The sequence below is a fragment of the Xenopus tropicalis genome, chromosome 1 (genome assembly GCF_000004195.4).
Source record: "Xenopus tropicalis strain Nigerian chromosome 1, UCB_Xtro_10.0, whole genome shotgun sequence".
Lineage (NCBI taxonomy): Eukaryota > Metazoa > Chordata > Amphibia > Anura > Pipidae > Xenopus > Xenopus tropicalis.
This window is the reverse complement of record NC_030677.2, coordinates 140215772-140334285: the sequence shown is the minus strand read 5'-3', so window position 1 is coordinate 140334285 and position 118514 is coordinate 140215772. Positions and strand designations below refer to the sequence as shown.

General features: G+C 39.6%; 4 protein-coding genes across 11 annotated transcripts; 2 read left to right on the top strand and 2 right to left on the bottom strand.

Annotated features, from left to right (window-relative positions):
* Positions 1 to 4199: 4199 nt before the first annotated feature.
* Positions 4200 to 28403, bottom strand: LOC101731310. 8 transcript variants are annotated; one of them, XR_004219740.1, is made up of 8 exons: positions 19956 to 20043; positions 15047 to 15147; positions 14743 to 14965; positions 14568 to 14637; positions 14331 to 14499; positions 10870 to 11063; positions 6570 to 6649; positions 4200 to 6469 (listed from the first exon to the last, which is right to left on the bottom strand). XR_004219740.1 is itself a non-coding variant. In XM_031891272.1 (7 exons), exons 4-7 carry the CDS (start codon positions 14390 to 14392, stop codon positions 6379 to 6381), a joined length of 387 nt encoding a protein of 128 aa, XP_031747132.1. In that variant the 5' UTR covers positions 14393 to 14499; positions 14568 to 14637; positions 14743 to 15147; positions 28316 to 28403; the 3' UTR covers positions 4200 to 6378. The 8 variants fall into 8 exon arrangements, 2 of the variants coding, with proteins under 2 accessions (XP_031747132.1, XP_031747130.1); XR_004219737.1 differs by having other exon boundaries at positions 14743 to 14930; XR_004219738.1 differs by adding an exon at positions 16769 to 16960 and having other exon boundaries at positions 14743 to 15147; positions 19956 to 20018.
* cdh24 (cadherin 24) lies at positions 28383 to 80282 on the top strand. The gene is made up of 12 exons (XM_031891261.1): positions 28383 to 28467; positions 33556 to 33933; positions 55955 to 56249; positions 57818 to 57937; positions 58679 to 58846; positions 59000 to 59187; positions 65812 to 66065; positions 67040 to 67176; positions 67396 to 67517; positions 76379 to 76487; positions 77383 to 77631; positions 79231 to 80282. The coding sequence occupies exons 2-12, from the start codon at positions 33706 to 33708 to the stop codon at positions 79746 to 79748; spliced, it is 2388 nt and encodes a 795-aa protein (XP_031747121.1). The 5' UTR covers positions 28383 to 28467; positions 33556 to 33705; the 3' UTR covers positions 79749 to 80282.
* A 3864-nt stretch (positions 80283 to 84146) lies between these two features.
* Positions 84147 to 85600, bottom strand: psmb11 (proteasome (prosome, macropain) subunit, beta type, 11). Its single transcript, XM_002941517.2, has one exon. The coding sequence runs from the start codon at positions 85598 to 85600 to the stop codon at positions 84767 to 84769; it is 834 nt and encodes a 277-aa protein (XP_002941563.2). The 3' UTR covers positions 84147 to 84766.
* Positions 85601 to 92815: 7215 nt separating this feature from the next.
* On the top strand, positions 92816 to 95114 carry psmb5 (proteasome subunit beta 5). The gene is made up of 3 exons (XM_002941514.3): positions 92816 to 93091; positions 93429 to 93735; positions 94673 to 95114. The coding sequence occupies exons 1-3, from the start codon at positions 92912 to 92914 to the stop codon at positions 94957 to 94959; spliced, it is 774 nt and encodes a 257-aa protein (XP_002941560.1). The 5' UTR covers positions 92816 to 92911; the 3' UTR covers positions 94960 to 95114.
* The last annotated feature ends 23400 nt before the right edge of the window (positions 95115 to 118514 follow it).

The window sequence follows — 118514 nt, the reverse complement described above, 5'->3', positions numbered from 1 at the left end:
CTGAGCTACTAGAAGCAGCTACTTGTCATGGCTACTAAAAAAGACAATGCTGATCATTTACTGATAATTGCCTCTACGTGTGTTTTAGCAAAGCCAATTCTCAGTACTGTCTATGGCAGGGTATTTTCTAGTGTTCAGTAGCCGTGACAAGTGGCTACTACTAGTAGCTCCATGTGTCTTCACTCTAATACATCACATATTAAATCAACATGCAGAATAAAGCTACATGCACACTGGGGATGCTTATGCATTTGCTTTGCAGTTCTGTGTGATCCCACTGCATTGTAGCACATGTTAAATCTGTCCTGTGGGTCTTTACCCATGGGAGCCACCATTAAAGCTTTCCCCTAGGGAAGACATCATGCAAAACTGCTAAGAGGGCAGCTGTAAAGTAAGTTTCCATTTTGTTTTATATTTAAAAGACAATTGCTTAAAATTGTTAATAGTAAATACAAAATAAGACTGGGTTAAATATGTAATAGCAAGTCAGAACCAGTTTTATGGATTTTTTTCCAAAAAGGCTGCTCTGCTTCATTTTGTCCCCACCAGCTGTACAATGTTCTGTCCTGTTGCAGAAATGAGTAAACCAGAGCCACCATCATTCACTGGCCACATCACACTAAATGAAGCATTTCTGAGCTGCCATTTATTCAGGGGCAGATAATCCATGGCATTGAGCATGGGTTTATTTCAGAGTAGCGTACAGAATATCAGCTGCACATTAACTGTCTACTTAATTGAAGCTGTATGGAGGTGCCGCGGGGCTGCTAACACTAACCACCAGCTCTGCTTCATGGCAGTGATTTTTTTTTTTCCAAGAAAAGGATAACATTGTCCCTTCAGCGTAGAGTTCAGATTTGACCGTATTAGTTCCACTAGCATGTAATTAACATATTAATGGAAATTACCAAGCAAACATTTTCCATAATATAGCTATGTGACTGTCAATACACATAGCATTCTAGTAGGATAACCAAATCCTGCCTTTAGCTTTTGTCAAATACAGAAATATTTATTTTATGACTGCTTTAACTAGAGCTACTTTTCCTCTTAAGAGAATCAAATCTACATGAGCTACTGTACCTCTTATGGGAATCAAGTCTACACTAGAGCTACTGTACCTCTTATGGGAATCAAGTCTACACTAGAGCTGCTGTACCTCTTATGGGAATCAAGTCTACACTAGAGCTACTGTACCCCTTAAGGGAATCAAATCTACACTAGAGCTACTGTACCTCTTATGGGAATCAAGTCTACACTAGAGCTACTGTACCTCTTATGGGAATCAAGTCTACACTAGAGCTGCTGTACCTCTTATGGGAATCAAATCTACACTAGAGCTATTGTACCCCTTAAGGCAGGGATCCCCAACCTTTTTAACCCATGAGCAACACTTACATGTAAAAAGAGTTGGGGAGCAACACAAGCATGAAAAATGTTCATGAAGGTGCCAAATAAGGGCTGTGATTGGCTATTTGGTAGCTCCTATGTGGACTGGAAGCCTAAATGAGGCTCAGTTCGGTAGTACAACTGGTTTTTATACAACCAAAACTTGCCTGCAAGCCAGAAATTCAAAATAAGCACCTGCTTTGAGGCGACTGGGAGCAACATGTTGCTCACGAACCACTGGTTGGGGATCACTGCCTTAAGGGAATCAAATCTACACTAGAGCTGCTGTACCTCTTATGGGAATCAAGTCTACACTAGAGCTATTGTACCTCTTATGGGAATCAAGTCTACACTAGAGCTACTGTACCTCTTATGGGAATCAAGTCTACACTAGAGCTATTGTACCTCTTATGGGAATCAAGTCTACACTAGAGCTATTGTACCTCTTATGGGAATCAAATCTACACTAGAGCTGCTGTACCTCTTATGGGAATCAAGTCTACACTAGAGCTATTGTACCTCTTATGGGAATCAAATCTACACTAGAGCTGCTGTACCTCTTATGGGAATCAAGTCTACACTAGAGCTATTGTACCTCTTATGGGAATCAAATCTACACTAGAGCTACTGTACCTCTTATGGGAATCAAGTCTACACTAGAGCTACTGTACCTGTTATGGGATTCAAGTCTACACTAGAGCTACTGTACCTCTTATGGGAATCAAGTCTACACTAGAGCTACTGTACCTGTTATGGGATTCAAGTCTACACTAGAGCTACTGTACCTGTTATGGGATTCAAGTCTACACTAGAGCTACTGTACCTCTTATGGGAATCAAGTCTACACTAGAGCTACTGTACCTCTTATGGGAATCAAGTCTACACTAGAGCTATTGTACCTCTTATGGGATTCAAGTCTACACTAGAGCTACTGTACCTCTTATGGGAATCAAGTCTACACTAGAGCTATTGTACCTGTTATGGGATTCAAGGCTACACTAGAGCTATTGTACCTCTTATGGGAATCAAGTCTACACTAGAGCTACTGTACCTGTTATGGGATTCAAGTCTACACTAGAGCTATTGTACCTCTTATGGGAATCAAGTCTACACTAGAGCTACTGTACCTCTTATGGGAATCAAGTCTACACTAGAGCTACTGTACCTCTTATGGGAATCAAGTCTACACTAGAGCTACTGTACCTGTTATGGGATTCAAGTCTACACTAGAGCTACTGTACCTGTTATGGGATTCAAGTCTACACTAGAGCTACTGTACCTGTTATGGGATTCAAGTCTACACTAGAGCTACTGTACCTGTTATGGGATTCAAGTCTACACTAGAGCTACTGTACCTCTTATGGGAATCAAGTCTACACTAGAGCTATTGTACCTCTTATGGGAATCAAGTCTACACTAGAGCTATTGTACCTCTTATGGGAATCAAGTCTACACTAGAGCTACTGTACCTGTTATGGGATTCAAGTCTACACTAGAGCTATTGTACCTCTTATGGGAATCAAGTCTACACTAGAGCTACTGTACCTGTTATGGGATTCAAGTCTACACTAGAGCTACTGTACCTGTTATGGGAATCAAGTCTACACTAGAGCTACTGTACCTCTTATGGGAATCAAATCTACTCTTTGCCTTGAGGAGGTTAAAAGAAGAGCTTGTATGTATTGAGGAATTCATGCAGTATTGTGTGATACTTCACTCTTAAAGGAGAATGCAAGTCAAAATTTAAAAAGCATACTGCCCAATAGTCCTCCTATTGTTTAGTAAAAACGCCTCACTTTTGGCTCACCTAATCAAATATTTACTCAGTCACACTTCACATTTTCTAGAACAGGCAGCCATCTCTAAAAAGGTATTCTCCCTTCCTTTCCCTCCTTGCTTCATACTGCACATGTGTTTCATTCCCTCCCCCCCCTCTCTGCCAGATCCGCTTCTGATTGGCTGGTGGGCATGTGTAGCTCAGAACAGGAGACAGGATCAAGTTACACACATGCTCAGAGAATAGGAAGGCTGCCGCTGGCACCTACAGGAAGGGGAGAGAGATTTCAGTGATGTCACTGTAGTCTTCACACTGCTGTAGGCTGCCAGCACCATATCTCAGAGAAGCAAGCAGGGATCTGGGAATTTAGATATGCAGTAAGTACTTAAAAAGAATGCCTTTAGACTTACTTTTAATTTATATTAACCTTTCATTGTCCTTTAAGATATAGCTGCAAGCAAGTGCCTCCTAACATGAATACCTTTCTTCCCTGTTTTGGTAATCTGCCCCCTTCCCCCCAACAAAAATGTTATGGTCCCCATGCTCCTTTAAATGATAAACAAACATAATAAATTCCATAATATATTATAATAATAATTCCATAGAATATGGAGTTCAAACATTTTACTTATTTAGTTACATTTTCCCGTAGTGAACAAAACTTTATCATATTATTCAGCTCAAACATTCTTTAGTACACTTGTTATCCGGCTGGATAAAGTACCTCTAACATATCACTCTATGTAACACACTCAGGTTCTGTTCTTAATGAAGTTGCAAAATGCAAGTAACATTTGGGGCTCATAAACACTGGGCAAATTTGCACCTGGGCAATAACCCATAGCAACCAATCAGTGATTAACCTTTTTGAATTCCCATAAATACTATCTGGTATGGCTCTTAAATCACTAATTTGACATATTGAAAGAATTATAGCATGAAAACCACAGATGTAGGAAAAGAATCATCTTAGAAGTTTGCAATTGCTTTTGTCTTGGAGCTTTTACAAAGAAAGACGTGTACAACAAGCTCCAACCTTTGCCTAATTTTTATTTTTAATTCTCCCCCAACAAGAAATAAAAACTTAAATGACTCAGAACATCAAACCATTGCCCTTAGAGAGTATCAGAAATAGGTTCTGTGTTGCCCTCCTTATCATTAGGAGGCGAGCAGATACTGCATATTTTTATCAAATACATAATTAATATTCCAGTCCACCAAGACACTGCACTGGATTTAAAAATCAGATTCTAAGTGATGATTAATGCGTTAGCTTTTACTGACCCGCACCAGTTATTATTTTGTGCAAATTCTAGAGTGTGGGAAACTTCTTTGTTCAGAAGGAAAAGTAAATGTACAAAGAGAATCACAAATCTGAATCCTACTCACCAAGGACACCAAGATGCACAGGGAAGTAAGCCTGTGCTCCGGTAGCTTTTAAATAACACAAACATCGTAAAACAACAGCACCAATCAAAAGTAGTATATGTTGTCTAAGTGTCTTTCCCACCAACCCTGGGTGAAAAAGTCTAACAAACTGGAGAACATCAAAAAATTGGCAAGACAGTAATAAAAATTCACATATTTAATATATCCATAATTTAAGCACGGTTAAAATGTCTGCTTTAAAATGCAATTTATAAAATACTTAGTAATGAGAAAGTCATTTTTATAACAGCATAACAATAGCTTTCCCCTGTGTCATTAAATAATTGCTAATAAATCCAGTTACCAGTTTCCTAGAGGGGACAGGTCATATATCCTTTTTAATATCACTGCTGTTCAAAGCTTTTAGTTAGCACAATACTATATATATTATGATGTTCACCATAAACAGCCCCACTATAGTATAAGGAGTGTAGCATTTGATGACTTGTGGTACTTTGCCACTGTGCAAACCGCTTTTTTCCTTATTGACTGGTACACTATACATACCTGCACCCTGCAGTTAGACTCACGACAGTATAGAGTATATATATATATATATATATATATATATATATATAGTATACTATCCCCACATGCAAGTAGATGAGTGCACATCTTAGAGGAATTACTGCTTCCACACCATTTGTGTGCATTGTTTAATCTGGGAGATATATATCTCATGATTTCAGCTCTGTTTTAGCACCCATGTAATCTTAAGGGCTGTAGCAGACGGGGAGACTACTTGCCCGCGACAAATCTCCCCGAAATACCATCCCACCGGCAAGTAGTGGTGGGATGGCATACGCAGCTACTTCTGCGATTTTCGCCGGTGGGATGGCATTTCGGGGAGATTAGTCAGGGAGATTTGTAACAAGTGACTAATCTCCCCGTGTGCCAGAGCCCTTAAATGGATGTACAGAGTCAATTCTATGAGCAGATCATTGAACTGGTCCCATTTCTATCCACCAATGTCCAGCGGATCATACAGTGGGGCCTGTACAGCCCCATCAGGAATGGACTATTTCCACCAGCCAAAGGAGTGTTTGCCCAACAGGATTTTCAAACCTTCCCAATACATGATATACTACATTCAGTATATTTAGCCTTTTTGTTCCCATACAAAAACATGGAACATGAAATATTCCAAATGGTTATAAGCAAGAGGGCCCACTGACACCTGGGCCCACTGGGAGTTTTCTTGTATCCCAGAGGGCCAGTTCAATACTGTGGAGCATTGTGGCCAGCTTTAGCATATTATTATTGCCTATTTTTATAGCACCAACATATTCCTCAGGTTTACACATCATTGTTATCATTTACTGTAAATAGCACCCCTTGCAAAGCAGAAAAAACAGAAAAAAAGCTTTCTACAAAGTCTATAAAGAACAATGCTCCCCGTATCTAACACAAGTTAGAAACTACGGCCAATGCTGGCTACAATAGCATATCTTTCATGGAAACTATATTAAAAACTAAACACATTTCACTGTCATTTATATGTTTTAGGTGTTTATAAAGAATGATAATGACAAGTCTGGTGCCCTTCTTCCTTGCGGCCATGTAGCTCAACACCCACCAAGCTTGACCCTGTTAAACAGTTACTTTGACTAAGCCTAGGTCGCTTTGACATGCAAACCTGTCAAAATTCAATAACTGAATAAAGTTGAATAACATTGTACATTTTCTCCTTACTTTATAATACTGACGTTTATCTGAATTATTAACTGTAAAGCTTCAACAGATATACACTGGTTGGAACTCCTTGCTTTTGTGCTTCTGTTATGTTACTGAATTCTCTTGCGCTTATGTTGTCCAGTCCTTTCATCTTGCTGGCTAAGGTACTCCATTGCCCACTGGATTAATCCTTCCGAGTAACTGCAGAAGAAAATCCCACACAACAAATGGTGCAATAAAGTTAATTTATGTAGCTAATCGCCAAGCTATTTTCTAATGTACTGTAGATATTTATACCCACCTGAGCCTATGTATAGCTTGTACCATCTCACTACGTGCTGGTGAATACTGGTATCTGAATCTTGAGCCATCCAAGTGTTTCTAAAATTACAATATACTGTAAGTGAACATTTAAAGGTACTAAAGGGTTATCAGTTTCAAATGGATCTAGCTGTCAGGGATGTTAAAATGGCTGGGGTAAGGGTATGTTTCTCTAACAAAAGTATAGAAATAATTATTGGTTATTATTAGCCATTAGCTGAATGAGCCATTTTTATTAATTGTCCCTGGCTTCATTATTGAACAATTCTCCCTCAGCAAAGAGACAATTGATATACTGTACAACAAACTGTTTAGTCAATATTGTAAAAGCTCAATGCCATAACCCTGCCAACATTCTCTCAATCTAAGTTTGAGGCATTAGAAGGAGGGGCTGGCACTGAAACAGATGAAATAAATAAAATCCAGTAGGAATGTGGGTAAGTAGGAGAGGGCATAACCGAACATATTTCATTTCAGGCAAAAACAGCAAGCAGTTTCAGAATCTAGTGAAAATTGCTATTTTCTTCGACGTATTTTGCCAACTACATGAACCATACAATGGCATTGTTAATTTAATATGGCTTTAATATTTCTCTGAATTTGTGACATACCATGTTTAATAATTGTTACTTACTGTGTTTTACTAGTTTAAGAGAAAGTGATGAGTTAGTTTCATTGTAACTCAGGCTAAGGCAGAATACAGTTTTATAGTAAGCACGCACATCTAGTCACACCCTGAAACAGGGTAATCCTTGTGTACTCAGAGCACTCCCTTCACGAGGCAGGGAATTCCAAGTGCAAGCCAATGAAGGTTTGTAGAAAATGGGTTTGCTAAGATGGAAGTGGAAGAACTTGACTGGCCTGCATAATGGCCTGACCTCAGCTCAACTAAATGCCTGTGGGATGAATCGGAACACTAACCAAGAGCCAGGCATTGCAATCGCTATGTCAGCAATTTTGTAGAATTGTGCAACTTAGCTGTCATGGACATGCAGATTTCAATGATTTCCTATGCAGCTGTATTTTTAGGCATTATTTTGTCTTTTTAGTGCAAATTCTTGTGAATTGTTATAATTTAGCCTTCCAGAAGGCTCAAGTTGACAGCAAGTGAAGAGTGGTGCTCTAAAAATATTGTTAAGCTTACCAGTTGGGGAGTTGATGGGAAATTGTAAACCACTGCATGTATCATAGTAAAAGATGCAGTTTTACTTTGGAAACAGCTTTAATTTGTTCTACAGCAGCGTTGTTGAGCCCATCCTGACAAATAGAAAGCACTGGCAGCAGCACTTCTGAACTTGCATTTACCAGAAACATCTGATTCCCAGCAAGGATGTGTTTTGAGTGCACAAGGATTACCTGGCACCAGGGTGTGCTTATTATATATTTGTTTTGCAAAATCTTGTGCCATGTAATTTTTATACTTTGCGGAGCAACAACTTAGGGGCAGATTTATCAAAACACGAGTTCGAATCCCGAATGGGAAAAATTCGGTTTGGAAAAGAAAATTTCTGAAGATTGCAAATATCACGAAAATGCTTACGAAAAAATCGTATTAGTCACGATAATATCGTATTGGTGATCCGAAAGGCACGAAATATTCGTACTGAACCATTGCAAACAGCGGCAGAGCCTTTCCGAATTTTTCACACGGGCGCTCGGAAAAATAGCGCGGCCATGCGAAAAAATCGGCGAGATACGCTCGCAGCGTTTTCATGAACGCTCCGAGCGTTCGGGTCTTTGTAAATCTCCCCCTAAGGGTATAGCTCTGCTCTGGCTAGTATTTCTAGCTTCATATCCCGTAACCAGAGACGTCAACTAAAGCTGGCCATACACGTGGCGATCTGACGATGTTCAACATCGTCAGATCCGCCACACACCATTCAGGGCTGAATCGGCAGGTAAGGAGGTAGAAACAATAGGATTTCTACCTCCTTCTGCTGATTCAGCGCTGAAGGGAGATTTTGGTCAGGCGCCTTCTATGGCGCCCGATCAAAATTTTCAAACTGGTCCGATCGGCGAGTCGGCCGATATCAGCAGCTTCCTGCGATATTGGTCGACTCGCCAACATACCATACACGCACCGAATATCGTACAAAACGAGGTTTCGTACGATATTATCGGTGCGTGTATGGCCACCTTAACTCTAATGGCTAATGTCATTAGCCTGGGTTTTTTAAAACCTGATTTCTTTTTTTAAAACCTGATAACCACAGTGAAAACAGTTCACTCCTATATGTATGCATGCAATCAAAGCAGTAATAGTTGCTGCATTGATTGACTGCAAACAAAATAACAATAAAATGGGTACCACCGTGTTGTTTGTTCTGGGCTGCTCCACCTCAAGTCTTAATTTTCTTAATGTCCTAACAATCAAGTTTGCTCCAGCCCTGGAACAAGTTCTTAATTTTGCCGAGTCAGTATTTTTTGTTAATTAATAAAACATATACAATTTTTCTCCACCTTATATTAATTTTTGTATCGCCCTATAAAGATTATGTTTCCAGACCTTCAGCTACTAGTCATTTCCAGTCATGTTTACATGTCTGGCTCAGGGCTTCAGTGGAAGGATATATGGCACCATTCACACATTACTGAATGTATTCTCAATGGTTTACATTCTAAGACATGAAGCCACTAAAAAGGGGCCATGGACTGCAGCATGCCTCGCACTATATCCCATCCTATCCATCTTCAAACTTTATAGATTCTTTCAATTCATATCCACATTTAGATCAACAATGTTGATAGTAACACTATAATGAATTTAGTCTTACAAACCTACCAATACTGGCAGATTCATATCTGTGCTGCCCTGGATAAAGTAAAACCTATATTTCAGATGGATTTAGCTGGCACCTTGTAATTGCTGCTGTGGAAGCACTGAAACCCACAAGTCACCAGTTACATTACCATAAGCACAAGGGTTACTTTCCATTTCCAAGCCCCATAATATTACCCAATATACTAAATCTCTGCTTTTACCAGTCATGGACTAAGGTTAGATGATATCTCGGTCCATACCAAGATCACAGAGAAGCCATAATAAATGCAGACACCAGGTGCTTAATCATATTCAGAACATTCCATGGATGAGTCAGTGAGAAACACTTATTTAGAGATCAAGAGTCTTTAGAATCCCTAAGTGATTCTTTAGATTTGAAAGACGTGCCCTAATCTGCATGTCTGCAACTGGCAAAGAAAGATATTCTGACTACCCTGTAAAAGCAAAAGTGAATCAGTAAACATATCCAGAGCTTAGAGAGTCTTACAGATAAAAAAGCTCTGTGCTTCTTTAGTACTAAAATCTATTGTGCAAGCCATCATGGGAAAATGGGAGCATCAGAGAGATGCATAGCTTTATCACAGAATCGTTAACACTCCCTTATGGCTAATACTACCTCTCAGAATGATCTGGCTGTTACATGGCAGTCTAAATTCATAAACATACTGGTGAGAGATGGCATATCCACCTATAAAACAGGTAGTCAATGAGTTCACAGGTGAGAACAACACGCTGTGTATGGGTCATATGTTACATAATGAGAGATCTGCAGCACTGTCAATATGTGGAGTGTTCGACTGAGGCACAACTTCTATTCAGTGCCAAGAGAATAAATTACATCATTCTTATATATACTTCTATCATTCCTTAGCATAATATGTTCCTAACCAATGAATGCTGACATTCAATCAGTGTGGTTAAAATAGAGGACGTTGTTCTCATCGCAAAATTTTAAAGCATTAGGTGGGGATGCAATGAGGCTGTAACCATAAAATTCATATAGACAACAGCAAAAGGTTCTCTGCACTCACCAATAAAAGGGCAACTATTTGGGGGTTTTAACCATGAAAGCAAGCAGGTTGAAGGTAAAACTCAGTCCATTTGTTAAATGTATATTGAAGCAGTAGAATTCTTAATGAATCAGATAAGTGTAGGACTGGCCAGATCGGGGATGACTTTGATGTAGCTGGGCAGCTTGAAGTATATTACAATATTACAGTTTAAGCAAAGGGCCCATAAACAGGGTTGGACTGAGATGCCAGGGGACCATAGGCCCACTCTCTAAACTATTATTCCTCCTTTGCTCATTTAATCTCTTTATTATCCTAGTCTCTTTGTTCCGCTTTGTTCTCATACAGGAATGGAGAATGACTATGAGTTTTCCTGGTATGCCAATGGACCAGTCCAACTCCAGCAAATAGTTAGAAGCACTTGGGCCCACCAGGAGTTTTCCTAGTATCTTGCTGGGCCAGTCTGACACTGCCCATAAATGTCTTACCATGGAGTTAGTGTGTCTCTCTCTGACAGAACTCTCACTCTCTTCCATTTCTTCACCTTTTTCTTTCGGTCTCTGAATATTACTGGTTTGTTCTTCCAAGGTATTGCAAGCAGGTGCTCCTTTTTCAGTGAATTCCTCTGGGATGAAGTCCTCTATGGAATATGTGTTCTGTCCACATTCCATAGTGCTTCCATCTAGGGGAGCAAATTTCAGAGTAAATACAGGAGGCTAATATCCATCACTTTTTATTTTTTCAGAAATGTTGTGATTACTCTTTCATTTTAAATAATGAGCATATATTTTTTAATTATATATTTGTTTTCATTTGTCAGGGGAAGTTACACATACATGAATTTTCTTTTGATGTAACCTGACAAGTAAATGACTTCATTGTAATGTATGAAATAGACTGCACCCAAACTGCTCTGGTTATGTCACCTGGCCTAGCCAATATCCAGCATATTAATGGGAACTGACAGCTCAGCCATCTATAGAAACATGTCACTACCACAATAGGAACACTTACTGCACTGGCAATGTTTCATAAGAACTTTTATGGTTGCAAAGCTCATGCTGAATCTTGTAGTAATATAAAAGCAATATGATAGTCACCCATCTGATACTGATGACTGAAACATCATTACTGATATGTGTATGGTGCCCCACCAAGCCCAACTTGGTTCCAGAAAAAAATCTGCTGATTCACCATGCCAGTCAGTCCATAGTGAATTGGTAGATGTGGAAATGAAGACCACCAGCAGCTCCTCTTCGCTTCCAGCCATTCTGAGCATTCATGACCACTCCACAAAAAATCAAAACAATAGAAAGACACCCATACTGTGTATTGTCAATCCCTGCATGGCCTTACATCTTGCTAATGTTGTTATTTTGTCTTAATAATCACCAAAGCCATCCTATTATTACAGCTATATTATTACAGCTATAATACCCTTACAAGAGGGAATGTAAGCTGACAACCCAAGTTTAACAGTAGCATAAATGGGACTCAAAATCAGGTTCTGGGTTTTCTCATTGTCCATACAGCTAGAAAAATGTAAATATACCTTATATGCCATATACCTTACTGTCTACTAAACATACGAGTAGCATTGTATGTCAAGCAGACAGTCACAGTAAGGCATATTGCATATATTGAATTTTGTGGTGTTATTTTATGGGAAAGGTTCATTGACAAACCCATCTGTGTGTCATTGCTATGAATGAGGACAGATCCTATTATGTGCACTAAATATTGCCCACTAGCATTTATGTGTATATACATATGAGCTGTAGTTGCAATTATAACAGATCTTGGCGAAATAGCACCATATGAATAGCACCAAAATAAGACTGTTTACCTAATGCAGTGGAAAACAGTTTGGCTGTCCTAACCTTTATGGTAGTTCCTGTATATATGAATACATATTCTATGGGGAAGAAAAATCACCAGCACTTGGACTAACCCACATTAACCAGCTGTTAGAAGCAACAAAATGCCGTCACTTGGTCTACTCTAACCTATATTCTAAAGGTGACTTGCTGCTAGAAGTAGGGGTCAGCCATTATTTGCACACAGAAAAGTGAAAAATGTCACCACTGAAATTCAGCCTTGGTAAATATATATTTTATGCAATTTTCTAAAATCAAGCTTGGATAAAATATGTAAGTTCACGTTTGACATCAAGGCTCAATTTTTATCATTTTAAAGGAGAAAGAAAGGTAAAAACTAAGTAAGCGTTATCAGAAAGGTCTATGTAAATACAGCCATAAGCACTCAGAGAAACGCTGTGCTGAGTCCTCTGTCAAAAGATTTGTTGTGTCTGTAATTCCTGTGCCAGAGACGCAGCTTTCTCCCCCCTCCCTCAAGAATGCTAAGAACTCACTCCCCCCCTTAGGAATGTGGATCTGAGCCAATCAGCAGGAAGCTGACTCATAGTCTTACTAACTGAGCATGTTCACTTGGTCTGGGTGTCTGTGCAGGAGTGAGGTATTATGGGAACTTTCTTTACACAGCTCAGCGTTTTTTCTTCCTGTTTGGCTTCTGATCTTCTGAACAGGTGAAATATGGGGAGTCTTAAGGGCACTACTGAAAGAACTGAAGGTATGCCTGCAGCTTGAGATTAACTCTTTATTAGCCTTTCTTTCTCCTTTAAGGGAAAAGGTAACCTATGTATACATGTGGTTTAAATTGCTTCTATTTTCCTTTGTATTCCTAATTAAATGCGAATGCATGACATATATGACTACTGCCAAATATATATATATATAAATGAAGAACAGAATGCCGCACACACTTAAAAAAGAACAAAAAATCTTTATTAATCCAACGTTCCGAACACTAAATGTGTTTGGTTTGTCCCTGAAGAAGTACACACTTAGGGGGAGATTTATTAAGACATGAACGCTCGGAGCATTCATTTGAATGTTCCGAGTGTATTTTCACCGATTTTTTCGCGCTTGCGCAACTTTTTCGGCCACCTGCGCAACTTTTTCAGATGCTTGCACGAAAAATTCGGAAAGGTTCTGTCGCTGTTTACAATCGTTCAGTACGAAAATTTTGTGACTTTCAGATCGCCAATACGATATTATCGTGACTAATACGATTTTTTCGTAAGCATTTCCGTGATATTTACAATCTTCAGAAATTATCATATCCAATCCTAATTTTTCCCATTCGGGATTCAAACTTGTGTTTTAATGAATCGGCCCCTTAGTGTTTGAAACGTTGGATTAATAAAGATTTTTTTGTTCTTTTTAAAGTCCCTTTGTGTAAGGCACTCTGTTCTTCATTTACATAAACTTCTGGCCAGCACCTGGGGCAGTTGATTGTTTGTAGGGAGTGCTCCTTTTGTTTCTTTTGTGTGTGTGTGTATATATATATATATTTAAATACCTGTATGCATATGTGAGCTTTTTTACGTAAACATTTGCAAAAAGCTTTGCACAGCTTTACACAGAAAATGCCAATGATGCAGATGTGGACCCGAAGGGCCCACATCTTCCTTACCTATGCCCCTATATAAGGGAAGAGTGTACATGGTTGACCCTCCAAATAGTACCAGCTGTGGATGTTTTAAGAGTCTAATAAATGAGGCCCCAGTATCAAGTTTTGAAAACTAAAGCTTCCATAGTGCAGAATCCATTGTACTAAGGTGTCTATTTTTTGGTGAGACTGTTCCTTACATTCTCCTACAGGTAATGGTACATAAACCTCTGTAATGCCTATTCTTTCTACTTTGTACTTTACTATATGCTCAAATTGGCACAGCTGCTACACTCAGGAAGTACCTTATTCAAGTTACTATGGGTTAATATAATACTTAATCTATTTAGTTAATTAGATAGGGTTGCAATGTAACAGTGTTCCACCAGTAAGCATAGGGTAGGGATTTAATCTGACCCCCTTCTACCCATTACAACTAATTAACCAGTGAATTTCACCCTATTTTATATACAAATACCATGCTAGATCTGCATGCAAATTGTGGCACATGCGGTTACAATTTTCACTAGTGTTGCTCATAGTGGGCGAGTTGCTGATCTCCAGCAGGGGCTGCTCTGAGGTGTAAGAAATCTCTGCTCCCTCTTCTGATCCCTCTGAGTCGGCTCTTGGATAAAACCAGCTGGAGCCTGCAGGAAAACACAAATGTTACAAGCACTGTATGCACCAACCTGAAATTCCCTCGCAGATTTCTTACCAGCCGCTGGCCTTTGATCATCTGCAGCTCCCCACTCAGTATTCTGAATTGCTCCTGAGCACCCACACACCTGAAATATCAGATATTCTTAAGGGATTCATTTAATCTGGTTTTGCTGTGTTGTGATAGAAAATGCTTTCAGACCAAGAACTCAGGTCATTTGTGAGAGGGTTACCTTTGCAGGACGCTGAGGTGTGGAACTCTCTCTGCCAAATATTTATTTTCTTCTGTCCGTTATTGCAGTAGCCAAATCACCGTCTTCGTCGTCTGAGAACAGAGATGGAGATGTATTGTCCACGTCGGGGCTTTGCAGTGGTATAATCCTTCCAGGAGAATCCTGGGCACATGGCAGGGGGCTTCCATCTGGCACAGCAGACATGTTTAAAGAAATACAGACACTGCGAGGGAAGGGTGGCATGGCATACACAGCTTCACATTGCACACACATATTAACTTCCCCAGAGTAGAGACTGTCTCACCGGCTAATGTGGAGCCCATCTCCTGCAATGTAATGCAGGTAACGTCTGTCCCTCCGCCTGCTCTGCGTGTCAGTGCTAGTGTAAGGCCAGCGTCTCATAACCTGTTCCATTGATTAAACAGAGAGGTCATTCTTTATAAATGCCTAATGATGGTTGTATACTTTTCATAGCATTACATATTTTCAAACAACAATTCACCTGCACTGTTTTCTCAGCAGCTTAGCCTAATAATAAAGGGCCTATATTCCTATAAATCCATGTTCTCTCTGTATTTGTATAATGAAAATAATACCAGATAATTGTATAATTATTACCCATTACTAGCTTATATTGCAGTTGCCTAAGCTTTAATTCTGGCCTACTGCAGGAAATAAATCTCCCCAAAATGCTTTCTTCATGAGGAAACTTTTGGGGTCCCCCCAGTTAATTCTGGGCTACTACAGGCAATAAATCTCCCCAACATGCTTTCATCACGAGGAAACTTTAGGGGTCCCCCCAGTTAATTCTGGGCTACTGCAGGCAATAAATCTCCCCAAAATGCTTTCATCACGAGGAAACTTTAGGGGTCCCCCCAGTTAATTCTGGGCTACTGCAGGCAATAAATCTCCCCAAAATGCTTTCCTCATGAGGAAACTTTGGAAACGACTTTGGAAAATGAAGTGCTGCATATGCTTTCCCACTGGCAATTTATTGCTGGTAGGAAAGCATTTTGGGGAGATTTGTCGCCTGTGGAAACCCAGATTAAACCCTGGGCAGCAAATCTCCTGTGTGCCATTAGCCTTAAAGGCAGATGCAATAAAACTGTGCTAGCATAGGTATTCCTGTGTACTAAGCAGAATTCTGCTGGAAAAGGGTATAGATTCCTTTAATTATTCTGCAAATCAATCCCGATAAGGGCTCTGCATCTTGCAGTGATGTAAACAATGGGTTTCAGATAGGATCCATGGCCACTCTGACACAATGCTCTGTTATAGAGACAGTTAAAAATCTCAGTCATAAAGCAGGTCAAGACTGCTGTTTGCGAGAAAAAGAAAGTTGAAACAGATGGCAGATATTATAAGATACTAAGTTAATCTGCAATTCCAGCACTAATATATTTTGATAATACCCCTTAAAGCAGCCCCCAATTATTATTTTTCTTTCTTTTCCTGAGTCCCATAAGACACATCACGTAATTACATCATAGGGTACCCTCTAAATCATTTTATCTGTTTTTTACTGCATACTTTTGTGCTTTTCATGCGCACAAAATTCCAAGTTTCCTTTCTCTATCTTTTGTCATAGTAGATAGGGTGGCCACCTCACCCCTTTTATAGTGGCCACATATTGATTACACATCCTGCATGCCTAGTTAGCAATTAATTTAGATGAATGTTGCATGGCTGCACATAAATCAGTTCAGCCTGCAGCATGCATCAAAAATAATTGCTAATTAGCCATGCAGAATATGGATTCAATATGTGGGGTGAGGTGGCAACCCTAATAGCGACTAATAACTTCCCAACTATGAAGGACAAAGAGCGTCTCCCATCTGGCTAAAATATACATTAAATAAAATTCTCTCAATCCCTGCAACATACGCCTATTAACATTTGCTATGTCCTCTATGTACTTCTTCTTATTAAGGACATTTAAGAATTCCTACTTACTACTGGGGCCTAGTTCCCTTTTGGAACCTAGCCTATTAGTTATGCTTCATATGAAGCTATGATATTTAATTACCTCTGCTGACACTGTATCAAGACAGATTTGGAAATGTCCCTCTTGTGTTCCCGACCTGGGCCTTTTGACAGGAATGCTTGAGAATCCATTGTGTAAGAAAGCAGAAATCAGATTCTGTAGCCTTTGAAATTCATACAGAGCATCAGAAGCTTTGAGCGCTAAATTTCCTTAAAGAACTGATTGCATCACCATCTGTCAAGCAATTGGCAGTTACTTTCTATTAAGCCAATATCTCAAGCTTCAACAGCTACAGCTCAGAACCTTTAATCCCATACAAAAAAAAATCTTTTTTACAACAAGGTCTCAGCGGGAGTTGCTCTGGAAAGAATCCATGCTTCTCTCTTGCATCAAATTAAAGATATTTCTTGTTAAAGTGTTTTACTTTATGAACCTTTCCCCATTGTCAGTGTATGGGGCATATTTATCAAAGAGTGAAATCAAAGCTTGCCAGAGTGAAATTCCTCTACTCTCTATTCATTTCTATGGGAATTTTAGGGGTGTATTTATCCATGGATGAAAGTGAGTTTACTATTTGATACATACACCTCCAAAAATTCTGTAGAAACAAAAAGAGAGTGGTGGATATTCACTCTGGTAGATTGTGAGAAGATCTGATTTCACTCTTTAATTAATATGCCCAATTGTCTATCTGTTGCTTGTGCTAACTGAAAAGGTACATGGTTATTGCACATTAAATGCGTTGGGCAGGACAAAAAAATTCACCATCTTTAGCCCATAATTTGTTTTATTAGATCTAGTGTCTGAGGTAAGCATTTATAATCACTGGGGAGGAATTGACCCTCCACAATGGTTAACCCTTTTGTTCTCCTTGAAATTATTGAGGGGAGTCCAATGCACTGTTTTGCATAGGGCACTGCAATTTCAGAATTTATACCTATATATATACATCAATACAAACCTGTGTCCTGCTCCTTATTAAAATTTCTAGCACGCAAATGGATATTCTCCTTCTAGGACATGGCTATAAATGATTAAAACATTTTGGCAGCTATCTTGTTGCTAGTGTTCAATATACTCTAGCAACCAGGCTGTGACTATGGAATATGAATAGGAGAGGGCCCGAATAGAACATGCAATACCAATTTTTGCCTCACAGAGCATTCGTTTTTTGGATGCCACAGTCACTAAAACCTGTAAAAAGGCAGAAGGTAAAAGGCAAATAATCCATATAAATAAATTAAAAAGAATGAAGGCCAATTGAAAAGTTGCTAAGAATAGGCCACTGTATAAAATACTAAAAAATAAACTGAAGGCGAACTACCCCTTTAATTGTTCTTTCCTAAGGAGATCTATAGATTAACTAAAGAAGGTTAGAAATGCTGCACGTTATGTTTTGGGCTTCTGTACCAGCCCAAGCCAACCACAGTCCTTTCAGGGAAGATCTGTGCCCCCAAAGATGCCCCAGTAGCTCCCCATCTTCTTTTCTGCTGATTCCCTGCACATGCTCTGTGCTGCTGTCACTGAGCTTAGGGACAGACACACAATATACTGTATATATAGAATATAAATGTCACTATATAAGGCAGATTAGTGAATAATCAGCCCTGTAGCATCACCCTAATGACAGGCAAACCTCATTTGATCATTTGCTATGACCCCTAAGCTTAGCTTCTCAACAGCTGCTCAGAGCCCACTGAGCATGTTAGTGTCATAGACACTTTTAACAGATTCAAGTATGGCCACCGTCTGTGACAATAGAGATGCTGAACCTTTAGGGCTCTGGCACACGAGGAGATTTGTCACCGGCGATGTTTAAAAGAGTGATTTGGCGACAAGACGAGCGACAAGACGCCAATGCTAAATCAATGGAAATCGCCAGCGTCAAAACATACGAGACTACTTCAAATCGCCTGCTGTTTCAAATCGCACACAGACCCTTTTCTGAGCGACTTGAGTAAACATGAGGGGGGTTAACTGTTGAGTGTACCATGGGTAGCAGATCACCTGGAGCTCAACTCGCATGAAATCTCTTCGTGGGTATTGTCGTGGCGACTTGTCGCCAAAGCGCCAGGGGGAAAAACGTAGGCGACAAATCTCCTCGTGTGCCAGAGCCCTTAGGATGGTATAAAAAATATGGCATTTCTAGCCATGTTCATTTTTAGGGTTTAGTTCTCCTTTAATGCAGCTCGCCAGGAGTAACACCATTTAAACAGTAATGCATAGGTAATACATTACGCAACTGTGTGTGAGTTATTGTAATCTGTGTTGGTGCAAGTTGTGCGGCACTTGTAATTACACAGGAATTCTGGGGAAAATAATGCACTGTAAGAAAAAATGGAGACTTGCGTCCAAATTAAGCACATTGCTGATTGCACTGTAAATGGGCAGTACTCATCAGACTTATTAAGAGCTAGTATTTTTTTTTGACACACTAGTCCACTAGCCTGTGACTAATAAAATGTTTTTAGTGATCAGTAAACACATAATGCTATACTATCCAGTCCTACAGAAGTGTCAATTTAATAAAGGAAGTTAGAAGAACACTTCTCCCCCACAGGTAGTAACCTTGTAACTGTATCTGGAGAGCCATAGCAATAACCATTTGGTTCAACACTAAGGGGCAGATTTATCAAAATGTAAGTTTAGAGCAGGGGGCTCAAACTCAATTTACCTGGGGGCCGCAGGAGGCAAAGTCAGGATGAGGCTGGGCCGCATAAGGGATTTCACAAAAAATTGGCTTTCAAGGGATAATGCAAGGCACGGCGGGCGGGAGCTGTTGATTGCGGAAATGACGTTATGCCATCATAACAGTTATTATGGGAAGACGTTCTGTGTGCACAATTAGCTCCTTAGCAGCTAATTGAATTGAATAATAAAAATCGCGATCCATTCATTGCTTTTGAGAAGACGTTGGTGCCACAAAATATTGTACCGAGGGCCGCAAATGGCCCGCGGGCCGCGAGTTTGAGACCCCTGGTTTAGAGCTTAATACATAAAAAGTTACACACTTTCTATTCATTAATATGGAATTTTTAAAAGTGTATTTATCAAATGATGAACTCTCACTTTCATCAATTAATGAAAACCCTCCTAAAAAAACCATAGGAATGAATCAATTAGTTTTTTTGTATTTATCTCTAATTCACATTTTGATAAAACTGCCCCTAAAATATAAAAAAACACATTAGTGCCACAAGTACAGGTTCATGCTATAATGATGCCTTACCATCACACGGAGATGGATCTTTTTCAGGTTTGCAAAGTCTGCCTCAATTTCCTTCCTTATTCCTTCTTGGCACACAAGTCCAGGCATGTTTCCCAGTAAGTGCAAGAAATAACTGTTTTGCATTTCTGCCTCCCTTAGGGCACACCTACATTCTGGATTCCTATTCTGTACTATTATATTTGCAACATAAATTATATATCTTAATCCAGAGACTTTTAAATGCTACTTATACGCTATAGTAACCTGCAAATTAACCAATAGGTCCCAGAATTTTTCTGACCCAGTTATTTAAAAGCAGGAATTAATACTGCGTCAGGACTGGAAGCGCTGTGTGCAAAGTGCAATATTTAACACATTATTCTCTGTGTAGTTTACCCATAATGCTGCGTTTTTCCTTAATTCCAGCATCATTGCTGCCACAATTGCATCTGATGCATCAAAACAAACATTAAAATAACCTGTTGTGGGAAGCCTGGAATTACCTTTACTTTTACACGTAGTGTATTCTCAGCAAGCCAAAAAACACTTGCCAAGAATACGCCCCTACGTCTACTTGTGCCTGCACCGGGAAGCATTGAACATGCTCGGGTGCAGGCGCAATTATCCCATATCCACCAAAAATGCAGTCTCACATTTTTTGGCAGATATCAGCTACATGTGCCTATACCCGAGTGTATTCAATGCTTACTAGCACAGGCACAAGTAAGAGGATTTTACAGTAGTGGGACGTATTCTCAGCAAGTATTACACGGCTTGCCGAGAATACACCACATCTGACTAGCCTTAGGGTAGCAGTAGCTCTAGGGTTCCCCATGTCTACAGATACATTTACTTACAATTCAGCAGCAGAAGAGGGGCTAGACGCAATAGCACTTACAACTATACAAAAATGCAAAGAGCATGTTTGAAACATTGTAGCAGAAGTCAGTTCTTCTCCAGGCCTGCTGTTTTCCAAACAATAAGCCCAATTCCCCATAGCCTTAAGGCTGTTTTAGTAATTTTAACCCCCAAAAAGGTTTCTAGATAAAACATTTGGGGGTAATCAAATAATAAAAGGTGCAATGCTTGCCTAGGTCTAGTAACCCATAGCAACCAATCAGCAGGTGGCACCAGTAAGGTCGGTTGTTAGAAAGCAGACTTCAGATTGGTTGCTATAGAGTTTTATTACGATACACAAGTTGTTTTCCTAATATCAATGCTACTCTCTGTGTTTTTGGCTATCATAAATATATTCAAACTCAAAGTTACTTGACTTGCAACTGAGCATTACTCTGTGTAAAACTGCTGCCCAAATGTAAGCCAGAGTGGAAAATGCAAAGTTCTAGGAAATATTATGGCCCCAGGCTAAACAATGGCTCCATACATATTTTAAGTGCAAACCTTAGAGGGTATGTTTCAGTGGGGCAGGGACTGATTTGAACAATTTCTGTAACAAGCTGCATAAATGTGTAATAAATATACGCTGCATTACAAAATTGTTACAAAAAGCAACAGAACCACAACCCCAACTCCTCCCCTCAAATACAAATAAATAGGAGCTCTGTCGTTTTGAGGCTTAGGTAACCCACAGTCAAACAATAAAGTCTAAGGTTTTGCACAGTTTAGTTAGCAGCAAGGCCACAAATAGTTAGATTTTGTATTATCCAATCATTTGGCATTTAGGGTTTCAATGTAGCTAACAAATAGTAACATAGAAAACTAAGAGGTTGAAAGAATAATTCTTCACAGATACAATAACTTATAAGATGCATGTTTTTTTAGGCGTTTATTAGACAACTTAAATTTTACAACATCAATACACACAGTGCTTGGTATACATTCACAGATTACATTACATTATTAGGTGTTTAGCAACAGTAATGTAAGTATTTAGGGTGAGAATATAGACATGTTATAGAATCAGATTTAACCTAATTTGGTAAAACTTGGACTGCTGGCTGACTAGGCCCTTGATGTATATAATAAAGCATTTTATGTAGCCCAGTCCAGCCATTTATCCCATATGTTTTTATTCCATATTTTATTTTATTTTATTTTTTATTTTATATGTTTTGGTGCTTCCCCTTTTTTGATATATATGTACATATACGCTTAGTTTCTGAAATCCAATGGGATTAATAAGTTTCTTTGCTATAAATAATGTCTAATTAACAATTACTGTGTATAGGACTTTTGTATTCCTATACCAAATAATGATATCCGCAGGTTTCTAGAGAGTTGTGTTTCCAAAACAATATCTATAGTGTCAAAGACTTCCAATATGAAGCTATTTCAGTACATTCCCATAGCAAATGAATAAAGGTGGCTTGTTGCACATGGCATCTGGGGCACTCAGAAGTGGATGCCGAAAATAGTTTGTGCATTTTAGACGGATAATAGTAAGCTCTATGCAAAAAGTATCATTGAATCATGCGATCACTGCAACATAGTGACACTAGTAAAGAGGATTCCAACATCTGGTCCCATTCCTCATCATCAAGTTGACCTTTATCACTAACAAGAGGCTTGTTATGCAATTTAGCATGTAATTCAGAGTATAAATTAGAGATAAAACTTCTAGTTGAGCTTTGCCTTAGGTGATCCGTTAGTCAGTACTGGGCAAGCAGAATAGGATTTAGATTTTTTTGTGAGTTCAGGAATCTCTTAATTTGCATATATTTCAAACATTGATGTGCAGGTTTATAAGATGCATGTTTAGTTAAGAATCCCTACAGCAACATATCTCAAGGATTATCACACTGAGTCACTTTCCCTCAATAAAAAAGGATCTGAAAATTTGACTATAAAAAACTATAAAAAAGCAAAACTGAAGCAACCTACTTATGCCATATACTCCTTTCAGAACATACCTAACTGAAGCTACTATATACTTGACATTCATATTCATAAAGTCCCAGCCCAGTTCAATACTAATTGTTTCCTACAGGCCTGAAAGGTTCAAGTTCACTAGCTTGTTAATATCGAGAAATTCCGCAGTTAACAAAATGAAATCCTTGTGTCCCACATACCTTCCAGCCCTTAGTTTTATTCTTACCTTCCACTTCCTCAATCTCCCCATCTTATTCAAATATTGCCCTGATAATTCTCCCCTTAGCATATGCCCTTAAAGGAACAGTAACACCAAAACATTTATATATTTCAAAGAAATTAAACTATAATGTACTGCTGCCCTGCACTGGTAAAAGTTTTACTAGAGTTTATATAAACCCTGGTGTGTAGCCATGGGGGCAGCCATTCAAAAGAAGAAAAGGCACAGGTTATTTAGCAGCTAACGGATAAACCCTGTAGAATACAATGGTGTTTTATCTGTTATCTGCTATGTAACCTGTGCCTTTTCTCCTTTTTTCCAGCTTGAATGGCTGCCCCCAGCAGCTAATTTATATAAACTATAAGTTTATATTTCAATTACTTTAAAACACCTTCATTTTTTGGTGTTACTGTTCCTTTAATGTATTGGTTCCACCACCTTGCCAAATACTCTGTTCCATATAGTCTTTCATAATTTATCATATTTCAGGAGTATATTCTACCCCATAGAACTCATGCTCCTTCTTGAATATTCTACACAATGTATATTCCACTTCTCATTGTTTATCTTCTCCTTACATCTATATTTAATAGAATAGTAGAGAAATTTACCAGGAACATCTTTAGCCTACTTTTTACAATTATACGCCTAGACTAAATATGTGCCCCTGCTTTAGATCCCTTTTATTTTAGTAAGCAAATCCAGGCCTTAGTGAAGTTACTCATCTAATTTTTTCCCTCCATTCCCTCCTGCTATTTTCTTTCCACAATTTACTATATAAGTAGTTGAATGTTCTGCCAAAATTTTTTTACATAACCTTCAGTCTTGAAAGAAACTATGTGGTTGACCTATATGGCTGCCTGTGCATTGTGTGTAGCACCCAAAACACTTTGATCAAAACAGATAAACATAACAATCACAGAAGCCAATATAGCACATGTGTGTCACCATCCACTCCAGTATTGCTAATACATTAGATCAGTACAATACAGTACAATACAACCACCCACACACTGCCAAATTCAACTTATAGTCATCCTGTGAAACAGGTTGGATACACATCTCAGCCTATGTGGAGCCATCTTAAATAACTGTTTACTGGCCTTAGGCTGTGACACATGCTGGCTTATTCTAGCCTTTTGGCAAGAAAAAGAAATAGAGAAAAACAAAGAATTTGGGTGCAGCTGTAGGTGATTTTAGACCTGCTTATCCAATTATTTGCTAACACTTGATAAACAGGTATTACACAACCCAAACCCAAAAAAATGCAAACCTCAAAAAAAGCCTTGCACTATCTGTGTCTGAATGCAAATTACACAATCCTTGTACCTGGTCAACCCTTGTACCCTGACTGGCAAACCATGTTTTTACACTTTTCACCCTGCCTTGCAGCAAGAGCCAGTGGCCACATGTCTTTGTGCTGCTACAATGGGCAACAAATTTCACAAAAATGCCTTTCCCTTCACTTATCTTCAGACTGCCGCAAGTAATACACATTACTCGGGAAACATGGGAAAATATAAAGGAAGGCTATTTCCCACTATTAAGTTGGATTGCTACAAGTAATGTGCATGAGAAAAGTGAAAGGAAACCCCCAATAACCCCGATAGTGTTGTGTAAATCAAATTAAAATATTATAACAATTTGTGTAGCTTTAGAGAAAAACTTTACTTGACACTCCTGACGGAATCAATTTCTTTATATTGCTGCAACTATTTCTGTTTCCTTTCTGGCAAACCCTAGAATCCCTATCTTGATTTAAGGCAGGGATTTTAGATATATGCTGAGGATCAGAGCCACTGTCCTACAGGACAAATTATATAAAAACTACAATGCCATGGTCAACAGCCTGTGGAGCCTACAGGCAGGCTTGGGACCATCAAAAATGAAAGGTTCACATCTGGTCCCTGAGCCACCAGCTGAACAGTTTTTGCCCCAACAAAATTCTTGCATAATTAATATTATTATCAAAAGAACACTGTAACCAGTGTATACCCCTTCATAGCATATATACACTTTTACACAGGACTCCTTGATTGCGACTTTGAAACATAGAATACAGTTAAAGTAAAAGTTTGTATAACATCTCCTAGTCACACACAGGTTGGGAGACTTTTCTGTACTACTAATAGCACATACTAGAAGAGAGGGTATAATGATTATTATCTATAAGATTACTTTGGCATCTGTTATACACAATACAAAACGTAGTAAACAGAATGACTGATTACCTTGTATTACACCTGCGTTGATTGTTTTCTCTTTCTTGAATTCAAAGTAGTTCAAGCGTTACTTAGGTTCATAGGTATGTTAAGTAATGCCTTTCATAATCTGTCATAAGAGGGCTCACACCTTATTTGCTGTTATAATTAAGCCCATAACTCTATTTTTCTGTGGTTATTTAAGGTCACAAGCCTGTTTGCTATCTTTATCTATAACATAGTTTCAGGCAATTAATTAATTGTGACACAGCTCTTTTAATGTGAGCCTTTCATAATCACGCCATGTCAAGAAACTATAGCTGATTCCTTCTCTTCCATGCTTAGCTCTTCCCAGTTTTAGCCATGTCACTTGTTTTTTGCAATAGCAAATTGTTTTAGAATATTAGCCTCTCCATCATACCAAAAGTTAACTTAAAGGTGAGCAACCCCTGAGAGCTGCTGAACAGCCACCTTGCAGTAAGGACCCTGAACTTAATTCTGGTATGCAGGAGCACTTTGCACTAGTGAGAGGTATACTGAAGAAGAAGGGAAAGTGGGAAACATTATATATATATATTGGCATTTTGCATAGCTATTAGTTATTATATGGATGATGTACTCAGGTTCAACAGGCAAATTTGTAAACTAACTCATTTTCTCTTCTTAAGCAAAGTAAACTCTACCAATAGACTATATATTCAGAATCAAATCCCACTTACATGATGAATATATGTGGTGCAGAAGCTAAAAGTGAGTGAAGCGCTGACAGAGTTGCCATGGATCTTGAGAGAAACCACTGAGTAGTGAATTACAGCTATTTTCAGTGCAGTGTGCCATAAGCTCTATTCATTTAAAAGTAGGCAGCATGAGCATATTTTGGTCATAATGACCCAAAAGTCTGTTTTATTTCACAACTTTATTTTTTTTTATTTGATTTTAACAATACAATAAAGAAAGACAAGAAATGAACAAACCAAGGAGTCTCAAGAGCCTCGTGGTGTTTTAATATTTGTGATTAAGTAGGAATCAGATGAAATCATTCATTTAATTGTGTACCTATATGTTCTTTCTAACAGTTACTATTAACAATAAAGAAATGTATTGAGTTTAATGAGATGAGGAAATCTGTTTCTGTGATTTTGAGTTTCTGTACATTTTATACAAGATGAAGAGTTTTCTCTGTGCTTGAGTCCACATGGGAGAGTATCCATGTGATTACATGCTAATGATAATGCTGCCTATGCCATTGAAAAAAATGTTGGCACAGATTTTCTAAAGCTACTTTCTTTTATACTAACATATCTGTGTATTCCTGTAAGCTTTCTTTGCAGCTAGGATTTCCCCAACACAAGGGTTCCCAGTGTTGAACTTGTGTCAGTTAATTGAAGCAGTGGTAGCAGGAGTGGAGAAATACCTCACATGGGGCCCTTTTTACTCAAAATCAAGTATGCAGTTTTACTTGTTGTTGGACTCCCAACATCCCCCAACAACCATTAGCTGTCAGTGGTTGCTGGAATAGTTGTAAACTGGGCAGCCTTGATACCATCTTGCCTTACAATACCATTCCAGTCTATCCCACAGCTGCAGTTCATCCCCTAAAAGAGAAACTCCTGTAGGTATAAATTGGGTTTGTTTACGTTCCCTCATAACTGCACTGTAGGGCATGCAAAGACAAATGCCAAGGGCAGGCTTTCTAACCCCCTCCCTGCACTAGTATAAATTTGTGTGTGCATTTAGTGCTTGTATCGTATGGTAAATATTTATATGTGTGCACTCAATAGATATGAGTAAGTAAACACAGTGGATGAGCAAGTGTATGCGTGACCATATTTACACACTGACATTAGGGGTAAGGTGGCTGTGCATTTTCTAAGGTCAGAATGTCCCTTCTGTAGCACCCTATTCTGCATTTATTTTGGTGTGTTCTCCTGGTTATTGCTTGCCTATATATCTTACCATCATAATTTGGATGACCTAATCATGGACCTTCCATTTCTGTTAACACCTTCATTTCATTTTTAGTTGTTTAAAATTGATGTGGACTATTTCCTGCATGATTGGTTCTTTTTATAGATTGTAATATATTCACTTCACAGTGGATAATACTCAATGTATGAGCACATTTATCATAAAGCATTCCAATCTGTTCCTTACTCTAACCCTGCAAGATATATTTCTCTTTCCTTTACCCCACTGCTATTCCTTGTCCTTCTCACAATTTTGCGTTTTAGTCTTTTCACACTCTCTTACCCTTCCTCTACCCCCGCCTTTTATTGCCTTTTTGGTCCCATCTGTGCATCCTTACAAAGGCTGATACTGGAACCCCCAGGGCACAGAATTATATAGTTAGCCCAGATAAACCATGTCAGGCAACCTATACCTCCTGAGGCTTAACATCCTTCTATCTGTCTATCTATCTATCTATCTATCTATTATCTATCTTTATATTAAAGAGTCTATCAGTCTATCAGTCTATCATCTATCTATCTATCTATCTATCTATCTATCTATCATCTATTATTTACCTATTCTATTTATTTACCTATCTATCTTTAGAATAAAGAATCTAGATACATATCTATCTAGCCAGACTCCTTATTCAGTTTTGCTGTGTCCTCTGTATCTATACGTGTCCTGCTGCTGTCTGACCATTCCAGGCACTCTGTTTATCTCACTCCCTGTCTCACTGGTTTCTCACTGTCACTTTGTCTCTGTCTCTATCTGTTCTTTGTGTCCTCTTGTATTAGTGGAAAAGGAGAAAGAGGAAGAAAGAGGAGGAGAGATAGAAAAAAAGGGAAAGGGGGAGGACAGGGCTAGTGCAGAGGATTTGGGGGGGTGCATGTCAACTCGTATTCTCAGCATCATTCTGCTCTAAAACCGGAGCAGCATCTGCAGAAACCTGTATCGTCTCCCCTCCTCTTCCAGTGTCTCTCTCACACTCTGTGCCATTAGTGTCTCACCCCATCTTTCCCTCACTTTAGTCCTCTTTTCTTGTCTCACCATTTATTTTGCAATCAAGGCATCACTCTATTTCCATCTCTATTGCAGTCTGTTCATCTTTATCACATGGTCTCTGCACCAGGCACTCAGAGATTTCAAACTGTCTCTGCAGCGGTCTTGTTATTCCTTACCTTTGGAGAACTCTCTGCAGGGATTTCTTTTGCATCTGATGTTTCCAAACATCTCCCTTCTGTATATACATCCTGAGTTGGCTCTGCAAAGGTCTCACTCACATCTGGAGCCGTCCCTGCAGCAGTCTGTCTCAGGCATCTGGAGTTACACGGTGCGTTGAAAAAACTTCTGTTTGTCTGCGAATGGCCAAATTGTGCACATATCAGAAAGTGCTTCTGGTTGGAGAAAGTCCTTATGGACAGAAGAGGGAGTCAGTTGTATGTGGGCTTTGTTAGGTATTTGCAATACTGTAAAAGATTGTACGTGTCTATATGTGTGCCTTAAGAAGTCTAATGAGTGCATGTGTGTATCTGGATAGCAAAAAAAGAGTGCTGTTGTGCTGTCAATGTGGGTGACAATAGGCAGACTGATCCAGAAGAGCACACACAATCGGATGCAGCGGTGTATGGGAATTTAATTCTGCACAGTCTGTTCATATGCATAGCGGCAGGTCTAGCCTTATAAGCACTCTAATTACATTTCTCCTCTGTTTGATATTCCACACAGCCTCTTACGCTTTGCTGTTTGTAGCGAGCAGCTATATGGGGCCACAGGAGAAGACTAAAGAGGGGGGCTAGCAGGAGTTACAGTAAGCGATTGAAGCAATAGTATGAGTTACAGGTATATGAAGGTTGTAGTGGGCAATAGCAGGAGTTATAGGGACAACTGGGGAAACAGAAGGCATTATGGGGTAGGAGGTGCTACGCGGAGCAATAAGATGGGTAATAGTGTAGAATAGCTCTGCTGATCAGTGGGAGGGGTTGAATGATGACTGCCTGTATGGAGTAATTATTGTTGCTATTAGCATTTACTAGAGTGCCAACAATTCCTGCAGAACTGAGGTGTAACTAATTTAAAGCCAAAAGGGCAAAGCCTCACAAACCTATTTTTTTTTCTAATTACTTGCAACTAACCTGTTTTTAAGTTAATTTGATTTGTGATTTCCATGTCCTATAATTTCCTAGGTTCAGCGTAAAAAATGCAATAACAAAATCAGGAATAGTTGACAAAAACATATTTCCATTTGGACATAAATATGCTTTCCCCATGGCTGCTGCAGATGGCCAGCACCTTCGCCTTAAAGCAAGCGTAGATCGATAAATTAAGGCTGCACTTTGTTGCAGTGACAAGGCACCCATGTGGCTTGTCGCTACAAATAAAACATTTCAGTAAAGGAGAGTCAGGCGGAATCAAGAAAATTCATTGGCAGAATTTGGTGCAGTCTCAGCTGTGGCAGAAAGCAGGTATATGAATAAATCGGAACTTCAATGGGGAGGGGGGCTCATAGAGAACTTCTATGCTGCAAAATTGAATTGTTGAATTTGTGGTCTTCCAACCATTAAGGTTTCCACTGATTGGCTTAGGAGGCTGGGAGCTGTAGTTCATGACATCTCGAAGGTTACACATTTGTTGAACATTGGTATTTAGAAACTGGTTTATATAGAGGTTGTAGAGACAAATTAACTGTTCACCTTTTGATACATATTCACTTTACATGAAAATATTGCATAAAGCAGACATTGAAATATTGAGATTACATGTATGTGTGTGTATATACCTGCATTATTATTTAGCAGCATTAACAATAATAAGATATAAAGACCAGTCTCAATGATTTTTAATAGTACTTAGGGCTCAGAAACAAATTCTGGTGCAGTTTTAGTTCAATAATTATGAAACTAAGAGATTTGGGGATGATGTGATAATACTGCAACAGGTCTAAACAGACTTTCCCATTTTGCAGCAATGAGCTGTGTTGCATCAATGTTGCAACTACCTGTAGCATCCAGGCTACTGCAATGTTTTTTGAGCTAAAACCCAATTTTATTGCAATTTATGTTCAGTGCCTTTTATTTCCGGAATCAGTTGGAGCTAGAATGAAAAATAATATAGTGGTTGTAACTGGATTAAACCGGATTGCACTATTTTAGTGCAGTTACAGAAACTGTAACTTAAGGTTAAACCTTAACTTTGTAACCTTTAGGGCTCTGGCACACGGGGAGATTAGTCGCTCCACACAAATCTCACTGTTCACGGGCGACTAATCTCCCTGAATTGCCATCCCACTGGCAAAATGTAAATCGTGGGTGGGATGGCATACGCGGCAGCGCAATTTCAGTGAAATCACGGAAGTTGCCTTGAGAGGAAACTCTGCTCCGCCAGAGCCCTTAGGCTATGTCAGCAGCTTATCTGCATATGTATGCCCCACCCCCATAAGCCAGATGTCAATTGGGCAGGTTTGGAACCCCGTTGGATGAGGATCGCAGGGACATGTTGATATGGTCCTCATCTGTTGGGTTTCCCTAATCCCCAGTGGATGATCAGATCATCCCAGTTTGGCCAGGCATGTGGGTGGCTAAATCATGCTAGATCCATTGTGGTGTGCCATACATGCCCATATCTCCAAACAAGGAGATATGGGCATGTATGGCCACCTAAAGCCAATAGGAGCATACACCCAAAGCCGTTTTAATAAATGGTCAGTTGCCCAGTGTCCGCCAGGACTGGGGGCCAACCCCCAACCATTCATCTGCTATAACTTTTGATTATAGCATCCCCTAAAAATGGCAAAAAATGACCCATCATTTTAATCAGCTGGAAGAGCTCAACCATTAGTGTCACTTTCTATTAAACCAAATGGATGCACCTAAAGCATATATTTTTAATAAAAAACTGGTATTTGTTATTGCAGTATATCTTTTCCTACCACTATTGGTACAGGCTGCCATGATTGGACCTCATGTCTCTTTCAGTAAGGGTAGACTTTTTTTTCTGTATTTCCTGCCTTACCATACTCAAGTTCTCCTGCTGGTGGGTAGTCCTATAGTAAGTTTAATGGAGCAGTTGCAAAGGCTCAACAATGAGATCTTTACCCTAAGCCCACTGGTACCTTAAAGTGACCCTGCACCCACCTGTATATAAAAACTGTCTTAAGTGAATAATGGAGACTACCTACATTTACTTTAATTGGACAGTGTGAACAAGCCCTAAAGAGGCTACATCAAATATGTTGTTATAGTGAACTTTTCAGCTCATCATTAGAATGCTAAAACAATATGGCAAGCATACCCTGCTGTTGCTGCTAGGACTAGAGGGGACCTCAATGATCAGCAGTTTCAATATTTACTTTAAAAACAAACTTTTTTGAAGGTTTAGTGGCCCTAAAATCCATTTGCTGGCTGAAATGTACATTATCTGCAGTTCCATTATTATTGGTTTCCAGTGCAAAAGGAAAAGTCTAACCAATTCATACCAAAATCACCATTTTTTTTTTATAAAAAACCATCTCATTAGCATCCTTGGGAAGTAGTGGTTCATAAACATTGCCTGAACATTGCCATAAATTTTTATATGCAGCCTCCTTGTGTTACTCTAGTGCTTCATTAGCTTAGCAAGCGTAGAAATGTGGAAATATCCAGGCAGGAACATTTCAGCTATGTTAAATTAGTACCATACAACAGCAGGATTGCCAAAGGTTGCCTGATCCTGCTACAGTGTAATAAATAGGACTGGTGTGCAAAAATTATTTGGTTTTTGTTAAACTTTAACACTCTCTTCCATATACCACAAAGTAAATAAAACGTGAGTAGTATAATCATGTGCTGGAGAGAAAGGAACATAAGCACAAGAAGGCATGAGGGAGGTACACAAAGTGAGGCACTTGTCATACAAGTTGGTCGTGGAAACATTAACACAGATCTGTTTTAGGGATACAAGCTGGGACAGTGCTCTGAGCACCACAAAAGTGGAATGTGCATGCAATACAGTAGCGCTTAAAGAAACAGGGTAGAATAACCTCTGGAAGCAGAAGTATTGCCATGGGACAGCAGGTATAAACATGAAAGATAGTGTCAATAGTTCTTAATATCAGTGTTGCCCAAATTTCAGTTGTCGGAGTACTATCCTCCCCCTGCCTCTGCTTAAGTCTGCAATAGGTGTTGGAAATTATAGTTCAAGATCAGCGGAAGGACCCACTTGAATAAATAATAGGACACCATAAAGTCTATTTTGCCTCAGGCCTCACAGTCACTAATAAGGACCCACAGCAACCTCTAAGAAATACATGGCATGTTTCTCCTCATTCTCCATCATATCCTCAAGTCTCTAATGAGATACTGCAGGAGATATCATCATCGTGATGTGCCACCAGATGGCCATGTGGGTCCCTGGAAGCAAGAGAACTTCTGCAGTGACAGACAAATTGTATCCAAAAATGCTGCCTTCTCTCCTGCACCAAGTTCATATTTCTTTTTGCATCCACTTGTCTAATTCATACCCCACCCGGTCCTTCTGCCTCCTCTGATGTTTCATATTCTCCTATGCAATCCTTTTATATTTATTTCACATTCCCTCACTTCACTTTGTCCCCCTCTGTCTGTCTTATTCCTCTCACAGTTTCTCTCCCTATGATTTCTTATCCTCTTCTTATTGCAGTAAAGCGTAAAGTGTTGAACATGACGGGCATACAAAGAGAAATGGGAGAGTGGAGAGCGAGAAGGGAGATGGGGGGAAGGAGAGAAAGGCAAAGAGCTGGAGATGAGAGACAGATGGTACAATTTGTATGCAGAGAAATCCAAATGGGGAAATAACTAACAAAGCGCAGGGCTAAGAGAGAACAAGAGGTAGGCAGAGGAAAAGCTGGAAGGCTGAATTTAAGAAAGAAACATAAAAGGAAGGAAGAAACAATCGAAGAGCAGTGGTAATATAAAGAGAGAGACAAAGAGAGAAATATAGTGAGCCATGGAGAGACAGCACTGCAGACAGGTTATGACCAGGACTGACGGAAAAGCAAGACTGCTCTTGGTTTATAGGGCCCAAATAAAAGAGGCTGCTTGTAGATGATTGATATAAAGAAAGAAAAACAGATAGATATATATATAGATGAATAGCTAGAATGCCAAATAATAGCATGAGCATTTGTATCTTTCCTTTTTGACTTTTTGGGATGAAACAGAAATAAGGATGAAAATAACTTCACTGAGACAATAATATATCAGAAGCCTGTAAATTACAGAAAGCCCTGAGAGTGACACTGTTAGGACTGACATTAAAGATTACAAAAAAAAAAAACAATAAGAGACAGTCTGGGACCCTATATTGTTCATATGAGGTCATCTAATAACCCTGTGAGACGCAGACTTAGAGAAGAGAGCCAGACTGCTTATCAATGTGAAATGTAACACTTGTGTTTTTATTTCAGGGATTTTACAAGTCTTGTGATTTATGGGATAAGCTACATATCGATTATTCCATTATTTATCCACATGGAAGATCCTGAGAGCCGTGACTTGAGTCACAATCCATTGTGACCTTTAATAAATTCTGCAACAGTGGGGTCCTTATATGCCCCATGCCTTCCATCTATTTGTCCTCCCCCTTCTGTCTCCTCCTCTGGGGCTGCCTCTCATCAGTCCTTGTAATGGGGGAGATGTCTCCTGGACTTAGTGTCAATGGTGTCCCACCAGCATTCTATTCATGGGGCCACAGTCCCCCCCTTAGGACCAAGCGCAGCTGGGTATGGAATCAGTTCTTTGTGATAGAGGAGTATGCAGGACCAGAGCCTGTTCTTATTGGAAGGGTAAGTACTTTTTATTTGGAAATGCTAACCTTTCTATTGCGCCACAAGAACTTCTTTAGACCAATGGTTTTCAGATTTTTTTTCTCATAAAGTCTTTCATGGTTATTTCAAATGCCGCTACCAAAATTAAAATTTTAGTTGCATAGGTCAAATGATACAGTAATGCAACCATTTTTATTTAGAAATAGGAAAGCAAATCTTTCATTCATAGTTCTGTACAATGTTTAATTTTTCAATGCAAACAAAGGTGTGAATGGCACTCCTGCTGGAAATTGCACATCGAACAAATGCCCTGAACTGCTCCAAGTGCCCCCCAAGTGTCCCCAAGATGTAAAATTGCGTGAGGCTAGCCCCAAAGATTGAGTGACACTGCTAGCATGCTTAAATGTTTTATCTAAATCAACCAAGCTCACCCCTTTTGGTATCTGCTTTCTACTTTGCATTAATGTGCTGCTGAGTCTGTTTTCCATACTATGGAATGGTGCAATCTCAATGGTCAGGCATGTGGTTTTTAGAGTAAACATATGACTGAGGATGAGCACCTTTGAACACGTTTCATTAAACTTGGAACATGTTCCTTTGCCATGATGACTTCCTTATTTGTTCTACGAGACTATAGAATAGTGTAATGCAATTGGTTAGATGAGCAGGTGTGTTATTTGGAGGTAATCGTATGGCAGCATGCTCCTAGGCACTCGTTTTGTTGCATTTGGTCCTATTCAGAGGTCTGAAGTTTTGTGTACAAAAAGCAGTTTTTGACCTCCTCCAGGATATGAGGATGGTCCATAAAAACTTGTGTCGCATTTTAAGTCTAGAAGTACTTGTAGTAACATGAGGTGGGATTGGCCAGTGCACATGAGGGCTTAAATTTTTTTTTAATCAAAAGTATCTGTTGATATCTTTGTTGTTAAAGGAGCAGTTTACTTGTATTAGGTCACATTGTGTGCCAAAGTAAGAAATCCGGCGCTAGCTGTATAGATCATTATAACTTTTGCTATAATTGTCAAGTGAACCCTTTCAAACAGGTAACACCATTACAAACAAAGATATGCATGTACATTTTTATCTATATGGCGCTATTTGTGTATGGAGAGCTGTACAGCAGCACAGTGCATTATTAGAACAGACAGGGGTCAATATAATAATAAATACAAAAAGTAAAGTTACATAGTAGTAACAAGTAGTTACCAGTAGTAAGCATTGCACCCTATATTACATAACCCCCTTAGTATATAATAAACAGGAGGCCACATGAGCTTGCAGACTTTCTCTTCTCTCAGAGGGTATTCTTGGCACACACAGGCACCCTTGGTTTTTAGGGTAAAGACAACCAAAGAGAGCGGTTGATTTAATGGAAATGATGTCTGAAGCAGATCAGGAGAAAAGAAATAATCAAATACTGATAACATTTTTTACTCATTGCATGTAGTTGTGAAAACCCAATTTAGACACCAGCTTTTCTGTGAGCAGGATAAAATAGCTGATCTTTACATAAACTTTATTACTTAACATATACTCTACTAGTCATTCTGTAGAAGAGCACTTGCATCTGCTGTGTGACTATTAGTTTCACCCCTGCAAAGCCAGCTTTCAGAAAGAACCATCCCTTCCCCCATACTAATTAATTGTGAGGGGGAATGCAAACAAGAGTATAGGAAAACTGTCTTTGATCACTTACCTTGATAAAATATTCCTCTCAAGTCATATTGATTCCTATTGGTTTCTACTTAATGGTCTTCCTCTGACATGGCTGACTGTTTCTATGGATCCATACTGTGTTATGTAAAGAGGTACAGCACTGGCAAAATCTCTCTGGCTCTTAGCTGATTTATCTAGACATTTCTGAGTTAGTGATACCTAGCCCTCATAACTTTGGTAGTAAGTTTCCATTTACAGTAAGTAATCCATTAAGCAATCTATCAACTCCTCCATGGAGAGATCAAGAAGTAGAGAATTCAAGAGCTTACTTAGCAGCAATTTGTATGAAAGTGGAAAGGATGCCCAGAAAGGCAAGTTTGCCACCAGAAATGTTTGTTTTATTCATAAAGGTCAGTCTTTGCAAAAGCCTTCTCTGTGCTGATGAAGGTACGCAAACTAGATGAAAGAAAGCAAACTCCCCTGGGCTTGGGAGAGATTCATTCCTGACACCAAGGTTGGCAGTTGAATTAATCCTTGATTTTACTTAACAATCACTTCACTCATGCTTGGCTTCTTTTAACAAGGAGTTCAATGGTAAAACTTCTTTTCATCTTTCTCATGGAATCCCCTTGTCACCAGTATCTTTTAGAAGATATTTCATAAGACAAATGTGTATAGTGACTCTGTACAACTTGATCAGGTAACTTCTTACAGCTTGGCCACGTGAGTGCTGCTTCATCATTTCAGTTCTTTATTTGACAGCTTATGGCTTGTGCAGTGTACCCCCCCCCCCCCATTACCAAGTAAAAAAATACCCTCTGCTAGAGATCTGTGGGGGTCCATAAAGACAGACTCACACCCCATTCAGATCTGCTAAATTGTGATTTTTATGTTTTTTTGTAACCAACTGTATCTGCTAAAGCTGTATCTGATTGTCACTTGCTGTTCCATTCACTGCAGGTCCTGGCTATATGTACCACTGAACAATGTAGCCATAGTCAGCTCTTCTCCTGCCAACGTGTTTAAATTGCCATCATTTTCAGGGTAGTGAGCAGCAATGAAAACACGTGCCATTGCAAATATTTCCAAGCAAGTGATACTCCCTGCAATTCTGTTTATGTGCTCATGTAAATAACTCAAATCAGGTTGAGTTATCACTCTTTAGTTACTACACAGTCAGACTTCATTAGTCTGTTGATATAACAAGCAAAGACTACATGGCGATAGGCAGTTATATCCTGGGAAGAATGCACCTAAAAGCTTTACATCTGTTTGTGCTCTGCTGTGACATTTCACACAAACAAGAAATAGTTATGAGGGAGTTGGCATTCCTAATAATTGTTCCCAGAGTGTGTCCTTAATCCAATGTAATCACTCCCGTGCGCCCTCTCAGTCTTAGCTGCAACACTTTCTGGAGGGTGCATTTCCATTTTCCAAGAAGTGCTGGCATACAGACTCTCTGATATACACGTTATATGTCAGGTGAAATAATGAAGAATCTGCAACATCCAGTTTTGTTTCTTTTTTTATACCTTTCAATGGCCTTATATGCTGCAGCCATACTAGACAGAGTTATTGTCCCCCTGAGCAAACATATCTTTTGATCCCTATATTAACAGAAATGAATAAAACATAACCAGTTGAGGTATCCAGAATGCTCAGGGCCTGGGGTTTTTTTTGGATAAGGGGTCTTTCTGTAATTTGCATCTCAACACCCTAAGGGGCTGATTTACGAATTTGAATCCGAATTGGAAAAATTCCGATTGGAAAACGAACATTTTGCGACTTTTTCGTATTTTTTGCGATTTTTTTCAGCGCTTTTACGACTTTTCAGAAATTGTCGCGACTTTTTCGTTACCAATACGATTTGCGCGAAAAAACGTGAGTTTTTCGTAGCCATTACGATTCGCTCGTATCTTGTCGCGACTTTTTCGTATTGAGCGCTTGTAAGCGGCGGGCGAAACTTTCAGACTTAGCATGATTTTGGAAGCCTCCCATAGGACTCAATGGCACCCTGCAGCTCCAACCTGGCCCAAGAAAAGTCACCATACTGAAGCTTGAATGAATCCGAACGCTACGAAAAACAGTTGCGCAACATTTTGCGCAACTTTCGGAATGGCTACGAAAAAGGCGTGACTTTTCGCGGAAGTTTTAACGCTACGAAAAAATCACCAGATTTTGCTCAAAATTCGGAATGGCAACAAAAAAGTTGCGATAATTTTCCGAAAAATCGCCAAATACCGATCATTACGAAAAAAACGCAATCGGACGCATTCGGCCCGTCCGTGGGTAAGTAAATGTGCCCCTAAGTCTACTAAAAAATAATTTAATGCCTGCTGAGCCAACCTCCGCTCTGCTCCATGTACCTGTGCTCAGATGGAAACTGTACTTTTCAGTGCAAGTACACTGAGCTGCAAAAGTAAGTGGATCTGCAGAAAAAAACACAGGCTGAGAGAAGCTGGCCAAGCTGGAGATATTTCCAGCATTACCAGTACCCTTCCTTTTAGCCTACTGCCTACTTCCCTCCAATGGCTGCTAGGGATGCACCAAATCCATTATTGTTGGGTTTGGCCAAACCTCAAATTCTTTGTGAAAGATTTGGTTGAATACCGAATCGAATCTGAACCTTAATTTGCATATGCAAAATAGACAATGGATGGGTTAAATAACACCCTTTGTGTGCACTTAAAATTCTTTTTACTTTCGTGTTCACATAACCAAAAGTCATGTGATCTTATGGATTTGGATTCAGTATGGCCAGACATGAATTCGGCTGAAAAAAGGCCAAATCTTCACTGAATCCTGAATTGAATCCTGGATTCGGTGCATCCCTAATGCCTGCATTTTAAAAGTCAACAACCCTTCAGGAAAGTTATTACCCTGTTTCTAGTATAAGTGCTGCTCTGCTGCCTGCACAGTAAGAGGGAAATAGATCTTTTCTAAAAGTTTTTCTACTACAGCTACTCTGAGACGCCCCACTTTGTGAAGGCCCAGGGCAGTCACTCAGGAACCCTATTATTTGTAGCTTATATAGCACCTTCAAACATACTATAAATTACCGGTTCCTAAATTGTGGAGCTGCCTTTTTCTGACAGGGACTAAAGCAATGGATTGAAGAACAAATATTATGGCTAACTAGAGCCATGGAGCCAATGGTGGGGAGAATGCATAATTGCTGTATTTTTTACTCCAGGACAAATATGTTAGAGGACACAATAGAAAGTGAAAGCTATTTATTAATAAAATAATAAAGGGCAATCAGGCCACGCCTCTAGACTAGGAACAGAAACAAATGGTGCTTCACTGTGACTGGGTCATGCTGCTGTCCAGGTAGTTATACTTAACATTGCTTGGACGTACTCTTGGGCAAAACTTCCATGGCTACAGTATTATCCATGGCCGCAGTTGGTGCCAGTTATTGGATAACCATTTTAGAAATATTAGAAAAAATAGAAAACTATTTCAGAGAGAAGAGAGGGGAAAACAGTGAAACTGCATAGTGTCTGAATCTAACACACATTTGCTGAACTTCCATCTGTCCTGGCTTTGCAGCTGAATTACTTAATAGGTGGTATAAATGGAAGTGCGGATCCTAAAGTAATTTTATGGCAGCTGTGATGATTATCCATTTAGGAATGCTAAAAGCTAGCAAACATCATACCCTGCCTTTGTTAGAGACCTTGCAGGCTACATAAACTACTGCAGATCATTACTATAGCACTGGCACTGGGACTCACACCACAGAACAGCACACATCCTTTAAGAGAATCAGCAATGCATTTTTCATAATTACACCTATAATTTAATGTAATGAAATATCTTTAACATAAATAAAATTCATGAGTAGGTCTTCCTTTCAAGGACAAACTAGATTTAATAAAGGCAAAGAATCCCGTGGTTGCTCCATATTCTGTTACGCTTTTTTCATTTAATTATACAGCCTCTCATGGTAGCACCACAAACAGTAGGATGTCTTTGCACGGCATTTTGGTTTGTACTAAGCTACAAGAGAATTTTTTCTTGGGCTGGTTCTAGAAATAGGAATTCCTATATTTTACTCCAGGATTGTCCAGTTTGTGGCCCACAGCCCAGATTTTTATGGCTCCAACCTGAACAAGAGCTCTATTGACTTCTGTGTATGACATCATTATTTTATTAAACTTTATTTATATGGCACTGTCATATTCTGCAGCCCTTTACAAAGATTATACATCATTGTATGTCAGTGCCTGCCCCAGTGCCCTGCACAATTTAAGGTGCCTATCACATTTACAAGGCTCAGTTTCATCATGACTTGCTTCTATGTTTTAGAAGTGAGGGAGGAAACTAAAGAACCTGCAGTAATCCCATCATGACACAGGGAAAACATATACACTGTTCGCAAATAGTGCTCTCATTTTATTATAATTTGGCCCCTAAACATGCGTTACGTGTGTTATAGTGATAATCAGCCCACTACATATGAAAAGTTGGAAAACATTATCGTTCATTTACGACCACAAGTGCAGTAATCAAAGTGAAACTTTAAAGGAGAAGGAAAGGCTAATAAAGAGTTAATCTCAAGCTGCAGGCATACCTTCAGTTGTCTCAATAGTGCCCTTAAGTCTCCCCATATTTCTCCCATTCAGATGATCAAAAGCCTTATATGAAAAAAAAATGCTGAGCTCTGTAAAGAAAGTTCCCATAATGCCATGCTCCTGCACCAAGACCAGTGTACATGCACAGTTAGTAAGACTATGGGGCACATTTTCTAATCCACGAACGTCCGAAAAGCGCCCGAATGCGTTTTTTTCGTAATGATCGTTATGTTGCGTTTTTTTCGTAAATTGTTGTGACTTTTTCGTAGCCGTTACGGCTTTTTCGTAAATTGTCGCGACTTTTTCGTAGCCGTCGCGCCGAGTACGAAAGTTTCGGATTTATTCAAGCTTCAATATCGTGACTTTCCTTGGGCCAGGTTGGAGCTGCAGAGTTCCATTGAGTCCTATGGGAGACTTTCCGTGGGCCAGGTTGGAGCTGCAGAGTGCCATTGAGCCCTATGGGAGACTTTCCTTGGGCCAGGTTGGAGCTGCAGAGTGCCATTGAGCCCTATGGGAGACTTTCCTTGGGCCAGGTTGGAGCTGCAGAGTGCCATTGAGCCCTATGGGAGACTTTCCTTGGGCCAGGTTGGAGCTGCAGAGTGCCATTGAGCCCTATGGGAGACTTTCCTTGGGCCAGGTTGGAGCTGCAGAGTGCCATTGAGCCCTATGGGAGACTTTCCTTGGGCCAGGTTGGAGCTGCAGAGTGCCATTGAGCCCTATGGGAGACTTCCCTTGGGCCAGGTTGGAGCTGCAGAGTGCCATTGAGCCCTATGGGAGACTTTCCTTGGGCCAGGTTGGAGCTGCAGAGTGCCATTGAGCCCTATGGGAGACTTCCCTTGGGCCAGGTTGGAGCTGCAGAGTGCCATTGAGCCCTATGGGAGACTTTCCTTGGGCCAGGTTGGAGCTGCAGAGTGCCATTGAGCCTTATGGGAGACTTTCCTTGGGCCAGGTTGGAGCTGCAGAGTGCCATTGAGCCCTATGGGAGACTTTCCTTGGGCCGGGTTGGAGCTGCAGAGTGCCATTGAGCCCTATGGGAGACTTCCCTTGGGCCAGGTTGGAGCTGCAGAGTGCCATTGAGCCCTATGGGAGACTTTCCTTGGGCCAGGTTGGAGCTGCAGAGTTCCATTGAGTCCTATGGGAGACTTTCCGTGGGCCAGGTTGGAGCTGCAGAGTGCCATTGAGCCCTATGGGAGACTTTCCTTGGGCCAGGTTGGAGCTGCAGAGTGCCATTGAGACCTATGGGAGACTTCCCTTGGGCCAGGTTGGAGCTGCAGAGTGCCATTGAGCCCTATGGGAGACTTTCCTTGGGCCACGTTGGAGCTGCAGAGTGCCATTGAGCCCTATGGGAGGCTTTCCTTGGGCCAGGTTGGAGCTGCAGAATGCCATTGAGCCCTATGGGAGACTTTCCTTGGGCCAGGTTGGAGCTTCAGAGTGCCATTGAGTCCTATGGGAGGCTTCCAAAATCATGCAAAGTCTGAAAGTTTTGCCCGCCGTTTACGAGTGCTCAATACGAAAAAGTCGCAACAATATACGAGCAAATCGTAACGGCTACGAAAAAGTTGCAACAAAAACGAAAAAGTCGCAAAATGTTCGTTTCCAATCCGAATTTTTCCCATTCGGATTCGTGGATTAGTAAATGTGCCCCTATGAGTCAGCTTCCTGCTGATTGGCTCAGATCCACATTTCTAAGGGAGGGGAGGGAGTTCTTAGCATTCTTGTTTTGTGATCTTTGCCAAATAACTTATTAGAAATATTTTTTTTCACTTTATTCCCAGTTTAAAAAAAACAAAAACCCTACACATACAGTAAATACAAGTCACATCTATAGTTTTATAGCTCCGCCTCCTACATCGTGGTACGAAATACCAAAAAACACAGCAAGCACTCCCAGATCCAGTAAGCAGGCGTGTATAGAATAAAAGTTTTCTTTAGCATAAAAACAATTTATTGCAAAAATGTTCACATTGTCAGATTATTGAGAGGATTATTATGGGTGACACTTTGGCCCCTGCATACACTGCATATGTTCTGTATGTCATTAAAGCCCATAAATGGTAAATTAAGCCCAGAAATCTGCATATTATTGGAAACTATACTTGCTGAATAATGTATTTCTACTCGACGCAAGCTTTCATTAAATTGCATTGTCTGTGTTTTAGATAAGAAGCAAAACCAGTGTTGTTGCCCAAAGCAACCAATCAGATTTTTCAACTGACTGTAAATAAATAAACCCTCTTATTTCCCACAGGTTCTTGTGCAAAAAGGCAAAACTCCATAAATATGAATGTTCTGAATAATTTGTTAACCAATATGCATAGAATAATCCAATTATATGGCATGTAGAGATCCTGAAATATAAATTGGCACACAATTTTTTTATGGCTAACACTTTGGCCCCTGTATTTCATGTGTTAAAAAGTCACTTAACAGTAAGTTTACCCCAGAAAATCATAAATTTTTGGAAGCTGCACTTTTTTAGAATTCTTATTGAGGAAATATCTTTATGTTCTTTATGTACTTTATGTAATACACTGCTAAGTAAGTCGTTTTTACAAAATTCTAAAAATTGATTCAAAGTTTGCATTTAAGGTGTCGTATCTTCCATATGTTGTTGAAAAATAAAAGATCTCAATATGTGTAATAATTCAACTACATGGCACGTCGAAAATCCAAAATATGAAATGTGCATAGAATTTGTATACAGTGCCTGTATTTATTTGTTTGTTGTAAAAAGCCCATAACAGTAAGTAACTCCACAAATCCATGTCTTTTTGGAAAGTACATTATGGAAGAGTTTCTGTGCATAAGTCATTTTCACAAATATACTAAACTAAAAATCTAGGATAAAACGAGTGTATTTTACAAGTTTCTGCAAAATCAAGTCAAAATCGTCCATATGCTCTATTATTAAAAGAAAACATGGCTGTGGGTGCCAAGTGTCTTTTGCATTGTTTATACCACATATGCCACATAGTTTATTTAATTACCTAAATGTTTGTATAGAAACCCTAAAAATATAAAGTGTATATAAAATATATAGTGCAAACCATTTTTCATTAATGATGCTTTGACACTGATAAACAAATCCACATTGAGTTTGTTTTATGTGTACAGATATGGGACTTGTTATCCAGAATGCTAAAGGCCTGGGTTTTTCCGGGTAAGGGATCTTTCCGTAATTTGGATCTCCATAACTTAAGTCTGCTAAAAATCATTTAAATATTGAATAAACCCAATAGGATTGTTTTGCCTTCAATAAGGATTAATTATATCTTAGTTGGGATAAAGTACATGGTACTGTTTTATTATTACAGAGAAGAAGGATATCATTCTTAAAAATTTGAATTATTTGCTTATAATAGAGTCTATGGGAGATGGCCTTCCGTAATTCGGAATTTTCTGGATATGGAGTTTCTGAATAAGGGATCCCATACCTGTACCTCAAACCTGTAAGAGTAAGACATTCTATGGATATGATATATAGTTTGGAAATATTAAGAAAATTCTAAAGGATTTTTTTTTTTTTTTGGTAAGGCTGATTGAACAGCAATCCTTGACTCAACAGTGCATTTTGGCTTTTTTATGTCCATATATATATAACAGCTCAAACTAAATTGAAAGGCAGATCAGCACATAAGATTGTCCTATTAAACAAAACCTAATTTTGGGTAGGAACCCCTTTAACAAAAATATAGAATAAAAAAGGACAAATATTTGCATTTCCAAAAGCACAATTTTAAAGACCCCCTTGAGGGTGGTATATATTTTGGCTAAAAATGTTTTTTCAGTTAGAGGTTTCTTAACTAGACTGCGCATTGATGCAAACTATAAAATGCACAATCTTCTTTCCACTGGGGATGTGATGTATTGTTCACACAAGAGAAAAAAAATTATTCAAATTGTACATCATTTTTCATGAATGACTTTTATTACATTCTTCCGGAGCCTTTTTTGTAAAGTCAAATGTAAAGGCCACATAGGCTGAATTTTCCCTTAAAACTGTTTCTTGTCATATACATGAAAAAAGATTTTGAGAGGAAGATCAGAAAAACCTTACATTTATTGGGGGAAAAAAGGAAAGTTATGTATAATTCAAAGATTATTAATGCTTTATAAAATAAGCCAGTTGTTTCTATAAATAAAAAAAGAGATCTTTAATCCATTTCATTGTAGTAGCACATCAAGGGTGTTTAGCTAACCATAAATGGCAAAATACCAGCTAGAGACTGACCAAGGCACATTCCTGCATCACTGAATCTTTAATCGATTTATTCTTAGCAATTACATACATTAGCTATCTTCTGAGACTGTGTTCAATATGGCATACTATCTACAGAACAGCAATAGCATCCCCATGTTATTAGGCTGATAATGATCCACTAGATCTTATTTCATGTTCCCATTTAGATTGAAGATCATTATCAACCTAATGACATTGGGTTATCTGATATCCCTCAAATAGTAAAAAATTCTGCACTCGTTCACTTGTATTTTTGGTAAACATATATTGTGCAATATATATTTAGGTTCGGCCTTTGATAATAGGGGGCATATTTACTAAAATTCATTTTTTTCTGGCCTTGAAAATCGTATAAACTCGACATGGTATAAATTCCAATGAAACTCTATCATTGCTGTATTTATAAAATGTCACGATAATGCTTGAATTGTTTGTACAAAAATTTTCTTTATTTTTCCCAAACAGGAATTGCTCCAGCAGCCATTTTAGGAGCATTGGCCCTCTTGAAAAACAATAATGTGTTTAAGTTTCACTTGAAACTGGGTAAAACTGAAAATAATAATGGGATTAACTTCCCCTTGAAAAGTGTGAAATAGAAAACAATGAGGGGATTAACATGTCTTTGAAAATGTGTCAAGGTCAGGCTGTCACTGACTATTCTATGCCTCTACTATTCTAAGCCTTCATAGGACTCAATGGTATTCGACAGATCAAACCTATCAAATTTTTTTTTTTACAAAAAAAAAGTTAACTAAACATTAATAAATCACAAATTAAGGAAGAAACTCAAATTTTTTGGGGAACAATAACGAAAAAATCGAGTTCTGGCAAAAAGCCATTCTTAAATCTTGAAATTGTCTAGAAGTAAGAAAAAATCCTACTTCATCTCAAAATTGCTTAGTAAATGTGCCCCTGAATAACTTCTTGCACACAAAATTTCACAATTATTCCTCCTTATTAATCCTTTCTCAGGGTGAGCTGCCTATTTACAGAATCCGTAGTACAAACAAGGATTAATGCTTACCGTAAGTAATTATCTCCCTCACATACGGTCCATAAGCAGGTCACAGAATCATTCCTAGGCAACTGTATCCTAAATGGGTCATTTATTCTCTGCACAGTGAGATCATTTCGTAATCCTGTTACATTAAGAAACACATTGGTTCTGGGGCGTGTATTCCTAAATTTGCACAATTCAAAGTATTTATTTAAATGTCATTGTCATTGCTTTTGGCCTAATAATTAATCATCTGGCGTGTGCTCTTCCCTCTGCTATTTAAAATCTCACAGTGTGGGGACATTTTATGGAGAAGCTATTAATCTTGCTCCCCCGTTTCAGCAGAGCTGAGGCCTACAGAGAATCAGGATTATTGCATCACTGCACGGAGCTTGATGAAGTGCCACGATTAAATTCAGCTCTTATGCAGCAATGCAATGCCATAAAATTTGAATAGGTTTTCTTGGCATGTTGATAAAGGGTATTGTTGTTTTTATTTCTTTATAACACATCAATGCAGCAGACTACAATTACTTTTATTTAACTTTTGTTCTTCCAAACATCTAAAACAGACTTAGCACTCAGTATTTTAAAAAGTTATAGAGAAATGGTATGAAATGAGTGAAGCTGAAAAAAGGAAAAACAAGTTGGATGAGTAAACCTAGTTTCATATAGAGAAGCCTTTTTGTTGCTCCTGTTTTGTGCAGCCTTGAGCAGCCTTGTGCAGTTGTTGTGCCTCCATTCTTGCCCAATGTTCCACATAACAGGGGTATAGACAGATATCGGGGGGATCTTTTTCCCATAAGAAGAGAATTTTCATTTTAAGCAGCATATGTGAATTTTTACTGTCAGGGCAGTGTGGTTGTGAAATGCCCTTGCAGGTAATGTTGTCATGGCTAGTGATAATTGAAGTTATTATGGCAGACAGAAGACATTCTGCTCAAGATGCATTTTAAGCAGGTAATTGCATGTGAGTGTATTTCAGCTATAACCACAGTGACTATTATAAATGCCAAAATTGCAATTGGGCAATAATCTATAATGATTATTGCTGAACAAAGCAGATAGCTGGACAGAGAGCGGAAGAAGTTAAAGGAGAAGGAAAGGTAAAAACTAAGTAAGCTTTATCAGAAAGGTCTAGGTCAGTGATCCCCAACCAGTGGTTCGTGAGCAACATGTTGCTCACCAACCCCTTGAATGTTGCTCCCAGTGGCCTCAAAGCAGGTGCTTAATTTTGAATTCCTGGCTTGGAGGCAAGTGTTGTTGCATAAAACCCAGTGTAAAGCCAAACAGAGCCTTCTATAGCTTGCCAGTTGACATAGGGGCTACCAAATAGCCAATTATAGCTCTTATTTGCACCCACAGGAACTTTTTTCATGCTTGTGTTGCTCCTCAGCACTTTTTCCATTTGAATGTGGCTCACGGGAAAAAAAGGTTGGGGATACCTGGTCTAAGTAAATACAGCCATAAGCACTCCCTTTTTTGGGAACATGTTCTTCGGTATCAGTCTTCCTCTCTTTTAGGGATCCTTCAGGTTTGGGGCTTGAGTCTGCTCAGTTCTCTCCTCTCCCGTCCCTTCTCCTGCTCCCCCCTCCCATAAGAATGCATAAGAACTCACGTCCCCTACCCTTAGGAATGTGTGATCTGAGCTTCCAACGGCTATAACTGCAGCAGGAAGCTTCCAAGACCAAGCTAAAATGGCAGCTGCTATCAGAGGGAGCTTCTAGGGCTCTTACTCAGGTATAGTAAAGCTTTCTGCTAAATAAATATAGTGTTCTAGGTTGCACTAATGTGGTGAATCTATTGGCAGTAAAATGCCAAAATGACTTTCCTTTTCCTTTAAAGAAAAAAAAAGAATTATGAGTAGAATGAACACAGAGGTAAGAGGAAAGCACAACGATTTTGGGGAGACCATTGGTGCACCCATTATAACCACAGTTCCTTGCCTATTTAAAGAAGTGACCTGTTTAAATTTCAGGCACAAAATACTATTTTCCTAAATTAAAAAAGGGATTCTTATGCGATGGGATGGGACCCAAAAATGTGTACCCATTATAATTAAGACTGTTTGAACTCCCTGGAAACAGAAATATTTCCTGCTACACTAGAAAATAGGAATTAAAACAAGCCACAATACTGTTTCGAAACAAACATTTGGGTCACAAAGCAGATTTCATCACTTTATTTGGGTCTTCTGTAAAACAAAAAGCCTAAACAACACTGCGTTAAGTCATGCTTGGTTCAATCACATCTTCCGCTGTTGTGTTAGGCAGGTAGATAATGTGCAAAAGGTGTTCACTAATCAAAATTCCTTACATATCTCGTTTTCTTTATAATCAAGGACCTGTTCCATGCTTAGCACAGACTTATAGGTCCTGTTTATACTGTAACTCACTAACCCTAAGCTTAAGCCCGCCAGGTACTAAATCTGTGTTCCCATTTACAACACAGGTTTGGTCATTTTCTAAATGTATTTAGATTTTGTGTAGAATTATATTAATGATATAATAGGTTGCTTAAAGGAGAAGGAAAAGCTAAGTCACTTGGGGGTGCCAAAATGTTAGGCACCCCCAAGTGAATTGAATCACTTACCTTTTACCCCAGGCTGGTGCCCCTGTATGGAGAGAACAGCACCAGCCCGGGGTACCTGTAGCGAGCGCTTCCTCCTTCCTTCTTCGCCACGCGCGCATGCGCAGTAGAGTGAAAAGCCGAACTTTAACAGAGAAGTCGGCTTTTTCACTCTACTGCGCATGCGCCTGACTCACAGTCAAGGCTGAACGGAGCAGGAAGGAGGAAGCGCATCGCCCCAGGTGCCCCGGGCTGGTGCTGTTCTCTCCTAACAGGGGCACCATTTTAACATTTTAGCACCCCCAAGTGACTTAGCCTTTCCTTCCCCTTTAATGATTATACATCACTGAAGTGTAAGCTCTGCAGAGCAGAGACTTATTCCTCCACCCACAGAAATCCTCTGCACAACTCTACATATAATTAGTGCATATAGAAGGAGCCAAGAAGAAGGAACTATAATTGAATGTGTTTGAGTAGATTTAAGAATCTCATGAGAATAATTAATGCCATTAAATGTTTAGTAAATTGACTTCCCTTCAAATAATGGGGTCGATCCAATTACTTCCTGAGTCTAGAATAAAAAATGAGCGAGTCATTTCAAGAGCTTTATTTTTGAGCAAGTAGCTGTGACTTTGAAAAACAGAATTCAGTAGAAGAAATTAGTGTCCCATTTGGCTTTATCAAATTACCCCCAGACCACACATACCATGGCTTTACACTAGATTTAGAGACATCAACTAATTACGTGTTATTATAGTGATAATGATTCACTCCCTGCAATTCTGAGACCTTGTTTCTTGTTTCCATGTAAAGTAAAGAATTTAGGACTGGATCATTATTACCCTAATAATAAGTTAAATAATACGTTTGTAGTTTTACTATGGGTGCACTGTTGCCTCTATACATGGGGTGCAGCCAGGGCTTAGTAAACAGGCTAATAGGCATACAATAGAAAAACAAGTAAAAGCTAGACTGAAATCAGGGGAAAAACTGAAACCCATTCCAACAGGTAAGGCTGGATGAAAGTCACAACAGAACAGGCAAGGCAGACCAGAGAAAAGAATGCCACATGAACAAGAATTACATAGCTGTTGATTTCCCTGGGTAAGAGTTTATATGGAATGGTACAAGATTAGACAGATACAGCAAACACAAATCATTCAAAACTGGATCAGACTGAAACAGGTATTAATATTAGAAACCAGGAAGAAGTAGGCAAGAATACAAATACAAATTTACAAAACACATGTTAACAAATCACAGATTCAATGCAGATGGATGTGTTAACTGATCAGGCGAACACCATGGCAAGGGGACTCCTCAACTGACCCTTTAGCTGGAGCCATCCCACTGAACCCCTATTGTTACATACCTTAATGAAACACCATGAGACAAAAATTGTATAAAATGGCCACAGCATTTATTCACATTTTATCAAATAAACAGGACCTTGCCAGCCTAACCCCAAGGCAATACTCAAAACCAGAATTCCATAAGAGATCGCTACTATGCTTTGCCGTTCCTCACTGAAGACTTAAGATTAGCACTATGTATCCACCACTCACTGAGTATTAGGCTGCAGAGAGGATGGCCCCAAACTCTACTACCAACAGGAGCTGCATCACCAACCATGGTGAAGTTCAGCAGCCCTGCTGCTGGTCCTGGATCTGCAGTGCCTCAATGATTGGAAATCCAAGCAGGCTGTCACCTTGCACAAGCAGTAGTAGCGTCTGTATCTATCAATCCACTGTGCAGTCACAGAAGAGAACCTCCTTTCTCCCTCTTCCTGTGCAGTACTCTGGCAAGGTCCTACTGCAGCCGTGACAAATAAAACATTGTCATATGTCCACTGTTTTCTGTTCCAGAGGAAGGCAAAAAACCCAGCCTGAAGCTTGTGCCTCAAGAGGTAAAAAATTCCTTCCTGATCCCAATGGTGATCAGAAACATTCCCTGGATCACGCAATCAGAATTAACATGAATGTATACAATGCTAGCTAAATGCTGTATATTTATACAGTATAAAGATACAGAAAGCACAATATAACAATACATTCAGGAAAACATCCACATTCAGTTATTAATAGATAATATAAAAACATAAAGAAGAAAACTCCTGACCTTTTTGCAAAATATGAAAAAATGGGTAAGGTGAGTGGGATGTTTTTACCTGCTCAGAATATAAGGAAGTGAAGTTCTTACCCTGCATCACATCCCTCCCCTTTCTCTGCCCCCAAGCCAGCTTTCTCCTGCCTTAACTCATTCCTTCTCACCTAATCACAGCTACATCTAATTTTGCCAGTCTCTAAACATAAACCAGTGTAATCTGGCTGCTGGTCATTAGGATCCCTTGTCATGCAGCCCCTACGCTTATAGCTTCAGGGCTTTTCTTTTTGCTCTGTGGGGGTCAGATGCGCAGAGCTCTAATGCCCCTTTCTTTCTTATCCGTGATGTAAATGGCAAACAAGGACTAAGGGTTCAGACAATTTTTCTCATCATAGAAAAAAAATCATTCTAGCATGGAAAATAAATGGATAAATCTGAAACTGCTGTTGTTATGTGTATGTTATATAAGAAACTTTTAAAATAATTTAAAATTTTGAACTACCCAGTTATTTTCTTTATATTGTACATGAGGATGTTTTAGCTTTCCATATGAGAACATGGTGAGAACCAAGTGTCCTACACATACCCCTGGTGACTGGATAACAGAGATCCCCAAACTCATAGGGGCTGATTTACTAACCCACGAATTTGAATCCGAATTGGAAAAATTCCGATTGGAAAACGAACATTTTGCGACTTTTTCGTATTTTTTGCGATTTTTTCGGCGCCTTTACGACTTTTCGGAAATTATCGCGACTTTTTCGTTACCAATACGATTTGCGCGAAAAAACGCGAGTTTTTCGTAGCCATTCCGAAAGTTGCGATTTTTTCGTAGCGTTAAAACTTGCGCTAAAAGTTGCAATTTTTTCGTAGCGTTAAAACTTAAAAGGCGCAACGTTTTGCGCAAGTTTTAACACTACGAAAAAATCACAACTTTTTGCGCAAGTTTTAACGCTACGAAAGAATCGCAACTTTCGGAATGGCTACGAAAAACTCGCGTTTTTCCGCAAAAATCGTATTGGTAACGAAAAAGTTGCGATAATTTTCCGAAAAAAAACGCAAAATACCGATCATTACGAAAAAAACGCAATCGGACGCATTCGGCCCGTTCGTGAGTAAGTAAATGGGCCCCATAGTCTATTGGTGACAGCAGAGGTTTTATTGTATTCATTTTAATGCATTTGAATGTATTTGCATTTGTACTTAATATTAAAAGTGTTCACATTGTGTTGGAAGTACAACCACCTATAAAAATAATAGCTGCCATCTCATACAATATGTTCTTGCTCTAATTTATATTAATTTATGTCCATTTAACTTCTTAACTGTTTATTTTTATACGCTCATTATCACATGTAATTACATTAGGTTATCCCTGGAACATGCCAGGTCTGATATGGGGTAAAGCTCACAATGTAGTAAAACTACAATGTAGTAAAGCAAATTGAAACTAGGCAATAGTGCAAAAAGCAAGATGTTTACAGACTGGAACTTACAAAGAACAGGAATTGTTAGAGACATCCTAAAATGAATGTTTGCGAAAGAGATGGAAATACTTAACACCCACCCTATGCATGGCATACAAGTCATTATTGATGTTACACCCTAATGCATATTAATATAAAGATTTATCTTAATTGGTCTAATACAAACAATCTCACCAATATTAAAATTCAACTACTATGATGGTTACTGTTCTGTGCAAAGCTAAACCCTTATGTGTGTACTAATCCTGAATATATTTGTATATGTTCAACATATACAAATATGCAGCCCTGGATTTGTGGGAAAGCCACAAAGGCCTAGGGTGGTAGAATTTTAGGGGCAGCATGCCGCCCGGCCACATCTGAATTCATTCTGAAGCACTGGGGACACGCAGGAGATTTGATATCTCTTTAAATCTCCTGTGCATCAATCCCCAGTGCTCCAGACCCAACAAAAAAAACCCTATGCATGCATGCACAGAGGGCGGAGGGAGAAGAGTGGTTCAGGACTTTGGGTGCCTATTGTTGAAATCCAGGCCTGCAAATATGGAGTGCAGGTCGCCATGTTTATTTCCCACAATACAATATCACCAATTCAAATGCAGATACAGGTATGACATCTGTTATCCAGAATGCTCAGGACCTGGAGCTTTCCATATAAGGGGTCTTCTCGTAATTTGGATCACCGTACTAAAAATCATTTAAACATTGAATAAACCCAATAGGATTGTTTTGCCTCCAATAAGGATTAATTATATCTTAGTTGGGATCAAGTACTGTTTTTTATCACAGAATAAAAGGAAATCAGTTGAAATATTTGATTACAGTGGAGTCTATGGGAGATGGTGTTAATTTGCGTACTTTGTGGATAACGGGTTTCCAGATAAGGGATGCCATACCAGAAAATTTTTGAAAATTCAGGGGGAGTGTTTTGTACTGGTTAGTAAACTGCGTGCAATTGCATATTGCAGATCAGATATGGAAGTATATTTTCACGCTTCTATGCTTTGTGCCTGCTGTATGGTAGGTGTGAATTACAGGGCTGTACATGGTGTGCCTTGCATCTCAATCATAAATGGCACATCTTTTTGGAGCTGATTGTGCCCACAAATAGTAAATGAAGCCCGCCACAGTGGAGACTGGTTCTGATGTTAATAAATGTTTTCTGTCCTGCTTATTCTGCTTATCCCCTCTACATCCATGTGATATAAATAGAGGCTACCCTAGTACTGTCATTGTTCCAATACATTACTTATATGTGTGTTTTCCTGGAAGTGCCGTACTCACTAAATGTGTGTCTGAAGCAACCAGCTAGGGAAGAGATCAACAACGGCGTAACCCATCCATTTCCTTCTTTCATATGGTAACCCATCTCTATCCCTGCTATATTTTTTATAGACAGGTACCAAAAATAAAGGATAGGACCTGTTATCTAAAAATTTCGGGACTTCAGGTTTTCCAAAAGGAGTCTTTCCATAATTTGGATCACCATTTGATCTACCAAAAAACATTTAAACATTAAATAAAGCCAATAGGATTATTTTGCCTTCGATAGATTAAATACTGTATATAGTTAGGATTAAGTACAAGGAACTGTGGTATTATTACAGAGAAAAAAGAAATAATTATTTGATTAAAATGGAGTTTATGGGAAATGGTCTTCCCGTAATTCTGAGTTTTCTGGATAATGGGTTTTGGGATAGCTGTGTCTGAATGATGCAATATACTAGTGACTTATTAATAGCTGACGCTGATGCAGAATTATATTTGCTTCTTTTCCATTCTCCTTTTTATGCATGCTTAATTTCATTAGTCACTGCAGCAGCTTTCTGGTTCTAAATCATTTTGCATTTCTGCTTTTCATACATTTATTCAAGTCAATATATAAATTGCAGGCCTGTTAGTTTAGCCTAGGTGTACCTAAGTTGTATTTCACCTGCACACTGCGGCAGAGTGAGCACATTTTAGCGGGGAACTGGCACAGCTATAAAAAATGCACCCGAACTATAGTAAATGTTTAATATACCTGCTTAACAAATAGCTTCTATTTTCTTTCTAAAACAATTCATTAATATTGCAACCAACTTAATTTATGAAGCCTAGGCATTTTTAAATTTGTGAATTCTGCCATCAGTCCACGTCTCACATGAATTTGCAGCAGAAAAAATATTAGGCTGAGGGAGCTAACTCATAAAACATTAAATGCTTTAGTGTGGAAAAAAAAAATGAATCAAAAACGCTAAAGGGTTAATTTACTAAAGTGCAAATTTGTCACAAAACACTGTGTGCATATGGGCAGTAAAGAAAGAACATCTACATACACTTAGGGGCACATTTACTAAGCAATTTTGAGAAAAAGATTTTTTTTTTAACTCGATATTTTCGAGATTTATGATTGGGTTTTTGCTAGTACTTGATTTTTCTGATATTGTATCTTGAAAAATTCTAGTTTTTGGAAATTTTCCCCCCCAAAATTTGAGTTTTTCCAAAATATCTCCCATAATTTGTGATTCAATTATCTTTTTTTGTCAAAAAAAAATTTGGAAGGTTTAATCTGTAATCAAGCACCATTGAGTCTTAGAATAGTAGAGGAATAGAATAGTCAGCAACAGCCTGTCCTTGACACATTATCAAGGAGAAGTTAATCCCCTCATTGTTTTCTATTTCACACATTTTCAAGGGGAAGTTAATCCCCTCATTGTTTTCTGTTTCACATGTTTTCAAGGGGAAGTTTCACCCATTCACATTATTCTATTATTATTATTATTATTTTTCCAAGAATGAGCGCCAATACATTTTTTGAGTTTTAACAATACTATGGGATTGAAAAATTAAGGATTTTCTAATGTAAACTCTAAATTTTCATCTGAACTTTAATCAACTTTAATTCGAATTTGTACCATGTCAAGTTTATACGACTTTAAAGGCCAGAAAAAACAAGTTTTACTAAATCAATCCCTTACACTCCTTTCACTTGCTTCTAATTCAACTGCTGCAACACAAGAACTTAGGTACAACACTCAAAGGGAGTCCTGTACATGACACCTGGTTAGGTAAGTAGGTAAGTGGTAGGTGCACCAAAGTAGGCACAACCAGCATATTGGCCTATCCTGATTTAATAAAATTAGTTGTCATCTGTAAATATCAACATCCACCATTCTGTAATGAAAAAAAGATTAATGAAGAACAGGGCATTTTTATCTAACTGTTATTCCCTATATTTCAGACAGTTTTCAACTGATATGGAAACGCCACCACTTATTAGGAGTTTTAAAGAAATCAAGCAATATCACTTTAAACTTGCCAGTGAATTTATTAAGATCCTTTTCACAGAAATGTATCAGATCAGGCAAAAGAACCTTTATAAAACCATACTAATACTCAGTGGCAAAACTTGGCGCTCCCAAGCCCCCCTTGTTTGCAAACTCCTTCCATGTCATCCCTCCATGCCTGTGAGCACACGCCAAGACGTGATTCTCTAACTTTGCCTTAGCAGGAACAACCCAATATGAAGACCATAGCATGAACCAAGAGATACCATGAAGCTTTGTCTGTACACATATTCCCCTGTGCTAAGAAAAACTCTTTAGGCAAACTAATTGTTAGTGTCAAATTATCCTTGTATAACATTTAGGGCACTTTGTCTGATGGACTTTCCTTCACTTTTATGCCACATAACAAATTAATTCTTACTTCTTTTTTACGGCCCTCCAGCATTTGCTAAAGGCAAAGTCTCTGAGCACTCAATGCTTGCCCATAATTCATGCACGTACTGCACCATTGCTTTGCCCATGGTGTGGACTACTGATGGTTATTAAGAAAAAATAGACATGATGTAATACTGCTGCAAAGAAGGAATTATCAGTGGCCTATAAATGAAGGATAGGACAGCAGGCAGAGGACAATGGCAAATGCTTAAAGACACATATTAGATATAAGATTCTCAGCATACCTGCCCATCAGGTACTTTTTAGAAGCAGGACACCTATGGATCCAAACAAATGGACAGTATGGAGAAAATAACATCTTGGCATTGCTGGATTAAAGTGTGTGGCAGTTTCCTTATTTATTAAAGCAGAATCAATGCATAGACATACACTGACATTTCAGTGTTGCACTGATGAAGAGACCCTGTGTTGTATCTCTAGTTGAGCAAACAGTGTTTTATAGCCCTTGGTAGTATTGTTATAACCTTTCGAAATACTTATGATGTGAGTTCTGCATTTTCTTGTAATCTGGTTTTGTTTTTTGTTAATATTCCTGGTGAGCCATAAAGATAAGCAAATGCTAGTCAAACTGAGCGAAAGAATCAGTGAGACAATAAAGATTCCAACATGGTTCTTTTACAGATTAGACACCAGCAGTATATCTGTACATTTTCCATTGCATTAATATACATATGATGGATTCACAGCTGCATACGGACGCAGACCGAGGTGAGGGGAGGGCAAAGTACCTGCTGACTGGGGAAGGAGCCGGTTCGGTGTTTGTCATTGATGAGAAGACAGGGAACATCCATGTAACTAAATCCCTTGATCGAGAAGAAAAGGCGGAATATGTGCTGCTGGCACAGGCTGTTGACAAACTCACCCTTCGACCCCTTGAGCCTCCTTCACAGTTCATCATCAAGGTGCAAGACATTAATGACAACCCCCCTGTCTTCCTGCACCCACCCTACAGGGCCACTGTGCCGGAGATGTCCAACGTAGGTGAGGGGTAAATAGAGTCTTGGCCAAAATGCATTATCTTCAGAGTGGTCAGAAGGAAGCTACCACATCCATATAGGTTATACAAATCCACACCCCACATTGGAGTGTAGAAAACCCATTACCTATTTATAGATTTTTTTTTTACAAAAAACACTTATAATATGCATACTATGGAAATGGGAAAATGCATTGATTCTTTTCATTACAAGGATATAAAAAGTCACATGTGAAAAAGAAGAATGTGTCAAGAAGTTATGTGACCATACAAAGGTTATATATATATTAGTAATCATATCATTTAGGGATTGTAACTTAGTGTCACTGCCTTGGAGAGACAGGTTAAAGAAGCATTAGTGATTGTGATTATTATCATTTCTTTTTATAGAGCCAATGTATTCCACTGTGCTTTCCAAAGAATGTTCAGTCACTCACATCAGTGCTTACAATCTCCCTACAGTCAGTGTCTCTACATGATAAATAACACACATCTGGAGTGTAGGAGGAAACCTACACAAAGACAGGGAGAACATGAAATCTCTATGCAGATAGTGCCCTAGCAATAATAATAATAGTAATACATAGAGGATCCAGCACTGTGAGGTAGTAATTTAACCTTTGTGCAATGCAGCTATTAAATTAACTACATGATTGGCACCTGATGGGCAAATCTTCATAAAATCATGGCTATGTTTCCAGTGGATTTAGTTTCTCTTTGAAAGGATCCAAAGTAAGCTCCTTTATGAAAAAGTATACAGGACTGTCAACTGAGTTTGTATGCGCAGTTGTGAAAATTGTGAGTCCTCAGTCTGTACTGCTGACCATAGGCCACCTTACTACATGGACATGAACTGTATGAAACAATTTCTGCATGAACTTATGAGCCTTTCCATTACATCAGCATCATGTCCCAGTGGCTCATCTGCCTGTCTCAGGTCCACCCATCTGGCTTCACTACAAATGTCATTGAATGTAGCCAGGTCTGGACTGGGATCCAAAATAGGCCCTCAAATTTCCAGTACACAGAGGCCCAAACAGCCCCCATTAGCCCACTAAATAGTGGCTGTCTTACAGCATCTTACAGCAGCCCCTCTGGCATTTGCCAGAATCCACAGATTGCCAGTCTGGGCCTGAATGTAGCTGGCTAAAGTGGCCTTAAAATGCAACAAGCTTTTTCTTGCATTTTTGCTTAAATGTGTATCTAGGGTTGCCACCTTTACCTACTCTTTACTCTGGGCAGGGGGCGGTGACATCACAAGGATGGGGATGGTTGGGCCAGTGATGTCACAGGTGAGGCTATGATGTGGCAATTGGTGACTGGCAGATCACCACGTCAATCTTGGTGAGTCCTGCTCAGTTTTTCTCATTTGGAAAACCAGGCAGGCTATTTTGACTCAGACAGCCCTTCCTAAAACCAAACTGTAAGGCTCAAAACCCAACAGGTGGCAACCCTATATATATCCCTTTAAGTTTAAAATGAGATACATGCTAGTCATACACAGCAATACAGGTATATGCTGATGTTACAGTAAAGAGATTGAAAGGTAGCTCACAGCATTCTTTACCTACAGGTACCTCTGTGATCCAAGTAACAGCAAGCGATGCAGATGATCCTACTTATGGAAACAGTGCCCGACTGGTATATACTATTCTGGAGGGGCAACCATACTTCTCTGTTGATCCTCAGACAGGTAACTTCAAAGGCCTTTGTAAGGATTGATGCTGAATAATGACAAAGACTGAGGATCATGTGTAATGTGTGTATATTAGGGATGCACTGAAACCAAGATTCAGTTTGGGATTCAGCCAAGATTGGGCTTTTTTTAGCAGGATTTCGCCAGATCCATGCCTCTGGCCGAACAAAATCCTTAAAATTATGTGGCTTTTTGTGACATAAAAACAGAAGTTAAAAAATTTTCACCACCCATGAAGCGTACGGTTCTCTTTTACCCGTTCCTTATCCTAATTTGTATATGCTAAAAAAGATTCGGTGCGTCCCTAGTGTATATACATATGTAATATAAAGGCCCCCTGTCACATACACACACTAGGGTACATTTTATGAGGAGTTCAAAAACCTGCCACTAATTTCTTTGGAATGTTGGGGGTAACCAGATTATAGCAGATTATAGTAACCAAATTATAGGAATATACCTGGACAATTAGCCAACAACTGGCAAAATTAGCAGTGAGATCCCAAGGACTGCACCCTGTTCACTTTAAATCATGCATCCTGTTATGATGGAAAGTGCTTCTATGTGGGCCCAGCTAGCATTACCCTTTAGCAGTAAAGAAAGGAAATTTCCAATGTATAACTGCAAAGGATTCAGTGAAGGAAAAATTCTGTTTAGGTCTAATTTTTTTTTTTTAATGCACGCTACAGTCAGACATGTCCTTCTAAAGCTTTCTGATCATCTTTTGTTTTATCACAGGTGTCATACGCACAGCGATTCCCAACATGGACCGTGAGACTCAGAATGAGTTTCTAGTAGTCATCCAGGCAAAGGACATGGGGGGCCACGTGGGAGGTCTCTCGGGCTCCACAACTGTTACTGTAACATTAAGTGATGTCAATGACAATCCCCCAAAATTTCCTCAAAGTAAGAACCACAGTCCCTCAAATTCTGACTGAGCTATAAACGAATTAATAAGAGGTGGTTTACAGGAAAGTATAGTTATGAATGCTATAACTTTATCATGCCATAGACCCTGTGGAATAGCCAACTTGTCTCCCTTTCTCTCTCCTGTGTCAGATCTGTACCAGTTCACTGTTCTTGAGAATATTGCTCCCGGTTCTGTTATTGGCCGTCTTAGAGCACATGATCCAGACATTGGGGAAAATGCAGCAATGTCATATAGTATCCTGGATGGTGATGCTGGGGATACATTCAGTGTGGTGTCAGATTCAGCGGGACAGGATGGCATTTTGAGAGTCCGAAAGGTAAAGTGACAAACGCAGATGGTCATTAGAAGAAGACAGGCTCTTTGACTAAAGCAAATAAGTGTAATAGCAGTATCTGAGAGTATTTATTGACTCCATTAAGGGGGTGATTTATCAAGTTTTTCTGCGCTTTAAAAACTCAAATTCAAGTTATGGTTAAAAAACTTGAATGTTTGGTGTTAATTAAGTGCATAACCCCCAAAGACTCAAAGGTAAAAATTCACCATGTAAAAACTGGCAATTTCTATAGAAGTCAATGAGAGTTGTCATAGGCAAAGTCAACCCAATCTCAACCTCGAGTTTTTGAGTTTGCTGCCCCAAGAATAAATAGACCTTACTATCTTATTATATTAGGACACAGCCTGAACAGGATGCCCGCTTAGGACTTCTGACAGTGTATGGTGTGTCAATAGATTAAAAGAGGGTTAAAGAGCCACAGATTCTCCTCATTCCCTGCTGATCCAACTGTTCAGCCTAAACAAACAAAACAACCACGTGGTGGCCATTCTGTGTATGGATACTCATATGGTATCATATTGAGACCCCTGCTTTATCACCCTAATGTTATAACACAAGAGCTTCCTAGCTCAGTATAAGCGTTGTCTCTAAATCTAAAAATCTTAAATAACAAACACGGCTCACAAGTTAACTTTTGGGCAATTGCCCTACATATTTTATTCAGTAGATGAAGTTGCAGAATCTTTAAAAATGGCTCCCTCAGGTGAAATCCTTCATCTGCTGAATAAAATATGTAGTTTGGTTGCCCATATGTTAGTCTGTGTTCCCTGTCTGTTTTTTAAAATTCTACATTGCAAGCATGGAGTGGCTGTGGGCAAGGTAGCACCTGCAGCAGTCAGTATACTGAACCTTATACAAGAGTAGGGAGTGGAGGTGGATGCTTACATATCCCCCCTCCCACCCTATATGATTCCAGAGCTGCTGTACACAGGCAGTGCTGTATATATGAATATGTATATATGAAAGCAGTCACAAGTCTTTGTGCTCCGAAAGAAAGTACCTAAGCACTTAAAGGAGAAGGAAAGGCTAATAAAGAGTTAATCTCAAGCTGCAGGCATACCTTCAGTTGTCTCAATCGTGCCCTTAAGTCTCCCCATATTTCTCCCGTTCAGATGATCAGAAGCCTCATAGAAAAATAAAACGCTGAGCTGTGTAAAGAAAGTTCCCATAATGCCTCACTCCTGCGCCAAGACCGGTGTACATGCGCAGTTAGTTAGACTATGAGTCAGCTTCCTGCTGATTGGCTCAGATCCACATTCCTAAGGGGTGGTAGGGAGTTCTTAGCATTCTTGAGGGAGGGGGGAGCAGGAGAGGGGAGAGAGCTGCTTGTCTCTGGCACAGGAAAACAGACACAACAAATCTTTTGACAGAGGACTTTAGCATATATGTACTAACATATATATGAATGCTATATTTTTCTCAGCTACCTTAAGATATAAATTACAAATTTTAGGTACACAACATTTTCTAACACAAAGGCACAGTGTGGGACACACACATATAATATGGACTTACCCATGTACTTACTCATACACACACACACACACACACTCTGATGCCACCCATGCAGCTGTACTTATATTTCAGATTTCAGTCTAACATAGGTGCAAACCTATAGCAATCCAGGTAGGCGAAGTCTTCTTACGTCAATTATCAAGCTCATGTGACTTTACATATAAGGCAATCCGAACAGGAACAAATTGTTTAAAAGCTTGGGTGGTGGCCACACAGCGTAATGGTCTGAAAGTTTGGTAAGAAAAAAAGGCCTAGACTCACTAGCTTATGACATGCTTAACAGCAGGTTTGAAAGCTCCTTTCCATCTCCTCTTTTCTCGTGCCTTCTAGCTCTTCAGACCTCCAACTTCAACAAATACCATTTGTTCTGCAGGTTGCCCACATGCAATATTTCAACTGTTTGAAATAGACTGTTTAGCTGTTCTGCTTTTTGTTCTTAACCTCGTCCAATGCCCCAGGCCCTTTGCTTGAGTGTTGCTGTAACACAGCGTTCTCCAGCCTGAGGATAGCCTCTGACAGATGCCTTCTCTGTATAGTAAAATATTAGATCCTAACTAAAGCTGCATACAGAATTTCAGCATCTTCTCCACTTTCATGTACCAAACAGAACAATCCTTGGTCAACATGCAGCTGCAATGCTAACAACTCCAGCTTTTTTTGTACATTCCTTTTTTTTCTTTTTTGTATTTTTCCTTTGGCCGAAATCAATTCTCTACACTGAATTCTTTAGTCATGAGCAGGTATACCTAATTCTATTGTGCAAAACCTAAAAATACTGACTATTGCAAACTTCTTCATCAGGCCGGTAATCTCCCTCTGTAACTCAACCAGGATTTAATTCCTTTGATCACATCTCATTTTTTTTTCTCTGAAGGGCAGGATTTCATCTTCTACCAGTTGAATGGTTTAAGCATGTTTTGCTATGTGGACCTTTGGTAAGTCTAGTGCCACACAGGGCAGATTCTTGGCCTGAGGATAAATGCAGGCTGAGAATCTGCCTCACCTAGAAGCATTGCTTTGGCCCCGGTGCAGGCACATGTGGCGTATTTCAGCACTGCTTAAATATGCAGTTAGGGTTACCACCCAGCCAGTATTTGACCATCCCAGACAGTAAATCACCAGCTAAGGCCAGACCAGAATTACAAATTTACCGCCAATGTAAATACCTCCCTTTCCTGACCCTCTCTGCTAAAGGACTACTTTAAAGGCATGCTTGAAAGGTGGTGTAATCTTTTGTCACAATCAATAAAATTTGCAAGTTTTCTTCCACTGTTGGAAGTGGTTGCTAAACAGTTTCCGAGTTCGCAAAGCCCATATTAAATTCACTCAAAGGCATTTTCACATTGCCCCCCAAATTATGTTGTGGGTTGTTACACCAGTGCTGAGTGCAAATCAACATAATGTTTATTAAATTCTAAAAGCTTAGAATAAAGAGGTGTGTGCAGGAAGCATAAGACAAGTGCAAGCAACAACCCATGGTGCAATGTTCAGTCTGCAAACAAACTGCTTTGTGCCCATTTTTTGCATTACAAGTAAGCATAAGCATTCTTTCTATACCTGCTGCATAGGGTGGGTCATGGAAAATAGCTTATAACATCAGGCTGCCAGCAGAAACCTTGGGGCCCATACAACTAATTGGTCAGTGCCGTCTGTGACCAGCATGCAGGCCCTTTTGTAAGGAGCACAGGGCACAGATATCAGCGATCATTTATGATGATCCTGGCAGAAGTGCAAGAGCAGTACGGGGGTACAAGAATGCACCCATTAGTGCTCATACAGAAAACAATTCTGCCCATAGTCAGACTGCGCCCCAGCTCCTCACACCACATAAGAAACCCAGCACAAAGTGTGTCTGTCTCTGCTCCCTAACTTGAATGATTTAGAGAGAAGATGCTTGCAGAAGGTAGGGACTTCAGGAAGGCAGCATGCACAAAAGTTAATTGAGCCATTATTTGCACTTTGTTCACTGCCTTATCGTAAATGACCCCTGTAATCTGACAGCAAAAACACAGAAGTTCGCAGGACAAAACATTGTATATTGTGATGACTACAAGTGGGATTTACTAATATGCAGGAGAAATAAACCATAACTAAATATTTTCTACTTAGGTACATCTGATTTCATGGCCAGCATGCTGAATGATGCTGGACTGTGCATTGCATTATGGGGGATAAATTCAACAGGTTCTTGAATAGGCTGACGCACAATGCATGCTTAATAAATGTCTCTGCTCATTCATGCTAGTGTTTAAGTGCTGTCTTTCACAGTGCCCTAGGTGCCTGCCTCATCTTGTTATTGCAGTCATAGCTCTGTCACTCTATGGATTTATACACCGATCATTTAATAACTACAAGTCTCTCACAGTGCCAAGTGATGCATTGATGTATGTGCAGGTTGGCGTGTAAACCAAGGTAATAGTCCATTAACATAAGCCACGCACAGCACACATACTGTACCCGTATCTGGCCAGTACAGCTAACTGCATCTGTGTTTTTGTCAGGAAAACAAAAGCCCAAGGTATATTTTTGCCTGGTTTCATGTAGTACTGAGTAGGGCTCTTGTATGAATCCCTAACTACAGCAGCTACTGTATCATATGCAAGGTCTAGTGATTTACTTCCCTTCTGATAATTCTTCACCTTGCTGTGTTTTTGCCTCCCTTTTCTCCTCTTCCCATCCTGTGCAGCAGCCAGCTGTCCAATAGTTTAGTGCAGTTTTGGGCCATAGAATATATTAAGGAGAGGACAGATAGATCTGTGCAGGATTGTCCTTGTCTATATGTAAGCATTTCTTGATCCTTTCTAAGACCCTTCCTGTGGGATTGCCATGCTTTATTTCTATTTAGCAACAATCCCTTTTGATTCCCTTTAAAAAAAAAAAAAAAAAAAAAAAGGACTGATAGGGGGGCTACAGAACAGAGACACCACTGATTGGATCCTATTATATATTTTACCTTGGCACACAGGAACTTTCGTTTAACACCGTTAGCCACGTTGCTGTACTAATTACCTCTTTGATGGTTGTTTATGCTGATTCTTTCCTGTCAGCATTGTAGGTCTCGCAATGCTTTTCATTTTCACAACAAAGTGGTAATTGGTTGCCATGATAAGCAGTTTCTCCTAGCAAAAAAGTGTTTTTCCAACTGGAAGACTTTTGTAGTCATGTTGTTTTCATTCTGTAATAAATTCAGCAATGGCACGATTTGGTACCATATCTGGCACTCATTTGCAATGAATCTTTCTTTGAATTTTTCTCTTTTTTGCTGAAGCTTTAACTTGGCTGCCTCTGTGCTTTCCAACGGCAACTGTAAATAACATATTTTAGATCTATGGCTCTGTACTATATTTTTTGAAACACTTGACATTAATCTTGTGGAGAGCCCCATCCCATAATGTCTATTTCCCATTTAAACACACAGAATTATTAGTGTCCTCAACCAGAGCAGAGTGGGGTTACAGAATAAAGGGCCCTGGCAATGCAGGGCTGGGGAAAATAAAACAATTTAGGGTTATTGCTATTATTTATTCACAGAGCACTGACATATTCTGCAGAGCTTTACATAAATGATTCCTCATTTACTGTCCCGGTGGTGCTTTTAATTTAAAGGTAACATATCATACTAAAACAAGTGGTGCAGACTTATAGGGATCAAACTCCAGTTGCGACCAATCCTACATACAAATGCACATAATGAGTGATGGTGACTGGAATTTTCTTGGCAAAATACTAGTTTCCCCCAACCAGAGTGTAGGCCGGGGGAAAACAGTTTTTGTATGAGAGCTGCTCTTTAAGGCCAGTTTTAAGCCAGTTAATCTCCCTGTAAGTTGGGGAGTTTGGAAGGAGGCACACAAGAACATACAAATTCCTGTCCTGGAATAGTTTTGTATATGTCCTTTCTAGAATTAAACCTAGAACCCCAGCACTACAAGTCATCAATGATGACCACTGTGCAGCCCAGTCTAAACTGGCCTCCATCTGTTTTTGAACTACAACTTCCATCATCCCCTTAATAATATATAATGAAAATATATAACAGTTATTATTACATTTGTCCATACCTTTGATGCCCTTTGATACTGGGGGCTCAGGGAAAAAGCCAATCACTGAGCCATTATTCTGGACCCTGCTCCAGCAGATTTCTTTTATAATCAGTTAAGGCTATGAATCTTAACTTTTTTCACCAAGGTCTCCCATGCTTTTAATAGTAGCCACACATGCTTCATTCATTCAGTTTCTTCAAATATTCAATTAATACACATTTTCACATTGTCTCCACAGAAAAATGTAAATGATAAACCATTAAAAACAGGGGAGATAATCGTTTCGGCATCATTCTAGTTCAGTATAACATCACCATGGAGTTTGTTCATTCACTCACGACAACAAAAAATAAGCTATTAAAGAGTCCCAGCTCATTGGCAACCTATGATTTTTGATTTGGATGTACTAACTTACTATTTATCAAAGCATTGTTAGGCTGAAGTCCCAGATGCCTCATTTGCCAATTAATTAGCCTTATTATACATCTAATGAGAACCTAGGCCTGACCCACAGATCAACACCTGCTTCTGTGCCAAAGAGAAGAGTACAGCAACTGAGAGATAGAAAGTACAGCAATTGCTGTATTTTACCTTTTCCCTTCCCTACTATTTTTATCCACTTTACCCTTATCTATAGTTATCTATAGTTTTTCTACTGCCTCCACCCTATTTAATTTCTCTCCACCTCAGTGAATGTCCATTCCCTATTCCCATGCCTTCGTAATAGTGTCATTTGCCTATATTCTTAGATTCTTACTGCCCTTCCTGCTATAATCTTCTTCTCTATACTCATTTTGTGCCACATCATTTTCAGTAGCCCATAGAAGCACTGATTTACTTTTACCCAACCTTTCTTTACGTACTTTCATTATTTGCTGTCAGGACCCTTCACATCAGTGTCCTGCCTTAAATCATTTGAATCTTCTTTTTCTATATTGTTTCTTTCATAATGCATATTGTAAGACTTACATGGGTGGCCATTTTACCAGCCCTTCTTTGTCTCATATAATACACTATTCACTATATTTATATGACCCTTCTGTTTCTTTAGTCCTTGGATTTTGAATCCCAGCGCTCCTTTACCTTCCGTGTTGAAGTAATGAACACTGTGATTGACCCTCAGTATATCCGCCGTGGGCCATTTAAAGATGTAACCACTGTGAGAGTGACGGTTGTGGATGTGAATGAGCCTCCCCTATTCTCACAGGAACTTTACACTATGAGTGTGTTGGAGAACCTTCCCCCAGGAGCCATTGTGGGGGTGGTCCAAGCGCAAGACCCTGACCTACACAGCAGCTCCATCAGGTGCCTAACTTTTGCTTCACCGCACTGAAAGTGATCTGTATCTGTTGTCACACACAGTTGTGTTAATTAAAATAATGAAATACACACATATATATATGCAAAATGCAATGCTTCCTCTGTATACCACCACTCTTGCTTACTGCCAGGTAAAGGCTCACAACTTATGTGTTTTAAATTATAGCAGTTCACCCTTTATAATGCTACTCCAGTGGTACTCTAATCAATCATTGTACGTGCCGGGTCACTCTATTGTAGTAGTTAATAGTACCAACTGGAAATACCTTTTCTTTAAACTTTCTTCTTCTATTTGGATATTTGTCCAGGTTGCCAATATTTAATCTGAGTATTCCAACCTCCAACCTAACAATGAGATCACATGGTGGGGCTTTTCAGTAATGTAAAAAACTGATAAGATCCAGTGCAAAAAAATGCTAAAACCTCAGTGTTACAGAACAGCATTTTATAGTAGTTTCCAGGGGTTGGATTGTGCTGGATCTTGGGGCTGGCCCCTGCTTTAAAAAAATTCCAATAAGTACACCACTCTGACATAAAGTTTTATGAGATGAGTGTTTTTTGAAACTGCAAGATGCCATTATCTCTTAGGTCTCATTATGTTTACCTGGCCTAAGGCGAATATTTCCAGCAGTGTTTTTGTCGTTTAGCCATCTATTATTCGTTTGTCTGCTTCCTACTATTTCTCTTTTCATGCAAACAAAGGAAAGAGTTAAAATCAATATAAGATAGGACACTCTATCATTCTGCACTAACATTATATGCCTGGGAGGAAAGGTTGATTTGGGAAGTGAATAAGTAAATAAAATGCCCTTTTTTCTTGGTTCTCTCTCTCTCTCTGCCTTTCCCTCTAGTCAATCTGATTCTCTCTCTCTTTTTGCTCTTTTTATGTATTTCCTTACACACACAAGTATTATATGTTGTATTTTTTTGCATAGAAACTGAGCTGTTTCTCCTTACAGTTATTCCATTGATCCCCTTTCGGACCCAGAAGTGCTTTTTTCTATTCACCCTGAGGATGGGACCATACTGACAAGTGTTTCATTAGACCGGGAGGTGAGGGGAGAGCATAGTATCACTGTGAGGGCGAGTGAGTCCGGTGAGTGGGATCAACCACCAGGGAGGGGCAAATATGCTACTGGGCATTATGTGAAATACACAAACTCATTCCTTTTTTTCTGTTTCATGTTCTTTCTTGTATTTTGTGTTATTTATTTATTTATTTTGCGTGTGTTTGTGGCTTTCCTGTGTTTCTGTAATTTGCTGTGTTTCGTGCTGCGTCTCTTTGTTGTGTCTCTGTGTTGTGTTGTTGTTCCAGACAGCTCTTCCCATGTGTCACAAGCTGGAGTTTTGATTAAGGTGTTAGATGTGAATGATAATCCCCCAAGGCTGGCAGAGGTGTACAAACCGCACGTGTGTGACCATGCACAGCCCGGACAGGTGTGTACCACCACACTTTAACATTCCTACACACTTTTCATAAAACCACACTCAAATTCTGCTCCTGTTAGGTCCAATATTCTTCATATGCAAGATATTCTACCTTTCCATATAACCTGCAGTTTTAATTCACAACACTCTTCATTCTGCTAAAAACACCTGCTCCCTAGAATCTTTTCCAACGGAGGCATACATTTGCTGCTCAGCAATCCCCCCTACTGGTTTATGCACCTGCTCCCTAGAAATTTCTGCTACTCATTTCTGAATTTGCTGCATGGAATCTCCCCCAATGATTTCTGCATCTGTTCCTTTAACTCTTCCCTCCTATTTCTGAAACTGTGACTTTTAACTCCCTCCAGCAATTCATGCCCTTGGATTCTATAATTTACTACTGCTACAAATGTAGGTGCCTAGTTCCCTATATTTTCCCTGATAATATAAGCACGTGTATGTGCCAGCATTCTATTCTCCACATGTAATAAAGGCACTAATTTTGCCTAGGTGCAGTAACCTATAGCAATTCATAAGATGTTTGCTTTTAGACAGTTGACCAGTAAATGCAAACAACTGATGTTATGGTTTACTGCACCTAGGCAAACTTAGTGCCTTTTATTACATAACCCAGCTCTTCCTACTAATTCATGGCCCTCATCCATATAATTCCCCAGCATCCATATATGCACCCCTTATGTCTTCAATTGCTTCCTGTAACATTTCACAGGAAATGGTGTTTTAAGTCTATTAAAATGGACTGCCTGGGTGGAACATTGGCGGCCATCTATTCAATATTTCTAGATAAAGCTTGTTCCATGGCACAAAGGGCTTTAATAGCCAGCAGATAACTAATTTTCTGCTCAATCCCAAACACAGGAGTGAAAACCAAGCAAACAACTAATAAACCTAAACCTGGCTATACACATGAAGAGCTTGCTTGTTTGGCAAGGTTGCCAAATGAGTGGATCTTTACCAGATATGCCCACCTCCAGGTCACAATGATAGGGATACGGGCAGTCAGGATGAGGACCACGTTAATAAGCCAATGTGGCTATCAATGTGATTAGAAAATCAAACCTGCACAATCAACATCTGACCAATTTTCAGGCACAAATTGCTTGGGTAGGCATCTTAAAGGTGGCCATACACAGGCAGATTGTAACTACCAATATCGGTCCCTTAGACCGATTTGGCAGCTTACCGGCCCATGTAGGGGCAGCAACGGGCCTACCTGACTGACATCTGGCCTCAAATCGGGCAGATATCAATTGGGCAGGTTAAAAAATTAGTCGGATCGGGGACCGCATCGGCTCGTTGATGTGGTCCCCGAACCGACTGTGCCCATTACCGCTGTTATAATTCGATTGTTTGGCCCCAGACATCGCCAAGCGAGCGGATCTTAACGTGTGTGGCCACCTTAAATCTGACCACCTTAACATTCTACACTATTAACTCTTTATATCAGGAAACACAACCACTGCATTTTATTACCCTTAATCCCAGCTGTGCCAGGAACTGGAAACTTATCCTGGCCTATGTACCAAGCTCTTGCATATTGTAGATCTACCTTCAGAATCTCATGCTGTGAGAGAGACATAGTAGTACAGCCTTTCTCCTGCTTATTTCACTCTTTCTCTGAGTCTCTTCATACTCATCTAACAGTAGCACCTGAGCCAATCCTCAGAGCAGCTCCAACATTCTGGATCAGATATCACAGCTGGAACTGCATTCAGCGCAGCTTTACAAACATCTCCCTATTGATCCTATCATTTTCAAACATGTGAGGAGGGTTAAATACAGATATGGGCATGGTCTCTGCAGACTGGGACATGTCTAAACGGGTCAGTATTTTCATTTGTCAAGGTTGGCAAGTACAGCCAAACTTATAGAACAATGTAATTTATCTTCCTAATTGTAGTTGGTTCTCACAATTCCCCTTTATATACTTTTACTTTTATAAAAATAAAATCAAATAACAAAAATAGCAAATAAGCCATTGTAAGCTTACAACACTACAGAATTTGGCTTCAGTAACTCTCTCATCACTCAGCATTATAGCATGTAAACACTCTTATTTCCTTGTAGTCTCTGGTCCCCACAATAGATAATGGGTGTTCTCTAGTTAACTGCAGACAGATTTCTATTATTCCTTTCTACCATTTGTACTGCAAGACTTGGTGCTGAAGAATATTGATATACATGCAGTTTCACAGTAATTTATGGCCTCAAGTCAAGGAGTCTGAGGATTGTTAGGTCATTTCAGGATATTCCTGAGTCTGTTGCTCTGGTTTCATTCATTGCACTTTGTTTTGGTGTCTCAAGAGGCCTTGAAACATAATGCAGATTTCTCTTAGCAAGGTATAGGAATATTCTCTATTTCATCATTCATCATTGTTTTTTTCTTATAGAGTGTCTCAGTAAATTGATCTTCCCACATTTTCTTTGCTCAGAAAGCAATAAAAGCTGGACATATTCCCCCCCTATAAAAATGGCAGTAGAACAATAAGCAGGTGATGCACTAAACAAAATGGCAATCTGTATGTTAATTTGATGGCACTGCTGTGCTAAGTCTGATCCAAATACTGCAACAAGGTGGTCAGGAACTGTAAACTGATGTTACGCCTATGCTTCAGTGTGCCCAGAACTAGCTGAAGGTTATGTTCACCCTTTCTGTCCTCTTGAATCTCCTGAAAATAATGCATGATTTCTAACTATATACAAACCAGCATAGGCAGGAAAGAAAACGAACTCCTAATAAGAAGGAATAAAATAATACATGGTTGGCTAAATCTCCCTTAACCTTTATTTTTATCAGCCTATGAGAGCAGGCAAATCAGTAGTGCATGTATGTCACTCAGCATTGCCCAGTAAATAAATAAGAGGTATTTTTCTGGTGAATTGTGAGAAATACCTATGTGGCATACAGGTAGTTCGATGGCTATGTTCTGGGGGTTTCAGAAATTGCAGAAATCTGCAATATGGCTGATAGGTCTCTAGTTATGCCACTGAATTGTGACACAACAGGAGGACTATGACAGATGTTAGGGAAGGTTGTTTCTAGGCAGACAGTGAACAGAAGAGACCCAAACAAGAGCAGTGAAAGAAACAAAGAACACCAAAGCAAAAATTAATAACATGTTTTTTCCATTAAGCAGATACAGAGAAAGAACTTTAAAAAAATGAAAAAAATGAATTGGTGTTTGCAAAAAATAAATGCTATTGCTGGGTCATAAGAACATGAATAATAATATATGTGTAATAGGCCTTCTTGACTCATAAACCATAAAATGCTATATTTATCAGGCAAGAGAATCTTGAGGTCAGGGACAGAATTTTAATCAGTAAATATGTTCTAGTTGCATCCCAGTGCTCTCTTCTGCTTCTTAGTACATACCCTCTAATTTATCATATGTATTTTTAGGCCCTGCCCTTTAAAATAGAATACTATTTTATCCCATTGTCATAACCCCACCTACCTTCCACTCAGGACATACTGCATGCTCTCTCCTACCTTCCAGGTTCCATGACACACATGCAGTGTCCGTGGTGGGCCCTATGGGGGGACAGGCCCTGGTTCAGATGCACCCCTTGCTCTCCCGGTACTTATGCCAATGTCATAAATAGCTTATAAAGAACTAATATACTGAGCATAGCAAATGAAAACAATATGCTTCTTGAAAGCTGAGTTACAAAATAATTTCCTTTGCATCTTTGGGGGAATTCCAGGAACATGTAATACTAGATCTAGCCTAAAAAAGATACCTGCAAGCAAGTAAATAAAACAGTGATTCAGAAATTTTCATGTACTTTAACAATCAAAATGGGTGACAAAAAGGGATCATAGCATGACAATAGATGCACATTTGTGTTTGTATGAATGCTTATATGTCAAAAGATTGTTCTTCTAATCTTGAGACTAAAAGAAATTAGGCTTTTCTTTAAAGGGATACTGTCATGATTTGTATGGTGTACTTTATTTCTAAATTACACAGTTTACATAGCAAATAATTCACTCTACAATTTAAAATATTATCCTTGAACCAACAAATGTATTTTTTTAGTTGTAATATTGGTGTGTAGGTGACATTTCAGTGCATTGTGCACTGAAGGAGCCAGAGCTACACATCAGAACTGCTTTCAGGTTACCTATTGTTTCTCCTACTCCCGTGTAACTGGAGGAGTCCCAAGCCGGACTTCTTACTATTGAGTGCTATTCTGATATCTACTGGGAGCTGCTATCTTGCTACATTCCCATTGTTCTGCTGATCGGCTGCTGGGCAAAGCGAGGGGGGTGATATCACTCCAACTTGCAGCGCAGCAGTAAAGTGTGACTGAAGTTTATCAGAGAACAGGTCACATGGCTGTGGCACCCTGAGAAATGAAGAATATGACTAACCCCAGGTGAAATTTCAAAATTAAATATAAAAAAAAATTCTGTTTTTGAAAAATGGATTACAATGCGGGATTCTGCTGGAGAAGCTTTTGAACAAAACATGTTTTCCAATGACAGTATTCCTTTAATGCTTAGAAAGCCTTTATTTCTCCCTTCCGTAGAAAATTGGAGACAGCTTCAAATGGTTTTACATTCCTGTAAAAACTAAGTAGGCAAAATCTGAGTGAATGGTTATACTTGATGAATGTGTCTTTAATAAGGCTTAGCTGCTATATTAACATCTATGTTAGAGTTGATTTCAGTGTACAGTGGCATAGAGAATAGCGATAAATCCTTGTGCTGCTGGGCACTATATAAACAATACCTTCCTAACTGCATATTGTGTAGCACACTAGCCAGCTTGTCAGGAAACAGAATTTATAGGCCACAGCTCTAATGTTAGTACAGTTCCAAGGAATCCACAGCTATATCCAAGAAAAGCCTCATTATTAAAACAGTTTTTGTTCTCCAAGGATACATGATGGGTTACTGAAGGCCAAATAGGCATATGAACTGTAAATCTCTTACTGATTTGGTCAATTGAGCACATAACAAATAACAGCCTGTTTTAAAATATGGCAAATGAGTAAACATTAGTGTGGGCAATTGACATGCAAATCCCTCACATTTTCACACTCAGTGATATTTAGCCTTTATTTAAAGCAATATTTTGTTAACAAACCATTACATTGTAGATGTTGATTCCAAATTAGAACATTTTTGAATAAACTGTAAATATTAGCAAGGAGTTCTGAAAGCTCTCAAGATAACTTAGATATTCCCATTTTGTGTGTCTGGAGTGCTTTAAATGCCTAGTTATAACAAAGAGAAATAAATATGGATAAAAAAACAAAAACAATTGCTTTGTGAGGCTGCAATTTTATTGCTATAGTTACTTTTTATTGCTTATCTTTCTATTTAGGCCCTCTCCTAATTATCTTCCAGGTTCTAATTCAAAGTACTACCTTGTTGCTAGAGTAATTTGGACCCTAGCAACAAGATAGCTGCTAAAATTCCAAAATGGAGCGTTGCTAAACAAAAAGCTAAGTAATTTAAAAAAAAACACAAATAATAATAAATAAAGACCAATTGCAAATTGTCTCAGAATAACACTCTCTACAACATACTAAAATGCAAGTTTAAGGTGAACAACCCCTTTAAGAAATATCTTTGACTTTTGGTATTTCTTGTACTAAACTGGGCAAAGTCAGAAACTGAAAGTAGTTTCACTTTACAATTTCCAGTTGTTCTTCTGAACAACTGTGGTAAAAGACAGTTAATCAAATTACCAGTCCACAGGTAAGCCCTCTCAGGGCCGGAACTAGGGGTAGGCAGAAGAGGCAGCTGCCTAGGGCGCAACGATCGAGGGGCGCCAGGCAGGAGCCTCTCCTGCCTACCCCTAGTGCTACTATGTCATTGCCTCCGCTGCTTGTTATTAGCGGTGGAGGCAATGACCGATCTGATCGCACCGCCCCCCCTGCACCTTCTCCTGTGCTTTTGCATGCGCCCTTCGGGGGGGGGTGGTCAGAGTTGGCCGACCGGGTTGCCTAGGGCGCCTGGTCGGCTTGGCCCACCCCTGAGCCCTCTATATAATGAGCCTTCTTATCTAAAAGGCTGGCACAATTACTGCTCAGAGAAGGGAGGGATTAGGGATTGGTTAGTCCAGCATAAACTTTGAGAAAAAAATCACTGACCTTCTATCGCTTTTTATAATTACAAATAGTTTTAGAATTGTTAACTGAAGTCTAGTTAAGCTTGCAGACTACCATCATAATAAGCACCTGATAATATGGCAAAGGATTCATTGGAGCCTAAAGGTGGCCATACACTGTCAGATCCAAGGCTGCCAAACAAACCCACTTTGGCCATCCATGTGCAGAACTAATTCGGCCTCTGGTAGTCATTTACAAGAGGACCACATTAATGTGCTGATGTATATTGCATTTTTAAACCTGCCTATATTTAATCCAGATATGGGTCGGGCAGGACTGTTGGAGCTGGTGGAACAGAGTCAGCAGCTTTTATTGGCTGTGTATATCCAACTTAAGTCTCCCTCAGACTCCCTGGGCATGTGTGTGGGGCGCAAGCAACTGGGGTAGAGTACAGGCCCGGGCCTAGGGCGGCAGAAATTTAGGGGCGGCATGCCGCTCCACCGCACCAGAAAATTTTGCCCGCATACGGAGCAATGGGGAGAGGACGCACATAAATTTTAGCACGTCCTCTCCCCAATGCTCCGTATGAGGGGGGACGTGCACGCATGCGTGATCGACGTTGGCGGGAGGCCATAGGGGGCGGCCTCGGGGCGCCCCAATCACAAATCCGGCCCTGCATACTTGGCTGGAAAAGAAAAATGTAGGACTCTTTGTCCCCATCTTACATCACCAACTTGGGACCGCAGTAGTTCTATGCCAGATTATAGTAGTTTTATGTCAGCCTGAAAAACTGTCAACCAATCAAAAGTTTAGACCAAAATGTGTGGAAAACATATAAAACCGATGAATCATTGTCTTACAGAATAAACCATTTTCAGCACATAGACTATTCTTTGTATCTATCAGCCCATCTGTAAGAATTACAGTGAAACATAAATTTAACATACCCTGGTTTTACGTTTTTCCGCATTTTACATTGTTTTTTGTGGTCCCACACATTTATAATGCATTTCAATGGGTGATTTTATCCTAAATTTACATAATGTTTTCTTGGATTTTACATAAAAATGTCTAATGTTCCCAAAAATGGCTGTTTTGAATGCTATTATGAGTGAAATAAAGCAGTTGAAAATACTAACCAGATGCCATGGTTCTGACTGTAAATAGTAAATTTCACTTAGTCTGCACCTCATACAGCCGTGCACAAATCACTTACTGCCTAAGGTTGTGCATCTGACTGTCACGGTTCTTGCAAATGCTGTCCCATAGTGTAATATTAATGCTGCAATGCTTAACCCTTGTTAATAATACACTATATTGATTCCATTCCTCATATCCTTTGAGTATTTGAAGAATATGTTGTTTTAACACAGTTCCCTGATTTTATATTTTGTTAGATTTGACACTTGTTTTTCTTTATGTTACTTTTCTGTTTTTCTCTCTCCTACTTCATGTTGTATTCATAGTTCTAGCTGCCCCCACTGCCAGAAAATGCTTCCCTCCTGTACTCTGGTACTCACTTAGATATCCCATTCAAGTCAATGGGAGTTGGTGGTGCTTTTTCACTGTTGAAAAACACCAACTGAGTTGCAGTGCAGTGTTGCCATTTGCCTTGTTTTTTCTTCAGGCATCCGGGCTAACTTTTCTAGCAGATGTTCAATAAATGCAGATTCTGTTCAGACACACTTTCAGCCTGAATAAACTAAAAGAACCAATAGAAATCTGTATGCAGTGAATGAAAGCCATAATATCTAAACTTGATTCAAAGATCCAGTGGCAAACGTAGATCTTCACAGCTTTACTCTCAGTCTTATCAGCACTGCAGTCATGAAGCACCCTTTTGTTTGGGTACTTATAGAGGATATCCACCAAAAGACTTTTTGTATAATGTAAAATCTAATTCTAAGCAATTTTCCAATAAACATTAATTAAAAACTGTAATGGTTTTTAAACTATATAGTAAATGTAATTGTAGCTGAAAACCGTATTTGCTTATCCCTTTTATGAGTCAGAACCAACAATGCAAAGAATATAAATGGTCAGATATATACTGCATTTAATAGCAATTATGAAAGTTTAATTAATGTATAATAAAAAAAAGTTGCTTAGATGGTTTCTTGTAGTCTGCAAAAAAAAGTTTTTGGGTGGAGTTCCCCTTTATGCAGATGAATGATTCAAAGTAAATATACAGTAAACATTGATAGGGTGGACTGTAATTATTATTCATTAAAATAATTAAATACATTTAATTATATAATAATTACGTATAAAACAAAACATGCATTTTATCAGGTTCCTTTTTAAATTATACATGGCTTGTACTTCTTATTTCAGTTCCAACCCAAATACACTTTTTCCCAATAACTTGCCAATTAATCCTAATTGTAACACCTTCTACAGACCAGTGCATCCCATATGTCCATCCCTCCCTTATATTGTCCCCTACAGCCCATTGTTTTAGCTCCTTACATGGCTCACTACATCTTTAGCCCTTATCTAACTCCCTATACCTGACCATATAACGTTACAGCGATACACTCAATATCCTTGTTCCACTACTCTCCTTAATCATTGTTGGAATCATACTGCTAAACAGCTTCCTATGACTCCCTTAGCTCCATATAACCCACACTCATTCCTCTTCTTTATGCTTGCACCAAGCAGAACTTAAATTCTTATTTATCAATATCACTCTGACTGCTGTAACTTTAATTTCCCATGTCTCTTTGTGTTTTTCCCTGTTTCTTCTTGACCTATATTGATCTCTCCGTGTGTTGCTGAAGGTTATTCAGACAGTTAGAGTGAGAGATGCAGACAGCGAGAATGGTATTTTCTCTTTTCAAAGTCCTGCAGCTATTTCAGATGGAAACTTCACACTTAGAGATAACAAAGGTAACCTTTAAATGTTTGTTATGCTATGACTCGGTCATCTCTGATGATTTGCTACATGGTCTGAGTGGTTATATGCACTAAGTGCTGGGATTCTCTTACCTCTACATGTCTATGGACATGAGAAATGGGCAACTCTCAGTGGAAATCTCTATATTTAAGCTCTTTCCAAAACTGTGCATTTGTCTTGTTCCGCTTGTTTTTTATCTGAATGTCCCACTATCATAAATTTTTAAACAAGTAAACTAAGGCCCATATTTATTAAGGTGTGCAAAAAATGTTATATTAAATATATACCAACTATCGCCACTTTTAATGCCATAGTATGACATGTCACATTTCATATGTTTATATTGCAGCATATTGGTTTTGTGTGAAAATGCAGTCAACTGTAATATTCTGGCATAAAAAGTGCTTAGTTTGAATTGAGCCACATAAAGACCAGTGCTATCACTTTTTACATGACTTTGCACACCAGAATTTCTTTGCTAACACATTTGTCGTGTAGCATATTTATTAACATTGGAGACAAACATTACCGGTGATGTTGCCCATAGCAATAAATCAGATCTTTGCTTTTGTTTTCAAACTTGTAGGTGACTTTTCAAATCTAATTGCTGATTGGTTGCTATAGACATCATAACCAGTGATGTTTCTCCCCAATGTTAATAAATACACCCCAGATCTGCAGTGGTGTAAAGAAATGTTATGATTTCCAGCAGTAGCACAGACACTTCCATGATCATGCTCTGCTAAATCACAAGTTAAAAATGCAGCTTTAAATATACTTAGTTTATTTTACACTGCTTTTACGTTTAACATAAACTATTCTATAAACCTTAATAAATATGTCATCTTACTGACACTGTTTTTCTTTCTTGCATGTTGCCATCAACAGATGGAAGTGCATCTCTTCTAGTGAGACACAGCAGCTTCTGGAGGTCTCAAAAAGACATATTTTTGGTGCCAATTGAGATTATGGACAATGGGGACCCACCACTGACCAGTACAGATACTCTGACGGTATCTCTCTGTCACTGTGAAACAGGCGGGGCCGTCCTGACCTGTCACCTTACCACTGGGTCTGCGGCTGGACTCAGCACCCCCGCTCTTCTGGCCATTCTAGCCTGTGCTCTGAGCCTTCTCGGTAATAAAACTGAAAAAAAATTTATTGCCGCACAGCAATATTTAGCAAACATAAGCTTATCTGCGCCCTCTCTTCCCCTCACACCCATTTTATTATACCACTTGACCTTTCAATCATGCCAATTTCGCACTTGCAACATAATTAAACATTTTTGCTTATACAATATTATGTATGGCGTAGTTCCGAAGACAGATGTACCTTACTGGAAAACAAATAAGCTTTAGTTGCACTTGCATTATGGGGAGAGTATTTTCTAGTATTTTTGACTATTGGGATGGTCAAAATACACATAGGAGTATATTTATTAACACAGGCGTCAAACATCACCAGTGATGTTGCCCATAGCAACCAATCAGATCTTTGCTTTTGTATTGTAACTTGTAAAATTAAATTTTATGGGCAAAATCAGTGATGTTTGTCTCCAATGTTAATAAATATACTCCTGTATGTATTTTGACCATCCTAATAGTCAAAAATACTAGGAAATACTCTCTCCATGCTGCAAAGGGAAACATATATAAGTAATGTAAAGCATCAGGCAGTAGATATATAGAAAAATTATAAAGCTAATTCAAAGACAATGTTATAATCATTTCTGATGTCAGTATCTCTTTAAAACCTGGACAGGCTGACAGGCAGAAACATAGAAACTGCACAATCTTCTACACCTCTAGTGTGATAGAAGAAGGTCGAAGCAAATGCATATCCGTCATATTAACTTTATGGCATTCAATTTGACTGGTAATAGTCTCAGGGCCTGGGGCCAATGATCCTATAGGGTTGCTCCTCCTATATGTCCTCTTCTGCCTGTTGTGATTATTAACATCACAGTAGACTTAGATTTTGAGTTCTATGGAAAAGGAACCTTCACTCCATGGATAGCAGACTAGGGAGGAGGTATATCTGGTTATAGTACAAAGCAAACAAGGTCTCTGGTTCACTGCATTGTATTCATGTTTAGTTAATGACCATTTTAATGCTGTAAAAAAGCTTAGATTATAAGCTACAAAGTTTATAAGGCCTTACAAACAAACATTTTGGGCACAAATAAAATCCCTTCAAGTCAAACTGCATCAAGTCACCCCAGCTAGTTGAATCAGTTGGGCTAATGGTTAGTTACAATGGCATGCACACTGCGATCCTTGTCAAATGGGCCTACTGGAAGAATGTGCAGCATACCAACCACAGCTATTTCCAGAAGGCAGTGTTGATATGGATTGCAGTGCTAAAGTGTGCAGTCAGAACAGCCTTCGTGTCAAAAAACCACAGTGCGCCTGAGGCCCTAATTGCCTTACAGTGGTAGGTGGTAATGGGACTATTAACAGTATTATAATGGGAAATCAGTGGTGCATGAGGCCTAACGAATGAAACTACAATTAATTTGCAATGCTACCAACATACACTGCTACTACTGCAAATTTTAATATTATTTATTGTTCCCCAATGTCCCCTTTTTCTCTGTCCTCTGTTATTTATACACTCCATGCCTCTTCACATTATTTTGTTTTTTCTTTTTACTTCTAATTCCTTCCTCTTCCTTAACTTATGCTTTTATAATTTTTTTCTCAAAATCTTCCTCAACCCCATCCTGCCCTGCAGCCCTTGTGTCCCTTTTCTCTTTACAGCGCAGACATAAGCCTTCACCTTTGTCTCTTTGTGAGGATGAGGATGTCAGAGAAAATATCATAACATATGATGATGAAGGTGGCGGAGAGCAGGACACCCAGGCTTTTGACATGTCTGCATTGCAACCCCCTCAGACTGGCCTAACTGGAGGATTCTTTCACCCTCCCCGAATGGATGTTCTCCCTAGAGTTCCACCGCGGCCAACCACACATTCCCCCCAACCTGCCTCAGTTGACGTTCATCGATTCTTAGCCCATCGCCTTAGAGAGGCAGAAAGAGACCCGACTGCTCCACCTTATGATTCTATTCAGGTGTATGGATTTGAGGGAGGCGACTCCTCAGCAGGATCCCTCAGCTCATTAACAAGTAGTTCTGGTGGGGCAGGGGAGGAAGATACAGGGGTAGAAGATATTTGGGAATGGGGCCCTCATTTCAGGACACTGGCAGAGATCTATGGATCAAAAGGGAAAAGCCCCATAGGGGAGGATTAAATCCTTTAACAAGCAGTGACTAACCCAGACATTTTCAGTGCTGTGATTATCCATTTTCCTGCCTGACAGAAATACCAGGCAGCGATTAACCCTTTTACCACTGCCAAAGGTACATGCAGAACATGATAACATCTACATACCATAGGGAAATAAGGAATAGTGATTAACCTCTCCCCTGCCACACAGAATTGCAGAGGAAAGATTAACCATCATGATGAAAAGCTTGCAGAGCCGTACATTAGCACTTCCTGCCAGAACAACCTTCACAGCATCAATTAAGCCAGTCATTTCTAAAAGGAAATATGAAGATGAATGAATAATCCCTTTCCAACCAGAAAAATAGACCTGCAGTGTTTCTGCATGAAGACCCTTGGGGGCTCTTGAAATGTTTATAGGATTTTGTGCTTTTACTGATTCATATTCTTCCAATTTTCCCACCCCTGTGTTTTGCTGCAAGTCTCTCAGACATTGTCTGATATTTGTCATTTGTGGAAAGCAAACATTTTATTTTCTAAATAAAAATATCCAAAAGAATCAGTGTGCTTGTGTAGCAGAGGTATGTATTTGGTGGATGCTCTGGTAAGTAATGCAGATTTGCTGTGGGAAAGTTCACCATATGGTAGAACTGCCATCAGAATAAAAATGATGTGTTTTAAATTATGAATAGTGAATACTTGTTTCTAAACACTTTTAATAGAAAGTGGACAAACATAAATATGCATCTGGTGTATCTAAGAGAACAAATGGACACCTTCCCAAATTTCACCCTAACTTGCCGTCAAGCTGCTGCTCCTGACCCCCCTGGTGTATCTGTCCCACAGCTTAGTATCCACTGCCCTTGCGTGTGTGAGTGAGTGGGAATATGAGGAAACTTAATTTACTTGGACAGGTATTAATGCAAATGATAAATAATTTCTACAAGGCGTTACCTAACATGCAAGGCTGTATTTAAGGAGTTGTACACGTTAAATTTTAGTATGTTATAGAATGGCCTATTCCTAGCAGCTTTGCAATTGGTTTTCATTATTTATTTTTTATAGTTTTTTAATTATTTGCTGCCTTCTAACTCTTTCCAGCTTTCAAATGAGGGTCACTGACCCTGGCAGCCAAAAAACTATTGTTCTGTGAGGCTACAATTTTATTATTTTTGTTAATTTTTATTCCTTATCTTTCTGTGCAGGCCCTCTCCTATTCATATTCCCATCACTCGTATAAGCCACTGCCTGGTTACTAGGGTAAAAATGACCCTAGCCACCAGATAGCTGCTAAAATTCCAAACTGGAGAGCTGCTGAACAAGAAGCTAAATAACTTAAAAACCATAAAAAATAAAGAGCAATTGCAAATTATCTCAGAATATCAATGTGTACATCATATTAAAAATTAATTTAAAGGTAAACTACCCCTTTAAGGTCCTGTGCCACCCTAGTATAATTTAAATAAACACAATTATGCAAATTGTTAATCATTCACAACAGTGCATGCCCCAGTGGAACTTAAGAAGTAATTTACTTAGAAGTAATTTATTTATGCTCCTGTGCTGCAAGTACATAATCACTAAAGAGTGGGAAATCACACCCCTAGTGTTTATTCACATTGGCAGGGGCAAGGGCGTTGCTGCTATCTGTACTTCCTGCCAGGTTAAAAATCCAGCATGGGGATATATATATTGCAGGAGTAATGCCAGCACACACAGGGTTTCATACAACTGTATATAAATGATATTTATTGAGAAAAAAAGAGCAAAATAAACATAGCAAGCCTCAACGTTTCAGTCCCCACTGGGACTTTCATCAGCAGGCAAATTTTGCCTCCTGATGAAAGTCCCAGGAGTAATGTCAGCACATACAGGGTTTCATACAACTGTATATAAAATGATATTTATTGAGAAAAAAAGAGCAAAATAAACATTAAAAATAAACTTCAGTTTTTGCCTCCTGATGAAAGTCCCAGTGGGGACTGAAACGTTGAGGCTTGCTATGTTTATTTTGCACTTTTTTTCTCAATAAATATAATTTTATATACATTTGTATGAAACCCTGTGTGTGCTGGCATTACTCCTGCAATATTTTATGATCTCTGTATATATATATATATATAACTTTAAGCACAAACTTACAAATTTAAAGTTTCAGCATTTCTATTGCAGTAATGATAAAGGAGTTCCTCATCTTGGATGAAAAGCTGAGCTGTAGCAAATTATCAAGTAGAAAATAAGCCTGTTCTATCATATAAACCAATGCTATAGGGCTGATTATTACATTCTGATGGTAATTGAACTGGTTTCAGAGCTGCTATGTTATGTGAATCTGAATTAATTACTATTCAGTCTTATACTGTTACATTCCGCATGCGGCCCGCGACCCCCCTCTGTGTGGCCCCCCACCTGTCTGGCTGCTTTGATGGCTTATCTTTGTGTAAGCTTTAAATGGTATCAGTACTGAGATTAACTGCCCCCCCTGCATGGTTCTCACCTCAGATTCAGGCTGTAGCCAGGCTGTATTGTTTAAATATGTAATACCCCTGTGTTGTTCACACCTTTTAATCTCTGCATTGTTCACCCCCTGCAGTGTTCACACCTCAGGCTCAGGCTGTAATCACCCACATTGTCTACCTGTTCACACCTCAGACTGTAGGAGCAGTTGAAACCCACAAATAATCCCGGCACACTACAAAGAGAACATATACTGAGGTGGTACTGCAATTAAAAAGTTTTTTTAATATAAAGTTATTGTGCAGACTGTAGGAGCAGTGCCAGCATTGTGTCACTGTATGCTGCCTGTGTGTGCCATACACATAGGCCAAGCAGAGTATGGCACACACGGGCAGCATAGGGCAGGCAGAGTATGGCACACACAGGCAGCATAGGGCAGGCAAAGTATGGCACACACAGGCAGCATAGGGCAAGCAGATTATGGCACACACAGGCAGCATAGGTAGGGCAGGCAGAGTATGGCACACACAGGCCAAGTATGGCACAAACCAGCCAAAAATGGCACACAGTCAAAGTATGGCACATGCAGGCAGGGTAGGGAAGGCAGAGTATGGCACACACAGGCAGGGTAGGGAAAGCAGAGTATGGCAGGTTTTTGCTGTACTACAACCATTAATATGGGTATGGTCATGTGATAACATGGGTGTGGTTTCAAGTGGGTGTGGTTTCAAAAAGGGGAGTGGTCAAAACTGGCTTCCATTATCGGCCCTCCACCACGTAGGTCGGAAAAATTCCGGCCCTCGGTGCCACAGAAGTTGGACAGCACTGCTTTATATATATACAGCATATTGTGTGTCTAGAGCTGGTACAAAAGCCCAAAACATAATGAACAATATCCCTATTTCTTTAATTAAGCTTCAGTTCTCCTTAATCATCAGGAGACAATTGACCTGCCTGTATGTTATGTTAGCCCACTTAGACACGGGATGAACATACAAATCTTAGCATTTACTGCCCTAGTTATATAAGGGAGCAATGCTAACCACTATAGCAGCTGGAATCCTATTGTTCTGTAGCTTTTTCTGTCTTGTGCCGCTTTCCAGTTTGGAATTAAAATGCTCTCTGATTTCTAAGCTCACTGAACCAACCTGCCAAGCATGTGTATGAATGTCAGAAACAAGGATGGGAAAGGATCTGAACAGAAAGATAAGCAAGACAGTAATAATAACAACAGCACTTTAGCCTTGCAATCACCTTGCTTCCTGGTTGCTAAAGCCCATTTACATAGTTGCCTGGATTGCTTAAGTCAGCATTGTACCAAAGATGTTTAATTTATGTGACCTTCTCCTTTAAATTAATTTTTACGAATAACCCCAGTAAATACACACAAAAGAAAGCTGGGGTTTTTTCATATGGAGTAATCCAAAGGCAGATTTTACTTATTCACATGTTTTTCCCCTTACGTATCAGATGCAAATATTTAAAACTACACTATTTATGAATAGAGTATAATTTGGTATAGTATATAGGCTGTTAGGCAGCTATATTTTGTTGGTCAGAAAAAGAACAAACAGAAAATGCAACATATGAAACTGACCTTCAAGTCCTAGCTGTCTGTATAGATGTGGTAGCAGTTGATAACAACACTTGCCACTGCCATTAATATCTTCTCATCATTTCATACCTGGGTTAAAATGGCGTGGGTATTGCAGGCACTTAGCTGCAGGAATGCAACAGTTTTCTTGCCAGAAGTGTGTGGTGTTTAAAGGATTCTGGGAGCTGTAGTTTTGTGGCTGCTAGAACGCCACACATAAGCCAGCACTGTTTATTGAACATCTGCATAACTTGCAGTACACAAGACATTAAGAATTAATATAACTGGAAAATTAGATGATTTAAATAAACTTAATTACCTTATGAAAAATACTGAGAGACATAGAACAGAATAAAGCTTTTATTACCTGTTGCATACATTTATAGAATGCTGCCCATTACATAGTACCCAGCATAACAAACAGATAAACAAGGCTCCCTATTAAAAGAAGCAATACCGTGTGTTAATGTATAATATACAGTACAATGCAGTGCAGCAAATGTGACCCAAGATAGACAGTTAAACCCAAACAAATGCTGGAATCTGGTGTTACCCCAGACAAAGAGCCATTAACATAAAGTGTTACTCCTGTTACACACAACATTTTATAACCCGGTTATTTTACCATTTTAATCATGCAGCAAATGTATCACATTAAATATAAATGCTGAGCAGTAAAAACAGTTGGGGCCGGCCTGTTAATAGCTACTGTAATGCGTTGTGTTAAAATGAAAAAAGTCATGTGAGATGTCTGGCTGTGGAGGAATCACTGTGCGAATGCTTGAGGTGGGCAAGGCTAAAGGACTGTGTGCAGAAGAAGTAGAACTGCAGTGAGTGAATTATACACAAAGCAGCCCTATACGCATCTCCAGAGGGAAGAGGAGGATACATATACAGAAAAAAGGATGAAATGCACCTGTTATAGTTACAAAACTGCTGTTGCAACAATTAAAATGCATCCCAATGTTCCTCAGAACTGCAGTGTAAAGTGTCTACTTTTTGCCTTTTCCCATTTCATCTGTGCCCAGTTTATGTGTCTCTTCTTGAACCAGTTTTTCATATAACTGTACCAGATCCTCCCTAGCATCCCGCTCACATCCTCCTTCTCTGATCCAATACACATCCACTGAGCCACCAGAGTAGGCATCTCTCCTTCCAGCATGGCAAACTGCCCTCCTAGCTAGTTTACGAGCCTCCTCTTCCCCCATGCCCACTCTGTATCCATCATCAATAATGCTGTATGCATACGGGGAACCTGACCCTACAGAAATGACATTAGAGGAGCTGATACGAGTTCCATCGTTGTACACATAGCAAATGCAAGGTCCATTTCTGTCCCAGCCACACAGAGTGAAGGCAGCACAAACCTTCATGCCACGGAATGGCATCATGATCATACTTAACATTTTAGCTGCTCCTCGAACACTGGGCATGTATCCATTCCGCAGCTGGTAGATTCTGCATTCTCTGGCTAAAGCACGTCCAAACAGTTGACAGTCAGCTGAACTTCCAGAGGTAGTGGCTAACAGGTGACTGTGGATGAGGGTGGCTTTACGGCTGTCTGGGCTGCAAACCAGATGTCCAGCAGAGGATCTTGTATCAGTAGCAGCCACAACCCCTCCAGAATAGATGAAGGCAAGTGTAGTAGTGCCATGTGCTGGAGGTGGTGGCCCTTCAGGATGCCTGGAAGAGGCAGACACACTATGCTGTGGAAGGAAAACATGAGGAGAGCTTGCAACTTTCAAACCAGGAAAGGGGCAGAGGTTACGTGGCATAAGCTCTTTTGAAGAGGTGAGGTCCCAGCTACAGACACTCTGTAGAGCCATGGGATACACAGAGCTATAAGGAGAGAGTATGTGAGGCTCTGACTAAAGCAGAGTACTGGGGGTGGTTTTCATTTATAGCTCCTATAAAGGGGCTTTGTAGGTGTTGTTATATTATCCTCTATTAGTACTGAGCCATGGAGAAATATAGTAAATTCTTACTAGGTGCCTCAGAATTTGGAGTGAATTCTCTTCTTTCATGTTACAGGATACCTGACGCTAGTGTGGAGCTTTTAGAGGGGCACAATGGAGTGAAATTTAGATGATAAATGACAGGGAAGCAGCTTCATGATGCTGAGATATGAGCAGCTTCACTGCCTAATAACTCTGGTTTTCCTCACCCCATCCCAATGCTATAACTAAAAGCTAAGAGGACTCACAGCAAAATAAGTTTAGGTCCCATAAAAGTTTAAAACTTCTGATCAATAAGTGCCATACAGGGCACTCATAACTCCAAATTTTGTAATTTGTCAGTAATAATCAACTACTGCAGTTAAAAGGTATGTTAAAAACAACATATTAGCAAATGTCAATGCATAGTTACATTTCATTTCAAAAACTTATTAACAAAGTAATTATTATTGTGGCATGTGAAAAATTTTGGACACGCTTCCACTTGTCCAGTGGTAACAACTATTTTTGAAATAAACTTGCCCCTGATTATCTCATTAGGCCTTTCTATCCATTATGAATTGTCACCTGTTGTCAATTGCAGAGCTCACAGAATCTCTGGTACCCCAAACTTTGCCTGTAACTCAAAAACCATGGGCTTCTCCAAACAACTAGGCTGAGAATAAAGCATATTAATGTCTTGAAAGCGGAGGAATGCTATTAAATGATTGTGAAATGCTTCCAGCCTATAATTTCCACTATCTGTTATATTTGAGGAAAAGCAAGCTAAAGGTTTTGGAATGTCCCTCACAGTCTCCTGATTTCAACAGCAATGAAAATCTGTGGGTAGATCATAAACATGCAAGATGTCCCTCAGAAGTAGAAATAATTTGCAAAGAAGAGTGGAATTTTTTTTTTTTTTGTTCCTATATATTAAAGTTGGCCAAAAAAATATAACTGTTCATGAACATTTGTAGATGTGTTATGTTTGAACACACTCCTTTTTAACTAAATGTGTAATTTGGCTAGGAGTGCCCAAACCTTTGTGTTAAACTGGATATAATTATAATATGTGGTATTCTGGCTTCTTATCACTGTCGGAGAAAGGCAGATCCATTCAGCCCACACAGAATGGATTTCCACTTGAAAATGCATACTTTAGCACTTCCACACCAAAATCCTCTTTCTATTGTAGTCAAAAGTAAAAAATGTTATTGTTTTCTTATTCATTTGTTTATTCATTATTTTAGTTTATATAACTATGTGTATATTTATAGGCAATGCATGCTGAAAGTAGATGCATGTGCAGAAATACCCCTGTATTGATTTGTCACTTCCAAGGTGAAGCCCATGCATTTCATTGGACCAATATGAAGATGCAGAGTCCCTGCAGTCACTCTGTAGCAGGAATGACAAGATTGTGGATGTGATAGATTAGTGCTGTGCAGTTTTTTATGTTCAAATGAAATGACAGACCCCTCTTTTTAATCAGCAGGAAGAGCACTGCAGCATAACTTTTCATAGAAAGGAAAATAAATGGAAGATAAGAGGAATGCCACATTCTCCAGAACATATGTCAGTGGATGGCAGTTGGTTTTAAATTTTTGACAGCTTTATTATTCTTCTCTTGTGTTTTAGGTATGGAAATGGCTCGGTTAAAAACAGATTTCTCTGGGCCGCCTTCTCCATTAACAACTGCTATTTGTCATTATTGTGAATACCTTGTCTCACTAAGACTATTACAACCCTAGCTGTAGGTCAATCTCTAGCAAGGACAACACTGAAGCAAGGCAATATTCATAGGCCCTCCTGTTTAACAGTAATCTCTCAAATAGCAAAATGCCCAACAAGTGGGCATTGCTCATTTGTTAATGTACTTATAGACTAGACTTCCCATCCCTTCTATAGAGAGGTCTGGGACAAACAGTTCTTACTTGAAAGTACTAGTTCATGATCCAGGAGTAACAGTCAGTAGGCTAGATCCAATAGTGTTCCCTGACTTCACATTCAGCTATAACATGATAAGCCATTTTCCTGTTGTAAGAGCAATTTAAACAATCCTTTCAGGTGCTCAGGTGACAATCCTGTCAGAATTCTCTATCCATGGTATGGCCCCACTACAGGGGGCCCAAAGCAATGCTTGAGGAACTCGTGCTGTGCAGTGGTCAGCAGACTACATTGATAGAGTGCACATAATCAGAGTACAAACAGAATGTGCTAGGACAATCTGGTCATTTTGGCCTTACTGACATGGTACATTTCTCCTTGTGATACAAGGCATAGCTTTCTCTTGCCGTGAACAAATACAACACAGCTTCTAGAAAACCCATGTCTTTTCCTACATTAACTTAACCATCTTTTTGCATTATACTGGTGTCTCTGTTGTTCTAACTGATGCACTGCAGGGCTAATGCTCACTCAAGATGTAATATAGTTTCACTTCAGATCGAATTAGACTCGTACTGGTAGTGTATCACATTGTCACTGAAGTGCTAATAGACTCTTACTGAAGATCTATCAAACTGTCGCTGCAAATTTTTGCACATTCCAAAAACGGGCTATGCAGCTACTTGTGCTTCTGTGAGAATAAATGGTACAATGTTGAATGGCTGCCCATGCATGCAGATTTATAACTCCTCTGGGGTCAGAAACTTATTGCTTCTGCTGGCTCAAGGCATACAGTTCTAGGTTTAACATAAGGATAAACAACCCCAGCTGCTGTGCCTGAAGCCTCTTATGCACAAGTCTGCATTTCTCAAGGTCATTTGAAAAGGAAGATTTTATGTGGGTTTTCCAACCAAAAAAAGAAAGAAAATGTAACTTACCAATAAACATTAATTTAACATGTTCAGTATTTCTGTCCCTTTCTGTTCCTGGTGCTAACCCTTGAAACAATGTAACTGAATTCAGTTCTCCTCTAGGTCTGTTAATCAGAAGCTACATTGTTTCACAAGCCAGAATCAGGAGTGCAGAGAATATAAACAGCAAAATACTACTTTCATAATCAGGATTTTTTTCAGAGATGGTGGTAGGTGCAAGTTTCATCAGAAATGTGGCGGATCTGTGGCAGACACACCATATGCTGAACATTAACAATTCTGTAACAATACACACAACATCCTCAACAAACCTCATAAGTATGACTCACGCTACAGAGCTCAGACTCCCCCTTGAGGGCTCATCCTTAACTGCAGAATCTTAGTAGTTATCAAGACTTATTTTCTACACTTACTCCACAGGTAGACTTTGCAATAACTGCAGACTAGACAGGCATACTAACCCTATACCATCTTGCAGTAGAGTGTAAAATCAGGGAAACCACTGGTTCCAGTACTGAAAATATGTATACATATTTTAGACCAAATGTCACATCATATTAAATACTGATGTGTTTCAGTATAAATATATACAGTTCTGTAGCATGAAACAACTGTTCACTGCTGCTTTTTATATCATGGACATTTTGTCTTACATTTCAGTCCAACAGTCACTGCACTATATGTCAGCACGTAGTTATCCCTTCAGTAACGCCACCTGCAAACACACACACACAACTGTTCTCACCTACAAATGCCACTGCATTATCAACCAATCAGTAAAGGCTAACGACAAATACAGTACATACAGGCAACAGATATGCAAGCTGGTAGTGCATTATATATCACTTTTCAATACCCATTATTTTACCTACAATGCAACATTTTCCCTAAAATGCCAACAGAATTTTACCAGAGTTATTTCTGCACAATGTATCAGGATTGTGCTCTGTACTTATTCACTGTCATGCCCTTCATCAAAATATTCCTTTGATCCATACAAGGTCATAATATATGACCATCTAATGGATACCATAGCCAACCCATCAGGGCCAATAATCCTTAAACCTGTTGCCTCATGCAAGAGAGAAATTTGAACTTATGTGGTATAAAGTTAATTTTAATTTGTTATGTGGTCTAAAGTAAAATATTAAACTGCTTAATTAGCATACAGAAGGCTTAATAGAAATCTAAATGTTAAATTAAATATAGTAAGGATTTCCAACAGAGTATGTAGGATCATTTAATTGAAAATATTAAGCCACTGTGATAAATATTTCTTTATGTATTTATTTTACTTTTGAGCACTTGCTCCATATACTTGAGCTTTACTGCAGTGTTCAACATTGATCAGATCTCATTTTGTATGTAAGGAGAAGACATTTCCTGTGGTGCCAAGACTGACTGCAAATCTGGCAGACTTATTGTATATTAATCAGAAACACTAGGGGGCTGAAATCACAGAATGTACAACAACAATAAAAATCTATAATTCTCACACTGGAGCTAAAAACTCAATGCATATCTGGCATGGTCACTCCTGGGCTGGCAAAAACTGTTGATATAATGTATACAGATTTTACCCACACTGAATATTTAAACTACATTCTCAATACAGTTTGGATAGTTGGTGCATTTCTACCACCACTGCCACTTGATTAGAGTTTATAGCAGATCAGACACAATTACCTTGCTTGACTGAGCCCATTTTATATGCATAGAGAGGTTACTGCTTGAAAGATATATGTATGCGAAAAAATGATGAATAATATCGACAGGTCATGCTGATTTTATTTATTTATTTATGAGAATATAAAGAAGCGTTTTTATGTCCCAGGGCGCACGGTACTTTCTTCAGCCTTGAATGTAAAGTGCCATTGCTGCAACACAAGGCAAGCTCCTATTTAAGAAGTGTGTGCAAATTGGCCTGGACTGAGTGGTCGGCTATTCTTTGCAGGGCCCCTTCAAAGATTTCTTTTTTGTGAGGGGCCAGGTGCAGACTAGTTACACCCCTGTGTGTGTGTGTACTATGCTAACATCACAAATGTGGTTAAAGAAAGTGTGAAATAATGCTTGGAAAACACGCTTGTCTATCTTAGATAAGTACAGAGAAGTGTGTCTTGGTATGGGCAGCAGAGGGGTGCCTAGCAGTAAAAGGGTTAATTTACCCTCTCAGCCAGATACTCAAGCGAGTGCCAGCTAAGGGCTAAACTTCACAGGAGATTTTTTAGGATGGTGTTGGATCGTTAGAATGAATCGGATGTAGTTGCATGGAAAAACCTGATGTATAAAGTACATGAAAGATATGCCATCCGACACAACACGACTGTCAGAAGGGAAGGCAGCATGCTGTATCTTCATTCGACGATATCAAATCTGATGGTATCTGATTGCATGAAGGATCAGACTAAATCTAAATTGTTTGTGTTGATGGGATTAATGTTTTTAATGGGTGTTACCTTGAATGTGTATTTTAATAAGTGGCTGTAATGAGACACCATATTAGCTTCTAAGGAAGTAGCATGAAGCCTTGAAACACATTAAGCATATGATGAGAATCTCCATTATGTGGATGTTTGTAGCTGTGGAAATAAAAGCAACCTTTTAACTTAAAAATTAGTGTATCCTGTGCTCTGCATTTTTTTTTTTTTTATAATTCTTTATTTTGGTTTTAACAATGAAATAGGGAGGGGGTACAGAAGGAAAGAGGGGGGAGGGGAGGGCAATAGATATACAAATACTTGCTCATCAGTGGACTCTGCAATTTTTATTTTTGCATTGGATGTGGACACCTGGACTGGAGGCGCTGTTTTGCATGTCAGCACAGAGCTCTTCACCAATACAGTGAGGCATATCGGTGAGATTTAGGCACCTGTCCAGCTAAATGATCTTTAATGGCTCTTTTAGTTCTGTTGGACAGCAACAATCCAACAGGGCAGTGTCCTCCTCAGTGACAAAAAATTCCAACTTCTTTCACTAACGTGCTAGTTTTCATGTTTCCAGCAGAGTCAGAAATGCTGCTGATCAGATCAGACGCAGTTCCTCAAAAATGAAACTCTCACATCAATAGTCATGACTACATCAGTGCAATTGGTAATCAAGGTGTATGTCTAGGTTACACAAACTCCAGTTTTAAACACAGTTACTCCCCCTGTTCTTTAAATTGCCTAACCTATTGAGGAATGTTTGGCTCTATCATACCTAAGCTGGCCTCTACACTCTGGCAGCACCTGCTAGGGCATTTTCTTTTATTCATGTCTACTTGATGATGATAATTTGGCCTAGATATGGACTTTGCCTTTGCTACCTGCCCTGACTCTTTTTCAGGCTGAAAATGCTCTGGTTCCTTGACCCGGTACTGTGTCCACCTTTTGGTTGTCTGGAAGTCTTTGTAGGTGTTGCTGCAAAAAATCTGGGGCCCTCAAAAAGGGAATGGTGAAGACTGGCCCCTGTGGTAAGCGCTTATTTTGGGACCTACCCTTTACCAGAAATCACACTTATTGTCTGGCAGACAGCAAGGTGCCATGAAAGGCCTAATTTGCATTGTGATAGCTCGCATGAGTTATATGTGTGTAACAACTAATTTCAGAGTTAAATCTGGCTAGTAAACTTTATATCCTGTTATAAACTTAAAGATCTTTTTGGCACCATTGTAAAACACAATACTAAGTATTAGATTATATTAATTATGAATAAATTATATATATATAGAGAGAGAGAGAGGGGGAAATTATGAACTATTCATAAAAGCACTGCCAATTTAACAGCATCCAATTACAATCAGTTGTAAAATATTTTCATTTTATAGGTGAAAAATCTGGCACAAGACTATAACTTTGCAAAACAGCTTAGGTTCTATAATTGCAGCTGATAATTTCTTTGTGCACAAAAAATCCTCAACAGTGATCACAGTATAGTAAACTGCCTGTCATTATTTCTGGCACATGATTATTTTTCTTGTAATGGACACAACAAGTGATCACTATCATTCTATCTCAGGTTTTAGAATGACACTAGGCACACCACATTTCATCTTGTGTCCACTTTGCTTTTGGACTAGTCACCGAGATTGCTTCGTACTAGTTATTGCTTATTAGAAATTCATATTCATTAAATAACTAGGGCCGGTATATTAGGAGCAGAATATTTATTATTTTCATCCCTATTGACACCCCCTCCCCCTAAGAGCCTAAACTAAAAATCACAGCGGTTTCACAACTGCCAGAAGCCTTTTCCAGCAATCACAAAGCTACTATGCACATCCGTATTTTACTGGCACTCCTGCCATCATTTAAAATGGCTGACTATTGCAAAGTCATGCCGTGACGTAACTGGACGGCGTCGCATAACGCTTGAATGAAGAAGTGTGTGTCTTCCATTGGTTAATATGGCGCTGGCAAGTGTGTTGAGTTCAGAAGATCTGTCGTGGAACCGGCCCCGGGATAGAGCGGTCCACTGCGACCTCGACCTCCATGGAACCAGTTTCCAGGTGCTTCCGGGCGCTGGCGAAGGAGCCGCCGAGCCTGGGATCGAGTTTCTGCATGGGACAACCACCCTGGCCTTCAAGGTGCTGAGTAATGGAGCATTGTTAATGAAGTGAACATATAGCAGTACAATATGCCACTATGGGAGCACTACATTCTCAGTGCTATGGTTTTGTATCTTTGTATTGTCCAAAGCAAGGCTAATTACTTTATATGTGAGGTCATCTGCCTAATTGAAGTGTAGTCTGGTAAAACGGTGGCATCTGATTTAAGTGAATCATGAATGTGGGTAGTTTTGTGGAAACTTTATGATTTCCACTATTAGTGGGGTGCTCTGCCTTGTACTAAGGGTACAAAATAAAATACATAAACGTAGGCCTTTTGTGTCATACTTACATGCTGAATTTTCTTTCTCCTCAGTTCCGTCATGGAGTTATTGTGGCTGTAGACTCCCGTGCTACGGCTGGTGCATACATTGCCTCACAAACAGTGAAGAAGGTGATTGAGATTAATCCGTACCTTTTGGGTACTATGGCAGGAGGTGCTGCAGACTGTAGCTTCTGGGAGAGACTCCTTGCCCGTCAGTGCCGCATTTATGAACTGAGGAACAAGGAGCGCATTTCGGTGGCAGCTGCATCAAAACTGTTGGCAAACATGGTTTACCAGTACAAAGGCATGGGGCTATCCATGGGAACTATGATTTGTGGCTGGGATAAGAGAGGACCTGGTGAGTGATGATCTCAATAATGCAACCTATTAAATATAATAATTTTTTTTATTATAAATTCCATTTTGCAAAAGAGTTGCAACTCTTTTGCCGTGTGCTAGTCTAGTTACGCAGGCCAGAACTTTTAAAATAATCCTTAAACCGTGTAAGAAGTACAAGTATGGGTCCTCTTATCCAGAATGCTTGGGACCTGGGGTTTTCCGGATAAGGGATCTTTCATTAATTTGGATCTCCGTAAATTAAGTCTGCTAAAAAATCATTTAAATATGGAATAAACCCAATAGGCTTGTTTTGCCTCTAATAAGGATTAGTTATATCTTAGTTGGGATCAAGTACAAGGTACTACTGGTTTCTAATTACAGAGAAAAAAAATCATTTTTAAAAATTAGAATTATTTGCTTATAATGAGTCTATGGCAGATGGCCTTTCTGTTATTTGGAACTTTCTGGTTAACAGGTTTCTGGATAAGGGATCCCATACCTGTACCTGAAACCACCACAAACACATGTTGAGAGATTCTTGTGTTCAACTGTGGCAGTTCAATTTTGGAGAATACAATAGAATTCCCAGTTATTTCTTAAAATACACATTTTATATTAAAGCTATTTAGACATTTTTATGTCTTAAAACAGTTCTGATATGTGATATACTCAGTAGCCTTATAAGGGGATTTCCTGGCTCCTGTGATTTTTCCACTATTGTCTATACTCTCAACAAGTGCTTATATACTTATGCCTTTGTCATTGGCTTGGAAGTCCAGTAATACAAAACACAATATTTTCCATTTTTAAAAAGTTAATTTGTCTTATTTGTATATAAAGATATGGGTATATTTAACAGTTATGTTACCTGGATTTTTGGAACTTTTGTAGATTACAATCACCTCGTTTTTGTTTCCTAGTATAATTTCTTTAAATTTCTTTTATTTTCTCGGTAGGTCTGTACTATGTAGACAGTGAAGGGAATCGTGTGTCAGGTTCAGTGTTCTCTGTGGGCTCTGGCTCCATGTATGCCTATGGTGTTCTGGACAGAGGATACAACTATGAAATGGAGGTAGAAGAAGCCCAGGAGCTGGCACGGCGTTCCATTTATCAGGCCACATATCGTGATGCTTATTCTGGTGGAGTGGTGAATTTATACCACGTGCGCGAGGATGGCTGGGTGCGGGTGTCCCAAGATGATGTTGCAGATTTGCACCAGAAATATCGGGGTCAAGTTAACTAGGAGTTGGGATTCTTAAGGCTTTAGAATCCAGTACAAGTAACCAGCTGACAAATACTGGAGGGAGAAGAAAATTAGTCAGGTGGATCCCATTTTCAATTTTGTTTGCGTTGCTTTCCAATAATTGTCACATTAAATAATCTTTGTTTCAAAACTTACTGTGTCTGATTTAACTGAAGTGTTATTATTTCCATTTCTTAATTCAAACTTACGTGTTTTGCAGCTCCATGCATTACACTGAGATGCAAAGAAAAGTCTTCGGCAGGTGGCAGTGCCTATGACCAAGTGTGCACTATAAATAGGCTTCCCTTTCATCATTCAGTGTTTGTTGATTGTTATTCATTCATTTTTTTTAATATGCAAAACATGTCTCTCCAGTATAAGTACATTTTATATATTTATAGAGTGTTTTATAAATATAAAATTATGGTATGATCCGCTTTTAACTTTACTATTTTTAATGGCAGAAAATGGACAATGTCAGTAAGGTTTTTGGCTGGTTAAAGCTATATTTTTAAAGTCATATGAACAAAAAAAGGACAAGTATATTTAGTTTAACTTTATTTAAAGTCATTGGTGTTTAAGCGTTGTGGTTTAATTTTTCAAAATTTTTTGGTGAACTAAAGGCTTACAGCAAGTTTGCCATAAGTTGCATTACTTTGTAGTTACCCTTAATTTGAGGCGGGTGGGTTTGATTTGTTGTACCTGAACACAGCATTAATAGAAGCACTGGGACTTTAGTGGAGATTGCTCTGGTGGTTGTGGCTCTATAAGTGGAGTTATATACCACAGGAGTACCAAACTAAAGTAATAAGTAAAGGAAAAGGGAGGCTGCTCCAGGGCTTGTGCAACAGATTTGCCAGATTGTGTGAAGAAGTTGGGAGCCTGAACTCTGAACTGGCAGTTCTAGATGGGGGCTGATCTCTCTAACAGCCAGGAGACCAATTTCTCTAGTAGTAGTGGGGAGGAGTGTAGAGCTAGGCCTAAACAGATTGTGGTTATAGGGGATTCAATTATTAGGAAACTCAACAGAGTAATCTGTCATCCGGATCACTATAACAGAACAGTTGCTGTTTTCCTGGTGCCAAGGTTTAAAATGTGGTTGATTGGGTTGACAAATTATTGGGTGCGGCTGGGCATGACCCAACTACCTTGGTACATATTGGTACTAATGACAAAATTAAAAGTAGATTGAGGACCTTAAAGAGTTGGGATCTAGGCTATAAGATTAAGGAAAGGTCCTCCAATGTCTTTCTTTTTTTGTATGGCTAAAATCTTGGTGTAGGAAGGAACAAAGGTTTTGGTTCCTAGAGCACTGGGCTGACTTTTCTTTGAGCTACAATCCTTTATAGCCGTGGCAGATTGCACCTCAACGGAAGGGGTTCTGGTGTGCTAGGGGAGAGAATGGCTAAGAGGCTGGAGGAGTGTTTAAACTAGGTGTGGGGGGTGAGCTAGAGTTTTATGGAAAAGCTAGTGTAGAGGGGGCAGTGGGATTAAAAAGGGGTGGGGGGCATACAGTTTACCAGCTAAAGAGATCCCTCTGTTACATAGGAAAATGCCTAATATTAATCTTAGATCTAACACACTGTTACCTAATGTAAATATCAGCGGGAGAAGTAGTAATCTCTGCTGCTTGCTGGCTAATGCACAGAGCGTGCCAGGGAAATTAGGGGAGCTGGAATCTATTGCATGTACTGAAAATTTTGATTTAATTGGTTTCACTGAGACCTGGTGAGATGAAACATGTGACTGGACTGTGATTTTAAATGGTTACACTCTTTTTAGGAGGGGTTTGTCTTTATGTAAAGTCAAATTTAAAGCCACGTGCTAAAGAAATTACCAGGGACAGCAAAGGGGCGGGTGTAGAATACCTTTGGGTAAAGATTTCAGCAGGGCTAATGGTTACAAAGAAAATGATCATTGGTGTATGCTATAACCCTCCCCCCGTATAAGTGAGGAGGAAGAGACCCAGCTACTATTGCAAATAGAGGAGGCTTCATAACTAGGTCAAGTTGTTATTATGGGGGACTTTAATTATCCAGACATTGACTGGAGTAATGGGGGGGCCAAGTCAGGAAAAGCTGGTTGGTTTGTAAATATGATAAATTACAAGTTTTTATTTCAGACAGTTCAAGAACCTACTAGGAATGATTCTCTTTTGGACCTGGTGATATCTAATAATACTGAACTCCTCTCTTACATTTGTGTGGGTGAGCATTTAGGGAACAGTAATCCATAACATGGTCTCCTTAGAGATAATGTTGCAGAGACAGCTCTATAAGGGAGTAACTAAAGCACTTAATTTATGGCTTTCAGACTTATATGCCAATATAAGGGCATCTCAGCAATGTGTCAACTGGGAAAGGCTTTTCACAGGGTTAAAGGACAAGGAAAGGTTAATATAAATTAAAAGTAAGTCTAAAGGCATTCTTTTTAAGTACTTACTGCATATCTAAATTCTCAGATCCCTCTTGCTTCTCTGAGATATGGTGCTGGCAGCCTACAGCAGTGTGAAGGCTACAGTGACATCACTGAAATCTCTCTTCCCTTCCTGTAGGCTGCCAGCGGCAGCCTTCCTATTCTCTGAGCATGTGTGTAACTTGATCCTGTCTCCTGTTCTGAGCTACAAATGCCCACCAGCCAATCAGAAGCGGATCTGGCAGAGGGGAGGGAATGAAACACATGTGCAGTATCAAGCAAGGAGAGAAAGGAAGGGAGAATACCTTTTTAAAGATGTCTAGTATAAATAAATTTAAAGCAACTGGTCTTGTTTGGTAATCATTGAAGACGTTTCACTACTCATCCGAGCAGCTTCTTCAGTTCAACTGACTGGTATGGGAAGTCCTCAGCATATATACTCTTCCACTAATCCAATCACAATGGCACTTTGTAACTCTTCAGAGAGGTGACATCTGAAACTCATACCAGTCAGTTGAACTGAAGAAGCTGCTCGGATGAGTAGTGAAACGTCTTCAATGATTACTAAACAAGTCCAGTTGCTTTAAATTTATTTATACTAGATATACCATGACCTGGATGAATGAAAATCTTCATAGACTTTTTAAAGGTGGCTGCCTGTTCAAGAAAACAGAAAATGTGAAGTAAGTATGACTGAGTAAATATTTGAATAGGAGGACTTTTGGGCAGTATGCTTTTTAAATTTTGACTTGCATTCTCCTTTAAACACAGAAGGAAAATTAAATATCTTTTAAATGTTGCTTAGCAAGTATACAGGTCAGTATAATGCCCTTTTAAGCAAGGAAAGGCTTCGCAAAGCAAAACTTTTATGGTTAAATAAAAGTGTTGTGTCGAGGTTGGTAAGAAAAAACATGCTTTTAAAGCATTCAAGTTAGCTGGGACAGCAGAAACTTTTATCGGGTACAAGGAAGCAAAAAAAGCAAGCTAAAATAGAGATGAAAATGGGTATTGCAGCTGGTAGTAAAAGGAATCCAAAACTATTTTTAAATATACTGTATAAATAGCAAAAAATGAGCTAAGCGCTGTGATTGCCAAACGTCTTCACTTAATTTTTCAGGATTCATTGAGGTCTGACATGGTGCCGTGAGACTGGCGGATTGCTAATGTAGTGCTATTATTCAAAAAGGGATCCCGTTCTCAGCCTGAAAACTATAGGCCTGTTAGTCTGACATCCGTGGAAGGAAAACTTTTGTAAGAGGTAATAAGGGATTATTATTATTATTATTATTATTAACCTTTATTTATAAAGCGCCAACATATTCCGTAGCGCTTTACAATAAGTGGGTTTCATACATTGGACATACAGAGTAACATATAAAGAAATCAATAACCGATGCAAGAGGTGAAGAGAGCCCTGCCCAAAAGAGCTTACAATCTACAAAGGATAGGGTACAATAAATTGTATATGTGAGTGTATAGATAGGTGAGAATAGGTTTGTGTGTGCTGGATTAACATGGAAGGGTTGAACTTGATGTACTCTGGTCTTTTTTTCTATTATGTCGACTACATTTTTATAAAGTCCCTCTGTTACTGTTTGAGCTTCCACTGCTTCCAAAGTAAAGGGATGCCTTGCGTGCTTATTGAAGTGTTTCCCCCACCCTTAATAATAAAGTATGTTAAGTGATGTGGAAAACTGCAGGGTTTTTTTCTTCTTTTTTCATTGACCAAGTCAAGCTGAATCAAATTGCAGCACTTCTGCAAAAAGAAATGGCAGATCGAATTACCCTCTAAGAACTGCCACATTAGCCTTAAAGGAGAAGAAAAAGTAAAAACGAAGTAAGCTTTATCAGAAAGGCCTATGTAAATACAGCCATAGATACTCACAGAATATCTGCACTGAGTCCTGAATCAAAAGAAACACAGGATTTCTTGTCTCCTTTTTTGTAAACATGTTCTTCGTTAGCTGAAGAAAAAATACTTCATTCCCAAGGCTGAAGTCTGTGCAGCTCACCTCTCTTCCCTCCTCCTGCTCCCCCTCCCTTAGGAATGTGTGATCTGAGCTACCAACGGCTAGAGCTACAGCAGGAAGCTATGGAGACCAAGTTAAAATGGCAGCTGCAATCTTAAACGGAGGGAGCTTCTAGGGCTCTTAACTCAGGTATGGTAAAGCTTTCTGCAGAGTATATATAGCATTATAGGTGGCACTAATGTGGTGAATCTATTGGCAGTAAAATGCCAAAATGACTTTCCTTCTCTATTAAAGGAGATATATCAAGAAACCATTAAGAATGTACCAGTGCATTACACTCCACTAAATATAGAAGGAATGTGCTTAAAAAATCGTGTTGGAACTGATTTATTGAGAAATTTCCCCAAAACTTCTTGCCTAGACTGTGCAGGGGAACCGGCGGGACTCCGCACACTGCACTGTAGAATAGGAACTAATTAGCAACTAGACTGACCTGATAGGAAACTGAAGCCTGTCTTTGCTTGGGTGACTAGAGGGCTGTGATTTGCTATCCCCCTCCTACTGTGCTTCTGGCAGGGACCTTTAGGATACACCCACCCTTTATTTGAAACACAGAGAGCTGAATGGATCTATAGGGAGCTCCAATAGGGGCCATTTTTACATATAGTAATAATTTTTAGTCCAAAGTAAAACCAGCACTATATATTATTCATTATTGCCTGCAAGGTTTTTTTCATTTATCCAACATGTCTCCTTTAAAATCAGCTATTGATTCTGTGTGTTGTCGATTATCTCCATGTCTAGATTTTTTTTTTTACTATTAGTCTTTTTAGGAATTGTTCCTGCTGCATTTAAAAAAAAAAACATTCACATGACTTATCATTATGATCAATAGCAATTGCGTGAAAACACCACCATTGGTGCATTTATAGCCATTGTCACTTAAAAACACATAGTACAGCTCTTTTAGGCAACACGCCCTAGCAGTGTCGGACTGGGACCTCAGGGGCCCACCAGAAAACCTTAGACCCTAGGCCCACTCTCCAAACTATTTTTCCTCCTTTCCTCACCCAACCTCTTTATTCTCCTAGTCTATTTTATTTACATGCTAGCATCTATCCTTCCATCTATTACTCCTCTTCATTCCCATTTAGAAATAGGGAATGACCATAAAGCAGGCCAAATGGTCAAGAGCAGGAGGGCCCACTTACACCTGGGCCCACCGGGAGTTTTCCTGGTATCCTGGTGGGCCAGTCCGACACTGCGCCCAAGGTTTTGTGCTTGTTATTCAGTTACTCTTAAAAACAATTGTATACAGCCGGGGTTATATTAGAGAAATCCAAAAAGTAGGAAAAAAAAGCTTCAGCAGGTTTGCTGCAAAACATTTATTATGGGTAGTGGTAACACGACATGTTTCAGGTGAATACCCTTTATCAAGTGTAATATCAGAGAATTGGTGATACAATTTTCTGCTGTAGGAAAACCACCTGTTCCATAGGAATATGACTGATGGCATACATGGCTGGCTGAAAAGTGCACAGAATCGCTTCCCTCAACTCTCATTAACTTGCATGTGAAACGCCTTAAAGTGCTTTTTAGCTTTAGAGCCCTCACAAGCATATTAGAGCTAAAAAGCTTAAATACTGGCACTTGCAGGTATTTCCCAATCAAATCAATTGTAGATGGCAATTTCATGTGTTTTTTTCAGGCTAAAATGCCCAAATGCAATATGGAAGCAGGGTTTATATGTAAATGCAATATGAGTAGGACTGCTATAACCCCTCACATACCTAACTCTGCATATCATTTGTTGTTTGGCTTTACCTCTAATATTCAGTATTGTAAGATACCACCCAGTATCTTAATGCAGTTATCAGCAATATGCATGGATGAACTAAGGCCTATGAGCTTACATTGCAGTACACTACAGTTCTGAGCTGTGCTGTAGGATTCATTAGGCAGTAATGGTACTAAAACCAAATAAATAAGTCCTTACGTTTAAGCAACTAAGCCACAAATTTGTTGCATTGTCATTATGATGCAGTTATAAAACAAGGGTATGTCCAATGCCATAACCATGAAGCCACTTTTTCCTCCAGCTTCAATTACCACTTTCAGTGGCAAATTGTCACAGCCTTGTGTTATAGTCCAGTATCTGGCACAGAGCTTGTAATTTCCTGCAATAGGTTAAGAGGCTGCATTGCAGGTGTGTAATAGATGGCATTTTGTGTGCCAAACACGTAAAATGTAGTGAGAGAAAGGACAGTGGGATGAGCTGTTAGTAGAGCAGTGAGGAGGTAGTATAGAACACGCTCCAGTACTCTGAAGCCACCGACAGGAAAACATGAAGAATTATTCCCTGGTTTCCATAATCATCTGTCACCGTTTTACACGCTTTCTGCATCTTGCAAAGTGAATCAGACAGAGGCATAAAGCAAAGCTAATTTCATGAGCTTTACAAGCGCAGTTAAATAGCTTTCTAATTTTCAACAATTCAGTTGTTGCCTGGTTTTCTACCCTATTCTCACTAAAGTAGGAATCTTGGATGTTTTTTTTTAATTCAGCAACTGGGCCTTGCTCGTTTGAAATGTTACTGATGAAATTAGCATGATATTTATATTATATGACATGGCTGTCATTTAACTGGTTACTTTGGCACTTCAGGAAAATGTTTAACTTAGACAGCTGTAAAGCAATATTTTATGTTAAAAATGCAAAGAAAATCTTTTGAGCAAGAATCAGAAGTCCACTGACATTGCATGAATTCACAGTAAGTGAGCATGGAGGCAGAGTTTGAGAAATACTGGGAATCTTGCACAGCGATGTCCGTCTGCGTGTTGACGTCATGATGCGTCATTAGGGGGCGCGTCAGTACATGGCGCGTCTTTCCGTAGTGCGTCAAGAAGCAGGAGAATTGGCACCAAAAGACAAGCTATTTAAAGCGGTTTGTAGTACTGATCAGTGCCTGGTTATCGTGGTTATCCTGAAGCCTAGCTGTTATTTCCTGTTATCCTCTGCTGCTGACTGCTGCCTGTCGATCTTGAATCCTTGCCGCCCGTCCTGACCCTGAATCTGAACCTACGTTGCCTGCCCTTGACCCCGAACTGCCTGACTATGCTTTTGCTTTCTCCTTCGGTACCTCATTTTGGTTAGTCGCTCAGGCTTCTCTCCACTCTCGACTCCTGTCCTCACCCTGGGAGGATTCGTGTTGTGTGACGCTAACTTTGTGCTGTCTAACCCTAGCTGGTGAGTTCCGGTGATCCCAACTACTGAGCGACCTGGTAAGCCTGACAAAGCCTATGTAAAACTTTCTTAAAGCTTCTTCCCTTGGCACAGTGCGGTTTACATCCTTTCAATTAAAATTTATAACAAAAGTAGAACACTGACTTAGATCAACATATAGAGCAAAGAAAGATATTCCAGGTGTAAAAAAGGACACCTTCCATTGACTTCTACATGATCTCAACGGCTTTGAGATAGTATATATTTTTTGGATTTGTTGGGAGCTTTGTCACATAATAAATTGTGGCAAAATGTATTTAGCTTCCACAGGAGCAACAAGTAAGCCTATTATAACTTTCTTAAAGGAGAAAGAAAGGCTAATAAAGAGTTAACCTCAAGCTGCAGGCATACCTTCAGTTGTCTCAATAGTGCCCTTAAGTCTCCCCATATTTTGCCTGTTCAGATGATCAGAAGCCAAACAGGAAGAAAAAACGATGAGCCGTGTAAAGAAAGTTCCCATAAAGCCTCACTCCTGCACCAAGACCAAGACCAGCTACTCAGAAAGCGCATGTGCATTTTACATATACTGTGAACGCGCTTTCATTCTCACAAGCAGGAGCGCTCACATCTAGGGGAGGGAGAAGATTTGCGCATGCGCATTTAGGACCTCTATTTTTGACAGAAACATACTATATTTTATGAAGGTTATCCAGTAGACTCTGTAGCATTGCGGATACTGATGTTGGGAAATTGGGCTTTGCTTGCAGTAAGCACTTCCATTTATCCCACAGGCATTCAGCTGAGTTGAGTTTAAGGCTCTGTGCAGGCCAGGAAAGTTCTTCCAGCTCAGCAGACCAGACCTGTATAGAGCTTGCTGTGTGCATGGGTAGTGAAATATATCCCCCCCCCCCTCCCACACACACACACACACACACAATAATTTAAGCAGTTCTGATCTTTTTGTTCAGTCCAGTTGGACAGAGAAAATTTAAAAATACATTTTACTTTTTGCCTTACGTGGCCCATTTGTTGTTCCATCACTGCAAGCTTGCCCCTCAAAGCCTCCATGAAAGATTGTATTGACCGGGAGGGGTATGAAGTCATGTGCCAAATTTCATGACAGCATGTAAGTGTGCCATCACATGCCACTGTCCTTTTATTTTAGGATTTGGACAAGGATCCCCATATTTTGTGCCAGATGGATGGTACTGGAGGGCATTTTAAACAGCAGCAGCAATCAACAGCTGTTTGTTTGTAAGAAAGCTGCTGTGTTCTGGGAAGTTTTGGTTGATCTGTTTTTAATCCCTACACCTTGGCATGATGTTTTATCAGTATCCACAGTATAGTTTGTGCTATCCTATTGTGAGATGAATTATATTTACCTCTGTTTTCAAGACCCCAGTTATGTCTGATCAGTTCACTGAACTTTAAACCAGGAGGCTGTAAACATTTTTTCTGGTCATATTATTCTTACAAGGGAAAAAGATACTTGATTGGTATTCTTGCTTTGCAAGTGAAGTCTCCTACAGAAGCCAATGCTCACATGAAGTAGAGAAAAAGAGAGAAGGGTGAAAAACTACTTATTACGTAAAAAACTGTCCATTCCTTTTAAGAATGTATATGAGTGTAAAAATACAAACTCCACAGATATACCTCCTTGTATTAAAAAGGCATTAAAGTGGCAAACCTGAAAAACTCCTGAAGTATCTCAGAAATTTCATTTTTATATATTTATAAAACTTTTTCCTGCAAAGAGAATTTTTGAATGAAAAGAAAGATTTGCCCTAAGAGGCTTTTCCCTGTGCTGTTCAGGAAAAAAAAATACTTTTTTCTCTACAACAATTTACTAGGTTCGAAATGATCTAAATTATAGAAAAGAGAAGCCCTGAAGGGAAGGGGGTTGTGGAAACTTGAATAATACTCAAGAGTGACAACTTTTTATTTCAGGCAGTTCAAGAACCCACTAGGAATGACGCTATTTTGGACCTGGTGATTTCTAATAATAATGAACTCATCTCTAACATTTGTGTGGGTGAGCATTTGGGGAACAGTGATCACAACATGGTCTCCTTTGAGATAATGCTGCAGAGACAGCGCTATAAGGGAGTGACTAATACGCTCAATTTTAGACGTGCAGACTTTGCCAGTATAAGGGCATCTCTGCAATGTGTCAACTGGGAAAGGCTTTTCATGGGGTTAGACACAGAAGGAAAATGGAACATCCTTAAAACATTGCTTTGTAGGTATACACAACAGTATATCCCCCTTGTAAGCAAGGAGAGGCATCGCAAAGCAAAACCTTTATGGCTGAATAAAAGTGTTAGTGTCGAGGTTGGTAAGAAAAAACGTGCTTTTAGGGCATTCAAGTTAGCTGGGACAGCAGAAACTTTCATCAGGTAAAAGGAAGCAAATAAAGCATGCAAAAAAGCTATCAAGCAAGCTAAAATAGAAATGGAAAGGGATATTGCTGCTAGGAGTAAAAAGAATCCTAAATTATTTTTTAATTATGTGAATAGTAAAAAAATGAAGCAAGAAGGGGTGGGAACTTTATTATCACGGGGGGGTAAGTTGGTTGATGAGAATGGGGAAAAAGCTGAAATTTTGAACTCTTATTTTTCATCTGTCTATACATCTGAGGAGCCAGATAATGAAGGCTTCCCTTGTAATATGCCCAGTTCTAGTAATTTAGCTACTGGCGCGTGGGTCACTCGGGAGGAAATTCAAAAGAGACTTGAACATGTAAAGGTAAACAAAGGTCCAGGGCCGGATGGGATTCATCCCAGGGTATTAAATGAGCTGAGCGCTGTGATTGCCAAACCTCTTCACTTAATTTTTCAGGATTCACTGAGGTCTGGCATGGTGCCAAGAGACTGGCGGATTGCTAATGTGGTGCCGTTATTTAAAAAGGGATCCCGTTCTCAGCCTGAAAACTATAGGCCTGTTAGGCTGACATCAGTAGTAGGAAAACTTTTGGAAGGGGTAATAAGGGATAGGGTACTTGAATACATTGCAGTTCACAATACTATTAGTTTGTGCCAGCATGGTTTTATGCGTAACAGATCTTGCCAGACTAATTTAGTCGCCTTTTATGAGGAGGTGAGCAGGAACCTTGATGCTGGAATGGCAGTTGATGTCATCTACTTGGACTTTGCTAAAGCGTTTGATACAGTACCTCACAGAAGGGTAATGATCAAATTAAGGAATATTGGCCTAGAACATAATATTTGTAATTGGATAGAGAACTGGCTGAAGGATAGAGTACAAAGAGTGGTTGTAAATGGAACATTTTCTAATTGGACCAGTGTGGTTAGTGGAGTACCGCAGGGGTCAGTCCTTGGGCCTTTGCTTTTTAACTTGTTTATTAATGACCTGGAGGTGGGCATAGACAGTACTGTTTCTATTTTTGCTGATGACACTAAATTGTGCAAAACTATAAGTTCCATGCAGGATGCTGCCGCTTTGCAGAGCGATTTGACAAAATTAGATAACTGGGCAGCAAACTGGAAAATGAGGTTCAATGTTGATAAGTGCAAAGTTATGCACTTTGGTAGAAATAATATAAAAGCAAACTATCTACTGAATGGTAGTGTGTTGGGGGTTTCCTTAATGGAGAAGGATCTAGGGGTTTTTGTAGATAACAAGTTGTCTAATGCCAGGCAGTGTCATTCTGTGGCTACTAAAGCAAATAAAGTGCTGTCTTGTATAAAAAAGGGCATTGACTCAAGGGATGAGAACATAATTTTGCCCCTTTATAGGTCCCTGGTAAGGCCTCACCTTGAGTATGCAGTGCAGTTTTGGGCTCCAGTCCTTAAGAAGGATATTAATGAGCTGGAGAGAGTGCAGAGACTGCAACTAAACTGGTTAAGGGGATGGAAGATTTAAACTATGAGGTGAGACTGTCGAGGTTGGGGTTGTTTTCTCTGGAAAAGAGGCGCTTGCGAGGGGACATGATTACTCTGTACAAGTACATTAGAGGGGATTATAGGCAGTTGGGGGATGTTCTTTTTTCCCATAAAAACAATCAACACACCAGAGGTCACCCCTATAGATTAGAGGAAAGGAGCTTCCATTTGAAGCAGCGTAGGTGGTTTTTCACGGTGAGGGCAGTGAGGTTATGGAATGCCCTTCCTAGTGATGTGGCAATGGCAGATTCTGTTAATGCCTTTAAGAGGGGCCTGGATGAGTTCTTGATCAATCAGAATATCCAAGGCTATTGTGATACTAATATCTACAGTTAGTACTAGTGGTTGTATATATAGTGTATGTATGTGAGTGTATAGATTGGTAGGTGTGGGTTAAGTGTGCTGGGTTTACTTGGATGGGTTGAACTTGATGGACACTGGCCTTTTTTCAACCCTATGTAACTATGTAACTATGTGGTATTGCAGCATGTAAGTCTTTCTATCCAATAAAGCCATTGAAAGATGGATTGAAAATTATCTTAAATAGGTACTGTATTATTTGACTTTGGGTGCAGCAGTGAAACCAGTGGTGGCCCAGATTTCTACATCAAAAGCAACGGCACCATTGTTAGGGAATGTAGAGTAAAAATAAGGAGAAACTACTTCATACATTAAAATCTGGCACCTGAGACATCAGTAGATCTGGTATTCCAGTGACAGTTAAAACCCTCTAAGGACCAGGGGTGGCGGAAAATTCCCCCCAAAAAATAATCCAATGCGTATTCTCATATTTAGGAGGCCATCAATAGAACATTGAACTTCACTATCCTAGCGAACTCTATAAGAATTTAGCAGAGAAATTACATGGAAAAAATTTGTGTTCCCTTTGGAAGGGAACAAAGTTTCAAGGTAATGAAGCAGGATATGGTTTTTCTAAGACACTATGAAATTTCACCAAATTCCAAAAATTGAAGGTAAACTAAGCCTTTTATTCAGGGAAATGGACTGCAAATAGATTTTTGAAGCACTCAGTAAAAGGAATTTAATGGCAGCGTAGGGCAGGCAGAGTATGTCACACACAGGCAGCATAGGGTAGGCAGAGTATGGCACACACAGGCAGCATAGGGCATGCAGAGTATGGCACACACAGGCAGCATAGGGCAGGCAGAGTATGACACACACAGGCAGCATAGGGTAGGCAGAGTATGGCACACACAGGCAGCATAGGGCAGGCAGAGTATGGCACACACAGGCAGCATAGGGTAGGCAGAGTATGGCACACACAGGCAGCATAGGACAGACAGAGTATGGCACACAGGCAGCATAGGGCAGGCATCGTATGACACACACAGGCAGTACTCTGTCTGCCCTATGCTGCCTGTGTGTGCCATACTCTGGCACATTATTTGGTCCCTGTAGAATTCTGAGGCCTATGGGAAAGCTTTCCTTTGTTATGGCCTATGTTTAAAGAGAACAAAGAACCTTAAAAATCTAAGAAAATATTCTTCAGTCCCTAAGGTGTGTAATTATATGCTGGGGGGTTGCTATGATATCCACAGGGGTATGTCTTAATTTGACATAATATAATTCTTATATATATGAATGAAGGGTGATATCCCTACAGTGAGCACCAACCATTTGGGTTTTTGTTGCCCTACCACCATTGAAGTGATACTGACAGCAAAATAATACTTTTCAATAAAAGATTCTACCTCCAAACATACCTATAACTCACGTGGACCGTTTTTTCCAGAAAGCCCTTGTTGACTAAATAAACACTTCCTAAGATCCAGGACCGACAGTGAGACAAACTCAACTGTTTCTTCTCCTTTCATCTGCGCGCTTGTTTCTGAGCTCCGACGTGTGCGCAATGTGGCTTCAATCCGAGCCAATCAGGTGCTTTTGGTATGCAAAGGAAACTCGTCAGCCTCAAAAACTAGCAGTCATGCCCTCTATAGGCAATGAGTATCAGTTTGTACACAAATATGCAGCAGCATTTGACACTAGTTAGCCTCTTGAAAACAATAATACTAAAATCATGGAGTATATCTGCCAGTAATAGTTGCTCAGTTGCAATAAATAAGGGCAAAAAAAGCATAATTTAAAGGTATTTCACCTGCTCAAAGAAATAAGAATTAGGGTTAAGCCTGAACAATTATACTAGAGGTAATTCCTCACAAAATTATATGATCCTAACAGTTGTAAAAAAAATATCTAACTTTTATGAAGACAAAGCCTACACACAAAACACGTTAGGCTTTCTCATGTCCTAATAAAGGTTTAATATTGTAAACTCTTGTGCCATCATAGATTTGTGTTAGAAATCACCTCTTGTTTATTTCTTTAGTCTATGTTACATGGTTTAGTACTTGTACTTCTTGTTTTAAACCTTCTTCTTAGGGCTCTGGCACACGGGGAGATTAGTTGCCCACGACAAATCTCCCGTGTCTTGGGCGACTAATCTCCCCGGATTGCCATCCCACCTCTCGAGGCAACTTGATCGATTTCACTGAAATCGCGCCGCTGCGTATGCCATCCCACCGGCGATTTACATTTTCGCCGGTGTGATGGCAATCCGGGGAGATTAGTCGCCCACGAACAGGGAGTTTTGTCTCGGGCGACTAATCTCCCCGTGTGCCAGAGCCCTTAAAAGGGGTTGTAATCTCATGTTAAACCATGAGATTATAGGCCAAGAGGTATAACATGAGATTATAACCCTTTTTATAAAGTGGTGATACACATTTAAGTTAACTTGTCATATGTTATAGAATGACCAGTTCTAAACTTCTTTTTTTGGACTTTATTATTTATTGTATAGTGTATTATTTATTGTATATTTTTTTAATTATTTGCCTTCTTCTTTTAACTCTTTGCAGTTTTCAAATGAGGGTCAGTGACACAGAAGCCAAACAACTACTGCTCTGTGAGGCTACAGTTTTATTTATATTTCTATTCAGGTCCTCTCATATTCATATACCAGTCGCTCATGCAAACCTTTCCCTGGTTTTGACCCTAGCAACCAAATAGCTGCTAAAATGTAAGACTGGAGAGCTTCTGAACCAAAAGATAAAAAACTGGAAAATCAAAAGTATTAAAAAATGAAGACCAATTGAAAATTGTCTCAGAATAGCACACTCTACACCATACTAAAAGTTGATGCAAAGGTAAATAACAACAAAAAGGTTTAACCCTTTAAGTGCCAGCCGAATTCGTCATTTCGGTTCCCCCCAGTGCCAGACGTTTTTTAAGCATTTTGTACTCATTCACTTTAACAATGTTTTTTGGTAGGAAAACCTCCACGAAACTAGGGAAATTATATATCGTTTTTTTCGTCACTAATTGGGCTTCGACATACATACCAAATTTTATAACTTTTCTGGAGATATGATGTGTATTTTGGGTGAAATATGTAAAAAAAAAATAAAATTATGAAAAATTTCTGTATATTTTGAGGTTTTTTTCCATAGAAAAGTTAATTTTACTCACTTTTTTTTATTGTTTGTAAAAGCCCTGATACTCCCAATTCCAACGATACCAAATATGTGGTGGTACCCCACAGTTCCTGTCCAGAAGTAACCCCCAAACTAAGGCAATACTTAGTACAATATCACACCAGAACAAAGCAGAAAAGCGCTTGTAACAGTTAATGCAGCATAACTTATATGTAAATCTAAAATATCCCCTCATGTTTGGTATCTTTAGAAACTACAGACCTTCAGGTTTCTAGGTGCAATGTAGTTTTCACTCAAAAGCCAAATACCTTTTGTCAGTGCATTGTGAAATTTGGAACTTTTTATGACATTTTTTTTTTTTTTCTAAAACGTAAACTTGGACGCATGATCAAATGTGGATTTGACAAAAAAAAATCTCATAAAAATTTTCTAGCAAAGGCATATTTGAAAGACAAACTTCTCCTGAATAAAATGATGCCCCATATGTATGGGTGCACATAAAGACATGGGCACCAAACACTCCAAAGCAGGGGCAATGCACAAGGGCAATTACAGCTAAAAATGTGGGGGCTGCGCTCTATGTGCACTTCCTGCAGTTTTTCAGTGTTAACCCCCCCTACCTGTGAAATAACCCCCACAAACTATATATTTCTGAAAAGTGCACACCTTCAGCTATTCAGAGACGCCACTCTCCTCTTTCTACATGGAAAATTGTGGCCGCAGTCCCTTGCAGAAGTTAGCGCTTTGGTCAGAAATCAAGGAAAAACCAGATACAAACCTAGATTTCTCCCCAAAATCTCCATGGCAACTACCAAAAACTTACTAACCATCAATCTGCAAGTTCCCCTGAATAAAACGATACCCCATATGTATGGGTGCACATAAAGACGTGGCCACCAAATGCCCCCAAACAGGGGCAATGCATAAGGGCAATTTCAGTTGAAATTTTGGGGGCTGCGCTCTATGTGCACTACCTGCAGTTTTTCAGTGTTAACCCCCCCTACCTGTGAAATAACCCCCACAAACTATATATTTCTGAAAAGTGCACACCTTCAGCTATTCAGAGACACCACTCTTCTCTTTCTACATGGAAAATTGTGGCCGCAGTCCCTTGCAGAAGTCAGCGCTTTGGTCAGAAATCAAGGAAAAACCAGATAAAAAACCTAGATTTCTCCCCAAAATCTCCATGGCAACTACCAAAAACTTACTAACCATCAATCTGCAAGTTCCCCTGAATAAAACGATACCCCATATGTATGGGTGCACATAAAGACGTGGCCACCAAATGCCCCAAAACAGGGGCAATGCATAAGGGCAATTTCAGTTGAAATTTTGGGGGCTGCGCTCTATGTGCACTACCTGCAGTTTTTCAGTGTTAACCCCCCCTACCTGTGAGATAACCCCCACAATCTATATATTTACGAAATGTGCACACCTTCAGCTATTCAGAGACACCACTCTTCTCTTTCTACATGGAAAATTGTGGCCGCAGTCCCTTGCAGAAGTTAGCGCTTTGGTCAGAAATCAAGGAAAAACTAGATACAAACCTAGATTTCTCCCCAAAATCTCCATGGCAACTACCAAAAACTTACTAACCATCAATCTGCAAGTTCCCCTGAATAAAACGATACCCCATATGTATGGGTGCACATAAAGACGTGGCCACCAAATGCCCCAAAACAGGGGCAATGCATAAGGGGAATTTCAGTTGAAATTTTGGGGGCTGCGCTCTATGTGCACTACCTGCAGTTTTTCAGTGATAACCCCCCCTACCTGTGAGATACCCCCACAATCTATATATTTACGAAAAGTGCACACCTTCAGCTATTCAGAGACACCACTCTTCTCTTTCTACATGGAAAATTGTGGCCGCAGTCCCTTGCAGAAGTCAGCGCTTTGGTCAGAAATCAAGGAAAAACCAGATACAACCCTAGATTTTGGTCAGAAATCAAGGAAAAACCAGATAAAAACCTAGATTTCTCCCCAAAATCTCCATGGCAACTACCAAAAACTTACTAAACCTCAATTTGCAAGTTCCCCTGAATAAAACGATACCCCATATGTATGGGTGCACATAAAGACGTGGCCACCAAATGCCCCAAAACAGGGGCAATGCATAAAAGCAATTTCAGTTGAAATTTTGGGGGCTGCGCTCTATGTGCACTACCTGCAGTTTTTCAGTGTTAACCCCCCCTACCTGTGAGATAACCCCCACAATCTATATATTTACGAAAAGTGCACACCTTCAGCTATTCAGAGACACCACTCTTCTCTTTCTACATGGAAAATTGTGGCCGCAGTCCCTTGCAGAAGTTAGCGCTTTGGTCAGAAATCAAGGAAAAACTAGATACAAACCTAGATTTCTCCCCAAAATCTCCATGGCAACTACCAAAAACTTACTAACCATCAATCTGCAAGTTCCCCTGAATAAAACGATACCTCATATGTATGGGTGCACATAAAGACGTGGCCACCAAATGCCCCAAAACAGGGGCAATGCATAAGGGGAATTTCAGTTGAAATTTTGGGGGCTGCGCTCTATGTGCACTACCTGCAGTTTTTCAGTGATAACCCCCCCTACCTGTGAGATACCCCCACAATCTATATATTTACGAAAAGTGCACACCTTCAGCTATTCAGAGACACCACTCTTCTCTTTCTACATGGAAAATTGTGGCCGCAGTCCCTTGCAGAAGTCAGCGCTTTGGTCAGAAATCAAGGAAAAACCAGATACAACCCTAGATTTTGGTCAGAAATCAAGGAAAAACCAGATAAAAACCTAGATTTCTCCCCAAAATCTCCATGGCAACTACCAAAAACTTACTAAACCTCAATTTGCAAGTTCCCCTGAATAAAACGATACCCCATATGTATGGGTGCACATAAAGACGTGGCCACCAAATGCCCCCAAACAGGGGCAATGCATAAGGGGGGGCTGTGCTCTATCTGCAGTTATTTAGTCTAAACACCCCCATACCTGTGAAATAACCCCCGCAAACTATATATTTCTGAAAAGTGCACACCTTCAGCTATTCAGAGACGCCACTCTCCTCTTTCTACATGGAAAATTGTGGCCGCAGTCCCTTGCAGAAGTTAGCGCTTTGGTCAGAAATCAAGGAAAAACCAGATACAAACCTAGATTTCTCCCCAAAATCTCCATGGCAACTACCAAAAACTTACTAACCATCAATCTGCAAGTTCCCCTGAATAAAACGATACCCCATATGTATGGGTGCACATAAAGACGTGGCCACCAAATGCCCCCAAACAGGGGCAATGCATAAGGGCAATTTCAGTTGAAATTTTGGGGGCTGCGCTCTATGTGCACTACCTGCAGTTTTTCAGTGTTAACCCCCCCTACCTGTGAGATAACCCCCACAATCTATATATTTACGAAAAGTGCACACCTTCAGCTATTCAGAGACGCCACTCTTCTCTTTCTACATGGAAAATTGTGGCCGCAGTCCCTTGCAGAAGTCAGCGCTTTGGTCAGAAATCAAGGAAAAACCAGATACAACCCTAGATTTTGGTCAGAAATCAAGGAAAAACCAGATAAAAACCTAGATTTCTCCCCAAAATCTCCATGGCAACTACCAAAAACTTACTAAACCTCAATTTGCAAGTTCCCCTGAATAAAACGATACCCCATATGTATGGGTGCACATAAAGACGTGGCCACCAAATGCCCCCAAACAGGGGCAATGCATAAGGGGGGGCTGTGCTCTATCTGCAGTTATTTAGTCTAAACACCCCCATACCTGTGAAATAACCCCCGCAAACTATATATTTCTGAAAAGTGCACACCTTCAGCTATTCAGAGACGCCACTCTCCTCTTTCTACATGGAAAATTGTGGCCGCAGTCCCTTGCAGAAGTTAGCGCTTTGGTCAGAAATCAAGGAAAAACCAGATACAAACCTAGATTTCTCCCCAAAATCTCCATGGCAACTACCAAAAACTTACTAACCATCAATCTGCAAGTTCCCCTGAATAAAACGATACCCCATATGTATGGGTGCACATAAAGACGTGGCCACCAAATGCCCCCAAACAGGGGCAATGCATAAGGGCAATTTCAGTTGAAATTTTGGGGGCTGCGCTCTATGTGCACTACCTGCAGTTTTTCAGTGTTAACCCCCCCTACCTGTGAGATAACCCCCACAATCTATATATTTACGAAAAGTGCACACCTTCAGCTATTCAGAGACGCCACTCTTCTCTTTCTACATGGAAAATTGTGGCCGCAGTCCCTTGCAGAAGTCAGCGCTTTGGTCAGAAATCAAGGAAAAACCAGATACAACCCTAGATTTTGGTCAGAAATCAAGGAAAAACCAGATAAAAACCCTAGATTTCTCCCCAAAATCTCCATGGCAACTACCAAAAACTTACTAAACCTCAATTTGCAAGTTCCCCTGAATAAAACGATACCCCATATGTATGGGTGCACATAAAGACGTGGCCACCAAATGCCCCCAAACAGGGGCAATGCATAAGGGGGGGCTGTGCTCTATCTGCAGTTATTTAGTCTAAACACCCCCATACCTGTGAAATAACCCCCGCAAACTATATATTTCTGAAAAGTGCACACCTTCAGCTATTCAGAGACGCCACTCTCCTCTTTCTACATGGAAAATTGTGGCCGCAGTCCCTTGCAGAAGTTAGCGCTTTGGTCAGAAATCAAGGAAAAACCAGATACAAACCTAGATTTCTCCCCAAAATCTCCATGGCAACTACCAAAAACTTACTAACCATCAATCTGCAAGTTCCCCTGAATAAAACGATACCCCATATGTATGGGTGCACATAAAGACGTGGCCACCAAATGCCCCCAAACAGGGGCAATGCATAAGGGCAATTTCAGTTGAAATTTTGGGGGCTGCGCTCTATGTGCACTACCTGCAGTTTTTCAGTGTTAACCCCCCCTACCTGTGAGATAACCCCCACAATCTATATATTTACGAAAAGTGCACACCTTCAGCTATTCAGAGACGCCACTCTTCTCTTTCTACATGGAAAATTGTGGCCGTAGTCCCTTGCAGAAGTCAGCGCTTTGGTCAGAAATCAAGGAAAAACCAGATACAAACCTAGATTTTGGTCAGAAATCAAGGAAAAACCAGATAAAAAACCTAGATTTCTCCCCAAAATCTCCATGGCAACTACCAAAAACTTACTAAACCTCAATTTGCAAGTTCCCCTGAATAAAACGATACCCCATATGTATGGGTGCACATAAAGACGTGGCCACCAAATGCCCCCAAACAGGGGCAATGCATAAGGGCAATTTCAGTTGAAATTTTGGGGGCTGCGCTCTATGTGCACTACCTGCAGTTTTTCAGTGTTAACCCCCCCTACCTGTGAGATAACCCCCACAATCTATATATTTACGAAAAGTGCACACCTTCAGCTATTCAGAGACGCCACTCTTCTCTTTCTACATGGAAAATTGTGGCCGCAGTCCCTTGCAGAAGTCAGCGCTTTGGTCAGAAATCAAGGAAAAACCAGATACAAACCTAGATTTCTCCCCAAAATCTCCATGGCAACTACCAAAAACTTACTAACCATCAATCTGCAAGTTCCCCTGAATAAAACGATACCCCATATGTATGGGTGCACATAAAGACGTGGCCACCAAATGCCCCCAAACAGGGGCAATGCATAAGGGCAATTTCAGTTGAAATTTTGGGGGCTGCGCTCTATGTGCACTACCTGCAGTTTTTCAGTGTTAACCCCCCCTACCTGTGAGATAACCCCCACAATCTATATATTTACGAAAAGTGCACACCTTCAGCTATTCAGAGACGCCACTCTTCTCTTTCTACATGGAAAATTGTGGCCGTAGTCCCTTGCAGAAGTCAGCGCTTTGGTCAGAAATCAAGGAAAAACCAGATACAAACCTAGATTTTGGTCAGAAATCAAGGAAAAACCAGATAAAAAACCTAGATTTCTCCCCAAAATCTCCATGGCAACTACCAAAAACTTACTAAACCTCAATTTGCAAGTTCCCCTGAATAAAACGATACCCCATATGTATGGGTGCACATAAAGACGTGGCCACCAAATGCCCCCAAACAGGGGCAATGCATAAGGGCAATTTCAGTTGAAATTTTGGGGGCTGCGCTCTATGTGCACTACCTGCAGTTTTTCAGTGTTAACCCCCCCTACCTGTGAGATAACCCCCACAATCTATATATTTACGAAAAGTGCACACCTTCAGCTATTCAGAGACGCCACTCTTCTCTTTCTACATGGAAAATTGTGGCCGCAGTCCCTTGCAGAAGTCAGCGCTTTGGTCAGAAATCAAGGAAAAACCAGATAAAAAAACCTAGATTTCTCCCCAAAATCTCCATGGCAACTACCAAAAACTTACTAACCATCAATCTGCAAGTTCCCCTGAATAAAACGATACCTATGTCTGGTTGCACATAAGTACATGGCCGCCAAACCTGAAAATGCATAATATTGGGGCTGCACTCTATGCACCCCTTTTTTTTTGCCTGCACCCGAATGAATGGGATACGCTCGGGTGCAGGCACATGTAGCCGATATACGCATGAAAACGCGTGAGAATGCAAAGTCTCGCGTTTTCATGCGTATATCGGCTACACGTGCCTGCACCCGAGCGTATCCCATTCATTCGGGTGCAGGAACAAGTAGCAGGCGTAGGGCTGAATTTTCGGCAAGCGTTTTTCCACTTGCTGAAAAAATCAGCCCTACGCCTCGTGTGGCATCAGCCTAACCCTTGGCAATAGAAACTACCAGAACAATCTTAGCACCTCTGGACCTTTCTAGAACAACTGAAATCAAATGGAATAAAACCACTAAAAGCAATCAAAGAACAATAGTTGCAATGAAATCGGTAAGAGCCCTGGATCCACCAATGTCACTGCAAAAGCAACCTTTTTGGGGGCACTAAACACACAATAAAGAACAATGCAAAGATAAAACACCGTAAAATCCAATAAAACCACCTAAACCAACAGAAGAACAATAATTGCAATGAAATCGGTGGTCAGAGCCCTGGATCCACCAACGTCACTGCAAATTCAGCACCAAATAGCAATAAAAAAAGTTACAGTGCAATAGAATAATTCAAAAACAGAAATCAATTATGAAAATGCCAAAAAAACACTAAAATGCAACCAAATAAATCAGATAATTATAGAGCAAGATCAGAAATAAAGTTTTAGTAAAAAAAAAGACTGCCAAAGAAAGCAAAGACAGAAAGAAAAGAAAAGAAAGAAAGAAAAAAAAAAAAAAAAAAAAAAAAAAAGTGTAAGTGTAAGTGTGTGTGTAAGTGTCTGTGTGTGCTTGGGAAAGTTGTAAATAAGTGTGTATGTGTACAAAAGTGTAATAATGACAAAGATAGAAGAAAAAATGCAAAAAAAAAAAATTTTTTTAGACAGTTGAGATAGAAATAAGCAAAATAAACAGTGGTAGAGAGTTGTAGTTCAGCTTACCCAAGGCAGGCAGACGATCAGGGGCGATCAGGGGCGATCAATCCAGCAGGAAGGCAGCAGGGGAGCTCCATCTTGTCCCAAGTGCGCAGCAGGAGTGAGGGAGCCGACAATAGGCGGCGCTATTTAAAGGGACAGCAGTGGACACGTCATCAACGCGTGTCCACTGCTGTCATTGGCTGGCGACGCGATCGGTGCGGCTGGGGGACCCGGATCGGTAAGTATGTCTTCATTGCTCGTTGCCTAGGGGGATCTGAGGGGTTTACAAGCGCTGCGCTGCTTTAAAAGCGAGCGCAGCGCTTGTAAACCCGACAGTGCCATTGGACGTAGATTCTACGTCCCATGGCACTTTGGTCCCTTGGTACCTGGGACGTAGAATCTACGTCCCTTGGCACTTAAAGGGTTAAAACAAGGGGAACACAATATTAAACATTGCAGTAATTTATAGGGCTCTAGCACATTACGTGTGCATAATTTCTCCCTGGCATTATTGGAGGGAACTTCATAGCCCTGCACAGGTAATTCCGGGGATAGCACATAGCAAACAAACATGGTGGCAACAATAATAACATACTGCATGTAATATTAATAGTTTTACACTGGTATTTGCATTTATATTTGCGCTCCATAATTGTATGCTCTGGTGTTAGAGGTAGCATTGGTTAGCAATCCTAGAACCTATACTTATATGTGTGTATTTGTATGTCTATATTCTGTAAAGCTCTGCGTAAATTGATGGCGCTATATAAATAATAATAATATATGTAATACTTTTATTATGTAATTACACAAAATATAAAATATATCACACCACAAAAAAAATTAAATAGCCCATTTAGCAATTAATTAAGGGCATGCTAGTCACAAAATGCAATGCTACGCATGAAGCAAATCAAAGCCGCAAAAAGGGGAAAAAAGAAAAATCCATGTGGTACTGAATGAGCCCAGGGGTCTGCAGCACCACAGACCTTAATGATCTAACCTGTACCCTGAAATTGAAGAAGGGACTAAGCTGAAAAAGGCGGCTATAGGGGTTACCAACTATTATTTAAAGTGCAACTCCTCAAATACCAGGACCCACTCCAGACAGAAATGGAGGCCATTGTGCATGGTTAGCTCTATTAGAGAATTTCTGCTTGATG

Bases quoted from the DNA above. Each gene is read 5' to 3' on its own strand.
- psmb5 (XM_002941514.3), top strand. From the start codon at position 92,912: ATGGCGCTGGCAAGTGTGTTGAGTTCAGAAGATCTGTCGTGGAACCGG. The intron at 93,092-93,428 runs GTGCTGAGTAAT...CTTTCTCCTCAG, and splicing joins CAACCACCCTGGCCTTCAAG to TTCCGTCATGGAGTTATTGT. The intron at 93,736-94,672 runs GTGAGTGATGAT...TTTTCTCGGTAG, and splicing joins CTGGGATAAGAGAGGACCTG to GTCTGTACTATGTAGACAGT.
- LOC101731310 (XM_031891272.1), bottom strand. From the start codon at position 14,392: ATGAGCAACACTAGTGAAAATT. The intron at 11,064-14,370 runs GTAACCGCATGT...TTGCTCCCCTAG, and splicing joins GAGCAACACTAGTGAAAATT to ATGGAAGCACTATGGAATGT. The intron at 6,470-6,569 runs GTGGGTATAAAT...TTTCTTCTGCAG, and splicing joins CAAGCTATACATAGGCTCAG to TTACTCGGAAGGATTAATCC.
- cdh24 (XM_031891261.1), top strand. From the start codon at position 33,706: ATGCCTTCCATCTATTTGTCCTCCCCCTTCTGTCTCCTCCTCTGGGGC. The intron at 67,177-67,395 runs GTGAGTGGGATC...TTGTTGTTCCAG, and splicing joins TGTGAGGGCGAGTGAGTCCG to ACAGCTCTTCCCATGTGTCA. The intron at 77,632-79,230 runs GTAATAAAACTG...CCTGCCCTGCAG, and splicing joins CTGTGCTCTGAGCCTTCTCG to CCCTTGTGTCCCTTTTCTCT.
- psmb11 (XM_002941517.2), bottom strand. From the start codon at position 85,600: ATGGCTCTACAGAGTGTCTGTAGCTGGGACCTCACCTCTTCAAAAGAG.